General features: G+C 33.7%; 9 protein-coding genes across 13 annotated transcripts; 4 read left to right on the forward strand and 5 right to left on the reverse strand.

Moving 5' to 3' along the window:
• The first annotated feature begins 15,692 nt into the window (after window positions 1-15,692).
• Window positions 15,693-32,371, forward strand: LOC123688800 (CRISP/Allergen/PR-1-like). The gene is made up of 6 exons (XM_045627465.1): window positions 15,693-15,850; window positions 17,750-17,868; window positions 24,439-24,517; window positions 26,019-26,176; window positions 29,989-30,092; window positions 32,244-32,371. Exons 1-6 carry the CDS (start codon window positions 15,766-15,768, stop codon window positions 32,278-32,280), a joined length of 582 nt encoding a protein of 193 aa, XP_045483421.1. The 5' UTR covers window positions 15,693-15,765; the 3' UTR covers window positions 32,281-32,371.
• Window positions 32,372-36,956: 4,585 nt separating this feature from the next.
• LOC123670750 (vacuolar protein sorting-associated protein 16 homolog) lies at window positions 36,957-47,303 on the reverse strand. The gene is made up of 6 exons (XM_045604295.1): window positions 46,640-47,303; window positions 46,343-46,585; window positions 46,012-46,286; window positions 45,011-45,475; window positions 44,158-44,654; window positions 36,957-37,575 (listed from the first exon to the last, which is right to left on the reverse strand). Exons 1-6 carry the CDS (start codon window positions 47,124-47,126, stop codon window positions 37,029-37,031), a joined length of 2,514 nt encoding a protein of 837 aa, XP_045460251.1. The 5' UTR covers window positions 47,127-47,303; the 3' UTR covers window positions 36,957-37,028.
• A 6,107-nt stretch (window positions 47,304-53,410) lies between these two features.
• Window positions 53,411-57,200, reverse strand: LOC123670751 (neuronal PAS domain-containing protein 2-like). Its single transcript, XM_045604296.1, has 2 exons — window positions 55,588-57,200; window positions 53,411-54,442 (listed from the first exon to the last, which is right to left on the reverse strand). The coding sequence occupies exon 1, from the start codon at window positions 57,198-57,200 to the stop codon at window positions 55,677-55,679; it is 1,524 nt and encodes a 507-aa protein (XP_045460252.1). The 3' UTR covers window positions 53,411-54,442; window positions 55,588-55,676.
• Window positions 55,717-58,098, reverse strand: LOC123670752 (transmembrane protein 267). Its single transcript, XM_045604297.1, is given in 3 exon segments — window positions 55,717-57,323; window positions 57,326-57,586; window positions 57,645-58,098. Coding segments are annotated over 3 exon segments (672 nt in total). The 5' UTR covers window positions 57,951-58,098; the 3' UTR covers window positions 55,717-57,218.
• Window positions 58,099-60,244: 2,146 nt separating this feature from the next.
• Window positions 60,245-71,283, forward strand: LOC123670739 (exportin-4-like). 2 transcript variants are annotated; one of them, XM_045604277.1, is made up of 9 exons: window positions 60,245-60,403; window positions 60,478-60,864; window positions 61,202-61,506; window positions 62,882-63,169; window positions 63,949-64,123; window positions 64,233-64,537; window positions 65,232-65,703; window positions 66,442-66,611; window positions 67,650-71,283. In XM_045604277.1, the coding sequence occupies exons 1-9, from the start codon at window positions 60,353-60,355 to the stop codon at window positions 68,914-68,916; spliced, it is 3,420 nt and encodes a 1,139-aa protein (XP_045460233.1). In that variant the 5' UTR covers window positions 60,245-60,352; the 3' UTR covers window positions 68,917-71,283. The 2 variants fall into 2 exon arrangements, with proteins under 2 accessions (XP_045460233.1, XP_045460234.1); XM_045604278.1 differs by having other exon boundaries at window positions 61,202-61,475; window positions 62,872-63,169.
• A 1,528-nt stretch (window positions 71,284-72,811) lies between these two features.
• Window positions 72,812-87,370, reverse strand: LOC123670738 (SR-related and CTD-associated factor 4-like). Of its 3 annotated transcripts, none has more exons than XM_045604275.1 (12): window positions 87,187-87,370; window positions 86,790-87,080; window positions 86,150-86,306; window positions 85,365-85,435; window positions 81,330-81,514; window positions 81,122-81,275; window positions 80,846-81,040; window positions 78,225-78,825; window positions 77,807-78,019; window positions 77,201-77,729; window positions 74,855-76,011; window positions 72,812-74,680 (listed from the first exon to the last, which is right to left on the reverse strand). In XM_045604275.1, exons 1-12 carry the CDS (start codon window positions 87,241-87,243, stop codon window positions 74,193-74,195), a joined length of 4,098 nt encoding a protein of 1,365 aa, XP_045460231.1. In that variant the 5' UTR covers window positions 87,244-87,370; the 3' UTR covers window positions 72,812-74,192. The 3 variants fall into 3 exon arrangements, with proteins under 3 accessions (XP_045460231.1, XP_045460230.1, XP_045460232.1); XM_045604274.1 differs by having other exon boundaries at window positions 72,812-74,695; XM_045604276.1 differs by lacking the exons at window positions 85,365-85,435; window positions 86,790-87,080; window positions 87,187-87,370 and having other exon boundaries at window positions 72,812-74,695; window positions 86,150-86,305.
• A 35-nt stretch (window positions 87,371-87,405) lies between these two features.
• On the forward strand, window positions 87,406-88,283 carry LOC123670740 (superoxide dismutase [Cu-Zn]). Its single transcript, XM_045604279.1, has 2 exons — window positions 87,406-87,738; window positions 87,793-88,283. The coding sequence occupies exons 1-2, from the start codon at window positions 87,673-87,675 to the stop codon at window positions 88,186-88,188; spliced, it is 462 nt and encodes a 153-aa protein (XP_045460235.1). The 5' UTR covers window positions 87,406-87,672; the 3' UTR covers window positions 88,189-88,283.
• Window positions 88,284-112,969: 24,686 nt separating this feature from the next.
• Window positions 112,970-137,235, forward strand: LOC123688754 (probable cytochrome P450 6a14). Of its 2 annotated transcripts, none has more exons than XM_045627407.1 (5): window positions 112,970-113,062; window positions 130,422-130,967; window positions 132,330-132,914; window positions 135,465-135,716; window positions 136,836-137,235. In XM_045627407.1, the coding sequence occupies exons 2-5, from the start codon at window positions 130,433-130,435 to the stop codon at window positions 137,018-137,020; spliced, it is 1,557 nt and encodes a 518-aa protein (XP_045483363.1). In that variant the 5' UTR covers window positions 112,970-113,062; window positions 130,422-130,432; the 3' UTR covers window positions 137,021-137,235. The 2 variants fall into 2 exon arrangements, with proteins under 2 accessions (XP_045483363.1, XP_045483362.1); XM_045627406.1 differs by lacking the exon at window positions 112,970-113,062 and adding an exon at window positions 129,293-129,435.
• LOC123673872 (4-coumarate--CoA ligase 3-like) lies at window positions 113,006-123,452 on the reverse strand. Its single transcript, XM_045608602.1, has 7 exons — window positions 123,258-123,452; window positions 120,946-121,252; window positions 119,692-119,822; window positions 119,401-119,626; window positions 116,380-116,562; window positions 114,442-114,585; window positions 113,006-114,208 (listed from the first exon to the last, which is right to left on the reverse strand). The coding sequence occupies exons 1-7, from the start codon at window positions 123,450-123,452 to the stop codon at window positions 113,571-113,573; spliced, it is 1,824 nt and encodes a 607-aa protein (XP_045464558.1). The 3' UTR covers window positions 113,006-113,570.
• Window positions 137,236-139,130: the final 1,895 nt, after the last annotated feature.

Here is a 139,130-nt window from a genome sequence, read left to right on the forward strand (position 1 = left end):
TCATCAAATTTTTTAAATAGATCATTAACTCCATGAATAGGTATCAACATCCCGATAGACATAAACAAACAAAGATTAACAAGAGAGCTAATTTTGCCTTACCGTTATTATTGTTCCAATGTATTCATCAGTTAATGCACAGGTAAAAGGAAAGATTCAAAAAAACCAAGTGACCCATTTTTGGTTTTTATTGTAGTGCAACATGATCGGATAAATGAAAATGCCAAATGTACACCGCTCACCTTTTTCCCAAGTTTATACTATTGTTTCTAACACAGGCGAATAATAAATGTATCAGACTTAATAGACTCGATACGGCAACAAGAACAATGGCGTGGATTATTCTTAACAACTAGTGAAAGTATGAGTTTGAACTTTTTATTCCATAATATTTAGGAAGATAACAATAATAATAAATAGTAATCTTACAATATCATAAATGAAGATTTCATCCAGATTTTGAATCATTTTGAATTATCACGAATTTTCATCAAATTTTTTATAATAAATAAACATCTCGACAGTCATAAATAAACAGATATTAACAAAAGAGCACATCTAGCCTTATCATTTGTCATTGTTCCAAAGGTATTCATCAGTAAATGTAAAGATTTGTGGAAAGGTTCCAGAAGACCAAGTGACCCTTTTTTTGGTTTTTATTGTAGTGCAACATATGACCAGATAAATGAAAATTACCAAATTTAAACTGTCCACCTTTTTCCCAAGTTTATACTTGTTTTATAACACAGGCAAATAATGTAGTTATCAAACTTGATAGCTACAACAACAATCGCTTTGATTATTTTCAACTAGTTCAAGTATGAGTTAAAACTTGTTATTAACCACAGGCGTAAAATAGGTATCTAATATTCCACTACATGCTCAAATGTCTTGAGATTGACTTTCCGTAAAATTTTGGAAGATAACAATGATTATGACAATAATAAATAGTAGTCTAACTAGTAATATGATGAAATGGAGATACCATCCAGATTTTTAATCAATTCTAAATTTCACGAATTTTCATCAAATTTGTCAAAAAGACCATGAATAGGCATCGACAGACATAAATGAACAGAGATTAACAAGAGAGCACATCTTTCTAGCATCACCATTGTTATTGTTCCAAGGTAGTTATCAGCTAATGAAAAGGGAAGTGGAAATGTTCCAAAAAACCAAGTGACTCTTGTTTTGGTTTTTATTGTAATACAACATTATGCAAAGATAAATGATTAAATGTAAACCGCTCACCTTTTTCCCAAGTTTATATCGTTTCTAGGACAGGCCAATAATATCTTTATCAAACTTAATTGCCTCGGTAGAACAAAAACAAATATCGCGTTAATCATTTTTAACAACTAGTCGAAGTTTCAGTTTATCTTCTTCTTTTTCCAATGCATATCCATTAATGGATGTTTGCGATAACATTTTCCATTTGTTCTTTCAGTTTATACTTCTTACTAATCATAGTAGTAAAATAGGTATCCAATGGTCCACCACACAATCAGATGCCTTCTATATTACTTTAGGAAGATAACAATAAATAGTAAATAAGAAAATATTGGGAATATTGGACAATATTTTCTTATTTATTAAATAACAATGGATGATAACCAAGTAATAACAATAAATAGTAATCTTACAATATGATTAATAGAGATTCCATCCAGATTTTGATTCAATTTGAAATTTCAAAAATGTTCATCAAATTTTTCAAAAAGACCAAAACTCCATAAATAAGTATCAACATCTCGACAGACATAAACAGATATTAACAAGAGAGAGCTGATCTAGCCTTACCATTGTTATTGTTCAAGTTGTTCAACAGCACGGCAGCACTCGCGAGTTTGGCTCGGCGTAGTATCCAAAACATGTCCTCTTCCAGAGAACGGTCGGTGGCAACTGGAGGCGGTTTGGAGGCAGCGTTCCGGTCGCATGACTTACGGCCGAAAGTTGTGCTGAGTCGAGCGGGCCGACGCTCGGGGACATCACCGCCGGCTTTGGGGCCGAAAGTTATACGTTAATTGTTGTAGGACGTGGTGGTTCAATGTGGACTTAGAAGTTCGTACTTTTTGGACGAGTTCTAAATTGGAAAAAGGGGAGGATTGTTTGTTAGCAGGCAAGGGGCTGCGTTTTCAACTTGGGATTTGTCGGCAGTGAGTGCTGTTGATGAGCTGATAGGCAGGTCTTCTTAGTTTGGAGGAATCGATGGTTTAGATGCGTTGGTTGAGCCGATTTTAAATTCAAATTTCTGATTAAATAGAAACCATATGCCGGCCAATGATTGAATATGCACATCCCTTGTTTGCAAATTGTAATGAATCAGTGTTGAAAATACTACAAGTAGCTGAAACGTCATCTCTGAGAACAGTCACCAGGTTGTGACATCCCAGGAACCGACTACACAACCCTCCTAATGATCTCTTATGTGAATTAACCAAAGTACAACCGATCAAACAACGTATGGAAAAACTAAATAAGAAATTCGTGAAGATACTACAAGACTTGAAAGATGTACTTGATATGGTGCAATGTGATCCGCCCCCACATCCACAAAGAAAATTTCCCATATGCACACTATAGCAAGAACTGAACGCCTTGAATGTTACTCAAGTTATATATATTCTTTTGAGAAAGAGCAATACAAAATATTAATTTCAAACAATCAAGCATATGTGTCGATGAATCTCAGTATTAGCAGAGGAAATGTAACGAGGCATCATACATTTCAACGTATGATACAAGAGAACAGATAAAAACCTCAGCAAAAACTCTGTCTCCCCGTATCGGTGTAGTGACTGGTTTGTGTAAACGTTTACAGAATAAGCTGACATAATTTATATTGAAGGACTTCCTCTTCAACCAAAACAAAATTTTCTTTATCCTCTCTTTTCGGTTGACGACTCTATAATTTCCAATTGGATCCTAAAACAAAAAAAAAAGAAGCAGAAAGGAATACTAAATATTAGTTTTCATTATATCGATTTGAAGTTAACTACCCATTCTAAGAAAGAATCTGAAACTGAATGGATAGCTTGGAAACCATCATGAAATTTATAAATCGGACAATCATTCACCAAGTGGTCAATGGTCTCTTCTACACCACACTCACATAGAGGGCTATCAATAGAATGCCATTTGAAGAGGGTACTATTACAACGACCATGACCAGTTCTAAGTCGATTCAAAATAAATAAATAATATTATATAACTCTTTTTTTTTGTAATTTCGTAATGTAATCAAACTTATTATTGGCTGAAGGACTCAGGTCGATGGCCACAAATACATTTATTATTATTATTATTAGAAACCTCAAATAAAATTTCGAAAGTTAGTCTTTATATATAGTGTTAATACATAAAAGTAGATGCCAACTGGAATCAGTATAAATCTACGGGAGATAATTCCCCAACATAAGGGGCCTGTAGCGATCCTGGTACACCTGAGGATTCGAAAAATCATCACTTGGAGAATCGGTCCTGGTTGAATAAACCCTCCTGATTTTGGAGCAGATTTGGTACCATTTACTTGAATATTGAAGAACAGGAGTGATTTATTCTGTCTACATTGGTCATAGACAATGACGCGGCGGTCATCCTTCTTCAAGAAACCCGCAAGACAACTGAACAACAACTCCGTGAAACAGGATTTTTAGCAGGTTATGTATTGATATATTGCCTATTGAGTTCTGTTTGTTTTCTGGCTTATCATGTGGGAAAATCATAAGTTAGTTTTTGGCCTATAAATTTCGATTTGATTCTTTCTCATCCTTCAATTTATTGTGGTGATTTCAATTGTCATCATTCAATGTTGTATATGATGGGAATTATAACATTTATTTCTCTTTTCTGGTTCTTTTCTTTTTTGTTTTCAGATTACAATATATGCGTTGTCAACTTTTGATGGTGAAGAGGAAGGATGAAAGGATTTTATTTGAATGAAGAAGAAGCCCTTCAATATAAATGTGTCAGCTTATTTTGTTAACAAACACATAAACCAATCACCAAACCTATACGAGGAGACAGAGTTTTTGCTGAGGTTTTTATCTGTTCTCGTGTATCATACGTTGAAATGTATGATGCCTCGTTACATTTTCCTCTGCTAATACTGAGATTCATAGACATCTTACAGTCCCTGAGCGTCTTGGAGAAACCTCACATAATCAATTTAACTAACTGAGTCGCCAAGAGCAAGTGTTGCTTCTTAGATTTTAAAGATTCAGTAACATGTTGTTCCCTCATGTTACCGTTGTCTGTTTGCATACAATCAATTTCAAGGGCATGATCTCTGGTTATAGTTTGTTTTGACTTCATTTCTCCAAGAGCGTGAATAGCAGACAAACCACTGTTTTCAGTCAAAGCAAGTGGAATTGATTCCAAAGCCTCGGCAAAGCTCCTGAAGGAATATTGCTCCAAAGATGCCAATTGATCAGCCTGTGCGGCAATTGCTAGACTGCAAAAGATTTCAGCGGCACCTCCTCCGTAAACGAATCAGACTTCTGAACACAGGGCATCGTGAATGCTTCTCTTAGCCTTGTCGACTATCATTTGATTTCCTGCTCTGATCAAAATTGTGACTGCCCTCGAGTTGGAACAATCCTCGATAACCAACATCCTGTCTTTTGTTGTTCCAAAGCATAACTCTCTGACCAACCCGGCCTTTTCAAGCTTCTGCTCATTGAGTTCCTCAAAACAAGGGACAATTCTTTCGCCAGTAGCTATGGCGATGAGTTCAATCTCTGGCCCACCTACCCAAAATGTTTATGAACATACTGAAAATTTATATAGTACAAAATCGTTGTACAAAACTCACTCGAATAACTTAAAAAATACAATTCAGTAAAGAGTATGGCCTCCTCGAACATAAACCAAAGCTTAACAACGCCTTTGCATAATTTCAATCAGATTGTTGAAGTTGCCTTGATCAATTTTTCTCCAGAGTTGCGGTAGAAGCATATGAGGAGGTGGTTGGTGAATATCTAAAGATCTTTGTAGCTGATCCCAAGCATATTCAATGGATGAAGGAAAAAGGAAAAAAGTACGATTTCCAAGTGTATATAAATATCAAAAGATATTACTTAACTGGTTAATGTTTCGGCAAAAATGCCATCCACATAACCATTCTCAAACAGAAGATTTCCACGTCATAACGTAGGAATCAAAATCGAAAGTAATCCAAGGAGAATGCACGCCATCGAAGGAGAGTAGCGATATACCGGTTTCACCCTTGTTAGAGATCATCAGTACCGCGTAACTCAACCCAAGATGACGAACAAACGAAATAGCATGCACCTTATTGAACGCTGGCAGATGCAAAGCAGTATGATAACTGCGATGCGCCACCCAGCGGACAAAAACCTAACTACTTCCTCCACGGGTACCTCGAAAAAGTAGATTTTCACGTCAATTAGAAAAATTTTCTGTGTTTTTCAGCCTTAGCGACAGCGCGAATTGTAATAAATAAAAATCGAAAGTACCTTTCGATTTTGATTCCTACGTAATAACGTGGAAATCTTCTGTTTGACAATTGGAAATCGTACTTTTTTCCTTTTTCCTTCATTCATTACCAAGTGTCAGTCATTTTTATTTATTATATTCAATGGGATTGAGGTCTGGCAACCGAGGGAGCAAGGCCAAATGCGGAATACCATGGGTTTTCAGAGCTTCATCGACAATTCTCGCACAATGGGGTGGCGCATTATCGTCCAAAAATAAGAAATTTGACCCAATAGCAGCATGAAACAAAGGAATGATATTGACAATGACTTGCTCTATGTGAATCTGCGCATTCTTGGTTGCATCAAGCACCAACAATTCTGCACATCCGTTCAAACAAGTGCCAAACAGTAATTGTACCACCTCTGAACGGATGAACTTCCTGACCTGATCTGTAATTTTTGGGCACCAGAGGATGGATCCATACCCGAACACGCCAACTATATCCGAAAACTGTCCATATCTAGACTCATCTGTGACCCCCATTGATCGTTCCTATTCACGTGTTCATTGACCCTTTCCAGTGGTAGTGGTATATGATTTTGAGGAAAACTTCACAAAAGTCATCGGTAATGTAGATCAATTAATGATCAAAGTATTGGACGAACTATTTCAATCGGAAACACCAGAATCGTTCAAAAGCCGCTGTTTCAATATTCTACTTGAAAGAAATTCGCAACATCTCTCTGATTACTCGATCATACCAATAGCCCTGTTGGCTTCATCTGCACTAAGTTTACGTCTAGGCATTATTGCAAAACATATTTTCAGATTTGAATCAAGATTGATTGTAAGAACGTAAAAAACGCAAACGACAAAAGCATGCCTGAAACTGAAAAAGTTATCTAACGAGGAGCAAAAAAACCACATAGAACCATATAGTTTATGAACATTTAGAAAACACTGAAAATTGTATTCTATGACTCTATTCTATCCTAAGAGGATAATCTCAAACGATAAGGTTCGACTCATTGATGACTAATTCTTGGACAGTATGAATTCTATCCGGTTGAGCGAAATTTTCTAAGACTCCACTCAATAAGTCTCGGGCCTAACCACTATAAACACATTTTTTCAGAAAAATTGGACTCCATTTGTCAACATCACCTTCAATAGTGATACCAGTACTCTAACGATCCTCTAGCATTTCAATACCACCTTTCTCTTGAAAGATTCGTCTTTGCTCTCGAAATAGGCTTTATCCTCGACTATCCCCTCTTCCTTAGTGAAAACTTTCTTTTCCTGGAGCATTTTTTTGAGCTCTGCAAAAGGCCAGTAATCACTAGGGTTCAGAGCTGGGGAATCAGATTGTTAGTTAAGTAGGTGGAAGCTTCGTTCAATAAAACCATGGCTTTCATGGATTCGTCCCAAGAAGTATTGTCTTGGTGAAAGAATTTTTTTCTTCTGCACTTCAGAAAGTTTTCTCTTATTTTTTGCACTCAATTGACGATCAGTGTTGGTGCTTTAACTTTTGCCAAGATAGTCAACAAACAATATATCACAGACATTCCACAATACATACGCCATAAACTTGCCAGCTAATTTTCGAGAATTTAGTCGCTTTGGACGGCTTACATTCCACTTAGCTGACGCTCTTTTTGAGTCAGAAGCATATTAATTAATCCATGTTTCGCCCTCTGTCACATATCGACCCAAAAAATCGTGTTTATTCCGCTTAAACAGCTCCAAACAATGTCCATCAGAATTGGCAATGCGTTATTTTTGATCAGCGGTTATATGTAGATATTCATGTGAAATACCAAATAGTACACCGTCTTCGTATATCTTCAACTCCTCAGCAATTGACCAGATGCAAAAACAAAGTTGTTCAGGATAGACTATAACGCATTTTGATAATAAAAAAATTCAAATCGAAGTCCAAAAAATTTTTCTATGTCAAATGTAGCAATGTTTCCATTAACGTCCATTACCAAATTAATTTTTCCATCCCAAAAGTTGTAACAATGCTTCCACTACCGTCGGTAGCGGAAGCGGAAATCGTTTCATTCTTTCAAATATCAAGTTGAAGAAATTATTCCTTTTGTGTGTAAGTCACTCTTTCAATGTCACTGAGTATTTATAATGATTAAGCATTGATTTTTGGTCATTTCGTGGAACTTCGTTCAGAATATTCAAATGGATGAAAACGGAAGCACTTTAAGTAAAACTTCTGTTTTCTCCGAAATGAAAAGCTCTTTGTTTTCAGGGGAATGGAAAACAATTAACGATAAATTTCTTCTGAGCACGAAGGATTTAATGCATAAGCAAGAGGCTCCATCTAGAATTGCTGTTGCGAGTACAATTAAATAGCTCGTAAAAAATACTGGTATAGTAATATCAAAGTATAGTTGTAATGGAAAAATTAGGTTATAGGGGTCGTTGAATGTTTCATGATTAGATTCATTATTGAAAAATAATTATTGAACGTCTTTAGAAAGTCGCTTCGAATATTTTCCAAGAAGATTTTTTTTAAAAGCTTAATGGCATGGGAATATGGCCTCTTTCAAAACTCTGTCATATCAACGTTGAACGAATCGAATTGAGGTCAAAACGTCCCAATATTTCTGATTGTTTGAATTCGATAGTTTATTTAGTCGTTTCCAATAATTTCAACTCGAAAAATTGCTTAAAAAACAGAAAATGTATACAGAGCCAGATGATACGATATTTCAATTCCTGGAAATGGATATCGATTGGACTCTACAGAGTGTGCCACGGCCCACTGACAGTCGATTTTATAGTATATCCAAATTCGGGGGACGCCAGAATGTTTTGATTATACAATGGTTGTATAAGTTTCCAAAAATTCATTAGGAGCCAGGGTATTTATTGCCTAACCTCACCTGATATAGCTAATCGTCTCTGATACCAGAATGAATAGATTTGGTTGTTTCTATTGACCAATATAGTCCACGTTCCACCGAATGCCAATTTGGTTACTTTCATTGGCACTTATTTATTATCTTTCTAATGATTCGCATAGACCAGTGCGTTCCGTAGGTTAATAAAATGAGCATTCTCACTCGGTTTCAGTTCGTTGTGTAACTGATTGTTATATTTTTATTTGGATAAATTATATTCAAACTCACTTGAATAGACCAGAATATTCCTAATATTCAAGAGTTTTACAAATAACTAGAAATTAATTAGGAAGAAAGTACGGCAGGAAATTTATTTTCTCACTAGTCCTTTCGAAAAGATCCCAGTATGCCAGTTGATCATCATATGAAAAAATATGTGTCGATTTGGTCACTTTCATTGCTCGCAATACTACACGTGCCATCGCGTGGCAATTTGTTGGCAACCTCTGTGGTTCTTTCAGAATGTTTTATTTGTTTATTTATTTGCGAGTTTATTTGTGTTTAGTTATTTATTCCTTGTTGCTAATTTGTCATAACCCAAGCCATGCGTAGCTGGAAAATACTTGAGAAAATTTGTCAGAATATCAGGAAATACAAATATTCAATCAGCGAAAATTTTCCAATTTAATCTCAATGTACGATTTTTCTGAGAAGTTAGTGAAATTTCACTATTGAACTGAATGTTTGGCCGAAAATTTCGATGAGTTTGAATGACGTGCGGGACATTACACTATACAGGGTATACAGGGGATCTCAGCGTGTGAACCGTTCCATATTTTTCTAATACGGACCTGATTTTTTATTACATCGATTAATTTTTATTAATCGATGTACCTAATGAAGTGAATTGTGCGTTCAAATATATTGGGTGGTTCAAGTATCAAAGAATTGAAAATTTTGGTGAATTCATAGACCATCCTGTATCTCGGCTATGGGGAAGATTAGACCTGTCATATATAAGTTTTTTGATCACGTCTAGGGTAGCTCTACCTCAGGTTAACGTATGTACATTTACCAATGAAACACCCTGTATAACACTCTTAAAGAACATATAAGTGTTTTTATTTTCGTCGTTCTTCTGTTGAATTGTTCGAAACTTGTGAAAATGATATTATCATTCTTCGATAGGCTCAGCACTAAGCATTGGTCGTGGTCAGTATCTGACCAATATTTGAATAGTTACTACTGCTTATATTTATGAGTGATTTAATTCTATTTTTATATCGCATAGATAAAGTTCCATAGAAAACTGTTTGAAATTTTTCTGCGATAAAACTCTCATTAATTTCATTCTCAATTCAATTGCCATTTACAGTTTTACGAATTGCGAAATAGAAGTTGAATGATTAACATTCTTTGCTTTTCGGACATACATTTCGTGAATGGCTTATTCATGGGGAATTCGAAATATGCGTAAAAATACATAATAGAAAATTCAAGTTTCTAGGATAGCATTCAAGGGCATTTCTAAAGGTGTTTTTGTATTTTTTGTTTGTTTTGCGATTCGGAGAATTGTGATAAGACAAAAATAAACTATATTACACTATATCAATAAACTCGCACATCATAAAAATGTCGTGTTCATTTATGTCCATTAATTCTTATAATGTATATTGAGGAAACATTTAAACAAAGGTTGATTATTTTTTTATATCTGGCAGTACTTAAACTTATTTGAGTTACTAGATTCGTGATTTCGTTCTCGTGCTATGACTTCATTTCGACATTTTTCGATTTCAAAAAAACTATCATATTGTCAAATAAATTGAAATATTTACAATCCAATTTTTTTTCATTTTCAAGTTACACTTCGCTAATAAATTAAAGCAGCATTAAAAATAAGGCAAAAGATTGAAATACATTTTCGTCTAAACTACTTTTTTTTTTAATGACACTATATTCATTATTTCCTAAACATCAGTGTTTTACCGTAGGCGCATAAAAACCTATATTTTACAAATACCGGGTGTCGCAATTAAAGCCTGTTTTTTTTATTAAATTCGTAACACTTTGTATCGAGTATAACAGTTACATTATCAAGTTATAATTGAACTTACACTTACACTTACACTACATTTTCTTTTTCGATTCACTTCTTATTACTCCAGAAACACCATTTTTAGCATGATTATATTTAATTTACCTAATTGACATTATCAGCACGGAAGTAGCGGGTGTATCTAGATATCTAGACTAAGCAGCAGGCTATGGAAAACCAAAATGAAATGCTTAGTGTCAGTGTAGTATTTTTTGAGAATTTTATTAATGAATATGCAATGAAAAATACTATATCTCACAAGAATGGTCTCAAAACAATAATATTGTTTGAGGAAGGTTGGAATTATCGAACAATTGGTGAAAGCTTTCATGTAATCCACACAACCTTCTTGACTTTCTTTGACTGGTCACACAAAACTTCGATGAAAAACATACAACTGAAAATTACATAGCATGGAGATTTACAAACCACAGGGTTACACAGGGTAAGAACTATTTTGAGGGGCACTACAGGGATATCGAAAACAGTTAGAGATACAGGGTGGCTTAAAATATAAAAAAATGCGTTATTTAGGGATTAGTGTGTTAGTTTTAACAGATCCAAAATATCTCCAATGGTTCTCAAGATATTTCGAAAAAACTAAAAATCGATTTTTTTTCTGTTTTTTTTTTTCATTTGCTCCTGGAGATGACTTCACGAAATTCGGTTTGTAGCCATTATCCAACATATAGATTCTAATGTTGTCGTCAGAGTTGTTTTATTCTACATAATTTTAAAAAACTTAAGTGAGTGTTTAACATCTAAACTATCCACAAAGTTATTTGACAATTCTAGCTCCAGCCAGTCCAACCTACTACTAAATCATTCATCATGTTGATATAATAATGTATTTTCGTAACCATTCCATTTTAAGAGTTCTGTCAGTGCATTTCCATAAATATCAGAATTGTAAAATAACTTAGTTGACAGTTGGTATGTGAAAACATCACTCGAGTGTTTTTAAATTATATAGAACAATTTCTACATACATTGCCAGTTGTCCGCTATGAAGAGTTTTGGTATCAGCATGATTATGTTATTAATAGGACGTTACTTATCAAACAGGATATAGGTTTTTACAAAAATTAAATTAAATGATGGTTTCACATAACAACTGAACGAAATAACAAGTTATTTGACAATTCTGGCACCAGCCTACTACCTACTTAAACAAAAAATAAAAGGTTCAAATTTGCGTAGCTAGACTCGATATTTTTGTAGAGTGTGTTATATTGTTACATTCGCAATTTTTTTATTCATCACCTCATAAGGAGATCCAATATGACATATATAATAAAAAAAATTGACTATCGCGTCTCTGAAACAAAGGTAAGCAGAAAAAATTTGACGACACCATAAGAATCTCTATAATGGATAATGGCTACAAACCTAATTTCGTGAAGTTATCTCCAGAACAAATGAGTTATACAGAAGAAAAGAAAATCTCGAGAACCATTGGAGATATTGTAGATTTGTTAACATCAACACACTAGTCCCTAATGAAAGCAACTTTTTTGTAATTTAGCCACCCTGTATCTCTATGAGTTTTCGATATCCCTGTAGCGCCCCTCTAAATAGTTCTAACCCTGTATATAGGGCAAGTTGATTTAAGATGGTAAGATGATGCCTGGCCTCATGTCGCACGAGTTAAGAGAAATTATATCTAGAGGAAGTCGGTATCACTACCAGAGTACGGCAAGCTCGGAGCCCGGATTTAAATCCCATAGAAAATGTCTGGTATATTCTTGAGAGGAGATTACACAAGAGGAACTTAACTTGAATACTTTGAAAGACTAACGGCAGCGACTGTTTGCCATTTGGGAAGATCTGGACTAAAATGGCATCAGGGGCGGATCCAGGCGATGTCTGAGAGGGGGGCCATAGAAAGTCACGGCTCATATCGATTAGCAAAATAGCGGAATTTTTTGTTGTTATCTATCGAGACAGGTGTTTTTTTATAGAAAGATGTATTTTAGTATAGCATATCAAATTCAGTTTTTAAAATTTTTGTAGTACAAATCACAAGTTCAAACAATTTCATGAATATATGTAGATTTATTTCATGAGAAAACTCATGCCACAAGAAAGTATGAGGTATAGAAAAAAAATATTATTTTTGCATAGAAATCAAGATTTCAATTACCACAGTTGGAATGATCCGATTCCGGTCGAATATGCGCCGTTTTTTTCTTTAACGTGTTGCTATTTTGAAGGTTTGTTTATGCCTCCCTCATAGAAGCCCTAGGCGCTATTCGCAAAAAATTGAGACATTCGAATTTCACGAGCCTTTGTTGAAACGAATTTTTCACCAGTAAAATTGTTTGGCATAGACAGCAAGAGAGGTAATCATTTGGGCCAGGTCCGGACTATAAGGTGGATGCATAAGAACCTCTGGTGAGTCACTATCGATGTGTGTGGCCTTACGTTGTCCCTATGGAACACAATTCCTCTCCTATTGGTTGCTTCTGGGCGATTGCTTCCTTCAGAAGGTCCAAATGTTGACAGTACAGTCAATATTTGTGCCTTAGGGGAGCAGCTTATGTAGATAATTCCCTGCCAATCCCACCAAATACATAGCAAAACCTTCCTGACCGTTTCCGACAGCTCACCGCTTTTTTACTACGACAGTTTTCGCTTGACGTTGTCGGAAGTCATCCACTTTTCATCACCAGCCACCAACCGTTTCCAAAATAGGGTGATTTTGTTGCGATTCAGCAGCGATTCGCAGATGGAAATTCGGTTCTTCTTGAGACCAGCCTTATGCAAATGGTTCCAAACGGTTTTTTGTGCAATCTTTAACTCTTGAGCAATGGAAACAGGACCAGAAAATGTCCATGATTTTGTCGATATTTTCGTCAATTGGTCTCCAGCGCGTGATGCATCTTTGACATAGAAATTACCGGAACGGAATCGACGAAACCAAAATTGCGCTTAATTGGCTATTACAGTATCAAGACCAAAAACACTATTTAAATTTTCAGCCGCTTGGCTCGCATTTTCGCCTTTATCGAAGAAAAACTCAAATATAACGTATTTCTTCCTTGTTATTTTGTCCATCTTTAACGCGCGCTTGAACTAAACTGAGTAAACTAATCACAAAACTGTCGCAAAAGATAATGTGGTACGAAATCTCATCTTTCTAACGCCATGTAGTGGCACCCGATCGGAGCTATCTATTGGAAAAAAATATTAAAAACTAAATAAGTGCATTTTTTCGATGATTCAGGATACACTTTTATATTCATAAAGTCCGCGAGGGGGGGGCCATGGCCCCCATGGCCCCCCCCCTGGATCCGCCCCTGAATGGCATATGGTCTCTTATTTCAAGTATGGGCCGTCATTGCCAATAAGTTATTCGTTCCAGAGATGGAAATAGTCGCTACTGACACTTTCGTCGAACTCTTTTCTATTTATTGTGTTTCGTTTTTTCGTTGTTGAATTTGAACCTTCATTCCAATTAAAATCATGTTTTGCTATAAAATGGTTTTTCTCGGGTAATAAGAAAGATAATGAAATGAATCAAAGATAAATGTTGAAAAAAGATTATGTTGAAGTGCAAGTCTAATTCCAACTTCATAATGTAACTGCCAGTGTAACTGTTACACTCTACAGAGTGTCACATATTTCATGAAGAAAACAGCCTACAAATGCGACACCTGGTATTCAGAAAATAGAGAGCTTTATGCGCATACGGTTCATACATTAACGTTCAGAGAAAATGGCTTATCGTTCAAAATAAAACGTCCAAATCGGACAATTAGTTTTGACGAAAACTTAAACTTTTGCCTCATTTTTCAGTGGTGCGTTAATTTATTGACGAAATGTTTATTTTTTCAGTAAAAACTTTTGATTACAACAAGGGAAATGACAATACATTGCCTTAGTTGTGATGTGTCGAATCTCAAACTAGTATGTTTAGTAGTCATAAGAACAAATGGCCTACATAAATTGTTTTGCGACAATAGGTTTCATTTTAAAGACCCCCCCCCCCATTTGGACTTGTGACTTAACTATTCTATTCTATTCTTTCTGAAAAATATACTCATTCGAATATTTATCACAACACTTGCCCCCGGGGATACGTTCCGCGCACAACTAATGTTTCATTAGTTTGATGCGGCACATGCCTCCCGGGACAACTGTCAAACGTGTCGATTCTTCTTCATACTGAGAAGTTCGGCGAGTAATTTCTTTTTGTTCGGATTGTCCAGGCCAACCTGGATACTGCTTGAGTTGATTTAATACTGCACATTCATAATTCTGTCCTCTTGAGAAAATATGACAATAATAATTATATTCAACTATGTAGTGGCAGAGAGGACAGGGGAAATAAAAATCCTTAATGAGATGCCGACGTTTCGACCTTTATTTCTGGTCTTTTTCAAGGCTGGAAACAGAACGACATTGAAAACATGGGGCATAACATAGTGCCAGGACACGAATACCAGTGATGACTAATAATTATGTCTCTTAATAATACAAAAACCACCTATAAATCATTGTGAAAGATTATAGTCTGACTGACAATGCTTATTATTGTTTATTTATACATAAATACTTGAAAAAGAACAAAATGACTCAATGTTTGTTTCATCCTGCCTAGAAGTCGAACTAATACCAAATAAACAAGTATACTGCATATCAATCTAGTAGTGGAGCGGCACCAGGACACCGGAGTCAAGTGCGGCTGAGTCCTTAGGTAGATTACTACTTCCAAAATGATTTCCAACAGTTGATACCTTGACTATTAGATTACCCCTTCGTTATATGGAGCCCAAAAAAACATTTACACACTTATCCCCGGGGGCATGTCCGCACATAGATTGAAATGGGCAAACTCTATACGCAATGAACGTGTTAAATCAATTCAAGACCTTAAAGATTGAATTCCTGAAAATATCGCGAATATAAAGCCGCAAATGTGTCCATATTGAATAGCATCCTTCGGCTTTCTTTCCATAAAAAAAATGAACATCTATTGATTTCTATTGAAATATACACGTTTTTTCCATATCAAGATGAAACCTTTTATTGGAAAACCCTCTTTAAAGTTCCAGAGAAGTACTAAAAGGTATTAACTAACCTCCCCATCCCCTCGAAAGTTCATTTTTGAATTTTATCCATTAATATCGGCGAGAGCATGAAGAAAGTCTACCTATTTCCCAACCCGTCCAAATCCCATAAAAAACTTTTTCACCGCCGCCATTTCCGTTTTCCTGAAGGGAAACCTCAGAGACTTACAACATATGTTTATTGCATTACACCTTATCAGTGTTTACGTTCAGGTAATGATTCACCATAGTCCCTGTTATTTTGACGAAATAATTCACCTTCAGTTTATCCAACCTCTAGATCAGTCAAGCTTCGACCATGGGCAACAAATCACTTATAATCCTAGCGATTTTTTTCGTTTGTGTGAAATTTGGTACCACTAACTGCCCATCAGGGATATACGGTGAGGAACATTTCTTTGACATTCTTTGGGTTCGATGAAATATTGTCCACTTCAGTATTTATAGTAATCATTTTTGTCTAATTTGTTGTTATAATATTCTCCTGGAACAAAAACTTGAAGAAAAGCACAGACTTAGTATCAGGAGTTTTTTGTTCATTTTGCGCCTATTGTAAAATGGAGACCACGAATCTGTTGTGTATATAATACGAGATATACCCTAATATATTATTGTTGTCATTTTGTTTACCTAGATGAGAGGTTCTCCTGATATTCGTCAAGAAAATTGTTGTGATTGTTTCACAAATTATGATTCAATTTATTCCGATCTGTTGTTTCAGAATTATCAGGGTGTTTTTGAGCGTTCGTTCTTCAAAAAAATCGCTCTATAATTTCATGACAATGTCGGTAATTCTCAAATTTTGAGACAAGAAGTCTCCGATGTGTGTTCAGGTTCGATACACTGAAGGCTAATCTTCGAACGGAAGGACCTAGAAACTCAAAATTTTGACGGTAGGTTTGGATCTCGTATGTCAGGGTGGATTCGTCGAAGGGCAGAATCCGACAATTTAATGCTACGAGCAAAATTTCATGTCGATTGCTTAACCAAAATCTCGGAAACTTTAAGAAGGAAATGAAAGAACAACCAATATTTCGGTGACGACAAAACCGAAAGAATTGAAATTTTGGGTTTTATATCAAATAAAAATCTCAAACAGATCACATCATCAAAACCATAAAAAATTGGTGGGAAATATTGAAAACGAAACACAAAATATTTCCATGATTACAAATTCGATCATGTTGAGGTTCTGCATCTATATAATGAATAACCATTTCAAGCTTTATGTGAAATTTCGTTAGTGAGGTATGAATAGAACCATAAAAAATTCAATTGTGCAATTGACGCAGCGCTCCAAACCTTCTGACTTCACGTTAGTGCATTCCCCTTTTTTTTTAGTTTCTCATTTCATGATTTTGATTTTTTTTTGTATTTTTTCACGTTAAAATAGAACTGCTTATTTTTATATTAAAATTTTCACATATACGATTTCAAATACTGGAAGTACTAAATCAAAGTGAGATATGTTTCGTAAAAATTATCTTTCGTTCCAAAACACTGGTAAGATATCAGAAATCATATCGTAAATATCTTGCTTCGTTCTGAAGTTACATTCCTGAAAAATGACTGTAACAAATATTTCGCTATAACTATTTTGGTTTTCGGTTCGATTTAATCAAAAAATTCTGGTTTATGATAGGGAGGTACGCATAACATATTATAGAAATTAATTAGGTACAGTTTCATAGATATAAAGCAGAATTTGTGTTTTTTAAATTGGGCACCCTATGACTCGATTACAATTATAACATAGACACAAAATTGAATAAATTTCGAAATAAATGAAAATATTTATAGATGAGGTGTCCCATTTCAAGAATGAAGTCGTTAAACTCAATATCGGATGACATTTTTGAAAAACCGGTTGCGGGATGCTCTTCGACAAATCTGCGGCTAAAAGACTGCGTAGAAAAATATAGGATGTCCCATTTAAAAAAGAATAATTTCCCTTCATATCACTTAAACAGTAATTAGTTTCTAAGATCTGTAATGAATTATTCAAAAAACCTTTTTTAATTTTTCGAAACCAAGATATAGCGAAATATTCAATTCATTTTTCAGAAACGCCCTGTTATTCGAGATCGAATCAAGATATTCTGCTTTCTGATATCTTATAATTTAAAAAAATGAGATCGGGAGTCCTTGAATATTTTTTTTCTAAATCTTGTAGTTCTCGAGATGCTTTCAGTGACCATCGAATTTGGACACCCAGTACAGTTCTCATCACTGAAGGAATGAAGAGTCCTGATATTCAAATTATTCCAAATTTATGTTTTCAGAATCTGGTTTATCTCAGGGGGACCGAGATTTCATCGTCAACCGTCATAATTATCTTAGAGGCTTGGTTGCTTCTGGAAGAGTTCCAGGTCAACCAAGAGCTACTAATATGAAACAAATGGTGAGTAGTTGCGTTTTTTTTTGACGATAACACAGATATTTGGGTATCCCCGAACTGTTTCTAGTGAATTATCCTATAATTTTGTCATCAGATTCATTTTTTGAGATATGCTATATTCAGTACTCTTCATTTTCAAATTGTGTATATTCCACGTTATAACTATTACTATTTACAGTTAAAAAAAATGGATTTAGTATTAATTGAGTATTACAACAAAATCATACTTATTCAAATATGTATTAAAAAATTTACATAAGTTAGATACTTATGTAAATTATGTATGTATATAACAACAGGAGAAGACACTTTCCCGCATAGTATTTTGCGGAAAAGTGTCTTGAACGGGAGCGTATTAACGGAGTTCAGCGTATACTCTCTTTTGTCGGTCCCCTGAATTTTTCTATTCCAATACAGTAAAATAGTACTTGGTTAGGCCGCACCTACATTAGGTCCGCATTTCTCCCGATCCGATCCGATCCGACGTTGTCCGATGGTCGGACGATGTCGGAAGAAAAACAAACATCTTTATCTTAATGTTAGTGCCTACAATTGAAACGAAGCTTCCGAATTCTCGATTCCCGACGACTCACGACACTATCCGATTTCAATTGTAGGCACTAACATTAAGATAAAGGTGTTTGTTTTTCTTCCGACGTCGTCCGATCATCGGACAACGTCGGATCGGATCGGATCGGGAGAAATGCGGACCCAATGTAGGTGCGGCCTTAGACGTCTGTTTTGTTGGATAAGGCTTCTTCATCACAGATAGAAGGTGAAAAAAAGTTCAAAGGTTGATAATTGAATGACAAATTCGCGATGAACATTTGTTTACATGACACATGAACATGAGTCACTCTTAGTCTCAAGCTAGTTCCTGCATGATAGGAGATCTGTTTAAAAATTAGATTCAGTATTTGAATGCCATTTTCGGTAAGCAGAAGAGAAACATTATTCTGCACATCCAAAAGATGTCCCTGTCACGAACATAAAAATTGTTTACCTGCCACCTAACGCCATATCCAAACTGCAACCTTTGAATCAAGGGGAAAATTCAACTAAAATTAATGATTTACACCCTATACATTACTGCTGCTTGGGATGGAATTGAACTACTCGTTAAAAGCAACTGTCTTCGGAAGGCTGCTTTAGGATTTTCAGTTGAGACAGATACCAAATGTAGAGGACGTGGTATGTTATATAGCCGTACAACTTTGCTTCCGCTGTTTATTCCGGAAATTCGAGGCTTTATTCTAAAAAACTGGTTATACATTTATGATTCAAAGTATTGTTCATCGCTCGACAATACTTTCTTCCATCTTTCGGGCAGCGTACGAATCCCGCGTTGAAAAAACTAATCATCTTTTGAAGCGATCCACGAATCGATCCGATCTTTTACTTCTTCATAAGACCGGAAGTGCTGGTCAGCCTGGCCGTCTGCCATTGATCGAAACGAGTGATTGTTCGAGGGAGCAACGTCTGATGAATACGGCAGCTGGGGTAGGACTTCCCATTTCAACGTTTACAAGTATGTCTTGACCGTTTTCGCAACATGGGATCGAGCATTGTCATTCTGTAAAATCACATCATCATGTCTCTCGTTTTATTGCAATCGTTTTTCCTTCAATGCTCAGCTCAAACGCATTATTTGCGTTCGATAACGATCGCCTGTGATTGTTTCAGTCGGCTTTAACAACTCATAAAACACTACGTCGAGCTATTCGGTTTGGCCGTCGACGTGGAACATGGCTGAGATATCCCCATGATTTTCTACGCTTGGGATTATCGTAATTTTTCGTCTCCAGTCACAATGCGATGAAGAAATTCCTTCCGTTTTTGCCTTGCAAGCAGCTGTTCATAAGCAAACAAACGCCGTTCATTATATCTCGGCTTCAACTTGTACGGCACCCAATTTCCTTGTTTCTGAATCATTCCCATGACTTTCAGGTGTTTTGAAATGGTTTGTTGCTACACTTCCAATGATCCTGCCAATTATTGTTGCGTTTGACACGAGTCTTGATCAAGTAATGCCTCCAATTCTACATCTTCGAAAACCTCCTCTTTTCTAGCGTTGGTCTTTGATGTCAAAATCACCGTTCCTGAAGTTTTGAAACCACTCTCGGCACGTTCTTTTACAAATAGCGGAGAGCATTCTATGAGCTCCAGCTGCAGATTTCTTCTTATTAAAGCAGAAAATTGAAACCTCCGTATATGACGAGAATTTGGCTCGTAAGCTGACATGTTCAATCGAGAATAACTTTATGATGCATGCACAAATCGACTAATATATCGATGGCGTTATGATTACGAATACCTAAGCTTATTGTATGACATCTATAATCTATTTATTTTGACTACCACTTACCGCTACAGCCGTCTATTGCAAAATTGCAAATGTATGCACCTATAAATTAACATAATTTATAACTTCCTCCCCACACACGCTGCCAAGTATCTCAAACAAAGTACCCTTGACAGGTTGCTCTCTCCTCAGTGAGTAATGTTTCGTTAAAATTTTGCAATCATTTTCTTTTTCAAGCATTCTGATTTTTTTTACATTCACGGGCGATTTTCCGTTTGTGATGCTGTTTTAAGCTGATCCCCAGAAGATAAGATTAACTCAGTTTTACTGTATATTAGTTGTGGCAACATATATATTTTATTTTCTTTGCTAGTGTAATCAACACCACAAATTCGGAACAGAATATCTAAACGCGTATGAAGAAATTCGAGAAAACCACAGCCTGGCGTCAGGAGCTTTAAAGTGCTCGTTGTTTATGTGCTTATTTCACCCCTAGATAACAGAGATACCTGAATATATATGAAATATATTTTACCATGACGTCATTGCTGTGGGTTAGTTTATCTATGTTTCGTTGATAAGATCCTCCTGAAGTTTAGTGTGACATTCGCGTAATAACTTCACAAATACATACATCTACAGTTTCTATATATACTCAAATTTTCCACTAGGGCGAATCTGTTGTCACTGAAATATACAGCTTTTTTTCGGTATTCTGCTTGCATTTTCTATAGTTTTGACAACGCTATCAACACGTATCGTCAAGTAAAGACCTTAAAAAACAAATTTTTTGCACCCGGTAACACATAAATATCTTCCAAATTTTTTGGAAAAACTGAAATGTTCTGAACAAAGGATTTCATTCCATCCAATTTCAGAACGTAAAGTATTTTGTCCTTGAACCATCACAAAGCTTGTGTATTGCAAATAGTTTCACACAACCCTATACTCACTCCCAGTTATTTTCTTCAAGACTATCGATTTTACGTGCGAAAAAATCTTCCATTCATCACCATCATATTGCACCTTCAATAAAAATGTAAATTGACCTATGTCCTCGTCGGAACAATTAGATCTTGAACTCTATTCTCATCGCGGTACAAATCCGAAATTAATTGCATATTCATCAAGACACTCCACTCACAGGTGAAATTCATTAATATTTTTCAGTCATTTCTAATGGCGTATGCCTTGAACGGAATCGTCATAAATTTTGCGATCTTTATCAGATAATCACTATTTGGAACAAGGAACGTGCATTAAATAATTGCATTAGATGGGAAATATACCTACACTTAGTATTATATTTCATTGAAATACACCTTGGAAAACATGCTTTCAAGTTTTTATGCACGGCAGAATAACGCAGACTTTGATCAATTGCTTTCATTTCCAAGGAACAAGCATAGGTTAGGATGTGTTAAAGGGAGAAGCATTGCAAATCTTACACTATGGTTCGATATTGCCTCCTATCACATGGAATATCCAATTCATTGAAGCAAAAAGTTTCTTGAAATAAAAAAAAAATCCTCTTGGGTTACGACACTGCCCGTCCGTGAATGTAAGAATAACTTTATGCGCTTTAGGGATCAAATTAGGAGTTCTAATCCCTTATTTCAAGAAGTAATCCCTAGGTATTAAAAGTGATTGATGTCCCGTTACTAGAGTAACAATGCTGCTAACACACTACTCCTCCAAGACTTCGAATCTGACAAGTTTTTAACAAATTAATTATTTTTTATTGAAGGCATTATTTTTAAGTGGTCATATGAATTACCCATCCCCCATGTCTCTTTGAACCAATTAAATTTGCCTCAGCATTGACCAAAATTGTTGTATCGATCGACGGAAACAATATTCTGTATATTCATGTGTATTAGGCCAGCTATTTGCGGAATTAAGCGAAACCGATATATTCCCAATACTCGCTTTGCTCGCCGAAGGGGGTCCGCCCTTTGGACCCCGTCAATATGCCGGTAGATTCCTCACTGGGTATCCGCTCAGAATTTTTTTTTCGGACACCCAGGATCATGAGCTGATTTTAGACGATCCACCCGGTATACTCGTTTGCTTCTAGGAGGGGTACTCCATATGACTTTTTTTCCTAAGACCTACCGTTGGGCCCCTGCCCATAAGAAAATATTTGATGCAAATAACTTTTCATTATGACAAAAATGTGTGAAAGAAAGAGTATCAAAATTTTTATCATTAAAGGAAACATCAAACCTCAAATATGAGATTGTGACCCTCAGTAGATTTTTCGTCGTGGAACTTTCAAATTGCCCACAGAGCAATGAGACTTGAATGTCAGAATAATCCGCAACACCCCGTATACTCGAAAACCGCTACGAAAATCGAAGGTTTGGAAGTTTTCCTGGGGCTTCTAGTCGATTTCGAGGTGGGTCATATTCTTGTCATTTTTGCTCTAGTTGGACCCGTTTAGGCTGTGATTTTGTATACCTACATACCTGGATTCTTATCGGAAGGGTTATATCTATATAAGACTTGCTCTTCTTTTCAATACTTTCCCTTTTGAATATTTAAAGAAACAACGGCAACTTTCAAAATTTTCCGGACGTTATAGAATATATTTTCTGTGTCATATATGTTTCGTTTATTACAAATGATCTTTCGATTTAGGGTACTTTGATCAAAAGCTCAGATTCGTTATTTTCAATATCATTCAAATTCAGCTCATATAATTCATCACTTCACCATGCTCTGGCAACACCAAATATTAAGGCCACCGAAAAGTTGAACCCTACATAAATATCCAGATTTTTAAATTCTTAAATTCTAATCGTACCTACCTCATTCATGAAGTATACAAAAATCAGATGCTTGCGTAATAAATACACTTATTTGTTCAACAGAAAAACTTTTTGAATTTTTTCGTTTTATATTACCATAGAAAAAATAAAGTTATTTAGAATATCCCGCAATATGAACAACTTTTTTTGTACTGAGTGAAGCTTCAGTATGAAGTTTTTTTATCATAATGGTTGCTTCTAACTTCGAAAACAAAGAGAATGCAATCATCACATTTTCAGATCAAAAGGGCATCTTTTTGTCAATAATCCATGAAAATTTTGTTATCATATTCATAAATGTCCTTGGCAATCAATTCAAGATCACATTTTCAGAAGCATTTGCCAACTCTGGTGGGGTCCTGCACATCTGAACATAATCACTGTTCATTTCATATATAAGTAGACATTGAAACGAAATAAGAAATGATCATCTGGCTTTTGTCACAACGATGAATGAATAGATTGTCATGGAAATGGTTTCATTGGAATCGAAAATCGTTTTTCATTTGAAAAATGCTGAATTAATGTAGGCTTGGTTAATCGATCGTCTAGAGGTATGATTCGATTACCTGGCCTTTCGTCTTTTTCTCCTTGACTTTGTTGGATTTGTAATAATTAAACTCTTTTCAATTATTTACATCTATTTACAAAGCCACACTTATACAGTACAAACTCAGTATTGAGAAGATCCTAATTACGTCTTAATCACAAGTTTCTCACTATGGTACTGAATTTCGTCTTTAACTTGTTTGTTGATTACTTGATTACGTCTTCGTTTATCACGTCTTCGTCGTACTTCAAGTTTTCGGTCGTCTCGTCTCTAACTCGTCTTAATTTAGTCCGCGAACCGTTTTTTCGTCTTACGTCTTAAGTTGACCGACCGAACTTGACTCGTCTTCGGCTTAAGTTGAACTGTGTCTCTACCGATTGGACCTCCCTTCTTTCGGCTTGACCACACCCTTAGGGAAAGTACCATCCCCTACTCCAATAAGAGCTTTGCCGTACCGCCCACAAAGATCTTCGCGGATTCCTGGAAATCGAATATTCTCGAAGGACTAGAACCTGATACACAGATGTAACACATCTGGTACAACCGTCTTGTTCTCGAACTTTCCCAACCCCAGTAAATCTCTTAAGTTTTATAACCGACATGACACATCTTCGACACCCCGAAGAATTACACATCGTTTTTACATTATATGTACAATAACAATTCGTTCCCTGTAAATTCATTGAAACCGTCATGCCTTCGACACTTGAAAAACTAATAGGTCTCCAAGTATCCCGTTGACCATCTCAATTATTTACAGGGAACAATAACTGGATCCTACATTTATGTGATTTATGACGCGTTTTCATCAAATGTATCTTTTTCTTTAATAATAAAAACATTCGTGCTACTATAAGCATATTAATAAATTCTTTAAGTGTAAATAAATTTGTTCTGTGGTGTTTTTTCAGAAATATTCACTGGAATTGGAGAGGAAAGCGCAAGAAGTAGCTAACACATGTGAATTTGAGCATGTTAAAATCACAGGAAGTAAGTATTTGAATTGTTACCAATTCAATAACCATACTCAACTTGCGAGAATAAACAATAATTAAGATTAATATTATTAATGTTATTTTTTTCTGTGATGACCTAAGTTTATAAATTACTGAATATCATGTTGAGAATGAGTAGTTTTGTTTGCATGTATATTTATGTACATCTGAATGCATAGAGGTACATGTAATTTGTGGTTTTATTTTATTTTTCCGCGCCTGTTACAACTATCAAGAAATATCGAAACGAGACAAAACAAAAACGGGAAATTGAAATTGAGTTTTCGGTTTGGACCTTTAGGACAAATTCCATAATCAATTATAATAAAATTTTCTTTACCGTGAGGAGTCTCCTTTACAAATGAAACGTGTTCCTTTAACCAATTTGAAGAAAGCTTTGAAGTGTCCTTCATATTAAAGTCCGAATAGTGGCCCTTTCTGACAACAAGAAGGATCCTTTTTTTCGCGCAGCCGTATGACTACAAAACATAACTTCGGTCAAAATGATCATATTTGAAAATTTGAAATTAGGTACTATGGACGGTAGAGATAAAAGGAATAATCTCTTATGGTAGAATTGTTGAGAAAGTGTTCAACGGAAAAGTATAAATAAGCGTTCGAAAATTCATCATCCTAAGAAGCACACGTTCATCCTTGTTTACTTCTTGTAATTATCTCTAACAGTACTTTATGACGTTTTCTATGAATTCGCCCTCTAGCTACACTAGCTCCCCACTAGGTCATACTGCATATTGAGTTCTTTGTTGAGTTTCACTTCAAATATTGAATACTATACCGATTTTTCTTCTTTTTGACAACAAACTTTCTATTTCTCTGAAATAACAGCAAATACAAGCAATAAACCACTAGTTCTTAGAATAGCAAACCCTAGAAAATTAACAATTACGAAAAGTAACAAGCTTTCTCTAAAAGACGGTCGGATTATGTTCATGAAACCGGAGCCACTTTCAAGCTTCCTTCAAAGGCGTCTTTCAAATAAAGTGGTATTTGCCAATAGGATCATTTTCGCATGGATATTATAGAACTGGCCCTTAGATGATCCCATACAAAATTCAGCTTTATCAGATAAAGGTTTAGCAGGCGCAACCGTGAATTTCGAGGTACATATTTCCATATCTTACGTTCTCATCATCCGAATTTGATGAAAATTGATATGGAGATTTAGATCGGATAGTAATTGTTTTGTCAAATATTTCAGCACTTTCGGATGAACGATACTCCTGAGCAAGCGGGAAATACCCGAAATAACCAATATTTCGCACTCTACTCCTCTGATTAAGGTTGGCACACTGAATATTCCATAAGAATATCAGCTTTTTCAATAATAAGGTGTGCGTTCGAATGATTAAAATCTTCTCGGGAGGAAATGGTGTTACAAAAACGAAAATAACAAACTGTGAAGTGCTGACTTCTTAGGAACGGAAGACGTTGAATCATAGTGCCATATCCATTAACAGAAATTGTTTTTGTTTTAGCTTCTTGGGGATGGGTAGGTCAGAACCTGTATATTTCCATGTCAACTGCCTATGGTAAAGGTTCAAATTGGCAGAATGCTATTCAATCCTGGTTCAATGAACACAAAGTGTATAGATTTGGATCTGGGTTCTCTGCTGCAACAGGACATTACACTCAGGTAAAAATAATCTAGAATTAAGCAACCAACTTTAATTGTTCTCATTATTATCTCACTTACTCATTAAATTATCTATGTACGTAATTTATTGAGATAACTGCCAAATTTCATCATAAAAGAAATCTCCAATAAAATTTTTATTCAATCTCTCAGTATCCGTTCTGCTTTATTATTTCCAATAATAAACACATTGGAATAGTTCGAGGAGAAAAAAATAAGTCCGTCCGCAGTCTCGGAAACTATGAGAGCTATTCACATAAAACCTTTATGATCCCAATACAAGTTAAGTTAAGTTTTAAGTTCTACGGCTTCGACTACCAGGGCCATTAGCCGTGTGAATTAAAGGTCAATGTGTGATCACTTTCTTCTTCTGCTGTATATGGGCAAAAGTAAATATTTCGTTTCGACTAACATAACAATACAGTTTAAAGCGTTTGTTCTCCGATCTGGTTTTCGGTTAGTAGGTACTTCTAGTACGGTAATTTTTTACTTGTAATACGGTTGTCAATTATTAGTATCTTCCTTACTGAATCATGTCTTCCATTATAAACATTTGACATCTGTCCATAATGTGTTGGATCGTTGGTGCTTCTTCCCCATATTAACAGTTTTTCTTGTATTGTCTTGTGTTGGTATGAATTTTGATCTTTATGAAGGTAAAGATTCGTCTACTGAACACAATATTTGGTAGACCTCTGACGTACTTTCTTGGTCTCTGAAGTATGTTCTTAGACTTTCCATTTGCTCATGAGCAAGTTTCATGATTACCAACAGATCTCTACCATCCTTTATTCCTCAGTAGTGTTGTAATCTCAATGCTGCATTTCAGCATTTTGGATGGTGTTTGCATTTTTCATAGAATTTCTTAGTTGGTGTGGAAATTGCAATATCAGTGCTGATCCATGGATTTATACCGAAAGAGTATGTTAGTATTGAACAACTTTATATATTGATGGCTCAAGTCATGTTGTTCTATCGAGGTTTGTTCTTAAAATTGTTATGATTCATCTGATAAACTCAATCTTTAAGTATTCATGCATTCTTTGATGGTTGATTCAGCGGTTTTCTTTGAATGCAATGTATTTGTAAAGATCGTTCGATTTCATTGCTTTTATCTGTTGTCCATTTGAAACAACGATTGATTCATCTTGAATTCTTCCTTGTACTTCGCTGAAAGTAGGGCACTTATCCAATCCGAATACTACTCCCTTTGAAAAATAGTAGTTTGGTCATAATTTGAAGTTGTTCTTATTGTCAGCAAATGAATGAGAGTTATAGTATCACTGTTGCCTCTGATTTTGTAAATCCTTTTCAGTAGCGTTTATCTATTTAGAGAATGGGTTCAGAGGCCGGAGCCAAGCAAAAGTTTTAAGGGCGTGAGGATTTTCCCGCAAAAATTATCCTACTAATTGGAATCTGTTTAGTAGTTACCGTAGCAGCTTGATTTAGGTGCTCTAATTGCACATCAAATACTACAGAAAGTTTATTATAATTAGGACGATCTAGTATATTTCCCAAATGTTTATGAGCCAGCCATGGGAAAATGAATCGAAAACCTTCTTGTAGTCAGATTAAGAAAAAAGTTTATGTATTTCTTGAAGGCTTGAATGCATATGATGAAATTTAATACCAACTTGTCCTTCGATCCTAGTGCATTATTGGAGCATCCTTATGCTGTGAACTAATTATTTTATTTTTCTCGCATTGTTTGTAGATACGAGATTCTAAACATGATCTTTTGAATATTGTTGATAGGCATGTTATTGGTCTGTATTTAGTTGTATCCGACATCCGTAGTGTTTTGAAAAATCTTCGGTAGTAGATAAGTGATTGTTATTGGATGTTGTGGGAAAAGCTGCCATATCCAGTGGATTGTCCATTATATCTTTTATGGATTCGACAAGCTCGTCTTGTAGACACCTAAACTTCTTCAACCTGAAGTTGTGAATTTCATCTGATAGTGAGGATTTCCAATTGTGTGTTTTCAATATTTCATGTTGTTCTTCGGATGAATCTCCATTATGTGGTATGTGTTCTATTGTCTCACACGATTTCTCTTCTATTTTCAACCATTCGCTTGGGAGTAGGGATTCACGGCTTGACTTGATATTCGAGCCACTTGACTTAAGCTAGATTTGAAATCAAGTCAAGTAGTAGTGTTTCAATGTTAAATCAAGTACTTAATTCATAAATACTTGACTTGATATTGAAAAACTACTACTTGACTTGAACTTGAGTTGATTTTAAATCAAGCTCAAGTCAATTAGCTTGAATATCAAGTTAAGCCGTGAATCCCGACCTGGGAGTTGAAAACGGTCAGTAGGTATAGCCAATCGATTTGTCCAAAAATTTTCAATATTTTCGGCCTTAAATAACTTCGCGATTTTGCTGATGTTTGGCCTCTCAGCATTCCAAAATTTCTTCCTTGGAGTTTTGAAAAATCATCATGTTTTCGTAAAATATCTCAACATTTATGAATATATCGTATGATAAATATCATTATGCTGTGGTGACTCTTGCTTGGTCGGAAGGTTTCGTGGTGGGCTGTGCATCTATCGTAAAGTCGGAATCGCTTGGATCTAAAATCGATCGTTCTACGGTAAAGTCAGCATGCTCCGAAATGGAGGATGTATTTGGCAGAAACCACGGAATGTCAAACTAATTATTCCATCAGTGATTCAGTGACCCCGTGATGAAACACCGCAATCCCTTTAGAGACAAGACACCTTCGAAAATGACTGACAACGCCCCAACAAAAGGCAAAAATTTTGGATTCAACTCGGTGTTCGGAAATCTTTATGAATCATTCAAAAATTCAATACTCCAAAACTATATGGGCTAAGACTTTGCGGTGAAAAACTTCGTTTGAATATAAAATCAATAAATTAGAATTTAGATCACCCTATATGTAGGCTTGGTTATTCGATCGTCTAGAGGTATGATTCGATTACCTGGCCTTTCGTCTTTTTCTCCGTGACTTTGTTCGGGTTTATAATAATTAAACTCTTTTGAATTATTTACATCTATTTACCAAGTCACAATTATACAGTACAAACTCAGTATTGAGAAGATACTAATTACGTCTTAATTTACAAGTTTCTCACTACGGTACTGAATTTCGTCTTTAACTCTAGTTTTAATTACTCGAAACGTCTTCGATATGTCACGTCTTCGTCGTACTTCAAGTTTTCGGTCGTCTCGTCTCTAACTCGTTCGCGACTCGTCTTAATCTAGTCCGCGAACCGTCTTTTCGTCTTACGTCTTAACCGACCGAACTTGACTCGTCTTAGACTTGCCTTGAACTGACTCTCGACTCGAACTTGAACTGTCTGATTGAAACTTACTCTGTCTCGCATATCGAATTCCCTTCTTTCGGCTTGACCACACCCTTAGGGAAAGTACCATCCCCTAGTCCAATAAGAATTTTGCCGTACCACCCACAAAGATCTTCGCGGATTCCTGGAAATCGAATATTCTCGAAGGACTAGTACCTGATACACAGATGTAACACATCTGGTACAACCGTCTTGTTCTCGAACTTTCCCAACCCCCCAGTAAATATCTTCAAGATTTACAACTCTATGACATATCTACGACACCTCGAAGAATTACACATCTTTTTTACATTATATGTACAATAACAATTCGTTCCCTGTAAATTCATTGAAACTGTCATGCCCTCGACTCTTGAAGAAACTAATAGGTCTCCAAGCATCCTGTTGACCATCTCAATTATTTACAAGGAACAATAACTGGACCCTACATATATATGAATTTTTGCTCGAGTAAACCAATAAATTCATATTTTTCAGTTGGTATGGGCTGATAGCGACAATGTTGGATGTGGATACGCATATTACAAAAAAGGAGGCTCCTTCCCTTACCAGAAACTTTACGTTTGCAACTATGGACCAGGGTAAGCTTTTCTTTATGGGTATCATTTTTTGAAAGATTATCCCACGAGTCAATAATGAAATGGAATAAGGACTACATATGTATCCTTCTCGATTACTTCCTAAATGAATATTAGGTACATGACATTGAAGTGCAAAACCACTTATGTGTCTGAAAAAGGATCGAAGTTTGAAAAGGAACCAGATGTCTTTTCGGGTAGAAAAATCAAGATTTTGTTTTGAGAGGGACATTTTTTACATAAAAACCATCATCATATCATTTCATCCCTGCGCGGCAATCCCAATCCCATAAATTTGAATACAGGGGTGTTCCTAAATTGGAGATACAAACGAAAATGACAGATGACTCATTTTTAGAACAAAAAATTTTATAAACATGGGCCTTCAAACGCTTCGTTTTCGAGATACAGGAGTTTGAGTTTGATTTTTTTCAAGATTTTTTTCTTATAGCATCTTCCTCTCACAAGATATTCAACTCAAATTTCGAATAGATATTCCATTTTTCAGTTTTCACCTTATAAAACGCTAATTTTGAATGCAAATCTATACATGGTGATATTTTTCTTTGTGACAGTGCCCGCCAGATTTTTTTTTAGTGGATCACTGGTAGTCTAGAAAAATGTAAAAAGAAATTTTGGTCAATTACTACACTATTTGTTTTTTATATTTCGTCTTATCTTTTACTGATTTCGAGAACAAAATTTCAAATCATTCTCTAGTAATTCTCAGGAAAATCCAAATTATTATAATGAACCAGTTGGTAAGATGAATAAATGAATTCTAAGTTTTAGTACTGATATGGCCAATCTATAGCGAAGATTAATGTAGATTAGATGAACTGATATTTATAATCATCACACTCTTTTTTGTGATGATTATAAATTATAAATATCAGTTCAATTTGGTAGTTGACGCAACGGTTGAACCGTCGGTTATCATACGGAATTTGGTAGGTGACGCACGGTTCAACCGTCGGTTATTGTTTGTAATACCTGCCCTAAGAAACACCGTGTATCTCGAAAACAAAGAATTTTGTGGGCCTATGTTTAGAAGACTTTTTACTCAATATTATCCAAATAATCTCTCATTTTCGTTTGTAACTCCAATGTAGCTACATCTTATAGAGAAGATGAATCGCGCTATATATTATTGAAAACGTCTGACACAGAATTTTTTTCAAGAGTTCATCATTCTTTCACATAATATTCGGCTTTGAATAATGAAATACCAATCAATTCAACTGTAGGTATTATAAAATTATAATCAATTTCAACAGAAAAGGCAGGTGGGGAAAATTTTATGAAAAAAATGAGATAAGAATAAGATACAGGATGAAGCTATCGCTTCTTGGACGATTAGTGTGAGGTGCAAGCGGTATAATTGAATGTTTTCACCTTTTTTTTTATTTAGTGCATGGAATTATGGGGGAACTTTTTTATTTCATGTAACTTGTGGAACAAACAGTTTGTGTGAATTTTGAGCTTAATTTCATATCAGTTCTTATTGCCTTAAGCTCCGGTTTGCAGACGTTATTTTTTTTAGTGTTATATTTTCTTTGAACATTGATCTGTTATGTCATACTTCTGCAAATAAAGAAATTTATTATTCTTATAATTTATTATAAATATATCCTGAATAGGTAATTCAAGTTTGCGGGACTCAATTTGGAACATTTGCTGGACATTTTCAGGACATTCATCTTGTTTTTGTCATAAAATGTTACCCTCCTGCCTTGTCTCATTGAAATTAGTAATCATTTTGTTCTCCAGATAATTAGAGAGGGCCTATTCAATTTTCAAACCGGATTTTACACATAAACGAATAATCAGATCTTAAAAAAAAGTTCACTGTCATATTCAGGAGGAAATGACCTTGTAGTGAATCTTCATTTTTTCAAGAGATGGCGTAGTAGGATTAATAGGTCCGAGTGTTTCTCTGAAATCTCCATTTATATAACCGACAAGACCTCTGCTTCCTTCTCAATGTGACTACACCGCGTATATTTTATTGGTATATAAACTGTATTATGGAATACCTATAGGTAATATAACTACAAGTTTCATATATTTCAGTCGTAGATAAACTATAATATAACTCGTTGAATAATAAAACTTTAGATTAAGACTCTACAATTCTTTTCATTTCCATTTCAGTGGTAACTACATTGGTCAGAACCCCTACAGGACATAAAAGGAATCAGCGATCCTGCGATTCGTATGGAATATATATTTATGATAATGATATTTTTATTATAACCAATGAAATAAAATCTAAAAGCGTATGTGCATGTTTTATTCAAGAAGTTATTAGTATAGGTACTAGAAACTCTGCCGGAGTTAAAGTCCCTTCAAATTAGATTGAGCACAGCTCGAAAAGCTTGTAAACACAAGTCAAGTCAATAATCCTTATCATCTTTTCCAATTGTAATTCAGAAAGCATAAAATGTAATTGAGAAAAGCAAATTGAATTTCAACCAATCAAAACATCGGTTGTTTAACCTCAGGTCATGGTAATGATTTTAGTTTACCATATTTCAAGAAGAAGGTACGTTGAAAATTTTGCAAAATGTACGGAAAGAAAGAGGTCATCAATGTGTTCGACAACATTTATCCTAGATCAAAATTCTCCATTGAACCTGAGTTATATGATGAAACCTTACTGTTTTCAGACAGAATAATATTGCACATTTTATACACACTTCTGTAATATATGAATTTGCAATAAAGAGTTCTAATAATAATAAGATATAATCAAACTGTTATTAAAAACCAAATTTTTTAGGCTTAGTTTCGAATTTCAAGTCGAAGCACACGCAAAAACACACTATTATCCAATTTGAAAAATAGATTTTTAAAATTATCCTGTGTTGAATTTCCAAAAAATTACTTGATAAGAATAAGATATATCTGTGAAAAAAAAATGATAACCCTTCAAACATTATTGATAAGACTTGAAAAGCGACAAATTTCATATGAAAATGAAGAATGTTAGGAGTTGAATATAAAATTTCTATGTATGAAATGATCTTATTGCTTCTTGGAAATTCATGTAAGTTGTTTACCAATATCAATCTTGAATTCATGAAATAAACTTTATCAATAATTATTTCCCTAACTTCTCTACAAGGCGTGATCTAGGTATATTTTTTTTTATTTAATTTTTACAATTTAGGATACTTTTTAATTACCTTAGATAGAGAACTATTCTCAATAATTTATCACTCCTAGATGTCTATAAAAGGTCTTTTCCTTGCTTTCCTTAGATGAGGTATTCATTTTAGCTGTTATTTGTAAGGAAATATAATAAAATACAAGAATGTTTTGAATATCTTTTAGATTAAAAATAAAACATGTAACATAGCAGAAAACTAATTTCATAAAATTTCTGTAAAGTTCATCACACTTTTTATATAACAATACGAATTTATGAGTTTTTTTAACAATTGATATTTGATATATTTTTCATAGTTACTGTGGCATATTTCTGCAAGTACATTTTTCTTTAACAAATTTGATGTACGTTTCCATCTCTAGTATATATTCTTTCCGCCACCAATGAACCAGATCCTTGACTCTTTTTTCCAATAGAACTTCATCTTCAAAAGCAGCATCTTGCTCCACAAGTTCAAATGTTCTCTCTAGTTCTGCAAATTCCTTACACAAATCACCGTGAGATCTCTTTTCACAACATTCAATTTTATAACCATTCAATCGATTGTGATGTATATCTTCTAAGCAGGATCTATGGTAAACATCGGAGCAATTAACACAAATGAAATAAGGAAAAGACTCTGTTGGGCAACATGAAAACACTGCTTCATCCATTATTATAAAACTTCAAATACTTAAAATACGCTATATTCAAAAATAAAAGGCGATATTTCGGTTGTGAATTCTGTCCCAAGAAATGTTTAAAATAAAACTGCGATATCAGAAAATAGTTCAAAAACATATTTATAGATAAATCACTTCATGCATAAAAAATTGAGATAAGTTTTGATTTTTTTTTTCGAAATATCCATAGGCGTCTCAACTAAAGCAGGTACGTAGTCAATTTCTCTCATAGAAAGCTGTAAGTTTTAATGAAATAGTCACATTAGCATAGATTTAAGGATTTAGGTTTACGGTTCAATCTATTTCTAGGATAACACGTCACTCAATAAGTCTATGGCCTAACATTGGCGGATTAAGACAACGAAACACAAGGATAATCTGGGGTCCCTCCTGTTCAATATTTTTCAGATACTCCGGTAAATTTTAACGAAGAGGACCTTTCGTATTTATCACTCTTTTTATTTACCATTGGAAATGAGCATTCTAGAATGATTCTTGAAGATTTTCAATGATGTCAAACTGGTATTTACGCAGGTTTGTTGAACGGGATAAGAAGTGCTGAGCGCGTAAGGATTTTTGGGTAAACGTTATGAAATTGATGATTTCTAAGCACGAGTTTAATCTTGGAAATGTCTAAGATGTAGAGATTGATGACGTCATTCTCGAAAACAATTCAAAAAGTTTAATTTTTTTTTTTATTTGAAGAAGGTGTCTGCAGATTGATAATGTTATTCGCGAAAAACAATTAAAAAAAATCAATAATTTCTTTAAAAGATTTAAAAAGAAGCTGTTCTTCTGTAGATTGATAAAAAACAAACAGAAAATTCAATCATTTCTTTAAAAGATTCGAATAAGGTGTAATTCTGCAGATCGATCTGTCAGCTCACAGATGGCGCTATGGGTTTTCGCGCCACACTACTTTAGCCCTGGCGGTTTTAAAGGGGTCGTTGCAACGCAACAGGGACACCTCTCCACACTGATAGGGTGTGCCTTAAGCGAAGATCGCTGGATAGCCCAACTGACTAATTTCAATATTTTCTAGAATATCTATGAGCTGGAGAGGAATAAGAACTACAGTATAACAAATTTTATTTGTTTGTAGGTTCAGTATTGAGTATCAATGAAATGCCCTATCGACTTCACGCAATTCCTTATCATGAGTGAGATAGTCTTGCTCCAGGAGCTCATGAGTCGCCACAGCACTGTGCAACGTGGTCGCAGTTTTCCCTCCCAGGTTGGGTTCGCCAGTTTTTGGGTTAAGTCTCCTTCAACTGTCACTAACGAGTAATACATTGCAAAAAAAAAAATAATAGAAATAAAACAGATATAGATTTTTGATTATTTATTTCAACCGAACTTAGAAAGTATCTTTCTTCAAGCTTTCAACGTCCATCTGTATATTTCTCCGAACACGAGAACACCGAAACAATCTACATGTGTAGAGAACGTTAAGGAATAAGAAATTACAGGGACATACTTTCTAAGTTGGTTTGAAATAAATAATAAAAATTGTATATCTGTTTCTTCTTCTTCTTTGTCTTAATTTAAGCCTTGGGCTTGTATATTCCACTTTAGTCCTCGGTGGATGTAGATATCCAGGAGTCTTTCCAACGCTTAGAGGGTCTGCCGACTGGTCTTCTGCTACCTGGGATTCCGTCTCGGGCTATCCTAGCAATTCTGCCTGCGTATATCTGTTTAATAACCCTTATTTGTCTTTCGCTGTGAGTATGTACTACTTGTTAGTTAAGGTTCAAGGACACTCAGCACACATGAGGATTGCAGGTTTCATCCTGAGATCACGGATGGAGTCATCATTAGTAATCTGCATTATAAACTCCCATCTCCGTATCGTGGCATAGTGACGCATACATATGTATTCTACCTCAATACAGGGTATGAACACCACGTGCATCAAAAGCTGCTTGGCATCTTCTCTGCATGCTATATCCACAAAGTCATTGAGAATAACCTACTCGATTTGTGGCCAAAGTTGTGGCAAATGATTTCGGAGCTGTTGAAGCGTTTTGCCGCTGTTATATGTGAGCATCAAGGATCCTTTGTAATTGTTTTCAAACTAGCTCGCTGGAATTTAGATCAGGGGATCTTAAAGTTGACACTAGATGTGGAATACCCTGGTTTTCTGTAGCAGTAATGCCTGGTTTTATCTATGGTGGAGTAATCTTGTCGCCGAAAGAGTTCAAAAACTCTCTTTCATTGGCGTTGTGGCAATTGGTCTACCTCTTTCAGATCTTTGACAAAATCACAAAGCACCATTAAATGGGACACTTTAGCTAACATTGAAAAAATCGGCCACTTACACTTGTGTTCGGCAACCTGCTTGAAGTATCCCAATGACTCTGTTAGTATCCTCCTCGAATAAATTTGCCTTGTCATAATGGAAATTATCTTTTTGATTCCGTAGAACCGTTTGATCTCATCGAAGGAGAAATATAGATCAAAGACAAAATTATTAATATGAGCATTTCTGATACTCATGGAAAAACTTACTTCACGACAAACCAGAAGACATTTGTATAATAGTTATAATTTATGTAATTGAAAAATATTCATTTGATATGAAAAACACTAATATCCTTAGCTTTTGACGAGCAGTTTATGACATTGTAAATCGCTTTCTAGCGTTGATACCAGACTTTCCTGGTTTGACCATTAAATCAACATCAATAATTGGATGGAAAAATATTCCCAAGCTTTGAATTTTCGAAAATATGGTCGTTCTGATTGAAAGGACCCATTATTTTTAATGATTAAAAATAAAATTACCAAACCTAACTAACTTTGAAACAATGAAATGGATATATCAAATTTGAATTGCAATCAGCATAACACATCGATAACATCGTGAGTTCAAGGCAAGGGCCAGCAAATATCCTCAAATTTGTGAACACTTCAAAAATTTACAAGAATTATTGGTTGGTGCAGGAATATCACATGATGTGACTTCATTTCTTACTTAAAGTGAAAGTCAAATATATATGAATAGGAAATAGGATCCAAGATTAACTATCAACATATATATAGTTCATTTATTTCTTAATATAATTTACTTTGATATATCACAGAATATAAAAAGAATACATAAATCTATCTTCTTAAATCAAGCTGGGTTATCATTCCATTTATTTTTTCATAGAGGGTAGGTTGGCTCACACATTTACTTTGGACATATTGGAGACCCTGAACATCCTTTTGAGTATAAGCAATTTTTGCAGCTTCTTCTAGGCAACCTGCCTTAGTATAATACTTGACCTTAACAGAATCGCTCACTTTTGGCAAATACTTAAGAGCCTCATTCCTGTTATTATACTGTAGACACACATCAACATATGCAGCAAAGCTCAAATTTCCTTTTTTCATCTTCGAGAACTTTTCCAATTCAATCCAGTCATTGATTTCGGCCAGATGTTCAATTTTTAACCAGAAATATCTACGATCCGACATCTTGAAGTCATTCTTCAGCTTCTCTGCAAGCTTATACTCCTTCTTTTCAAGCAACAGCTTGAAAGTGTCATGTACAGATTTTCCTTGAAATTCATTTCTAGCATTAAGGGTATCTTCAATTTCCCTTTGATAGCGAACAAGTCTTAATGATTCATCACACATAGAGGCATAAAGGTCTTTTCTTCCTTTCCTGAAAATATGCAGAGTCAGTATTGAGCTGTGTTATTTCTTTCAATGAAATAGGATATGAGCCGCTTATTTTGAAAGTGGCCTAACTCCATTTATCTTCAAATCGAGATATTGAAAGTTTTGCGTTTCAAACTACACGGCTCAGTTATTCAATTAATTCGGAAAACCTATGTGTAAAAAATGTATCGTATTTTCTCTGAATATAAGCAATCTGAAGTGCCTCACTGATAAATAACATGAAGTTGTACAGTGGATCCCATTTTGGGTGAGACAGCCAGGTTTCTCACTTGTTATTTAAGATAGAGCCTTGCGGTTTTCACGTTCCTGTCCTACCTTTTCGTGAAACTCAAGTTGGTCTAATCAGATTTTGCATAACTGTTTCCGTTCAAGAGATACAGGGCGATTTTGAAAATTGATACTTTTCGGACCCCTCCTTTATCTCCGAATTTATTAGGAATAATGTTGAGGTAAAAACTACGTCTGAATCAGAATTCTGCGTAGAATCCAGTGGCGTACTCAATTTTTTTTTTCGGGGTATGGTTTTGAAGATTCAACACAAACTTATATTTTTTTTTTAATGGAAGTATATCATTACTTCGTCGAATTCGTTATTTTTTTCCCTTCCAAATGATGTATGATACTATGTAGGTAGGATGTTCAGAAATGTTGAAAAAACACTAAAACATCAAATAATAATGATTTTTTGTTAATGAGCTATGGATTTTCCATATGAAAAAAAAAGATCAATTGGATAATTTTCATTTGTGATTTTTATTCATAGTAGAGTTAGCAGACAAAGATAATACACTCATCACTAACATGAAAAACAAAACGTAGGTACCTACCTAATAGCAACAAATGAATAATACAAAAATTCATAAACATTGCACATATAATACTACAGTAAAAGACTCAACAGTCCCGAAGAACTTCGTACATCAACAGAGGCAGTTTTTCAGGATTTACAAAACCGCCCTTTTATAATATTAAATGCACTCAGGCGTATTGAAAGTTTTGTCAATTATGTATTGAGGGAAAATGGACAGCAATTTGAACAGTTTAATCAGTAAGATATTGTGCAATGTTTATGAATTTTTGTATTATTTATTTGTTGCTATTAGGTAGGTATCTAAGTTTTTTTTTCATGTTAGTGATTAGTGTATTATTTTTGTTTGCTTACTCTACTATAAATAAAAATCACAAATGAAAATTTTGCAATTGATTCCTTTTTATATGGGAAATCCATTGCCCATTAACAAAAAAATCATCATTATTTGATGTTTTAGTGTTTTTCAGCATTTCTGAACATCCTACCTACAAAGTATCATACATCATTTTGAAGGGAAAAAAATAACGAATTCGACGAAGTAATGATATACAGGGTGTTCCATTAAAAAAAATATAGGTTTGTGTTGAATCTTCAAAACCATACCCTGAAAAAATATTGAGTACGCCACTGGATTCTACGCAGAATTCTGATTCAGACGTAGTTTTTACCTCAGCATTATTTCTAATAACTTCGGAGATAAAGGAGGGGTCCGAAAAGTATCAATTTCCAAAATCGCCCTGTATCTGTTGAACGGAAACAGTTATGCAAAATCTGATTAGACCAACTTGAGTTTCACGAAAAAGTAGGACAGGAACGTGAAAACCGCAAGGCTCTATCTTAAATAACAAGTGAGAAACCTGGCTGTCTCACCCAAAATGGGATGCACTGTACAAGTAAACAAGGTAACCGGCAGAAAATTGAAAAACAGAGTTAGGTCACTTTCAAAATGAACGGCTCATATAATACAGGCATTCTTTGAAAAATAAATAATAAAATTTTTTTATTGTAATTAATTTTTCATAAATGATAATTATAAGAATAACATAGTGGAAATTGATTTTATAAAACCTATTTTTCTAATGATAATATAAATTTATGCGTTATTGCAAAAACTGGCTTCTGAGTTAACATTTTGTTTCGGTATATGTTCACAAGTACAATTTTTGGTTAATTCTCTGATTTCTTCTTCTAACTTTATTATACGTTTTTCTAGCATCAAAGCATGGAGATCATCAACTCTGCCTTCGAAAGGAGCTACTCCGTCCTCATCATCTAATAATATTCTCTCAAGTTCGTCAAATTCCATACTTAACTCACTTTGTGATGGCTTTTCACAACACTCAATTTTGTAGCCATTTAGTCGAGCATGATCCATAGTTTCTAAACAACATTCATGGTAAACAAAAGAGCAATGGACGCAGATGTAATACTCGAACTTCACAGTTCGACAACATGAAAACCTTGCTTCATTCATTATTGAATCACAACAAATCTTTATATTAGCGATATTCAAAAGCAGTGAGGTGATGCTTCGGTTTTGAATTCTTTCTCAGGAAACATTTGAAAGAAAATACCGTATTACGAACAAAATCAGGAAATATTTCAATAACATATGTTTACAGATTACCACATGAATAAAAAAGTTATGTTTTTTTTTTCGATATATACAGAGATGAATTTTATCTCCTAGAGCTCCTTCACACAAAGGGGAAACCATGAGTTTTTTATTTATTTAATGGATTCGCTAAAGAAGTTCGATTCCGTAGTTGGGAAGAAATGTAAAATGAGTGTTTAATGTTTTTGATCAGAAAAATTTCATTTTCTTAATCAAAAAATCAATTTTTTTCCAACTAAGCATCCTCAATTAGTCATGCGAAAAACTACTGAATCTTCTAATACGTCCAAAAACAAATTTTTGTTTTTAAAAACAAAACAATTACTATTCTAGATTTTCATTATCAAGAAGTCGTGTATTTTCTTTGAAATGAACTCATATACAGGGTGTTTCAAGTTCGACGGCCTATTAGACGTTTCTGGAGAACGGGGCCGATTTGAGATCAGAAAATTCGGAATATGACATTGTTCATGATGACCTATTCAGCTAAAATATTTTCAAAGTTCGGGCATTTCCGGTTATACAAGAATTTAAAAAAATTCTTTCAAAAAAAACTTTTTTTTTTCATTTTATGTCTTAGATATTATCAAGATTTTCATTCTCAATTACTCTCTGCTAAAATTATTGCGTTAGTCCTCATAGTTTTCAAAATATTAATAAAAAACCGTAAAAAAGAGAGAATTTCCTTAGTCACAATTTCGTGAATTATTTTTACTGTGAATATTCTATGCGTATACTCAATTCACTTTCTCAAACTAGAATGATGTTGGAATATCGTGCATATTTCGAACTTGAGAAATATCATCACAGAGTGTTTCAAATATTGTGAATAAAATTTGATCATAACTTTCGATTTTCAAATTAGAACCCTATTTTTTGCGATTTCGTTGGATTCTACGGTGAAAAATAAGGGTAGTGTCCAAACATGATTAAGCTCTTAAATTCAGTAATTCAAGAGTTATTCGAGATTTTATGAATTTATGCGGGGTCAATTTCATTCAATCTGTTTCTAGAGTGCGTTTCAAATCATTATTCTATGATATTCAACTATGTAGTGGCAAAGAGGACAGGGGAAATAAAAATCCTTTATGAGATGCCGATGTTTCGACCTTTATTTCTGGTCTTTTTCAAGGCTATTCATATGGATTATCCCTCATAATATTCTGAGGTGGATTTTTATTTCCCCTGTCCTCTTTGCCACTACATAGTTGAATATTTAAAAAGTCAGGACACGAATACCAGTGATGATTATTCTATGATCATAGAAATTAAAATATGCAATTATTTCAAAGTGACAGATGTATGTACTCATTATTGAAACTAGAAGATTTTAATTTCGCGATATGAATCAGTAGCTTTGATAATGAAAATACCTGTCACATGTAAAGTAATTAGATATTTAAATTTCTATGATCATATAGTATTATTGCTAGTCTGTCTGGAAACAGATCGAATGAAATTGATCCTACGTGTAACATAAATTCATAAAATCTTGAATAACTCTTGAATTATTGAATTTGGGAGCATAATCATGTTTGGACACTACCCTTATTTTTTACCGTAGAATCCAACGAAATCATATTCTAATCATCATATCATGTTCGAATTTGAAAATCGAAAGTTATGATCAAATTTTGTTCACAATTTTTGGCACAATATTTGAAACACCCTGTGATGATGTTTCGCAAGTTCAAGATATGCACGATATTCCTACATCATTTCAGTTTGAGAAAGTGAATTGAGTATACGCATAGGATATTCACAGTAAAAATAATTCACGTAATAGTTTCATTCACTGAATAGTTTTATTCACTGAATAGTTGAATATTCAATAAAGTAGAGTATTTAGTTAATAGTTGAGTACTCACTGAATAGTTGAATATTCATTGATTTTCTATTCATGAATATTCAATGAATATTTAGCGAATAGTTGGATTTTTATTAATAGTAATGAATATTCATTTATTCAGTACTGATGATGAGTAGTTTGAATTTAATTGACTATTCAGGAATAATTAAAACAGATTTCAGTGATTCACTTCGTACCAATTATTTGATTTTTACATTATGTTGAAAATTATTAATACTATCTGGATTCTGGAGTCCATTGAAATTTTCGAAATTATACTTAAGAATTAAATTCAAGGAATGAATGACGAAACGAAATGTATAATTTATGATGAAATATATTAACTGAAGATCCGCCCTTATTTCTGTCCATCTGCCTGCCGGTGTCTATGTCTGGCATTCTGTATATCAGTCTTTCAATCTATTCTTCAGAAATGTGTGTGAAATATCCGAAAAAATATTCATGGAGTAATCATTGAAAATTCATTGAATAATTATTGAATACTTAATGAATATTCAGTCATATTCGTTGCATAGGTGTTCAATGAATAATCCAATATTCATAACAACTCATGAATTATCAAGCATTAATATTTGTTTGAATTCATGATTTGAATAATGGAATGAGAATGAATATTCGAATACAAAAAGGCGACAAAGTCCCAGCCCTAATCGGCAAAAGTTGATAGGGTGGGCCTAATACCTTTTGGGATGTTGGTGTTTTATTTATCGCCGAAGACGGCGTCGACGAAGAACATAACAACTACAGCACGCGAAAAAAGCATTGCGTCGGACTCAGTTACCCCTGCACTGGAGCTCAAGGGACGTTCCGTGTGAAAGAGTGAGAGTGAAGGTCAGTTTCATAAACGAAAGTAAAGTCTCGTTTTCGGTGAGAAGTTTTCCCTACAAATAAAACGTTTTTCATCAACCAATTTTGAGGTTAAAAAAAGGTTTGAAGTGTCCTTCCCCGTAAAGTCCGGATATTGGCCCTTTATGGCAAGAAAAGGATCCTTTTCTTCACGCATGCTCTATGACTACAAAACACAACCTCATTTTGCTGTGTCATTTCCATCACACGTTTTTCTGTAACACACAACCCTTTTTTGTTAAAATTAATTATTATATTTGCAATTAAGGACCTTAATTTACTTTCACTTTATAGACAAAATTTCAATTTCTATGAAATATTACCAAATGCAGTAGCCAACCCTAGGAAATTCAACACTTGCGAATAAGAGAAAGCTTTCAAGCTCCATACATCACATCTTACTAACTGCATCTTTGTAATAATTTGCATTTTCCTGAGGAATACTAGAGAATGGTTTGAATTTTTTTTTCGAAATCGGCAGAAGTACAAATAAAACTACAAGAAAGCAAAAAGTGTAGTACTTGACCAAAATTTCTTTTTACATTTTTCTAAACTACCAGTGGTCCACAAAAAAAGTACATCCTGTAGATTTGCATTCAAAATAAGCTTATCACATAATAGGCGCGTTTAGCAGGCTCAACAGTTGTCAATATTCTAAGAATTTTCTGTCAGTTTCCGATACGGAGCGTATGCTGCAGTATCTGCATCTTTGGTAGCGAATTTATGTTACGCTACTTTTTGGTAATATGTTGAGTAACTGACAAGTGACCGTTATGACAGTGGTTTTGGGACGAAACTTAAATTCCGAATATAGAAATAATGAAATCTGAAACATATACGTTTAACAACATACTGAAATGATACTCTGAATGAATGTCCCAAATGAAACATACCGAAAGCAAACATGGAAATTGAAATCGGTATTATAACAGAGAATCATAACATAACCTTAGAGAAGGACTCACAGAACATTGCTGTCAAGAAAAGAAGCAACCCGTCCAGCAGAGAATACTAACTTTTCCAAACTCATTCATTCATTCAAGCTGATACCTATCAGTAGCGGAGCTACTTACGCAACAGATCCTTCTTCTAAGAGCGCCAATTAAAAACTTTAAATTGGAATATCTATACCAAATTTAGGTTGAATATCTTGTGAAGAGAAGGTACTACGAGAGAAAACTTAAAAAAATATCAACTTTTAACATCCTGTATCTTGAAAACAAAGCGTTTGCGTGCCAAGATATTAGTTCTTTTTTTTTAATGACTGAGGAATCTGTCATTTTCGTTTGGACCTCCAATTCAGGAACATGTATGAGAAAAGTTGAACTTTCCCTACTTGTTGCACAATATACTATTACCATTCCACAAGAACATATTCTACAATCAGCATTAAACAATTGAAACAGTAGTGATGAATACTCACCTATAGGCCTCAGCAGCTGAAGACAGGAAGGAATCCTTCATATGAGATTTCTCGTCATCCATGCTTTGTAAAATGAACATTTCAGCTTGGGAAGTGAAATCATCTTCCTGTATATATATTTCATTCAAAGCTTGGATGTTATGCTTCTTACAATATTTAATATACAGAGCTTGGGAAATGGGAAATCCACGAATAGTCATCTTGAAATCTCCAAGTGCCATATTATCTCTCAATTTCAAGATAACAGTATAAACCAAATCCATATCTCCACTTTGTATGGCCTTAACCAGAGCAGGAGAGGTTTCTCCTAATACTAACAGTAAATTAATTTGATCACTGGCTTTTGATTCGTAATCTAAGAGTTTGATAGCTATTTTTTTCTTGCCACATTCAGCAGCTGCATAAGCCACTTCACTATAAGATATACCAGGAGTATAACCTAACTTTTCAGCAATTTCTCGAGCCACAGTTTCTTCTTCCAATTGGGATTGATTCACCTGAAGAAATTTGAAGTTCAAAATATCATATTGCAATTTGTTTCATAAATGTGCATTACCAAATCAACGTAAATATGGAAATAAAGGTCAAATGCATAATACAAAAAGATCAAACTTTTGAAGAATCTAATAAGTTATTCACAATTGTAGACGCTTTCTGAGGTGAGGAACTATTTATAAATTAGAAGGCTGAAAACTAATTTCAGAGCCTGTTTTCATGAAAATTTCGAAGAACAAAAATATTATCATAAAAATACATCAATTACATCATTTGGTTTGCAAATATGTATCTTCCTCTGGAATTCTCCCATAAGATAAAATATCCTCCTGGATTGAATTAAATATGTTATTCTTACCTTATACTTTGCCCAATGCACTAATATATGATTTTTTCCCTCTCTATCAGGCATTCGAAGATATTTGGCAATCTGTAATGCCAAATAGTACTCCTTCCTGGTAATCAATCTATCTAATAACACTTTATTGGTTAAATAAGTCAGTTGGGTCATAGTTATTGGAATCCCAATCCTTGGATTTCTGACCTCATTCAGCACTCTCAATAATCTGCACATATTGACATATTTTTCAGTATTAGCGTTAGGTATAAAGCATTTACCAAACTGGGCTGCACGCACCAGTCTCTTCTGGATCTCAGTGTCAAACTCATAACCTACTGCATCTATGCACTGTTCAACTGCAGTAAGTAAATCCTTTTTCACTAGAGAAATGTACTCGTTTGCTCTGTGGCTGCGCTTCTGGAACTGTTTTGAGGCTTCGAGCAGGAAACTTCCTGGTTCGGTACTATTAATGCGAAATATTTTCTGTGGAATAATTCAATATTAGAGATTTCCTTCAAAATATCAACTGAGATAGTTAGAAGGTGTGGTGAGTAACTTATTGATTACACTTTTGGGAACTAAACTGAATACAGCTATAACCAACAGAAAAAAATGAGCTGAAAAAAGGGCTATGGTTTAGAGAAATAAAAAACTACAAATACATTGGTGGACAACAGAAAAACCTTGAATTGAATAATCAAACAATATGGAAATATCTATTCAGCATCTATTTCAAAATAAGTTGTGCAATAGGAGCTATGATAAGGAGAATGCCTGAAAGATTATAAAGGAATTAGATGTAATGAGGCTTGCTATTTGCTTAAGAGGTTTTGAGACACTGACAGAAATTATAGAGTTTGCTGAGGCTGCATATTTTAAGAGGTGAAGCATACTGAAGTGATCATTATACTGAGGATTTGAGTGAAAAAAACCTCTTTACATATAAAAATATCCAATTTTCATGTTTGAAAATAAGTGCTGGAATACTTCGATAAGATAAAAATAATAATAAGTCATACCTGTACAACATGGGGCACCTTCTGAAGTAACTCATGAGTGTTATTGGAAATTATCCTGACCCCGTCAATTTCTTGTACTATATGAACAGAACCATCATAAATAAATGACATTTTTTGACCATTTATGCCAACAATTAAAATTGTATTCTGTCTTTCCCAGTAAGCTACAACTGCTTCATTGCCACACCAAATTAACTGCTTAGGGGTATATATTAGATTGGTATCTATCTCACAATATTTACTCCTGAAATTAGATGATCCGAGCCAAAGATGACCTGCAAAAAAATTTTGTTTAATTAACTCTTTTTCTTGAGAGCCAACCAAGTTTTACCTGAATCAGTAAATAATGCAATATGACGAGCATTGAAAGATACAGACATCTTCAATATTGTATGAAACTCGTTTGAAATTTCTGGTTCAAGCATAACACTTGTGTGATGCTCATCTTGCTTAAGACGATAGAGTTCTTTTCCACAAGCCATAAGAACCTCTGTTTGGGGCTCTTCAGCTACCACAATCCAGCAATTGGGTTTCAAACCTTTTGGAAGTTCAGACAATTGTCTACATTTGGGATCTACACAAAAATAAAAATTAAATGGGCCATCAAGATGACGGTTTTGAATCCTACCTATTATATTATTCACTAAGAAAACTTTATCATTAGAGGTTAAAACAGCAACTCCGGTACAATTTTGAGGACTTGTGAATATCTCTGCATCTATAACTTTCAACTCTTGCACTTTCTGGTTGATCAGAAAAGTATGTATGAATTTCCCAAACATGTCATGAATAACAATCATTCCATCATCTTGTATGCAAACAAATTTTTCTTTGTTTGACCATCCCATTTTAATAATTGGCCTTCTAGTCCATTTGAAAGAAGTAATGTTGTTTCCAGAGCCAGAAAATATAGAAATAATAGGTTGGCCACTTTCCTTCACAATTTTTTTCGAATCTCTCTTAATGGCAATAGGGCCTCCACATTGGGCTGAGGATACAGTATAGTTCTCCAAATTCACCTCGGCTGACCAATTCATGTTATACAATTCAAATTTTCTGTAGTATATATCTCTACCCAGCATAAACCAATCGGCTATAAGAATTGCAGTAGACATTTTCTAGCTTATTTTTAGTAAGGTTCAACAATTATTATACCAGACAACAAAAGGAATTTTTCAACAACTACAAACTAAAGAATTAGTTATGTTAGATACTCTGCATAAAGAACTGCAAATAGTGCAAATCCTCCCACTTCGAAGGTAAAGATAATTAGAAAAGTTTGTAAACATGTCAAATTGATAAGATAACCTTAATGATTATTTGATTGTTTTGAACTAAGGAACATTTGAACTACATGAAAGATATTTGACATTGATTCATAATAATAAAAGCTAGGTTATATTGTTCAGTCAACTTAAATACGTATAATAAATTTTCAAATTTGTGCAGAAAAATTTATTGAAATGGTAGGTTTGTGAACTTACTTAATCATCTTGAAATAAATTTATCTTCTTTTCAGTCTGCTATATTCAATTTCCAAAGTTTATTATCGGTTTTGCTGTTAGTTATTTGCACCTGTGCATATTTAAGATCATTATTTCCTAGTTTAATGGATCGTAATAAAGTCGGGTAAGTCATTACTGATGATTCTTCTCATCCAACGAATTGAGTTAAGTGAATTTTACCTTTTTCATAAGACTATTTGCTATTATACCTTCTCAAAAATAGATAAAAATTGATTACTATCAATGTTTTGATCATTTGGTATTTTTGCAAATGGATCAAGAAAACTACAATAAATAAATATACTTTAAGAATGAAATTTAAAAATTCTGTTTCAGAATTTCTGGTACATTGTGGAAATGCGCTCGAATCGGTGAAAGGAAATCACCCTGGGTAGCAGCAAGTTGCATTATGATGGCATTATCATTATTATTTTTTAGTTGATTTTGAATTATGGAAATTTAATAAGACAAATATTTAATTTATATATTTCTATGAATATATGCTATAAATAAAATTTAAGATGAAATGTATATATATATTTATAAGTTTGCCAAAAGTGTTACTTATATGTAAATTTGAATACTACGTATAATGAGCTTTAACATTCCCAGTACATCATTTCCTTCATTTGTAAGTTACATCAGAATTAACCAAAAATATGGAAAAATTAATAGCCATAGCCTATCATAAAGGACTTATAAAAATTTCTTCAGTCCACTAAATACTCTTTCATAATGGAGCACATGTTAATATGTTAAATGAATGTAAAAAATAACATAAAAATCGTAACTTTTGCCTTAAAATATAAACTAAAGCAAAACAAAGCTATGAGCTAAGACAATTCAGGTACAACCTTTAAAAATCATATCAGTGTCTCTCATTTACATTATATGGGCTTAATAATCTTTAGTGTTATGGAGAGTAACATACAATGTTGTGGCAATTCATATAAACATATATACATACAACAGTTTGAATAAGGACAAAACAATAAACAGTCATTGGATAACCACATAAGAAAAATTTTTATTAGACAATACATCATCTTATTTTAATATTGTAATATTTTTTAATTCAAAAAGTAATTTTTTAGCACACGTCATTCTCAAAAACCAATCAATTCAGTCGTTTCTACCTTTCAAGATTGGTTTCAATATAAAATCAGAAATATTCATCTCACTACATAAAATCCAGTCTTGTAATAGTTGCATGAATTAATTTTTGATATTCAAAATAAAAACTGGCAATAAAAATATGATTTTTCAAAATGGCATGTTGAAGTTTAGCTAAGCTTTATGTTAATGTGTAGAATTAGCAGGTGTTGACGTTCTTAAATAATATTTTCAAATGAATTCTTCTTTCAAGGAATATCCTAGATTAATGTTGAATATTTTCGAACTCAAGCTAGCACAAAAACAACATTCCATTTTGAATGCAGTTTTTGAAAATCGACAATTCCAACCAAGGAATGAATTTATTCCTAAAATTTTGAAATCTAGAAAATTTCAGATCGAAGCACACAAAATTTCTTCCTGTTGAAAAATTACCCTCATTTTAAATCTGATGGAACTTCACCATATTGAGATAAAAACATTTGGACCTTTTCATTTGATTGTGGGTGTTTTGCATTAAACTTGGAAGTGATGACTTTTTGAGAACAAATTTTGAACATTGACATATACCATCAAAGTATAAATTCGATTATTCATTCTTTGGAATAAAGAACATCACAAACTTTGAAGTTTGAATTCATGATCTCAAAAACTCAAGTTTATTTTTTGAGAATGACAGTTTCATTCAATGTTTATTGTTCAACATGTATGTGTTATTTGCCATTTAATAATGGACATTATCATGGACTGGTGTAGAATACATATGACAAACAACTTGAATATTGGTAACAGTACATACAAATATATATATGTATATAAGTATATATAAACGTGGTGATGTCGATGTCAAACTGTACTTAGTAAATCATTCATTTTGCCATTGGCCCCCACTGCAATAACTGTTAATTCAGCAGAATAACATTATAATTCATCAGCCACTCACTAACTTTATGATAAATCAGGGGGTTTTCTTTCTATTAGATCGATATGATTGGAAGTGGTCAACATTAACCACATATTCCATATTGGAATTATATAATAACATGAACAGAACACTTTCTGTTTCATTTATGGGGAATATCAAAGTCAGATATTAATGAATGGGAGGCATTTTTCTCAATCATTGACCTTCACACAAGTTGAAGTGGCGAATTCATATTACTCAGGGCCAAGGACAAACTCATGCTCAGCTTAAGAATAACATAATATAAACTTAGAAGTGTTCCCAGATGAGAATCCTGGGGTACACCATACATCACTTCACTAAATATCTTTTGTTAACCTTAAAAATATATGCACTGAAATCTTCAATTCTTAACAGCTAAATGAAATCATTAACGAGCACTTGTACCATACAATTCATAAAAACTAAATGTTGACCTGCCCTTGAGATGAATGATCAGTTTGCGTATAATAAACCAACACCTCTGCAAAAACTGCGTAATAGTTACATGAGAAAATGAAAAGATAAAAACAAGTTGGTTCATTTTGATAATTACAGTAATATGTGCAAATTATGCAAAGTACACTGAATTACTATTGAACAATATAGAGACACCTGGTCGTAATTTTTTTATTGATTTTGGATATTATAATTTTTCATTTCACTTGGATATATATGTATATCATTTTGAGTGAAAAATTTTATTTTGTTGTCTGTTATGAATCTAGAAAAATTGGAATGAACTATACAACAGTATTCTTCAAGTAACCTAGAGAATTATTGTCGATGGAATATTTATAAGTATTTTTATGGAACTGTAAGCCCATCAAGTTGAAAGTCTTGTGGGAGCTGAATCCTTATTCCACAAAAACAATCTTGAAAGATTTCAGTGCAATGTTGCACATTTATACAAAAAATTAGCAGGTCCCTTGGGGTCATTAAACAGTAAAAGGTTACCTCGATTATTTTAATAAAAGGCGTTATTATTTTGTCCTTAGCTGTTGAAAATATTAACAGTTTATTTTCAATTCTTTCAGCTGAAAGGAGAGAAAGAGAGATTTGTGCTAAAAAAAGATATTTTTCATCAATATGTTACACTTTTCATTGCCGCTTGCTTTCGAATCGTAGAAAATCGAACCACAGGAATTCATGTAGCTCGAAACGATTTCGATTAATTCAGTGTTTCAAATGCATTTCGCGTTTTTACATCATCTAAATTGGATGCAACATTTCAACTTTGATGTAGAGAAGATGACCTTGATGATGGAGAATAAATAAATCCGTTTCAGAATGAAAATACCATACATTAAAAACTAGTTAGATGAACGGAAAATTCTTTAATTAGCCACTCAAAAGAAACACTATTTTCACGAAGATATTCTGCAAAATACTTCGTAAAAGTGAATCATAGGATAGAATTATTCAATACACAATTCGTTTTTATAAGTTATGGGTGTGTCCAAATGGCCACCTTCAAGTACCAATGTCTTGAACTTCTAATAATCATTTCTCTATATATACAAAAGGACAAGTGATGGTTTTTATTTCTGTATTCGAATAGAATTGGCCAATTTCCAAGAGTCGTGGAACTGTTTTAATCATCCAGACGTTGTTAGGGGAAATATGTAGTTCAAACGCAGCATATAAAAATAAGGATCATTTTCTTCGATTCAATCCATTCAAGCGCAAATATAACTTGCTCTCTGAAGGCGGATGCAATATTGATCTGATCCCAAGAGAATGAAGCCGTAGGTTTGATATTACGGTATTGAGAAAGCAGACAAGTCTGAACGGTACGGTTCTATCAGAAGCAAGATTGATTATGCGATTCAAACGACTGGGCTTCTTTTGCTTCTCTCGACATTTTCATATTTTCTTATCACCCACGTTTTACTTAACGACCGGTAATTTGTCCCAATCTAAGGTTGTTAGAATTGAACTGAAGTTTCTTATTTTAATTTTTGAAATAAAAGACATACATTGCAACTAAGATTGTATGTTGTTGTATCTAATTGAAGAATAAAAAAAAAAATAAATGTCTAAAAACATCTTAATTGCAACCTATCGATCACCAGCTCAGCTTGGGCCAATAAAACAATAAAAATTTTCCACAGACGAAGTTCTTTTTGCAAATTATGGCCATGTTAAGATACAAAATTGACACATTGAATCATAGAATTGTTAACCAAAAAAGTAATTGCTGTTGATGTGGTGCATACTTCAGTGAAATGGCCACCAATATCAAGCGATTTAACACCGTCGGGCATTATTAGAAGAAGGTTTCTTAATGAAAATAATGATGAAAGTTTATGGATACTGAGTTTATCGTCATTTTTGTTTGTCTCCAGCTCTTGTTCAATACACAACGTATATTTATTTTTATCAAGACACCAGATATGAATCACCAAAAAAAAAATTTGAAAATAAGTTTTCCGTTTTCCCACGAGTAATCTCTTACTACTTATTTGAGTCTTCACTTAATGGTTTCAGATGAAGAATTTCTCATATTATTGATTAGGTTTATGTTGCCAGCTAATTACGTCTTTATTACGATTGATTTTGCTCCTTCTGTAATTGTTACAATTGTTGCAATTTTATTCGAAATGAATTTCCATCGAGTAAAGACCGAATCCGTCAGATGTTCTTAATAAGTTCTTACAAAAAAATCACAAAAAATAGTATTATCAGACAAATATCTCTAATACAATAAAAATTTTGCAAAAATATTATTGAAAATTTTTTTCGTTACTAATCTATTTACTTCAATTTCAGATTAAAGTGAAAACTTTACCCTATTTATGTCTAGTATTCAGAAAGAAACTCCAATTCAATTGTCAATATTTTTTCATTGCGAAAAAAACCTATTTATTAATATAGTAAGGCATACTATGAGATAATAACATTGGTTAATAAAAATTCTAGAAGGTAGTTCGAAGATCCTTATTCACCCTCACCTTTGGATTTTTAAGTACTCCATAATTTTTTTTACCAAAAAATTGGAGTTATAAGTTTAAATGACTTTCAAGCGCTATAGCTATAGCGCTTGACCAGTTACATACTTACCTAGGTAAGTATGTAACTGGTTCAGATAAAAAACACAAAAACAGATGATTCAGGACAAATTACTGGACGGACATCTTAAAAATATTCTCAAGAAGCATTAGATAAAAAACGATAAAGATAATTCCAAAAGAATTAGTGTTTCCTATAACAAAGCTATTATGTAGAAGATCTTTTTTTTCTACCTATGAATTTGATATTTAAATGAACAATGACGAAATGGTCTTATCCATCCCATTTAGCTCCCATTAGCGTCTTCAATAATCGAACATTTTATCATAACAAAGGAATTCAAAATGACGAAGATTTAACAAGAAATTCCGGATATTTGAAAATTTTTCTATCAATAAGAATTAAGAGGGACTATGTTCAAGAGTCCATCTATCTAGACGTCTATCACATGATACTCATAAAACCAGAGACCCTGACCTTCAGAATTTTAATAGCGTGTTAAACACAACTTAATTCGAATCTTGTTATTCCATTTAATGACGAGATGATAAAAGTATAGCAGAAGTTGACGATTAGGACTGAAAATGTTGAAGATGACTTAATTTCAACAAATGGCAACACTTTGAAAATAAAAGGGCGCTAGGATTTCAAAGAGCTTAGCGACGATCTTCATACCTTAAGATTAAGTATTTTGAAATTCGAAAATATTTTTCAATGAAAGAAAAAAAATTGTTTGTTATCTTATTCAAGAATTTGGAATTTTAAGCGAAATTTTGTGGATGTAGGAAATGAATGTTAAGTAGAGCAAAATAAAGAATACCAAAAACTTGCTACCAATATTTAGACGTTTTTTTAAATTTTTATTGGTTCCTTTCACACATACAATCGTATTCAATTGGTTAGATTGCAATATAATCTGTGACAATTGATTCGTTTTTCCAAAACATTTTCCATCTGAATCATATTTTGTAATCTGAAGAAGCTGCCTTTTCATGGATTTTGAAGAAACGAAAAGAAAATTATATTTGTCCTTAGAAAACTGAATATTTTCTCTCTATTTCTCTCAAAGAGTAAGTACTCTTGGAACAAAATAATAAACGCCTTAAAATAAAAATATTATCTGTACAATCTATCAGTCTTTCCTCATACAAAATCAAGCACTTAACTTTACCAAAATAATTGTCCCAAACGATTTCTGCATCTTAAGCAAAAATTTTCACTCTACAGGGTGCGCAGACCACGGCCGATTATTTGCACTTCATCCTTACACATATAGCAACTGTTGTCTGTTTCTCTTGAACAAAGAACAAATTCTAACCACTACACAATCAACATGCATGATATCGATGAGTAAAATCAAATTTTAAGTATGGCTGACATCAGTCTTGAGTATATTTTAAGCTGAAAGTCTGAGAAAATAACTGAAAAAGTTTTGAGAAAAGCTTTCGAAAAAGTGCAGATGGAACCGTAAATATTCCTTAAGCGGTATCAAGAATCACTAAATTCAGTGAGTGATAAAAATTCTTTAAAATTGTACAATCAACTATCACAATAAATACAGTAAAATGTTTGCAGTCGATATTTTTCAGTTCATTTTTCCAATACAACCTAATTAAATTCTTTTCGTTTGAATTTTTACCCAACTGGAAAGACTAATTTTTCAGATGGTCATCTTTTCAGGACTTTATTCGAATACATGTAAATATTTCTAATAAATTTTATTGTGTTTTTTTGTTTTTTTAATTGACTAAAAGGTCTGCTTTTTCCTTTTAGGTTAAAACAACCTAACATCAATTAGAGCCTAAGAATTTCTGTGTAAATTCATTGGTCCAGAGAAATTTTCGATTATCCAATCTTCCTGTAAACCAATGAACAAAATTTCAAAAAAATTATAATTTGAATTTAGTAACATTCTTTGAAATTTGCGTAACTTAAAAAAAAAGAGTTCACTAACTTGTGCTCGACACAGTATAATAATAGAATAAGGTTACTCTTATGTTTTACAAATTATTTACAGAAGAATGAATAAAAAATATTTGAACAACAGTCAATTCATACCTAAAATGTAGTCCAAGTCTTAAAATTTTATTAATTTATTAATTATTGAAATTCATTATTTCAGAAAATTGAATATGTTTTCAAATAAAATTTGAAATAATTTGGATATAATGTAATGAAAATGGGTTAAGAAAAAAATTTGGGAGAACATGTACCTGTTACAATTCTTCAACATATCAATTTGTCGATGTTTTTAATTCTATACCCAGTTATTTAGACTGTAATAAAAATATCAGGAGCTCCAAAGTTATCTCAAACTTCAATAATTTCTTTGCGTTATTAGAATTAATTTTTTTCTTTTTTTTGTTATCAAGTTCGGTGGATTACATTTGGGAATTATTGTTAGTTTAAAATTATTTTTTATACTCTTTAGACTATAATATGTATTGTATGCTCTTGTAGACTCTGATTATATCAATTTTTTTGCATAAAAGTCAGGAGTTGTATTATATAGTCTTAATTACTGTTTGATGAATTTTTTTTCCGAATTTGATAACTAAAACAATTACAATATTCTTCAACAATATGAATTTTAGCATGACAATTGAAGAAACACATCAATGATATACCAGTAAAGATAAAAATAACCTCTACTTCATTTGTGTGGAATTGTTTTTATTTAATCATTTTTTTTTTTAAATCGAAGCATTAAACCTCAAGTTTCAGAGATACCTCTCTAAAAATTATTATGTAAATCAGCCATTAAAAGCAAAAAATATCATATTTACTCTGCCCTGATAATACTTAGTTGTTGTTTCAATATTGATGTTTATAAAAATTTGAAACGCAAATTTCAAAGAATACTCAGATCAAACTAATATATTATCTAAAATCCCAATGTAACAACTACATTTCTAAGAACTGAAAAGAGACATGCAAATACGAAATGGTAAGACAACAAATGAAAATACTTCAAATTAAAATTCCAAATAACTAGATACCTACCCTCCAATCTGCATTTAATTGAAACCTGATCTTCTAAAAACATCTCCTAATTTCTCAGACATAACCTTTACACCACTTGAAACTATATATTAAATTTTTCCACATAGTTCTTCAGATGGTTCCTTTTTGATTGTATCCCCCATCCTGGTTCCAATAAAGTTTAAGTTGACATTGTTTACAGGGTAAGATGAATTCTTCAGACGTTTGAAGGAAATATTAGCATCCAAGTTGGTGCTGGGCGGTCTCTTCAGAACAGTCTTAGGGATTATTTTATTTTCCGTTGAAATTTCAGTCAGTTTGGCATCACAGTCTTCTTTCTCGTCAAAATAGAGCAATTTTGGACTTGGAATTGAGCAAGGGGATGATGGTAAGTTCATAATTAGATGCTTGACAGCTTGCTCTATATTCAAAGGTTCCTCTAAAGTTTCTGCTCCAATAGGGGTATTAGGACTCCCCGGAATCAAATAATTAGTATTGACATAAGCTGAATATCTACGTTTCATTTCTTCAATTAATCTTTCACCTTCATCTTCTTCCACCAAACTGTTATAACAGAGGAAACTTTCAACAGTGCCATGTGAATCGTATTCCAAAAAACCAGAAGTTTTCAGGTAAATATACTTGCTGTTCCTAGACAGCAATCTGTAGCAGGAACTACCCTTCGTTTCACCTCGATCATACATCTGTCTTAAGGCAATTATGACCCAACGGACATCATCTATATGCATAAACTTAAAAGCTGATATTCCAAAAACTTCATCAGTGAAATATCCAGCAATTAAAGAAATCCTCTGGTCACAGCATACAATACGACCATCTACCAAATGTCTAGTATAATACTCATCCTTTGAAGATTCCATCATTCTTAATGGAATTTTTTCTGGTCTATTTGTCCTCATGAAAAGCAGCCAAATGTCTGAACCTATTTGGGTCAAAGGTACTCCTACTGATGTTGATGGATGTTCATCGACGTCATAAGAGTATGAAATGGATTTGAATACACTCATTACTCTTACTCTTTCATAAACTGGCATTTCAGATCTAGGTCCAGCCCGCTTTAAGGAAATCATAAAATAATCTCTGTTAGAGTTATTATCTATACTATTACCAACAACCAAATGTTTCCTTAAAATATCATGGTCTAATTGTAGTGTCACATTGTAAATTGACTGACCCATAAGATCTGTCTGCAGATATCCCAGTAAATTTTCAACAGTAGGGGAAACAAACATTATCTTTGCATTTGCATCTAATATCATCATAAAACCACCTAATTCATTGTATACTATTTGTTCCAGCATACCTTGGTCTACCTCTTTTGGCATTTGTATCTGTAATTTAATCTTACCATTCATCAAAGTATGGTAAACGCGCAGATGTGCAGCACTCAGCCTCAGAATGCTAGTTTTGTCCATTCTCTTCGGACTTTTGGCAACTGTTGGTACCATCTTAGCAAGTTCTCCAATGTATGAATTGAGTTTGTCACGTCTGAGTTTCTCTGCTTTATTTCTCATCTCCCTGCTATTGCTTGGAGGATTGTGATCTTGCTGTAAACGACAAGGAATTGACATTTTAGCACTCTCTAAGAAATCGTGTTTCTTTGAAATCAACATTGTTGCATTTATGAAAATCTAGTCTTTATTCAGCACCATCAGTTTTCCTGATTGATCAATTATTATGCGATGAGAACTGTATATTGAACTGAAGTCGCCTGAGTGAAATGGTTTAGTAGGAAACCTGTCACCAAAGGTATCACACAGTTCAATGAAATATAAAGTTTATAGGGTATTGGTATTGTAGATCCAAAAGGGGAGAACCATAAACCTCTTCTTGTTGCATCTCTTATATGGTGACTTGAGAAGGCAATGAAAATAATTGGTGACAGTCTTTTCAAAACAGCACTTTTCAGTAAACAATCACACATAAAAAAACACGCACAGATCACAACTGGAACAGTTGAGGAGTGTAGAAATGGTCTTCCTTTGAGAATTGTAGCTTCCTGTAAAAAGAAAATGTCGATCAGGAATATTGTCAAAACAAACAACATTATCTAGTACCTTTAGACTCAAAGACTTGGCACTTATAAAATGATCTACATCAATAACGGCTGCGATAAAGGCGCATAAGAGAATTTCCAATAAACATTGAGTGTGATTTTGTAAAAAGGAAGTATTAATGCATACGATTAACCATGAGATACCTCCGATTAAAAAGTGAGTAGAGTTATCGCAGATAGCCTTGACTGCATGCTTTTGATGGATTCTAGAAACTAAATGATCACCAAGCAGACTTACAGCGACTAATAAAGCAACTGCATTGATTGAATATGTCCGCTTGATAAAACATCGAAGCAAATTCTTCATAAAGATTTTCCAATGGGGATTAGATTTCCCAGCCAATGTAATTTTCCGTGTATCTTATGTTTTTGACGTATAAATTACGACGCACAAAGATTTGATCCTACTGTCATTTGAATGTCGAATGTCATATATATAATATAATGGATGAAAGTCGTACAAAAATTGCGTTGCGCGGGTTGCGCCAGGATCCTCGTTGCGCTCGTAAAAAAACCACGACCACTCCAATGCAGAAAGAGGTTGCGGGAAAAACATAGACTTTTGAAAATTACGATACGATAAGAAATACCTCAGAATGAATCAATTTTATTAAAGTAGGTATATTCAAATAATATTTTTGATGAAAATCAATTATAGTTGAATAGAGCTGAATAATTCCAAAAATTTGAACATATTATTCCCATTAAATCCTTGAACATAAATAAGTTAGTTCCCAACGGGTTAGTTAAACTGACCCGTTGGGAACAAGACCATCATTCTCAATTATTGTCATCTTAGAACATTAATAATCTATATTCTAAGATTGTCATTATTCGAATTGACGAATCCAAAAATCTGAACGCCACCTAGCGACTAAATTTTCAACCTATCAAGTGTGGGGCATTTTTGGTGTATATTAACTCCAAATAACAATGCCAATATTTTCATTTTAAATTCAGGAATTCGGTTAAATTATGTAATGAATAAACTTGGACATTTTATCTTTTTTGAGAGCACGTTCGCTCTATTATTATTTCGTCACAATGTAGGTAATTTTCGAATTTTCATTGATGATTGATGACTAAGATGTCCTCGAATTCGATTCTGTCTTTATACACTACAAAATATAACTCTCGAACGGAAGGATCCAGAAACTTGAAATTTTCAGACTAGATTTGAATCAAGTTAGTTAATGGGCATAATTGCCTTTTAAGTTTGAAACTGCAGATTCGATATCCAAGGAAGCAATGAATGAACGAGCCAACGAGCGCCGAATGCTCTTGACTTCACGTTATTGCTTCCCCCTAATATCAATATTAGGTCTATGTGCTTCCCTCATTTTTCTTCAACAGATATTTCGTTGGGAATATTGGAACTATTTTACCATATTTCAAATTTTAATTGAAGATTCCAGCTCTATCCAATTCATGGGTTTTTTTAGTCAGAAAGAGGACACTGATATAGGGGTAATGCCATTATTTTGATGTACGAAACACCTTCCACATAATTTGATATTGATAACTCATTGACAATCATCATATAAATATCACGAGATTAAATAAAACGCCTATACTTATAAGCAATACAAATAATACGATGCAAATTCTGACAGGAATACTTCTTCTTCTTCTTCTTCTCAAATCACTTATTGGTGATTTAATGGGTTCGCATTTAGCATGTACCCAGATTGGTAGCTTACTCTGTGTTTGATTGATTTCTTATTTTCTCTGACTTTCCCACCCTCAAAAACCCAGAGAGAATAAAGGATAAGGTTGGGTTATTTTCATATGAGGGATCAAACATCCAATGTTAGTAGGTATCTACTGTATAAACAAGATTCTTCTATATCTTTCATCAATCTGTTGAATCCATTTTAAATTTCTATTTTACCTATTTTACAAATATTGCTTATATTTTAATATCTGAACATTCCAAAAATTCATTCAATATTTGAACTATATCAATGCTATCTGTAAAGATTACTTCATAAATATTAATGGGCCTTTGAATCTCAAACTTTTCGAGTTTTGTGTATAGTGTATTAATATAAAATAAGGGAAAATTGGATCAGAACACTACAAAAGTGGGGTAGAAATAAGGGAAGAACATACACTCACATGCGTAATCGGGATAAAAAATGTACAATTGATAAGCCATATAAACTATTAAAAAATAATTTGACAAGAAAACACATTACAACTATGATGAGATTACGATCAGGACATTGTTTGACACCAGAACATTTATATACGATCAAAATCAATTCCTCACCCAATTGTGAATGCGGTAAAGTTGGATCGTTGGTGCATGTATTTTTTGAATGTAACCTGAATGTACAGGAATACTTGTTTTCCACGATGGTTGTTCGCAGTGCTCTCTGGTATATAAATAAAGAGTCTGTGTATAGAGTTGCCTATATTCAGAGAAAATTTTCCAGAATGAATTTTGAAAAAATGCAACAAAATTAACTTTATCTGGTCATACTTCAAAAAGGATTTTTACTCGATATCCTTCAATATTCACTTTGTGCTAAAATTTCAAACTTTATGTTAGTTCGATGCATTGGCATATATTTTTATGTTTAAATTACTTTATGATTTTATGTTTTACATTTTAGTCTGTGAATCTAACCTAGCACATTCGTTTCGTCATTAGTTTGTTAAATATATTTTTTAAAGTGAATCGTGTAAACATAAATTAAAAGAAATATGAATGAAAGTTTCATGAATGAATTAGAGGGGGCTGCCCGTGTTATAATGGTAATAACGCTTTATTCTTAATCGTAGAATATTCCTTTGTCCGATTTGTTATGTTTTCATTTATTTCATTGTAGGCTGCCCCCAATTTAGTCACAAATGAGGAAAGACGAAAAGCTGAGCAGATTCTGCTCGACTTCAGAAATACAAAAACTCCCATTCGTACATGCAGACAAATTTTGGAAAAATCGAATGTAGATTACTTGCATTTTGAAGCAGCAGAAGTGATAAAAAGGGGAATAGTCAGAGAATGGAATTTTGTATCATTTTCAGATAAAGAAGATCTAATAAATTACTTATTCAACTTTGTTGTTACAAGAGATATTCCCTGTTTTGTAAGGGATAAAATACTTATAGCAATAAGTATAATGGTGAAAAGAATAAGTGCTGATGATAATGGAAAACAAAGATGTAATTTATTGAATCAGGTTGAGGACTTGATTAATACTGCTGAAAACTCAAAGGTACATTATATTTGATAAAATGATTAAGTTGTTTGTGGGAACTTATTACTTCTATAAGTATACTGAAAGTAATATTTATCGAAATTGTTACCAACTTATTAGATTTAATTTGTTCTCATTTGATAGTATATAAGTATATATTCTTTTGAGAGAGCAATTAAAAAATTATTAATCAAACAATAAAGCATATTTAGATAAAATAAATTTTAATGAATTTTATCTATATATGCTTTATTCTTTGAAGTTAATAATTTATTTTATTGCTCTATGTCCGAAAGAACATTTGATATTGATCATGTTGATTCTTCAATACATATAAAACATCTTTTTTTTTCAGAAAATATTAGGCTGTCAACTTATTCTAATTCTCATGCAGGAATATGCAACAACATGTAAATCAAGTGATTTGGGTTTGCCTTGGGAAGTCCATAACAAATGCAAAAAGCAATTTGAAAACACAGATTTAATACGAATTTTCAAATTTGTTATGGGATTATTAAAGGATGTTACAGGAATTGATACTCCATTTGAACCAATCACAGCACATTTCATTAAAAGTTTATTACAAATTGCAGAACAAGTTATGATTTGGAGCTATAGCAGCGTAATTGATATCCTTGCAAATCTAATTTATAAAACGAGGTATTCTTTTGTAACTTAGCTTCATAACAATTGATTCTTATATTTATACACATCTTATAGTTATAGTACAAATACAACATTTAAAATTACACCAAAAACAAATTGAGATGGCACATTTTCAGGCTCGATTTTTGAGACAATTAATTTGGTGAAAACCGCAACCTCATAATTCATATATACGAGAAAATTGGAAAATGGAGTGAAATAAAAAGTTCTCAGAACTTCTTTATTACTGGTGCTATCAACATGGAACCAAAACATTCTACAAGCACTTTTTCAGAAGAATCCATTGATGTAATAATTTGTTTTTATTACTATTAGTTTTGGAGTTATATTACATTTTCCGTGTGAAACTGAAACTTTTGATGATTTTTATAGTTTGATAAAAATTTATATCTCATGTTATATGTATTTTTGAAAAGGAAAAAATTGAGCAATTTCTCATTCGTTATAGAAATTTATATGATTTACATTTAAAAAAAAACACAAGTTTTTACCATACCTTGAAATTAATAATAATAAATGAATAAAAAACAAGTGATGAGACCAATGGATTCTTCTTAAAAGAATGTTTTTGTTCCATGTTGATAGCTCCAGTAATAAAGGAGTTCTGAGAACTTTTCTTTTCACTCCATTTTCCAATTTTCTCTTATAATATAAAAACAGTTGAATTTATGAGGTTGCGGTTTCCACCAAATTGTCTCAAAAATCGAGCCCGAAAATGTGTCATTCATTTTTTTCTAGCTCAAAGGGATTCTGAGATCCCCTCAACGAATTTGGGACACCCGATACACTAATAGAAATAACAGATGATCCTTTATGTAAAATTTGCATCTTATTGATTTATTATTTTTGATAATAATAATGAATCTTGGGTCTTAGTCAGAAACTATGAGAGCTAGATGTATAAAATTTGATACAGAAGTCGGTTTCAAAAGTAACAGGAACAAATTTCAATAATTTATTTTGGGATAAATATTGGACTAAATGATATTCTATGAAAATAGAATATTCAATGAAGAAATCATCTTATTTCTTCAATAATCAGGACTTGACCGTTTTTTCAGTTTGTGTTTTATAAAATTCACAGTTCTTCAAGAAAGAGAACTAGTTAGACACTTACTCTTTGCATTTTATTTTCATAAGAGTAACTACTTTGATAGATGAGATTACTAATAAAAAAATGTTTTCACTGCTAATATTCTAAAAACCATATTTTGGATATTCTCTACTACTTAGATGTATGTTCATTTTAAATAAGATGCATTCTTAAAAATGAATCAAAGTTTATTGCTTCAAATACACACAACCGATTTTACACTGAAAAATAACTATTTTCCGAATTTTCCTTGACTTTTTTTGTACCTCCTAAAAGGATAGTCGGACAATTTGAAAGCACCCGTGATGTGGAAGATTATCCCCTGCTGTATTTTACTGTAGAATGGAAGGAAATATTGCTAGCTCCTGAATTGGTACCACTTATGTTTATGATATACTGGAAGGTAAGGTATTCAGAAGAGCTCTCCCACCATGCTCTTACATGTTTGGTACAATTAGCCTCTGTGACTGCTAAAGGTATGGATGGAAGAAAGATCTATAGTGAAGAAGCTCGAGTTGCATATGTGATCAGATATCTTGAGAATTTTTCAAAACTCATTTCGAGGTGAGTTGGTCAGAGTGATAAATACTTGATAGGGGTTATGTCATATTAAAAAAATGAGGAAAGTACTGAAGTCAGGAGCTTTTGAGCGCTTGTTCATTCATTCGTCAGTTTCACCCTTGGAGACTGCACAGCTGTATAGGTATATATGTGGTCTCTAATGTTGCAATGAAAAAGCATTAACTTCTTGAATTTTTTATGATTTTGATGATTATATCAGCACAAAACTTTGCGAGAGGCTTGAAATTATTATTTTTTATATACATGCAAAATTTCGATCAGATCTGTTGTCACTGAAATATTAGATTTTTTCCGTTCAAAAATATAAAAAAAACCTTTTCATTTCTGATGGAACATAGTTTCAGATATCAAATATGATATGAAATAAAAGCTGCTGATGAGAGATAAATCAAAAATGAACAACTGATGCACACATCTAAATTTATATTCAGATCATTTTTTTTATCTCAACTATTTCATTGTATTTTTTGGATTTAACAATAATATTTTTTAAGTTGAAATCATTAATTTCAGTAAGTTGGATTGTTGGTGTATTGACTATATTGTTTTACTAATCAATCATAAAAAGTCTTAGTGATTATTTGGGAAGATAAAATTTTTATTTTATACTTTTCTGATGATAGCATCAATTTTTCGATTGAATGTGCTAACCATTTTGAGTAGAGTGAAAGAAAAACCAACATTCAATTCTTACCATTCATAATATAATGATTTTCTGCTAAAAGAAGAAAGGCATATACATTTTTCAAACTTTTTTTCAGTGTTAATATTGATGGAAAAGAAGCGCTAGGAATATCTTCAATTGCTAAAAAACTTTGTTTTTGTTATCATCATGAAATTGCTCATGGATTAAGTACAAATCAACAAGAAACCTTTTTAGAAGAAATGACAACATTGACTGTCTACTTTTATGAAAAATCTGTGACAGATGATCTCGTGAGTAACAACATAAATATTCAAAATATTGTTGAAATCGTGATTTGTTTCCCTTCCGTCATTTTTGTTTCCTATCAGGTAATATATATTTTTTTTTTCATTTTTACAGGATGACTGTATTTACGAGGATTCGTTCAGAAATATGATAAGTGTTTGGTGCTATTTATTCTCAGACTATGGCAAAGAATCAAAAGTTGCTTTAATTAAAGATCTTTCTATTCGTATATTCAGCAAATATGTCCAGGGTCGTATTTCTCCTCCAAATGGCTATAGGAAGAATATTACCTATGAAGAAGAAGAGATCTTAAATGAGAATGAGGAGGATTCAGATAGGATCAAGTACAAAGATCAACTCCAAGTTATTGGAATTTTCGGACGCTTTGTACTGGAATATTCACTGCCAATTTTATACAAGTGAGTTGATAGATTTCAGTCTGCAGAATAAATTAATTCTTGAAATTTAAGGTCTCTTTCACCTCTTGATAATAAAGACTTAACTATGAATCCAGGAGGTAAAAGATATGTTAAATTAATTTGTTGGATAATTTTTTCTGTTCCACTATTTGGGTCCTAGATAAAAATATCTATCTGATAATTGAAATGAAGTTCGGTTTGCAAGCATTTATGCTCACTAGTTAAAAACACACCTAAATTTGATCTAGGATCTAAATTTGAGGATTAGTGATATGTATTTAGTAAGTTGAATTTTCCCTTCAGACATGGATCTTGGTTGAACTGATATTCATGGCACAACAGTCTAAAATATTTCTTCTGTTCATAATTAATGAAAATATGTAATATATACATCAGTAATACCAATTTTTGTGTTCAGTTTTCCAAGTATTTATTTGTTTACCTCTTTTATGTTGAACTTTTTTTTTTTGAGTATTCCATTGGCTTCCTTTTCATGTCCACTGTAAACTCTATTTATGGATGGTCTGTGGTGAGGTTGATGTTCATCATCATGAAAAGGAAGCCAATGAAATACTCAACAAAAAAAGAAGTTCAACATAAAAGAGGTAAACAAATAAATACTTGGAAAACTGAACACAAAAAAAACTCTGGAAGAATTTGAAAGAGTGAAAAAACGTAATCAACTTGTTTTCAGATTATTGGAATATGAGACAGAACATCTAAAATCTATACTGCAAATCATGGAGGTCCGTGCTTTGACCCTTGAAGAATCCACCAGAATGGAAAGCGTTTTCGAAGATCTCCACTGGACTCTCATAATAGCTGGACATGTTTTAGCTATGGACAGTGACGGAGAAACACCATCTATACCTTCAGAAGTTATGTCTCATTCGTTGAGGAGGATGAATATGCAGAGTAACCTAGATGCTACCTTAAAGACCCTAGCTAAATCTCAAGATCTCCTTTGGGTGAACGATTGCATTGATCAATGCGATGATGTGATCAGGATCTTCTCAGCTGCTCTACGATTATGTGTCATTGAGGATTCTGCTGCTTCTATCAAGTTGGGGCACTTTATGAGCCCCCTCGTGAGCTGTTCTCTGATGTGGTTCATCAAACGGTTCTGTATGTATTATTTGGTACCAAACGATAGTGACCATTCACAGGTAGGTTCTGATTCTAATTGCTTTAATACAACAATAATTTAGACTCGTTTGATTTATCTACGTATATCACTGGGATTTAGGTGTATTCCATTCAGAAAGAACACTTTTTTGTTTCTTTTTAAGCGCTCATTCTCCCAACAGATCGCTCTATAATTTTGTCTTAAAGCCTGTATATTTTGAATTTTAAACCGGAATTGTTCTCAAACGATAAGATTTGACTCACTGATGGCCCACTTCTGTCCTGCCATCCGTAAACATGATTTCCTGAGTAAATGGATAGGTCAAGGGGAACTAATACCATGGCCACCTTGTTCACCGGATCTTAATCCATTAGATTTCTATTTATGAGGACATATTTCATCAACAATTACTTGATAGTAATGCAAGATGCAATAAACAAATAAGAAAGGACCCGAATCTGATCCGATGAGTAACAGAATCTCCTCTTTGTCGATGTGGGGCCTGCGTCTAAGCCAAAGGTGGACATTTGGAACAGTTTTTATTGTTTATTGTTGCAATGGTTGAAGTTCATACATTTTTTTAACTTTAACAATAAAATAGATTGAACTGTGTTCATAGGGAAAAATAAAATTCAGAATTATTGCAGCTATCATCTGTTAAAGTTTCTCATAGATCTTGTAGAACAGCCAATTATGAAATTTGAAATACATACTTGAATTAGAGTTTAATACAGAACTGATTTGAGTGTATTATTATTTCTCTAATGGATTGTTTCAGCTGAGTCCCATCTTTATGTCTACACTTGGGAAGCATACAGAAGGAGCCAATTTTATAATCAATTTCATAATATCCAAAGTTCAGAATAATATAGTGAATTTTTATTCAGAACCTGTACTTTTGCAAGACACTGTGGATTTGTTTGGCGATATAGTCTCCGTGAAAAATAAGTAAGTATAAACCTTACGAAGTAGTTTTATTGTGTGGTGAATGCATCTTTCAAAATAAGGTAGTTATGATTAAAGTTGAAATATAGATGAAGAATTTCATGAACATAAGAATTTAAAATTGTAATAGATTGGAATCCAATTTTGAAAAAATACTCAAGCCTAGCAATCCCATAAACAAAATTCAAATGAATATGAAGTTGATACAGAAAAGAAGAATTACCATTTCAGTTCATGAAAATCGCAGACATTATTTCTACAGGGTGAATCATGAGCAATGAATCGAACTTCAGAAATGTGTCCTACATGTAAAACTTATTAAAAGCATCTCAAATGTTCTCAATTCAATCATTATTTGTTTTTGATTAATGACAGGAACAAAGTACAAAAAAATGTGTTTGTTGCTGTTTTGACTGGACTATGGTTTGTTTGAAATTGCCCACAGAACTTTCTTGTAGAAAATGTCTGGAAGTCAACGAGGGTATATTTGAGAATTTGTTAGGAATTAATGTAATAATGAGAAATTTTGATAATATAGCTATAACTCGAAAACAAATGACAATTTAATGATGATTGAACTATTTCAGCCGCTACTATTTGTATTTTTCTATCATATAGATATTCCAAGATACCATCTAATCTGCATTCTATATGGTCCTGCTATATATTTTAATTTTTAAGTTAATGGTTCTCATCATGGCTATAGAGTATGATATAGTACTTTTTCTGGATGTTTTGTTTTTAGCCGAGTTTTTCATTAAAGTCATATAATAACGTTAAAAGTTTGGTTGATGAATCAGCAATTTCGTCATCATCTAAGCTCTCTTCTATTCATTTGTATTGATTTTCAACATAAAAAAAATGTAGATTTATACTTTTTATATCTTTATAGTTTCTTGATGGTATCTCAGGACTTGTGTCCTTAAAGGTTTCCTACCATTTTGTAGTCTTCCAGATATTTGAATGAGTGATAGTTATAAGAGTGTGGATTTTTTGTAAAGAAATATCAAATTAAAGTAATTTACATATTGAATATTTCAGGTCTCAGTATTTCATGAGCGCAGATAATATCTGCAGTCTGATTAACATGCAGACCGAACTGAAACCGGGACATCTACCTCCTGAAATTCGACGTGGGCTATACAGAGGCTTCGCCTTAGCTGGGATTACCTTCTGTCAAGACCCCATCTTGATGACGCAGTACATGGAAAAACTATTTCAGCCAATTCAAAGTAGATTCAACATGCTCATATCGAACGTTAAATTGAATATACACAACGAAGCTGTCCAAAATGAACTGATTGATATTTTAGAATGTCTTATCGGAATTTCTAAAGGAGCTGCAATGAGAAGTGCACAAGATATTTTCAACAATATGTACCCAATAATGGAAGCAATGGTGTCTTCTCTAAGGGTTTATTGTAATTACCAAGTGATCGTTCAAGCTACTCTTGAGCTAATGAGTCAGTCGGCTAGATATATGGTATGTTATCTGAAACATGACCAAGCTCTCAAGATGTTCCGTTACAGTATTGAGTTCATCAAATCATATTCCAATTGTCAGGCGAAAAGATTAACATCTGACAAATCAGCAGAAGAATCTATCATCCAAGATTTATCTTTGATATTAGACATTCTAACATATCTTTTATCGAAAGATTATTTAGATTTTTGTCCGTCTGATAATGCTGAGAACGCTGTGAAGGCATCAACTCATGTTATGCAAGGGTTTTGCATCATAATGCCTTTCCTAAATAGTGATATGTTGAAGTATCCAAATCTTTGTTTGCAGTATTACCGCCTGTTGACACATATCAACGACATGTGTCCCAAAGAGATCTGTTACTTAAGTAACGGTGTAATGATGTCTATACTAGGGACAATTGAAGTGGGTTTATCACAATTTGGACCAGAGATAACGCAGTCTTGCTTAGATTTCATCACAAGAGTTTGCGGTTATATGTTCAAACATAAGTTAAGTCATGAGCGCATTTATGAAGTATTAAGACCTTCTGTCAGGATGCTATTAAATATGACCTTATCCAATCAAATCAACTCAGACCTTTTGAGTAGTGTTGGCGAATGTATGTATCTATTGATGTGTTGCTACCCTGAGGAATACGAGATGTCTACTAATGCGATGGTTCAAATGCAGCAAGACCCAATGGTATCAAATAGATTAGCGGCAGCTTTTGAAAGATTGCTGTCAGGTGTAGAGTTTGATAATGAAAGAACATCAAGGGTTAAGTTCAAATCAAACTTTGAAAAGTTTGTGTTCCATGTTCAAGGATTTTTGCTAGTGAAATAAATTTATTTTTTTACTGGATGTGAGTGATGTCAATTGACTTGGTGATATTTAACAAGTTGAATCCTAGACTTGATTGTGATTTTAAGATGTATTTTTAAAGAAGCAATACTTTATCAGTTTTCAATTGAGACACTGTTAGATGTTGCAAAGGTTTTGTATGGTTTTCAAGTGTGTTCCATTCAAGTGAACAAATAGATCTTCTTCTTAAAGTTAGAGAATGCTCAAAAGTCAAATTAATCTTTTTCATCATGAAAAATTTCATAATGATACCAAATTATACTGATTAATTTTATTAACCTTTTTTTATCAGGTTTTCTGAACTTAATATACAGATTGTGAATATATAAGAGCAAAAGAATTCGAGGGATGATTCTTTATAGAAAAACCAGAGGTTTTTGATTTCCTCTTAAAAACAAAATAAATAATTAGAATGGAATCAAGAGGATGTAATCTGCAAACAAGAGGGTACTATGAAAATATTTTGCTGGTATTCCCCTGTAGTTCAAAGGGTAAGCCACCCCTTGAGCTTGTGTCCCACAATACTTCAAATTTTCATTTAAAATTAAATTTTACAAATTGGAGACTAATAACCTCTCTTGTAATTGTTTCTTATAATTAACATTCCTGAAAAAAAAAAAAGAAATTGCTATATAAATTCAAGATTGATTGGAATTCCATCTTGAGCAGATTATATAATAAATCAGAATAACTCAAGCTATTTAAATGAATTTTTAAATGATAAACTATGAATAAGGAAATAATTTTCATAGGAAACGATTTTAGGGGTAGCTTATTCTTCCCCTGAGAACTACAGAGTAATATCTCGAAATATTTGCTGAATACTCTCTTGTTCGTAGAATCCTGTCCAATTTCATTTAGGTATTGTTTTTGTTTTTAAAATAGATTTTAAAAATGATAAAAAGGGTTTGGTTTAATTATTTTTTTAATAAAAGACCTATTATTTGTCAGAGTTATCCCTTGAACTTTTTGCACTTATTTATTTACACCTTGTGTACCGTATTATATCTCATTCATTAATCTTTTTAAGAGAATCTAGTACGACAGGGTGGTTCATATTCTATGTCTTATAGTGGGATGTCCAGAACTACATCAGTTAGAGAAAATGAATAGCACATTTTTTGAAAAACTGATGTAAACCACATGTCGATATTTTCTTTTATTTCCGAAATATGAACAAACATTTTTCATTTTTATCAGACCATCATAACAACCTTGATGTTATCGTTATGAAACAAAAACATTATTGCAGTTAAAATTTCAATAGAACCTGATGGTTATACTGAAAAATCAGTTTCTCACAAGTTTTTAAGTAATAATACAAAGTTATGTTTTTCCCAATTAGTACCTATTTTTTCACTTTATATTATAACTCAAAAACTTATAAGAAATTAGTTTTTTCAGTATAGCCATCAGATTTTTTGGAAAATTTCACGTTAATAATACTTTAAAGTGATAGCATCAAGAATACGGATGGTTTGAGGAAATTGAAAATTCCAATTCAAATTGTATCTCAAAAATGAAAGGAAATATCGAGATGCAGTTTTTAGTTTCTCTCGTTTCTCAAAGATAGACCTTTGAAAATGTGCCACAAATTTTATCTAACAGCTGTAGGTTCACATCTCCCATTATTAAACATAAAATTTGAACCAACCTGTACATAAATACTAAAGAAAATTTTTTGTGATATTCATAGTTTCTATAATAATAAGTTTCTATAGTAATAATAAATTTCAAAGAAAGTTGACAATACTGGCATGAATCTTTCAGTGTTTTTGATTTAAGGTTATTGTTTTTATCTGAAATATATTAGATACAAATATTTCATCTCATTATAGTTTGTCAAGAAATACATAGTACTGTATGTTAGGGTATGACATATGTGTTGGCTGTACTGGCCCGAATTATTGAACTGATTATGTACCATAGAATATTACTTATTCAACCTTACCTACTTGTAACTATACTTTTTACAAATTTTACTTTTTATCTCATGAGTTTATTGCAGTTTTAAATCTTTCAAGGAATAATAATATATATGTTGCAAGCTTATCAAATGGGACCTCAACAATATTCCATTTTGTGGGAAAATTATTCGTATCCCTTGATTTAATATAAAGTAGAAGAGGATTTCAACTAATGTGTACATCACTATCAATTTTTTCTAAATAATACGTCTTTATAGGAATTCTTTTTTTCACAACTTTTTGTTCTATATTTTCATACCTAATATTTACATTCAAATTTTCTTACACTTTCATATAAATCAAATTGAGTTGATTATTTTTGTCTCAATTTTGTAACTTGTGAAGTTGAAAATTTTTGGAATAAAATATGTCATAGTTTGAATGTTTGTTTCTCAATTGTTATATATAATTAATTACTTTGTCTAAGTAATGTGATAACTTTAAGAAATTATATATTTGATACTATATATTGAACATGCTAATGAATTTCAATATGTAATTGGCAATAATTAATTTCTAGTGGCCTTTATTTCAACCTAGTTAAATATAAGGGATAAATGTTTCGTTACAATTGAATAATTTTAAAAGTTACTATGATAGTTTTCTACTTATATTGAATTATTCTTTGGCAAATGTTCTGCTATCATCACCGAGAGGTCTACTTATTTATAACGTTTAAGAAAACCTCATAGGTCGCATTAACCTTTTAAATTGCGTCTTGATTAATTCCAAATTATACTCATTGATTGTTGAGTTTTAATTTTTACTTAGGTACTTTAAACTTCATGCATTGCAAATGTTCCACATAATTTTTTTAAGAGGATTAAGTACCAAAAAAAATTTTGTGATTTCTGTAGTTTCTATAATAAATAAATTTTCAAAGATAGAAAGTTGACAATACTTGAATCTCAGTGTTTTTGTTTTATCTCAGATGCAGATATACAAGTTGTATAAACGTTATAATTGCAAAACCTCAATATTTCATGTTGTACTAATTCGATTGGGGTGAAACTTTAGTATTCACATCCAGGTTTCTTAGGAATTTCAGCTTTTTTTAATAAAAGGCGAACGTCAGTAATGCGTAAATTAGAGCATATTTGGAGATTATAGTGCTACCAGATCGAAAATAAGGGTATACTGTTAAGTGCTGTTTTTTTAGGAGTGAAGGAAGAGTAAGAGAGCATTGTGCCACACTCTTTCGCAGACAATTAATTTTCATAAATTATAGTTTTGTTTTTTCTTACTCATATTTATTTTCAAAGTTTCAGTCGAAAAAAGTTGAAATTTTTCATTGTATGAGGCCTTATTTGGCGAGTTTTTAAAAAATATTACAGCTATGTTCTATTTTATAATAGTCATATATAAATGTTTTGTCTGAGTAACGTGTTATTTTATGAAAATTATGTTTGGTAGTTTACCGAATGTTAATGAATAGAGATAAAAGCGAGCAATATATTATTATTATTGTATTGCAGTAGGCGGTTAGACCGATGGACTGCTATGTAAAAAATGGTGAATTAAAAATATTCTAGATTTAATGGAAGCTTCTTTTGTTACGCAAAATAGTGTAGGTCCTTTATGAAAAAAATTATTTGACCAACACAAGCAGATTTTTAATTCTCTTAAAATATATCTGCTTGATTTGTTTCAAGAGAAAATCAAAAAACTGTTCGTAATGCCATTTTTAGAAACCTAAGGGGGTTGGTTGAATACTTCTTTTAATAAGAGACTCATGTCTACTTTTCAATTGGTAAAACACAGTTGTCTCCTGCTCTTTAAGAGGGATACTTACTTTTAATAAAATATTTTTCCACTTAAATATAATGTATTTCTTCCATAAAGTAATTAATATACATATAAGGTGAAGCAGAATTTTTAGCGAATTATTTCCTAAAAATAAAACAAAACACTGAAAATTTAGTACATAAAGTTCTATTTATGTACATTGTTTTTTATAAATTCATACTACACCCACAACAATTATTGAAACCTACAGGATTTGATGAATTATTGAACTTGTAAATATTGTTTTCTTTCAGGAGGACAATTCAGCAATAGTCTAAGTAAAATGCGTAATTTGATTGAATCAATATCAGTGAAAATTCAGTCCTTCTGAAAAAAAATTCGACACTTCAGAGAAAATATTCACAGCTCATTGATGAAAAAAGTGAAAGATCATTCAATATATAGTAGAAAAAAGAAAGCTTGATAAGGAGGTATTATGCAGATTGCAGCAAGGATACTACAGTTCTATTCATATTAAAGAATTTTTTCAACCCTTAATCGAAGGTTGAATAGGTGAGAATGGAAAATGAGATAAAGCACCACCAGCAAAAACAATACCATTACTAAAAATTTCCATATCAGATTTTTGTAAAGATTAGAAATAATTCAATAATGTGAATTACACCGAATTCAACATTCAATTTATCGAAGAAAGCTTCGATGAAGTATGCATTTTAATATAGTATCAATACTTGGTTTAAAAATGAGTAAACCATTACTACAGAATCTTTGTAGTTTCCAGTAGAAACTTGGTGAAAAATGCGCGATAAAGATATTTTCTCATTTACCCAATGAGCTGCGAATATCTGAATAATAAAAAATGGACCATACCTTGCACCAATCTTTCCATTTGAAAGTAGGCGCTGGTTCCTTCCCCAACAGCTGTCGTGAACGTGAACACAGATGGACCTACCTTTCTGATGATACTCCTCACAATTTTTATTAAACTAACTATACAAATATGATTAGAGTATTGAGTGAATGTAAAACTAAAGTTTATATTCATTTACAATTTATTTGTACATAACTTATATCAGATATATAAAATCAAAAACCCAACCCATGGGTCCATTGTGTTCAACTATCACAGCTCTGTTTTTTTTTAATAACTTTAAAGTTTATCTGTCCTTTCTATACAAAAAAAATCAATAGCACTAACTTTTCTGTCCAAATTCAACATTATCTCTGAGGCTTTCGAGTATATCCAGTTACTTTTCAAGTCACTCATAAATAAACACAAACCTAATGTGAAAAACCAAAAAGTAACTCGGAAACAAAATTTTGGAGAGTATTCAACTACTTGATGAATCAATGGCAATAGAATTATTTGTTATTATAAGGCTTTAAAAATGTCAACAACGGAATAGTAAAAATTCCTCCATCACAACGTCATCGATTCAAGTAGTTCACACAGTATGCTTTTCAGCAAATCCCCAAAATGTGATCTAAATATAAAAATTATATATTACATAATAAAATAAATTTTTGTCCTTAGACAAAAAAAAATTATTCTTCAGTAGTAGCGTTATCCTCCGTATGTTCGCTCTGTACATTGGCATTTCCATCATCACTAGGGGCGGGAACTTCGGAGGCTCCGCCCCGCGCACAACTCTCTGCCGCGACTTCATCGTGTAGAGGCGTTACGTCTCCACCTCCTTGATGTTCCCTTTGACGATTAACCGTCTCGTGCTCCCTACTCTGTTCTCCGTCCTCAGCTTGTTGGTCCCGATGATCCTCGGGAGCCTCCTCGGAGTCGTTCCTCTGTGAACGCGGTGACTGATTGCCCCATCTACTTTTTTTCACGGGAGCCTGTTGTTCTTCGATGTTATCGTAACCTTCTTCGTCGTCGTGACGTCGGCGATTCTCCTCGAATCTGCCTCCTCGACGCCTCTGGGGACCATCCTCGTACATGTCTCGTGGTGCCCTGCCTCCGCCACCTCTGTAGAATTCGGGAGGTCCATCGAAACGGTTGAAGTTCCTTTCGTTCCACGGGCCTGTTTCAAGATCATCTGATTAGATGAAGAGGTGAAAAAATTAGATTAGATAAAAATACCCTGTATGAAGTTCTGAAACATCGAAATTTTGCCATTTGTACTGCTGACAATGCTACATACATCATTACGAAAAAAGAAAAATCAAACCTACTTCAATGATGAAGAAGTACTAACCAAATCTTCCGCGAGGACCTCCTCTATTGAAACCTCTCGGTGGGCCACCCCTCATTCTGGGTTGGAAACCACCACGCATACGCCCCCTGTGACCGAACCGCGGTGGAAACTCCTCTTCTGGGCCGTACTCATCCATTGGAGGCGGCCCGTACTCATCGAAGAATTCCGGTGGTCCTCTGGGTCCACGCGGTGGCCCGTCACGGAAGTCCCTTCTGCCCCTACCACGGAAACCATCGTGCATTCTACCACCCCTCCTGCCTCTCATGTGAGGAGGGAAATCGTCTGGGTAATCGTCCATCCGAGGGGGGTAATCATCCATTGGAGGACCGTAGTCGTCCATCATTGGTGGGAAATCTGCTCTGGGTGGGTAATCATCTCTTGGTGGGTAATCGTCTCTTGGTGGGTAATCATCTCTGGGTGGGTAATCGTCTCTTGGTGGGTAATCATCTCTTGGTGGGTAATCGTCTCTTGGTGGATAATCGTCTCTTGGTGGATAATCATCTCTTGGTGGGTAATCATCTCTTGGTGGATAATCGTCTCTTGGTCCACGGGGACCCATAGGGGGCGGGAATTCGTCCATTGGTCCTACTGGCGGTCCCAAAGGACCCATTGGCCCCATCGGGCCGAAGCCCATCGGTCCTGGGCCCATGGGTCCTCCGAAATCGGCCATACGTTCTGGATCAGGAACAAAATCCATAGGGCCTCTCATAATAGGGTATACACCTTCGTTGGCGCCCTCTATTTGCATATCCTGTTCGATGTTGGGCGGTGGATAATCGATATTAGCGGGAATAATCGCATCGTTGTTGCTTCTTATTTCGGTTCCTTCATCTTTTATGATCTCGTCTAGTTTTGTTTCTTTGGGTTGGACTGGTGTAGGCTGCACCTCAATAAGCTGCGGAGGCGGTTCGAAACTTAGCTGAACCGGAGGCGGGTTCTCCTTACGGTCTCTGCCCGATTTGGAAGGACCGCCACCGGCCATCTCCTGGAGCCTCTCGTTGAGGCTTCTTTCTCTGTCCTTCCGATCGTTGACAGATTCATCTTCTTTGTCTCTATCGCCCCAACGATTCGATCTTCCTCTTTCCCGCCTATCGCGGCCTCTTCCACCTTCTCGGTCTCTGTCTCTATCTCTACTATTCCCTCGTCGGTCTCTATCTCTGAAGTTTTGAAAATAAAATAATTATAGCACAGCAATATTTTACTACATACCTAATAAAATAAAACACAATAATTTCCACAAATATTTTAATGGTAACGACAATTGTTTTGCCATCACTGGGACTTCTTTAGGTTAATTTTACATATCGACTGATACGGATTGGAACTCGTAGACCAAGTTATATATGTAACAAAATTTGAACATTAACCAAAAAATCCATGAAAACCAAAAAGGACCTAATAAAATGCAGGTACCTTGGACATTTGCCACCTGAAAAATATTAAACAAAGACGATGAGTTAACATCTGTCTTCATTCAAAATAATATTTTGGGAAACTTCAGGCGGCAAGATACCTGTCAAATTTATGATGTCCCTTTTAGTTTTCATGGATTTTTTGGTCCACGTCAAAATTTTGTTAAAGTTCTTCCAATCTCACTTGAACTACTCCATAAAAACGTTTGTCCAGATGTTCGTTTGATCTCATGCAGCATGGGCATGGGTGACAACTTTTGTTGTCACATTATTATCATTAAAAACCTCTGTCATTTTCTTGATAACTGTAGAATACTACATCGATATTTGATTAAATTTTCTTAAACAGCTCTTCATAACTCCTCAAACCAATTCTATTGATGAGAACGTGTATTATTTTCAGCAATGAAAATTGGAAAACCCTTGTATATTAGAAATATTCTGGCATACTTCAAGTGACTTTAATCAGTTAGTCACACCAAGAACTTAAACCGAGTAAAAGTGCTCATTCTATTAATCCCCTACAGACCGTAGACAGATGTGTGTAGCTGGAGCCAATGAAAGTAACCAAATCGGCACCCGAACGAACCATGAACTATTTTAGCCAATAGAAACAACCCAATCAATGATACATTCTGGTTCCAAAGACGATCCGTTAAATACCAGGGTTTAATTGAAAGTACTGCTAGGCTAAAAATTCCCGGAATTTCTGGAAACTTGGACAACCCTTCCTCCTCCTGGCTTCCTCCAAGTGACTTTGTATATACCATACATATATAACTTGGTCTACAAGCTTCGTTTTGTATCATTCAAAATGTAAAATCAACCTGAAGAAGCCACAATTGTGCTCAACATTGAAATATTTGTTTTGTTTCATTATATATGTTAATGAATTTCCATCATGGACCGAATCTTTTAATTATTTACTACATACCTATTTCGATCGCGATCTCTATCTCTCTCCCTGTCGCGTTCTCTATCTCTATCCCTGCTTCTCGATCTCCTTCTATCTCTGTTTCTGTCGTTCTTACCGTCCCTGTCCCGATCTCTGTCCCTTCGATCGCCCCTATCGTCTCTATTTCTCTCCCTATCCTGCGATCGGGGATCTTGTTGCATTTGAAGGGAATCCTGTCCGCTCCGTACTGCATCTTCCATTTCGATGTCCATGTTATCTTCGAGCATCATACTGCTTTGCGAGATTTGGGATGGTTGACCCATCATGTTGAAGGGTTGACTAAGACCCATCAGGCTCTCGGCCAGATTCTTCATGTTGTTTTCGGAATTGCTTTGACCGTTATCGTTTTGAAGGGACATTGGAGGTGGTGGCATCAAGCCGGCACTTTGGAAGGGAGAACCGATTCCCAACAGAGGATTGCTCATAAGTTGACTTTGAAGGTTCGGAGGAGGTACGCCCATTGGTACGTTAGGCATCATTCCTGGCGGTAAGTTGAGCATATTTGGAGCTGCAAGTTGAAATGAATAAAGTGTTATTGAAAATCTATAAAAGTGAGAATTATAGTAAATATGAATATTTTCTCACCTAAGAGCCTATTATTGAACTGGAATGGAGGAACAAGAGGCAGTGATAAAGGGGGCTGCAAGAGGCCTCCACCTGGCATGGGGGGTGGTTGACTTGTATCAATTCCTGTAGGTAAAGTAACCATTTCTGCTTGAGGTATCATTGACTGGTGTTTACCACTTCCTTCCACCTTAGCACGCAACCAATCAGGCATTGTGTCTTCATCAATCATTCCTATAATAAACAATTAAGACATGAATGTTGAGATTGAAACTATTGTGAAGAGTATAAAAAATGATCAACTACAATTTCCGCAACTTACGATTCAAAAACAAAATAATTTAGACAGTCATCACATTAACCAATTCAATTGAGAAAGGAGTTCTACTTGAAAATTTCAATCTCTTTTGATTGAAAAGACAGAAAATGAACTTCTCACCTCCATCCTCTAGCATTTCAATATCTATGTCGGGTTTCAATTTGGACCATGGGATGTAGGACACGCCTAGCTCGCCTTCCCAATAATCCTTGAGGTCCTTTCCCTTCACTCCTTTACCTGGTGCCCAGGCTAATGTTATGGCTTTTCCATGGATGATCTGGTTCTTCAATTTGGTCAAACATCTAGCGGCGTCTTGTCTTCTATGCATGACAATGAACGCGCATCCTCTTGGTGGTATAAGGTCTATACTGACTATGTCTCCAAACTCCCCAAATGTATTGGAGAGATCCTCCTGATGAACCAACTTGGATAAGTGTCCAACCCAAAGTGTGGTGCTGCAAACGCTCAAGTTTTCTTTTTTGATAGCAGGCAAACCGCGTTTTTTCCTCTCTCGGTCCTTCTCAGTTTCTCTTTCTTTCTCTTTTCTGTCGCGATCTCTATCTCTAGAACGGGTTCTGTGACGTTTGTTTCGAGAACGGGATCTACTTCTGGATCTCCTAGATCTCCGATCTCTATCACGCTTGTCTCTAGAACGGCTTCTTCTTTTCCTTCTTTCTTGACTCGGACTCCTAGACGAGTCAGCATTATCAAGAGTGATCACCTGAAAGGAAAATTTTAATTAGAAAGGCTCGGAACAGCTCTGGGTAAGAAAAACCAGATTATCAGTTCAAACTCGTACCTTCTGATAATACATATTGATAACAATCAAACGATGAATAGGGAGAAAGCATTTGACATGCAAGTGTGTTCTACATCTACAAACTATATACACTTGACTGTTCCCGCTACCTCACAAATATTATACAATGTTAGAACTATTCAGAGATATCGAAAACCGTTAAAAATACAGGGTGGCTTAAATTACAAGTTGCGTTATTTAGGGATTAATGTGTTGGTGTTAACAGATCCAAAATATCTCCAATGGTTCCAGAGATATCTGGAAAAAAACTAAAAATCGAGATCTTTTTTTCTGTAGAACTCATTTGTTATATGTGAGATAACTTCACGAAATTTTATTTGTAGCCATTATACAATATAGAGATTCTAATAGTGTCACCAGATTTTTTCTGTTTTACATTGTTTCAGAGACTCGATAGTCAATTTTTTTTTCTTATGGACTCTACTGGTTCTCCTTATGAGGTGATAGAAAAAATTACGAATTCAACAATGTGTCACACTCTACAAAAATATCGAGTCTAGCTACGCAAATTTGAACTTCCTTTTTATTTTATTTTTTTGTTTAAGTAGTAGGCTGGTGATAGAATCGTCAAATAACTTGAATAATTAAAACATCTGCGAGATCTAATATCGAATAAAATAAGCGTTCTCTTTCAATGGCGGAGTGGGGATGATCACACCGGTGGCTTATGCTGTTGCCGAATATTGGTCGCTCTTTAACCGTGGCATGGGTTGCTGAATCATATGGGTTGAAAATGAATACAACAATTTTTCTCTATCGAATGCGAGGAATTAATTTTCGACAATGAAAATGAAGTTAATTCCACGAAAAAAAGAAATATAATGGCAAAAAAAGGAAGTCTAAAAAATCAAATTATAAAATGGTACTTTGTTGGTTGATCAATTGAAGAGAAAATAAATTCATTTATTGGCGCCTTTGAAGATAAACCGATACCTTCAAGTTCCGCTATTTCTGTAATAATTACAAAATCCTATAATGTGGATGAGACTGTTACGAGAAATCCAAAAAAGTTAAATGAAAAAAATCAAATATTCCTCTTTGTAAAATAATATAAATAAATCAATCAGCCGAATCACTCAGGTCCTTAATTTTTCTCTTCCTCACTTGCAGATACTTAAAAAATTGTATACTCCAATGATCTATTATATAGATAGCGAGGACAACATAACAGTGAGAGGTAAGATGGTTGCATAAGCAGAATGATAACGTAGTTTTGATTGGTTCTACATATTGAACCAATCAATACGATTGGTAGATAACTGATTCAAATTCCAACTTCTCTATCCTCTCCTTCATGAAGTGCTTTTCAGTCAGGTGCGTGCCACCCCGGGGCTCGGCGCACTAGAGCCTCACGCCCTCACTGGAAGGCGCCATAACCAAACTGACAAATTGAACGTAAACAAATCAGCGTTCAAGAGTTGTCTCGTACTTTATGCAAAGTAACTCAAATAACGGTCTTCTTTCTCTTTCACACCTGTCAGGGCACGACGCTCCGCAAATTCGGGGGGTGCATTAAAGAAAATGGGGAAGGTAACGCTCTGTTAACTGTTAACAGTACGAATGCGCTTTGGTACGATTCTGAGCTGTACCGAGGAGCTCCGAACGGTGACTGGAAAGCACTTATGGTCACGTGACAGTAGGCTCAATCTTTCTCTCTTTAATGTTGGAGTCAAGACACCATAATCAAAGATAGTGAGTACCCATCAAGAAACAATCCCAACGAGCTTCCTTGAAATTCCATCTAGCCTTAGGTAAAGAAACATTAATGTGAAGAATATTTCCGTTACATTTCCTCTGCTAATACTGAGATTCATCGACACATATGCTTGATTGTTTGAAATTAATATTTTGTATTTGCTCTTTTTCAAAAGAATATATATACCCATCAAGAGTTGAGTAAATTTTGCAACAATTTACATACCTCGACATCGTTGTCATTATCATTGTTAGTTGTACTGTAGACAGGTTGATCAGGTTGCTGAGTCAAATCATATTGCTTGTATGGCATTTGGGGGGGTTGTGTCATATCGGGAGGTGCCAAGTAATAACCACTAGTAGCTGGCATGGAGGCATTATTATTTGGTTTAAATTCACATTCTGCAGCAAATGGTAGATTCTGAAATGTAAAAATCATTGTTAATTGATAAAAACATATACATTCCACCAAACGTTTCTCTTAACAACATTTAAAACTTACAGGAACTGTTTGCGCAAGGTGTTTATCAAATTCTTCTTCCTGCTGTTTCATCTCTTGCAACTTACGGAGCTTATCAGCGTCCGCCTCTTGAGCCAAAGCCATCGTTTGTTGCAATGTTTGCAACTGACGTACAACTTCAGGATTAGTCAACAAACTGAAAAAAAATTTAATATAACAAACCTTAGAACCAATTTGGAGGAATATTTACCTTGCAACGGAAGGATCAACAACTGGTTTTGGTGATGGATTAACTTCTTCTTCTTCATCTCCATAGTCAAAATCTAATAATTTCTTATCAAAATGAACTTGACTTTCACTCTTGGTATCTCCCGATCTGTTCAATAGTCTCTGCAGTTGCTGAAGTTGAATCAAGACTGACGGATCGGATAGATTCTGAAATGGAGAAAATCATTAATAGAGGCTTATGAAACTAACTGTGATATTAATTAAATTTAAGTTTCCTAATAAATTGGAATGAGGATGTTCGAAATGCACTCCCAGTTTTTCCCTTTTAAAATAACTACAAACTAATATACAAAGTAGTACAGTTGAATCTTATAACATTTCGTGAAACAATGAGATTCTTTAGTACTTAAATTTAACATAATCATCAATATAACAACAAATTTTACATTATTACACATCTCATCTTGTTTTCAACTGAAATTGAACATTTTTATTCTAATGTTTTTCTTTCACTCACAATATAAGCAATTATCAAATTCCACCATAAAAGCTTAAACCAAATCTGATAAAAAGAATAATCTTGTTTATAAAATGGATTTGGTCCTTACTTGCATGGCGAAAATTTCATTTTATTTATCTTGTTCAGTTTAAGTTTTGTTGGTAGCACGAAAAATAAGAAGAAAACTAATTCGAAATGCCCAAATTCAAATCTGAAGATAAAAAGGATTAGGGGCACACAAGTTCTCAATTTCAAAACAAGTTTATGTGCTCAAGCCATTTGTATAAATTGGCTTGCACAAATCAAAATTGAACCTGTTCACATTTTGGCTTGTACAAATTTTCCAGTTCATGCAAATGGCTTGAGAGTGTAAGCCCACCATTCACAAATTTTTGTTTGTTCTTGAATAGAGTAATGTTATGCCTTCTGCATCTCGGTGAAAAGTAATGATTTTGAATGATATGATATATTATAACAAATGTGGTGAAAAAAGAAATTAAAGGAATAACAAAACCACATCACAAAAAAAAAATATTTGAGGAATAAAGAACTTATTATAAAGTAACTAAATTCTAAATGAAGAAAACTGATTTCAGCAGCTAACTAGACTATGAGCAGAACAAATATAGCAAAGCAGCTTTCAAATTAACTGAAAATGACTCATTATTATTAGCTTGCCAAGGTCTTGAACTACACTAATTTAAATAAACCTAGATTGGTGCCACTAAGGCTAACCTCAAAATATGGAAAATGTTGAAAAATTTTGTTAGACCTCATCAATAATGACTACATTATTACATATACCTATTGATTAATTTTCTCATATTCAACTAATATATCCTCTTTGACGAGTTTTGAATAGACTATAACAAATTTATCATAACAAGCTTCCCAATACAAAAACGACATTAGTCTTCTTTTTGTGAATGAAAAAAAGGAATAAGTCGTTTGTGTGTAGGTTACCTATTATTAAATTTAATTATCAAGTTGAATAAAAAAATTGAGAAATGCCTGACAAGTACAATTAAAACAATCATTTATACAATCGAAAAATGATAACGAAAATAAAGTTTTTTTAATATACAGGATGTATCAGTGAGTAAGAGTGAATGATTTGAGGTTGATATAAAAAAACCATATTCTGATCCCTCCTGTATATTTACAAGTTTTATAGATAATAAAAAAAAAAATATTTGGTTAATGTCTTTTCAACTTTTTCAGTACTCCCACATTACAACTGAACCATATAGAAATTTCACAAAATTAATTTATACCGAAGATGCTGATTCTGTTGTCACAATTGAATGTTATCCCCAACTGTGAATATTTGAAATACCCATTGAAATCAAAATATTTCTTCTTCAGTTTAGGGCTCAAATTTCTTCATTCAATTTAAAAGTAAGAGGGTTTTAAACACTAGACTAGTATCTAGAACAATAGACTAGTATTCTAGAACAATTAACATTTTCATTTGGTATGAGATATTTGAAAGTGGAAATAACTACTCTTGTTAACAGGATTTTTTAAAATTAGCATTTGAAAAACGTTTTAGAAAAGTTATTACTGTCAAAAACTATAAATCAAGAACTAAATTCAAGTTAAGAATTTAGCTACCAACGATCAGTTTCTGATGAAAACTTTGTTGTCGAAACATGCGTCAAATGCTAATTAAAAAATCCTGAAGAGTGAGTTTGATTACTTCATCTCAAGTATATGAGTCCACAAATATTCAGTTGACATTAATTTCAAACCAGTATCTTTTATAAATTAATCAAAACTATTACCAAATAAAACATATTGAATGAAAACCTCTTAATTGCAAATTCTATGATTTGAACAGGCATTACTTCAGGAGCCCATTACACCAAACTACTTATCAAATTTTACAAAGTGAAAAATAATGTTGTACAACAATATGCGTTGAACAATATTACACTAAACTAAGTTTTCCTCGATTTTTCACATCGCAATTCTAAATTCTGAACATATTTTAATTGAAAAATACAGAGTGAAAAGTTGCAACAGGCATCTGACCTCTCACAGTCATCATGATCTAAATATAAAATTAAATATAGCTAAAAACTTTGAATGTATGATTATTTGAAAGTGAGAGGGAAACCTTCAGTTCCTAAGAATTAACACATAGTTATTGGAGGCTATTTGACAATTTTTTCAAATAATATCTAATTCTCAAAATATAAATATAAAAGAGGCTGTTAAATTGCAATTTCGCTCAACAAAATTGGTGATGTCACTTGACAAGAATACAATTGAATGCAATGTCTAAAATAATTTTTTTTTATTGTTAATTAAACCGTTCCATTTGTGGAGTAAATATTATTATTATTTCCAAAGTTTTCGATGACCTTTCTATAGAGAAAATCAGTTAATATTAAAAATTTGTCCAAATTCCACCAAATAAAAAGCCATCCAATTCGTTTGTCATCACATGCTAATAGATTTGTATTCAAGCTTTAAGAATTTTTTTTTGGATGTCTAACATATTTTTGTCGAATTAATGTACATAATTAAAGTTATATATTTGGGTGCAATATACTGTCAAATAGCCTTTTGTACACATTCAGATACCAAATATAAGGTGAAAATGCCACCAAAGCAATTTCCATCTAACAATTTTAATTGGTATTATGTTCTGTCTAAGATGCATAGAATCCCTGGTGTGTGTACTGATTCGATTTTGTTTCAGAGTCTTGAAGATATCCACCTGTTGCTTTGGTGTTCTTCTTCACCAGAGTTCTGTAAGGTGACGCTCTTCAGAAATTTTCGAATTCACGCTATCTGCCTGGCGCCGTTTAAAAATGAAATACTGATTTTAGACTTTACAAACTTTCATAATAAATTACAATTCAGTTCCTACTGAATTTTTAATGAAATTAATGGAATATAATGACAGAGTATAGAAGATTGTTACAAGCATAGAATATAAAATATTATTGTTCTATACTCAAAGGTCACGCGAGCCAAGAATCGAGAGAAATGTCAAATATAAACGATGTATCTGAAAAACACGTGATCCCTCGAACTGAAGTAGGTATAAACCTGAAAAATCTAATGTTTTGTCTGAAAGTTTTACAGGTATAACTAGACACACCAGGTTTTCTATGCATCTTAGTTCTGACAAGATACAAATATTATAACATCATAGATATAATAATAAAAACATAAACCTAATAAAATGAGACTCTAAAAATGATTTTTTGATATATTTTTAGGTACGTCCAGACTACTCTTCAAGTTTCAACTCGTACTTGTTTGGCTTGTGACTAGATGGACTTATATCTTGAACAATTTGCTGCATACAATAATTGCACCTGTTGTATGGCTGGTCTTGATATTTGCTTTACAACATTGCTTTGAGTTGTATTGGGAGAAACAGTAGGCTGGACATACTTTTTGGAGCTCAAAATTAATGTTTCAATAGATACTCCTTATAAAACACTTAATAATTCTGATTTCTAAGTTAGGGAAAAACCAGGAGAAAAACGCTTTTCGAACATCCATAATCCCCAGAAATAAGAGAACTACGGTTTGTAGTACCAGATTAACAGCTCCTTGTGATTCATTGCTCTGCGTAGTTTTTGTTGGAGTCTTTTGAAGAGCTGGAGAACCTATATAAAGGCACTTATTTAGATAAATACTAACATAACTACAATGTGCCAAAGAAAGCTGACAATATTACTTCATTTCCCACTTCAAAATTAAAGGGTAAAATCTCAACATTAAAATTTGATGAATCTAGATGAAAATTTTCTCTTGCTTCAACTCATTTTTCAATTTAATAAATTAGAATGCTCTCAAAAATAACTTACCTTGAGTAGATTCATCATACAATTTCATCAAATTACTCTGAAATCAAAAATTCAGAGTGGTGACCTGTTATAAAGGCGCTACAATTTCATTCTTAAAAAAGCATAGACGATTATTACTGATTTATTCAGTTCAGGATTTAATAATTTGACACAACAGCTTATCATCTCAATTTCACTTATACCGCTCCAACTTATTTTCACATATCTTAACTCATTCTCAAAAACTGATTTTTAAAAATGTATATCAATAAGAATAATCAAATTTTGGGATATCTAAGTTTTTATTTCTGAAGGTATATAAATACCAAGTAGCTTAAGCGATTTTCATTCTGAACTATATTCACCAACTAAATAATGCTGAAATAAATTTTTTCTGACCACAAGGAAATTTCAATTAAAATTTAAATATAAAGAAAACAAAAATTGAAAAATGAGTTGTGAGCATTAAACAATAAATTCATTATTTTGGCACATTGTACAATTTTCAACAAATTTTTTTAGAATGCAACTAACCTTTTTGTGTAGTGTTATGTCCATTTGCCTGTGCAGAATTGCTTAGTTCCTTATAGATGGGATTGTTTGGATCTGCTAGGTCAAATAAGGGCTGGATCACATTAGGTGCAAAAATTTGATTTTTTTGCCATAGATTCAAAACCCTTATTATTTTGCTCTGAAAAATCAACCAACATAAGTTTCCAGAGAGAACATAAAAATGAAAAGGAAATTCTATCGCTTATTGAAAAATTCAGTTTCGAGTACATTTCTAGAAAATCAAACAACATAAGCTTTCTAGTAAAGAGATAATCTGAGAAATCACTCCACTATGATTCTATCTTAATAAAAATATAGTTATCAAATATTCATAATGTTACCCGATTTGTTAATAAATGATCAGTAAACACTACCGATTCTAACTTACAAACAACTTTTAGCCTATTCACAATATTGGAAATAATTCCTCTACAATCTTAACGTCTGATACTTGAATTCAATGAAGGAAGACACATGTTACATTATGAATGAATTACAGTTATTTCATTCATAATCTAGATTGAACACAATGAGTTCGAATATAACAGTCTTTTTTGAAACTTATTAACAAATCTAAAATAGTTGAAATACACTTATAAGGTATAGTGAAAACTTTGCTCACCTTATCTTCAGGTGGACACTGGTATAAATTTACAAATGTCTGTTGAATATTCTTTGCAAACCTCGGTGCGAATACATCTTTGTCATTTCCAAACTGATGTCGTGACTGACGAACTATTGAATCGATCACATAAAGTCCAGGAATTTTATATTCTGGTTTGCACTTCAAAATAAACTTTTCCACACTTTGCACTACATGCTTGTAAAACTTGATAGCTCTTATTGCACCTCTAGTGAGAGATGTCATCTTTGCCTTAGAAATCGGCGGTTTAAATTCATACAGAGACATAAGCTGAAAGTAAAGAGTTTGTTAGGAAAAAGTGTATGTAAATAAGGCATTTTGGATATTCTACGAAATCTAAAAACAACATTGCAACAAGAGAAAACTAAGTTGATACCTCTGTATTGAATGCTTTGACCGTATCCATTGTTTTTTGTTGATCAGATTGGTCCATCTACTGTATTTACAAAATATTTTTCGAATTTGCAATAACGCAACCTACAATAGACGCCATTTTAACAATTTTTCAATTATCAAAGGTACGTGACGCTAGTTCACGTACATAGATTAACGAAGTATAGAATTTCGCATGACTACCAACCTGAGAATACATATTTTTTATTTCCTAATAAAGTTCATTAGTTTAGTGAATATATTTAAGAATAATATCATTTCTAATGACCATTTTGAAATAGATTACATTTTTCTTTTATAATTCACAAAAAAATTACATGAGTGACCATCGGGTTAGTTGGCAAGTGCCGGTGTTCAACTGACATTTTTTCTATCAATTATTATCAATTATTCGATTTTCAAGGATTTGCTCATTGATAATTAGATAAACTCAATTTCATCAAGTCATTCAGTTTGAAATCATTCCAAAATGACGACCAAAGCAGTTTGTGTTGTTAGGGGCGAAATAGTAAATGGAACTTTGTTTTTCAGCCAGGTAGTTTTCCTTTTCTTTCAAACTAATGCGGTGTTAAAATCTCCTTAATTTTAGGATTCTCAAGGACCGGTGAAGGTTACGGGTGAAGTAACCGGGCTAAGCAAGGGACTTCACGGTTTTCATGTTCATGAATTTGGAGACAACACAAATGGATGTATTTCAGCTGGAGCACACTTTAACCCCATGAACAAGGAACATGGAGGCCCCAAACATGATATAAGACATATTGGCGACTTGGGAAATATCGAAGCTGGAGCTGATGGAGTTGCAAAAGTCAACATCACTGATAATGTCATTTCATTGAAAGGGGACAATAGCATTATTGGTCGCACCCTGGTTGTACATGCAGACCCTGATGATTTGGGAGAAGGTGGCCACGAACTCAGCAAAACTACTGGCAATGCTGGAGCTCGAGTGGCTTGCGGTGTTATTGGTATTGCCAAGATGTAAAAGATTAAAAGGTGTTTGTTGAAATAACTTTAAATATTATTTTTGATTTTCTGTTTGTAATAATAAAAGGTATACCAATAAAAGTTAGATGTAAATATTTCTTTTTTTAAATCAAAAGTTTGAAGTCCATTTATTTGAAGTTGATTGATTTATGTATGCATCTTTTTCATTATTCATTAGAATTGATCAAAGTCAACTTGAATTCATTTCCTTTACAATTTGACAATAGTTTTGACTAAAAAGAATTATAAATTCTGATTCTATTGTCTTTTGGTGTGCTGGCGCTTAGTAATATTACAAAGGAAAATGAGTTTCAATTGTATAAGAGAACTGTAAGTTCATTTGAATTGTCCTGATTTTAATATGAACAAAATATTTTTTAAACCTCCCTTGAAAAACTTTCAACCAAATATAGTTGCACTAGATATAATGTAACCAATTCACACAGGGATACATTTCCCAAAACTTCACCTAAGTGAATCAGTTCACTATAGAATTATTCATGTTATACTTGATGTTTGAAATATAAAAGCATGATATAACTAGCTACACCCATAATTGAATCATACAAATGTTCATATTTTTGAATATAAAATAAGGGAGCTAGCGGCGAAAAAACAAAGGTATTACACATTTTTCTGGTCATTGCTGTGGTTCTGATCCTACTGAACTAAACCATATTCGAAATCAGAATACCTATACCTATTCACATCTCCATTTGCGGTTAAAACCAATGAGATACACACATTTTACGTATTTCACGCAAAGATTTATTACTAAAGCCTTTAAAAATTGTTGAAATTTAATATCATCTCGCTTGATTTGAAGTATAATGATTTGTTCAAAGTACGATTAAAATATTAAAACAGTAGATATTTACCAAAAAAAGACCGTGAGTTATTTTTGTCAAAATTCAAAAATATTTCTTAGAAAACTATAGACTATTTCAAATTGTAATCTAGTCAGTAAATCTTCGGATAATTTAGGGCCGCATATTACAAAATTGGAATTTGAACTATCTTAGAATCGTAACCTTTTGATGGCTTTTCCCATTTGGAAGAAAAATATAAAATATTTATATAGGTAATAACTCGACCGCAACGTTGTAAAGAGGTATTTATATTCTATACAATGTCTATATACAATAATCATTCATATAAATTTTTTTTTTTTTAATCATAAATAACGTATTTGAAGCAATGAATCAGCCATCTGAGTGATCTGCATAGATAACAGAGTGGAGTGATATATGCTAATTATTAATATGTTGTATAGATGGCGCCTCATTCGTTCGCTCAATTGGTCATCTGGTGACCAGTTAATGAAATATCCCTATACAGCCTTCTGTCCTTTTTATTAATGTTTACTAAATAATTAATGGCTGTAAAGATAGATGGCGCCAGAAGGCCCTGTAACTTAAATAGTCATTGTACAATAAGCATTGATCTTAGATTGAAACTAAGATGTTTAAAAATACTGGTGTACCAAGTAATTAGATAATTGTGTAGTGACGACTCGAATCGGTATTGCCGCTACTTCCCTTTTCTTCCGTAGGTGGCGCTATTTAATAAAATGGTCATATTTCCATGGAAACGACAGTGAAAAATTTGCATTTCTATTCTCAGGAGTAGCTATATGATGAAATGTTTATATTTCCACGGAAATATCAAATAACAGCGGGATTTGATATGAGCAACATAGGTTATACGATGCGGAAATTAAGTAAAACGACTTATCGTAAACTTTTACAAGAGTGAGCTGTCCCAATCAGTATATATGGTGTAATAAAAAGAAATCCATTTTTTTGTATGAAAAACAAGGCTTTAATTGCCATAGTTAGAATGATCCGATTCAGGTCAAATATGCACCGTTTCGTTCGATAAAACCCCCTGTCATGGGCGCCCGCAGAAATTTTTCTCAGGGGGGGCAAAATGAACATAATTGAAAAACGATAAGGCGTCCATGATTGTCATTGAAAACCGGAAAATCGTTGTGAATCCATTTAACTTTCCTTTTTTCCTTGCCCTTTGGATTGAGAAAGTTATATTGAGGGTGTTGTGCTGAAAAATGAGACAATCAAAATCTCAGGGGGGGCCATGGATATCCCTGCCCCCCCACCATGCGGGCGCCCATGCCCCCTGTTGGAGCGAATATTTCACCAGCAAAATTGTTCGCTATGGGTAGGAACAGATGGTATAGGTAATCACTTGGTGCCATGTCCGGACTATAAAGTGGATGCATAAGAACCTCCAAACCAAGCTCCAGGAGCTTCTGACCGAATCACTATCGATGTGTGTGGCCTGGCGTTTTACTGATGGAACATAATTCCTCTCATATTGCTGGCCGCTTGTGGGCCATTATTTCCTTCAGACGATCCAATGATTGTTGACAATACATATGTCCATAGGGGAGCAGCTCATAGTAGATAACTCTCTGCCAATGCTACCAAATCACTGCAAAACCTTCCTGGTCTACTCACCGCGTTTCGACCACAACCGTTTTCGCTTGACGTTGTCGTAAGTGATTAACTTTTCATCTCCAGTCACCAACAGCTTAAAAAATCTGTCGATTTTGTTGCGATTCGCAGATGGAAATTCGGTCCATGAGGTTTTCCTTGCGTTAACTCGTGTGGTACCCATATATCGAACTTCTTGAGACCAGCCTTATGCAAATGGTTCCAAATAGTTTTTTGTGCAATATTTAGTTCTTAGGCAACCAGAACAACCCATTAAATGACGGTCGGACTCGACATTTTTTTTTTTTTTTAATAATAATAATGTGTTTTTATTATGTGAATATTACATTTCAGTAACATTAAATACAATAAACGTCAATTTGTAATAGTTAACCTAAAAATTCTTTGATATTATATGGTTCAAGTTCTAATAAAAAATTGAAAACATTTTTCTTGAATTCTCTCAAATTTTGGCTAAGTTTAGCAGACCTGGGTAATTTATTGTAGAATTTTATAGCACTATAAAATGCTCCCTTTTCTGTCAGCGTTAGTCTGTGCTTGGGGAAATTATAATCCAGCGTTCTGGTGTTTCTAACTGTTCGAGGAAGGTATGCTTCAAACAAATGTCTATTTTTGTATAGAAAGAGAACACACTCCTGAATATATACTCCATACACAGTCAAGATCTTGTTTTCTTTGAATTTACCCCTACAAGATTGTCTAGAGTTGATCCTGGCAAGTAGTCTCAAGGTTCTTTTTTGAGTAATGAAAAGGTGCTCTGTTTCGCTTCTGCTTCCATAGAATATAATTCCATATCTTAAGTGACAATATCCATTTTATAGACATTTTCCGTTTTGCCGTTTAAATATCTCAAAAATCACTCTTATAGCAATTCAAAAATGAATTCGATTATCGGGGTGGTGAAGTGGTGGCAAAAATTAAAAAAAAAAAAGATATATATTTTTTTTCAAAAATATTTAAGGAAACTTGAAATTCATATATATTAGTCTTTGAAGTTTCAGAAGTATACAATTCTGAAGGCAGACAGGTACGTTGGTTCCTTCGATCTGGCAGACAGTAAAATCTTTCTCCCCCGTGAGTACCTATACAAATTCAGGTTGGTCCTGATTTTAGTTCAATAACTTTGGCGTCGGATAGAACAGTTGTTTTCATGAAAAAAATTTCATATAAACATATATCCAACAAGCTTCGGTTTAGAGATAATATTTTTCGGACTTTGTCCAATTTCAAAAATTCATATATAAAAAATGTTAGATGTGACAACTGTTATGTGATACCACGTGTTGAAGCTGAATTTATGTACTCCCTTAAAATATGAACAATGATTTCAAATTCAAAATACAAAGTGATATTCTCAACCTGATCAATTCAAATGAGAAATAATAAGTCCGGTCCTGGAATATTAAAAAAATTGATATGTCTCTGACTCGACATTGGCATGTATCAATAACATTTAAGTTTCAATTGATTCCGCCGATAAGTTTGGTTCTGATGATAGTTTCATTATTTTCATGAATACCTATGCAAACTCACCCTGTAACTTTCTTAGGAAAGGCAGAAATTAATTTTTTACAGTCAATCCGTACTCACCTAGTCCTACTCTACCTCTGGTAAGAGTATGTATAGTTACGCCAGGGACACCCTGTATAATAGAAATAAACATTCAGTACAGAGCATTATTTACTAGATATCGTCATTATTTCAAAATGAAGCTTGATGAAGTTATACAGTGGTGGACATCATTCGTCAATTTCCTATTTTTTATCCAAATATGAAGCTACCATCACTTAAATGACATCAATCTAACTAATGCAATTGTGTTACCTCTCTTTGCTATTTGACCTGAATAACTGGTAACATTTTGGGTATTTTTTTCTTGATATTTATTACGTTCTATTTCCTATTTGAAACTAACATATTCAATATTGTTGTACTGTGTGTCTCAAGGATTATAAACGATGAAAATGAAAAATGTTTTGTAATTGTTAGTAATCAATGATATGAGGACAGACAAAGTATTACCTGATGGTACATCTGTTGCAGTTCATACTCTCCCAACCCAGTTCAATTTGAGGAACGAAGAGTAATTTCAGTGAAACGATATCGCCAACTGAAATTATTCCGAAATTTCATTACTAAATGAATTTTCTGAAGCAACGAAGAAGGAGGTAGATAAAAACTGAGTGTATAATTCTTTTATAAATTGTTTGTTTTTGAGATGGAAGAATTCGGAAAGTTGTGTTGCAATACTGAATTATCCTTATTAGCTACTTTGTAGAAACTAGCTGTCTACAAAAATTATAGGGACTTAGCCTCAATCCCTTCAGAAATATCATCTATTTGCACCTGAATATCCTAGAGCCAAACCAGACAGCCCGCAAATAAAAGCACTCATAACATCGATTCAATACGTACAGAATTCGAATGTTGTTAATCATAGAATTAAACCATTGTGGCATCCCCAATAGGCAATAGAAAACTTCTCGGGAGCATGGTCCGAGAACACACAATAATCGAATGTTCTCGACAAGTATACTGCTCTACAAAAGTTAAGGTTCAGAGATTTTGAGATTGTTTCAAAAGTTCCATTTTTTCAGCCATTTTTTAAATATGATAAGATTTAAATGTTTACTCACTTATCTAAATCATTTTTTTTGCCCATTCCTTCATGAGTTTCACAATTTCAGTTGAAAACTTATTTTAGTATTCAAAGTCCAAAATCAGTTTACTCAAAAAATTGAAAAAATAAAGTTCAGTAAAGAGTATGGTCTCCTCGAACATCAATCACAGCTTGACAATGACTTTGCATACTTTCGATCAGATTGTTGAAGTAGCTTTGAGCAATTTCTCTCTAGAGTTGCGGTAAAATCCGTCTGAGTTCATGAAGCATATGAGAAGGTGATTGGTGAGGATCTAAAGCTTGTTGTAGCTGATCCCAAGCGTGTTCAATGGGATTGAGGTCTGGCGAACAAGGGGGCAAGGCCAAATGCGGAATACTATGGACTTCCAGAGCTTCTTTGGCACTTCTCGCACGATGGGGAGGCGCATTATCGTCCAAAAACAAGAAATTCGGCCCAATAGCAGTTTAAAACAATGGAATAATAGTGTCAATAACTTGAACCGATATGCAATTTCTAGGCATCAGAGGATGGGTCCATACCCGAACACGCCGACTATCCAAAAACCGTCCATAATTCGACTCATCTGTGAAAAATGCAGACCTCCATTGATAGTTCGAATTCACGTGCACATTGGCCTATTCCAATCGCAGTCGCAATTTTTAGCTAATGGCATCCTTCTCAAAAGTCATCGAGAATGTAGATTGATGCATTGAAGTCTTCGATGAACTGTTTCAATCGAAACCAAAACACCAGACGTGTTCAAAAGCCGCTGTTACATGATTCGACCAGTACTCAAAGGCTCTCAAGGTATGGTATATCCAAATAAGCCACTTGGAGGAAGCCAAAATATTTCTATTATACATGGATTGTCCAAGTTTCCAGAAATTCCTTCGGGGCCAGTGAATTTATTGCCTAACAATACTTTTAAATAAATCCCAGTATTTAACGGATTGTAATAAACCCCCTCCTTTTTGTGGGGTATAGGGTCAATGGAAGAGCGGCATTCCACTGACTATAGAAAAAGTGATGTTACTAAAGGGTGTTTGTTTTAGAGCTATAGAACTTTAAGTTGCAATAAAACAACGATGGATTATTCGATTTACATGAATTTTATTTATCCGCAAGATAATCTTGTGGCATTACATTTTAAATATGATTTCTGGCATATGACCACCACGGCTGGCTCGGATGTAGTCCAATCTGGACGTCCAATTTTCGATGACTTTTTCCAACATTTGTCGCCGTATATCGGCAATAACACGGCGAATGTTGTCTTCCAAATGGTCAAGGGTTTGTGGCTTATCCGCTAGACCAATGACTTTACATAGCCCTACAGAAAGTAGTCTAGCGGTGTTAAATCACAAGATCTTGGAGGCCAATTCACATGTTCAAAAAGTGAAATTAGGCGGTCACCAAAGGTGTCTTTCAATAAATCGATTGTGGCATGAGCTGTGTGACATGTTGCGCCGTCTTGTTGGAACCACAGCTCCTGGATGGTTGTTCAATTCAGGAATGAAAAAGTTAGTAATCATGGCTCTATACCGATCACTATTGACTGTAACGTTCTGGCCGTCATCGTTTTTGAAGAAGTACGGACCAATGATTCCACCAGCCCATAAAGCGCACCAAACAGTCAGTTTTCCTGGATGTAACGGTGTTTCGACATACACTTGAGGATGAGCTTCACTCTAAATGCGGCAGTTTTGTTTGTTGACGTAGCCATTCAACCAAAAGTGCGTTTCATCGCTAATGGACGTAGTGCGCGATACGTATTCCGCACAGAACCATTATTTTCGAAACACTATTTGCAAGCGTTGTTCAGGCGTGAGTCTATTCATGATAAATTGCCAAACCAAACTGAGAATAAATCACTTGACAACTGTTAAATCGGTCGCCATCTTGAACAGTAATGCCAACTTAAAGTTATATACCTCGAAAAAAAACACCCTATACTATACATGTAGACACAGTCAGAAAACGATCTTGTATGAGTGGTAGATCTTGGGCGTCCACTTCTTGGTGTTTTGGTCACGTTTCTAGTTTCTAGATATCGATGGACGAGTCGGGAAATTACGCTTTCACTAACTTGAAAGAAATTCGCAACATCTCTTTGATTACGTTCCGCCTCTGTCATACCAATAGCCCTATTGCCTTCATTCGCACTACGTTTACGTCTGGGCATTTTTGCGAAACAAATTTTCAGATTTTGAATCAAATTTGATTGTAACAACGTAAAACAACAACTCATCCAAAATTCTCAGAAACGCAAACAACAAGAACAACTGAAAAATTTATCAAACGAGGAGCAAAAAACCATTCAGATATAAGACTGTAAACATTTTATTCTTCATAAATGAACATTAGGTAGACAAGAATTGGCAAATTTTGAAACGGTCATAAAATTTTCGAACTTCTTAAACTTTTGTGGAGCAGTATATTATTCGATTCTTCCTATTACTAATATAAGTAGGTACTTACTGCTATAATATATGCTTAAATATGTAAACCATTTTGAATGTCCAAGATACTTTTTTTTCTGATCTTGATTACATATTAATAAACCTTCAGAATTATTATTCAAGGAAAAAAAAATTAATTAGATTGATAGCTTATATTATAAGACCCGAATAGTCAACGACATCTTTTGTAATGAGTATAGCTTTTGGCATGGAGCATTTTGACCACAATGTAGATGCTTTCAACTCCGTAGACAAATTACATTTACATTACATTACATTTTCAGATCGAGTGGTCGCCTTTTGGCAATAATCCATGAAACGTTTCTAACCGAATTCATATTTTTTTTCTTAGATTTATTCGGCCACGAATTCAAGCTGCCATTTTCAGCAGCATTTACCAACTCTGGTGATGTATTGTATATCTGAGCATATCCATTTCAAAAACTTGTGGAGGATAGGATAAGTAAATATTGAACCAAATTGAGTAATGATTATCTGACATGTTGTTACAACGATAAACGATACGATTTTTAAGGAAACGATTACAAAGTCAATGAGATTGTAACCGAAAATAGTTATTTAGTAAAAAACCATCCTCTGTTTCTCCTTTTAAATTCGTTAATGATAAAAATATCATTCTTTTTTTTTTCAGAAACAAGGAAGTGATGAAATTCACAGAAAATGATAAGATGTTGGAACACCCAAAAGTGCATTATGGCCTCAACGGAGTATATTTAGCTATTAGAGGAGAAATTACAGCTATTGAACCGGATCTGATGGAGGTTATTGGATTTTCTACTATTTAATTTCACGATGAACGTTTCGAGCGCTCGTTCCCTGAACAAATCGCTCAATCATTTCGCCGTAATATCAGTAATTTTGAGCCGCGAATGGTCTTAAACGATAATAAGGTTCGACTCACAGATGATGAATCTGTCCTCAAATTGTATTATGTCCATCCAGCTGTCTGTAAACACGATAACTATCGAACAGAGAGAGACCTAGAAATCTAATTTCGTTAATGGGCAAATTCGACTAGGAGTTTTCTAGATCATTTCAAATCTACAGATTTCATCGGAATGAAATGATGCATTTATATGCGAAATAACAATTTCCAGCATCATGCAAATTTTCAAGTTGATCGCTGCACAAAAAACAGAAAATTCAAGAAGAATATCGAAATAAAGTAATCAATACCAAGGACGTAGATTTTTTTTTCTTGGGAAGGGGTAATCAAAAAAAGTTTTTTGATGACAAAGTTTACTCATATCTATAATGTGAGAAAAAGAGGTGTGATAACGAAGTTTGAACTAAATTACTACAAATAATTTTTTTTATTACCAATTCGATTGTTCTTATCTTATACTGGTTGTTCCTGAATTGGAGTTACGAAGGAAAATGAGAGATTCCTTGGATAATTAAAAAAAAAATTGCCCATAAACATGAGCCCGCAAACGCTTTGTTTTCAAGATACAGGGTGTTTCTTGTAGTCTTACTGTTTTGAGATGCTTCACCAGTTTATAAAATCTTTATTGATCTTCGCTACAGAGTTGAGAAGTACCAAAACTTATAATTAATTAATTTATCAAGCTACCTGACTGGATCTTTATAATAATTTGGATTATCCTGACAATTACTATAGAGAGCTGTTTGATTTTTTTTCTCGAAATCGATTGCAGTTACGACTAAACTTCAACAAACCAAAAAGTGTAGTACTGAACCAGAGTTTCTCTTTAAATTTTTCTTAACTACTAGTTGTTCACAAAAATATAATTCTGGGGGAAAGAAGCAGAAAAAAAATCTCCCTGTAAATTTGCATTCAAAATTAGGATATCACATAATGAAAACTTTAAATTGGAATATATCTATGCCAATTCAAGTTAAATATTATGCGAAGGGAACTATTATATTAGGCTATTAGAAAAAAACTTGAACTTTAACATCTTTATCTCAAAAACAAAGTGTTTGCGGACTCATATTATAGGAATTTTTTTCTTGAAATGATCCGAGAGTCATTTTCATTTGTACCTCCTATTTATGGACACCTTGTAGATATAGTCAATTCAAAACTGATGTGTTCACAAATAAATTGCAATTTTAATGAAACACAATAAATTGTAAAACACAGCCCAGACAATTTTTCGATGCGAAAGTTCAGTTCAGTCCTTTGATAACTACAGTATTGAAATTTTGTAACGAGAATCGGGGTAATTACCCCCAGTACCTTCCGCATTTCTATGCCCGTGATCAATACTTTTGAGACCACAAAACCGAGTTAAGAGGGATTACCACCACGTGTATCACTCAAACAATATCTACAAAGGTAATTAATTAATTTGCCCTCTGTAGCTTCTGCGATGACCAAACTTTGTACGGTGCACATTAACTTTATCTTCTTTACCTTTACGGAGCATATGAGTACAGGGCAGCACTGTACGACGATCGATTATTTTTTCATAAAATTATATTATAGTTTTACCCCTTTTGTAATGAATTTTTTTTTCACGAATAAATTGAAAATATAGCAGTGCTTTGCTTTGGCGTAACTAGAGTTGACACCTAACAATTTCAAGCTTCGTGAAAATTTTATTGGATAGCGTCCTCAGAAGCATATAAAATTCAGGAAGAATATAAGTAAAGAAAAATTCTATACTTTCTTGACAACGGTCTAATGGGTTGAGATTTTATGTGTATATAAAGAATAACAATTTCAATTTTCCTGTTGATAATATCGTCAGAATTTTTGAGCTTCATCATTCAAACGAAAATTGCTTTCTTGCTCTTGCATATACCTATATGTATCTGGATATGTATGTGTGAATGATCTGTTCTCGAAAGCTCATAGCATCGAGTTGGTACTTTTTTAATTTTTTGATTTATATCTTTGATTTTCAGAAAAGGAAAGCACGTCTTCGTGAGCTCCTGGTGCAAGACTATTTCACTCATGATAAAGAATTGCGCGAAGTCGACAGAGCATTCATTGATACTCAATACTGAAACTATGAATCGAATACAATTTGATATACTGTAATTATTATTCTTCCCCAACTCATAGATGTTCTAGAAAACATTAAAAATACTCGCAGTATTCATCCGTTTGTGGTTATGGGCTTCTAGATCATAAAAATTTTCCGTCTCAAGAAAAAAACACGGAAAGAAGCACTAACGAGAAGTCAGGAGCTTTTGACTGCTTTTTCATTCAAGCGCCCTTGGCTACCCATATACAATTCTGCGTTACCCAAGGGCGCAAATGGGACATGAGTGAACGAGCGCTCAGAAGTTACTGTGGAAAACACAGTAATTGCGTTGGCTTTTAAGCTCTCGAGATCGGGTAGATCTATTTCCGAATGAGCAATGGACTTCTTGATCAAGATGACTGTTCCACCTTTTCACTCGTCAATCCGGTTGTTATTATAGGTAGGATCGTTTGCCATCGTAGGACCTACGATTCGAACCCAGAATTCGCATTTAGGAGTGCCAGCTTAACACATCTATGGTTTGAGGTGGATTTCACACAATACTGCTAAGTCCACCTCATGCTTGTTCAGTAAGTCCTCAATACCAATTTTTTTTTCTAGAATAAAAAAAAATTTTTATCTTGTTATATTTTCTTGGGCATAAAGAAAAACCACTTTCTTGTCGAAAATTTAAATTTTTTCATCAACTCCTCATTAAATGAGGATTTTCTCTCATCTCAAAAAAACTTGAGGATATAAGGAATATCATGTAAAAGGTTTGAGCAGTCTATGACGCTCCTTTCATAAGTTATGAGCCTTTCAAAAACGGGACTTAATTGATGAACTGCCATAAATAGATAAACCACCAACTCATCAGTGAATGAAAACTTAGAAAACTAATTTATACTCAAAATTCTCAAATTCACAGATATCTGTGCAAAATGATAATGCTTTTATCCCTACAAGTTGCATCAAAATTGAGAAATATCAATATTTCTTCGAAATCTGATTTCATAAGTTTAGACATAAATACTAGATTCAGTATACAGGGTGGCCACTTTTTTAATGGGATTGTATTGGTAACTTTTAAACCATAAGAGTTAGAAGGTCGGTCGAATGGAGAAAAAGTTGCATGCATAGAAGCATTATCAAGCAGTTCAAACAAATCGAGATTATCAGGGCCGGTTATTGAGATATCATAAGAAAAGTAAATTATGTCATTTTGATTTTTCTTTATTCCCCACTTTATTTCAAATATTATCAAAAAATGTTACAGGAATTTTTTAATCGACAGTAAATTATCCTCAATTTGACGTGATCAGATTTCGTATCCAACGTTTCGTACTCTCTGGGCCACCCCCAACCTCATTTTTTTCAATACGGACCTACATATTTTATGACATTTTTGGGAATAACTTTTAACGCTGAATTCAACGATATATACTACAATGTCATTCAAAGTTGATTTTCAGGTGATTTTGACCCTCATCCAAATTTAATGGTGTGTATGTAAGAAAAAACAAGTCTATTAACGATATCAATGTTCTGACCCAAATTCAATCGAACCCAGAAAAAAATCGTGAACTGTAGCCATTGAATGGAATTTTTCAAAAACTGCTGTTAATAAAATAGTCAAGAGAAGCGAATACAATGATTTTAAATTTGAATACACAGCCTTGCAAATATTATATCGTAATGATCTCAAAATAAAGTTCGATTGTGTAATTTGTTTCAACGGAACAAATGACAAATACAACAATAGTGATACCTCGCGAGAAAATTGAGAATGTTTTGGAAGGTATTCAAGGAGACCAAGTAAATGTATAAGAAGTATAGGTTCCAGAACCGTAAAGTGCATTTTACAAAATGGTGGACATTTCAAACACTTAGTTCACTAATTTTAATTTACTTTAGAATAATCATTTGATTTTTCTTTCATTCATTAAATGATACTTTCGTTAAATTATTATGAATTGAAATATTTGAATGATTATTATTTAAGAAGAACCAAGAAACCAGTGTACTGGTTTCTTGCTTTGATTCTAATATGTTCCATTTAGTTCAAGATGGGTAAGTTGATTTTCTTATCGAAATTTATTGCAAATTGCATGTTGTTGATTAAAATAAATAAAGGTAATACAGATCCGACCCAAAGAAAATTGGATAAGGGTCAAAATCACCTGAAAATCTACTCTGAATGACATTGTATGATATATCGTTGAATTCAGCGTTAGAAGTTATTTCGAAAAATGTCATAAAATATGCAGGTCCGTATTGAAAAAAATGAGGTTGAGGGTGGCCCAGAGAGTACGAAACGTTGGATACGAACTCTGATTACGCCAAATTGAGGATAATTTACTGTCGATTAAAAAATTCCTGTAACATTTTTTGATAATATTTGAAATAAAGTGGGAAAAAAAGAAAAATCAAAATGGCATAATTTACTTTTCTTATGATATCTCAATAACCGGCCCAGATAATCTCGATTTATTTGAACTGCTTGATAATGCTTCTATGCATGCAACTTTTTCTCCATTTGACAAGCCTTCTTACTCTTATGGTTTGAAAGTTACCAATACAATCCCCTTAAAAAAGTGGCCACCCTGTATATACCTCCATTATATTTCAATGCAAAACTCACTGGCCCAGTTACCGAAACTTGGAATGATAGAGGAGGGTGTATTGCGTAGGTAATATAGAAAATAACTTAGCTTCGCTTCATTATGTTCTTGGGATATTATTAGGCTCCCAGAGCCGAATAGAGTACCCTGTTATTATCCCTCAACTCTCAGCTATATGTCGGTTCATAATTCAGTTAGTTCGAGAATGTTGCTGGACTATAATATTTGGATTTCGAACAACCTCTGCAATTTGGGAATTCAAACAAGGTGTGTATTCTACTTTAGCGGAAATTATTTTAGGACTACGGATTATTAGAGTGAATACGAAACACACAAAAGGATTCTTGAGATTTGAATCTGAATAGAGAGAATAAATATGATAAATATTATATGTTTGTATGAAGTGTAGTGAAAAGAAATCCATTAATTTTGCATGAAAAACTAGACTTTAATAACCATAGTAAGAATGATCCAATTTAGGTGAAATATGGGCCGTTTTGTTTGATGACTTATTGCCATTTTGAAGGTAATATAATTATGTCTCTCTCATAGAAGCCCTCGTTCCTATTGGGAAGGAATTGGGACAGTCGATTTTCACCAGCCACTGTTGAAGCAAATTTTTCACCGGAAAAATTGTTCGCCATGGACAGGAACAGATGGCAATCACTTGGTGCTAGGTCCGGACTATGAGGTGAATGGATAAGAACCTCCCCTACCGACAAGATTTCCAATTAATTATTTGTTTTTCTTGATGGAAATCCATTATTTTTGCATGAAAAACAAGGCTTTATTTACCATAGTAAGAATAACCCGATTTAGTTCAAATAAGCACCCTTGTGTCTATCGTCCCATCAGCAAAAATTGAAACAGTCGATTTTCATAAGACCCTGTTGAAGCGAATTTTTCTCCAGCAAAATTGTTCGCTAGTAACATATAGTAATCACTTGGTGCCAAGTCTGTATTATAAGGTGGATGTATAAGAATCCCCCGACCAGTCTCCCGGAGATTCTATCGATGTGTGTGGCCTGGTGTTGTCCTGATGCAACAATTCCTCTCCTATTACCAAAAGCTAGCCGCTTCTGGCAATCCCACCAAACACATAGCAAAAACCTAGCTGGGCCACCATTTCTGTCAGCTTACCGCGTTTCGACCACGACCGTTTTCACTTGACGTTGTCGTAAGTAATCCACCATTCATCACCACTCACCAACAGCTTTGATAGTTGTTGCAATTGTACCATTCCATTAAGTTTTTCAACGATGAGTTCCTTTTTTCTTCCTTTGGATCTTTTGCCCATTATCTTTCTCTGGAAAATAAGCTGTAGCAACTGGTATCTATCTCTCCTCATAATATGTCCCAGGTGTTGCAGTTTGCGCTTCCAATACTCAGTATAGTATATCCAAAGTCACTTGAACTAGTCCATGAAAACGCATGGCCAGATGTCCCTTTGAAGTGGATACCGCGATACGCTAAATACCGGGGTTCATTTGAAAATATTGTTAAGCAATAAATTAACTGACCCCAAAGGAATTTCTGGAAACTTGGACAACCATTGTATAATCGAAATATTCTGGCTTTCTCCAAGTGACTTTGAATATACTATACCAATTCTTTCTCTTTATACATTCTTTGCAAAATCTCCACATTCGTTACTCTCTCTACTCTTAGAATACTTCGGTACATATACATTTCCTATGCTTCTATCCTTCTGGTATCGATCTTCTTCAATTCCGTAAAAAAGAATTGACAGCACGTAACATCTCACAGGTGAATTTTAAGCTTAAAACTAAGATCTCCTTACCTTATTCATTTTAGTAAAAGTGGCTCTAGCTTTTTCCGCTCTTATCGTGATTTCTTCAGAGCTATCATTATTTTCGTTGATAACAGTTCCCAGGTAATTATATTTTCCCACACGTTCAATTTTTTGACCACGTATGATTATGTTGCAGAAGTTTTTTTTGTTACGTAGATACTACCATTTATTTTGTTTTGCTGATGTAAAGAGATAATCTTTATTCTTTACTGGATCACTGTGGTATTATTGGCGTTATTTTTTTACATTGTTCCTATTAAGCGCAAAAATTGAGCAGTGAAATTGTTGAACAAGCTCTAAAACGTACTATAGGTTGATGTGCTTTTCTGGATGAACTTCATCAAATAAATCTGCTGTACGATTTTGTCTAGCTCATTACAGTGAACGATTATTATCGTAATCGAAGAATAAATTACTCAAAAATTTATTAATTCACCTAACTTAGCGGAAACCGATACTGTACAAAATTTAATTTGAACATCTCGAAGACGGATGGATTGAATGAGAACAAAATGAATATGCAGAAGTTAGGATAGAAAGACTTTTCGAATGACCCATCTTTCATATTCAAAATTCAGGGGTTGAAGCGATATGGTTGTGAATTCGATCTTGAAATTTGCCCCCCTCGAATTAAAAATCCGAGTATTTCTTCATAGTACATACATTTCGTCTATAATCTCGTTTTCAAAAGCCCATCTTGTAAATACATTTTTCAAATGATGACATCAAATATCCTTTTTGGTTTAATTAAGAATATGAAGTAGGAACTTTCCATTTTCGAAACTGTTTATTTTGAGGATCTAAGGTACACTGAAGAGAATAAAAGGAATCCCTGATTTTCATAACAAATGCACCACATCAATTGACAAACCCCAATTATCTAATCCTAAGCTCTAAAGACCATGACAAAGGATTCGCCGCTTTGATTATCGAAACACATCGAGCATCACGAACAAAAGCCGTATTTGCCTATTTACCGATGTTCACGCTCGAATCTCTAATTTCAACCCCTTCGCAGATGAGGACCCACCCCTTCCACTCGAATGAAAGGGAAATTGCCTATTCATATTCCGATAAACAACAAAACAGCTTGACCGCAAACGTATTTTCCAAAAAAAAACTAACACCCTTTATTAACAACCAATGAAGCAGAATACACGGAACAAACGCACGCAAAGTAGGGATAAGAGAAACGTGCGGTACAGTTCGCTAACAAGCTGATTCGAACACATGTACCGTAAACTGGAGACACACACGTGACACAGCCTTAGCGCAAAGCCGGCAAAGGCCCGTTACGGCATACAAATCAAGTGAGCATCGTCACACCCATCTTTATGAGCGTTGAGGAGGCCGTGGTGCGTGAAGCCCCGTCTACACTCACGAGATTTGACGCGTCTGGATGATATTTTACGCTGCTTAAGGGCCATCCGATTAGGAACTTTGATGTGAGACGAGCCAGTCATAATCCGTCGGAACGCATTGGAAGCTATCGGCTTTGATCACCCGATCGAGAGTTATCGAATCTTCTCCGATGCGCGGCACCCTTTGAAGTTCGTTTTTTTGTCGAGCGAGGCCTGCGTTTTTATCTCGGAGGATTTGACCGGAAAAAAACGTCGCGTTGTGGTACTATTTATGGATAAATATTGTTCTGTGGTTTTCCACGCTCGCCGGTGCTTCAAAAGGGATTAACCCTTGTCGAATCAGCGGGTTTCGGCCTTTTTTTTTTCACAGCCAGATTCGTCGCAGGGTTCTTTTGAACGCGCGGATGCTCGCAATGATTAGATTTGCCATGGTTCGTCTGATTTTCAGCGCTAATTCAATGAATCTTGTGTTATCGCTTAATTCGATCAAGCGCCAGGGCTCGGGTGACGCTGATGGCTGAGTTTCTGGATGGAATTTTTCCATTCCGAGGCGTGCTTCATCATATTTTCGTCGTTGCGTGGTGATACTGAAGTCGGGAGCTTTTGAGAACTCGTTCATTGGATCCATGAAGACCACATTTACAGGTTGGGCCACAGTCGATGGTACCCTGGACTTTTACGCAGAACGGAAGGCAAAATTTCATTGAAAATTTGGTTCTTGGACAGAAACTATTGGTCTATCGATATATTCGGCGCTGCAATGTAGCCGCTTATATTAGAAAGTACTAACAACTTCGATATTTCTAATAGAATATCCTTTATATCATTTTTTTTCGGTTTGCCGAGGCCTCTTGATCATTTATGTGTTAACTTCCTTGTCTCTATCTCTAGCAGTTTTGGAGTGAATGATTGCGTTTCTTCTTTTTTGTGCAAAACATAGCTTCAATTGAACATTCATCACTTAGGTACGTGGTTTCCTAGAAAGCTGATATTTCGGCTACGGATTACCAATATCCCGTGTATCATTTACCTGTAATAAAACTAATATCGCCATCATACTGATAATAACTAATCATACAGGGTTGTTCGAAATCACAAGCTTCAACGAGACATAATAAAATGATAAAAAGAAATTTTTCAAATGGGATTACCTGCGTATCATAAGATGTAGGTATTCCTATACCTAAATTGTAAGATTTCATAATAAAAAGCAAGTTTTCATTCCAATGGCAATGTTAAGACACCTACATTTGGTTTAGACATCCATGACATCTCTTTTAAACTATGTTAATTTGACAATCAGCATCGATTGTAAACTATTGATGAATTTATCAACGGATATTCAATTGACAGGTGATTCTTCCAGGCCGATGCTTATAAATTTTCTCTAATTCATTGGTTCTGAAGCAGGATCTCGGGCTGGATACAAATCTCATTAAACATTCTGCATGTTCTCTACTACAAATTGATTGTATTGGCAGTGAAGAATAAATAATTTCATAAAAATTTGTGTATGTTGTCACTTATTGCCTTCCCTTTGAATGGTTTTCAATAAAATATTAGTGGTCTTCGAGGGTGCAACTGCAATCCTGCTGATCCATAAGAAATCTATTACTTTCTCGGGTGAAAATATTCGATTTTCTATTTTCGATTTTTTCCCTTCAAAAAACCTATGAGTTCTGGAAATGTTGAAATATCGATATTGTCTTCAATAAACAGCGTTGACTTCAACATGCATCATTTGGTACACTCTTGTTGGCTACTTTAATAATTGGCTTCTTTTCATGAAATATGCCAGCATTGTTGTTTCCGATATTGAGGTTGAGATGTACCTACCGTAAATTCATTATTACCCATATACATTTTTAGACTCCATTCTTTGAAACACTTATATGCTGTTTGGTAACGTTTCTTAGACTTCACCGGTAAAAGGCATTCACAATTGTTTTCACCTTGAACTTTTCTTGGAATAAAATTTAGTTAAGGAAATGTAGTTTTGACAAAAACTTTGTTTGACAGATGATACAAGACAAACTGATATTTTATTGAAAGTATAGTTATTTATAATACAAGTGCAGAAAGCATTGATGTTCTTCCACGAGGTCAAAATTGAATGAACGAGAAGTAGGAGTCAAATTTTGGATCATAGATATTATCAATAATAACAATTTATTATCCCGACTTCAACGTAGGAGCGAAAACTCCTCTAGCAGTCAATTTTCTCACTCTCCGCCAAGGGAAACATTCATTCTATACCGAATATTCAAAATATCACCCTCTGGTCCTCGTCCACGCGATGCCTCCGATCCTTGGGCATTTTCGTCACCCCCTAGGAGTTTCCATACCATCCTTGATGTACCTAAAAGAACAACTTTTCTATTATATAACATATACTCACAAGCCCTAGTTCCTTAATATTTCTCTTGAGGTTTTTTGATACTATTCCTGTTGTTGAGATTATAATTGGGATATTTCTTGTTGAAATCATTCCCTACGTCGATGAGTATTGCTGTCTTTTGATGTTTATCAACTAATAATATATCTGCTCTGTGGTGACTGGTGAGGAACTGTTTTTTCAGTGAGAACCGTACAAATCTAGTACGTTTTAAAGCGTTCATTCTCCAGGATAATTTCAGATTTGTATTGAGATTTGTATTCACTCTGTATCACTCCTAACATGGATGCCAATTCTTGATGAATCTACTGCATCTTTTCTTTCTTTTTATTCGTTACCTGTAAGATGTCTAAAATACTGGTAGTTCACTGATTAAATTTTGTTCAAGATGATTCTGGCCCTTACCTTAACCGGCTCGAGAATCCAATATTTCAGCAAGATAATGCCCGACCTCATGTTGCCAGAGTTAGTTTAAACTTTTTCGAAGCGACTCATGTGAATCTTTTGCCATGGCCGCCCAAATCCCACGGACTTTGGCAGCTCTGAGACATGAAGTAGAGGTAGCTTGAGATAGTATCCCTCAAGAAGAAAAAAAACAATCTTATTGCAATGCCAAAACGTGTTAGGGAGTGCATAGATAATCGCGGAGGACAAACACATTATTAACAAATTTATCAAAAAAAATTGTGAACCCTTCGTTTTTTTTTCAAATTTCAATCATTAACTCCTTGCTATGCTATCTATGTTTTACAAAAAAATTAAAATTTGAACAGTTTCTTTGTCAGTCAGTATATTAATTAATTACCATCAGATGGCACTGCACACTACAAAACTCTAATATCGGATTCTATTTTATCCAACATTCCGCTGAAAAAAAAAAATGAAAAAAATTTGGTGGAAAATTCGAAGCTATCCACAAGGGTATCCACAACAACCCCTGACACCCCTTGTTCATCAAATCAGCCGATCCCACAATATAACTCAATTAATATCCACGTGGCCCGTATCGTTCAACATTTCAATGGAACGACAAGGGTAGAAGATGGATTGGATGAAAAGTTAATCTTTCAAGTAGAATCCCAAGTAATCTAGGGTCTTTTAGATGGCGTTTGCTCCTCGACTTCTGCCTGGTTCCAGTATGCCCTCACATTAATCACTCTTTTGGCTGCTTCATAAATCTCGCAAAGGTTGCACGGGAATGAGAGTTGGCTGGGATGCTTTGTAGAATATATTAGCGGGCCCTGTCTCACAACGACGGTTTTATTGTGGTTATCGGGACTTTGAAGGGTTAAGCGACGAAAGTAGGCCGTTAATTGTCAGTTGGAAATGTTGGGAAACGAAGAGATTCCGACAAGGATCTGTATGGATTAGATTAAGGATGCTTTTCTCTGCTAAGGGAGTTTGATGGATAATCTGGTTTGACGATGCAGCAATATGAGTTTAGGGCGTTTTCACTTAGAATTAAAGATTTCAATTCCCCACCTATTAAAGTTACATAAGGTGTCCCTCAAGGTAGTCATCTGGTTCCCATATTATTTTTAATTTCTATAAATGATGTTACCTAGCGTTCAGATATTACACAACTACAACTACACAAGTCCATTGAACCAGAATGATGGAGTCTTTTTTGAAAATTTTGGAATCGAACTAAAAATCTTCCATGCCCCCCCTTTCTGGTCCACCTTCGTCTCAGTTGCCAGGAAGATTTTTCTTGTTTTAGTGCGACGGCACACATTGAATATTAATTCACTTTTATTTCGTTGAGACGGTTTTTTTTAGGTTTCATTTATATAACCAGCACTGTTTACTTTTTAGTAGCAGTGGCAGCAATTTATAAGGTTTTTCGACGATGAGCCGTTTGGGTATGACATTCCAGACTCGGTAGGATGATGGTATTTCACATCAGTGTGAAGTATCCTCATCACTCTTTCGTTTTTTAGGGAGAGACCTTCAGCAACCGAGGTCCGTTTCACTTTGTTACTCGACTCTGAGTAGTATAAATATTTAGGGTGTAAAGAGGTTCTCATCAAGCTCCTTTACACTCAACCCTCTTTCATTTCTAGAGACAGGCCTTCAGCTACAATACTTGTAAATATTGGAAAAAAAAGATTTGATACTCTAGATATCTAATCCTAATATGAAATGAGACGGTGAAGTGAATACTCATTCTTAAAAAAATAATTTATGGGACTCAGAACTCAGAGTCCGTTGATGACAAGACAATGTAGTTAAAGAATTGCAACACAAAAGTCAATTAATTACTGTCTGTTTTATTGAAAGTGATTCAAACTTTTATAGGTAATGTTTTCTATAATCTATATTATGCAACATATTGTGGTTCTGTTTCAAAATGTATTACTTTATCGAAGAATCACGAATAAGTAAACAACATAAAATCTATTAATGAGCTAATTATCAGAATAAAAAAAACAACTATGTTATGGATGTTAAACAGGACCGGTTCAGCTATTGAAGAATTGTGGTTAGAGAAATATTTCACTTATAAGATCTGTGATACGAAAAAGAATCATCATAATGGTTGGTTTAGCAGAATTTCTGACATGGCGAGCTCTCTGTTACGAATCGCAGTGTTTTATCCCGATATTAATGATAGAATCCTCTGTGAGTTGTCTCAGTAGTCCCTGCTTTATACACCTACACACTTCCTGAACGGAGTGTGGTGATAAACAGTGAACGTTAGTGCCAATATACATTGGCATGAGGGTGTACTGGAATTAATAGGGGAAACTCAAGAGCTTTGCTTATATAGACAGGAGTTATTCAGGTGAATTCGGACAATGAAGTATTGAGAATCAATTTTCACTTAATGTACATTTTTTTTGACGTCATATTTTGACCGACACGGTTATTGAAAAGTTCTTTTTCGCCGCTGGAGGAAAATATTTAGCCTAGCAATGATAACTATCAACTATTAGACTTCCACTCTGCTGTGGAGCTTGGTCGTGTATGGTCTCCTGGAGAGGGTCACGGCAAGTGGTTTCCATACTCAGGCGTATACCTACGACATAGTGGTGACTCTGAGAGGCAAGTAAGACAGTTCAATACGTGACCAAATGCAGTTATACTTTTGCCAGTGAGTGTAAATATCTGGGTGTTACTCTGGATAGTAAGCTCAACTGGGGGATTCATATAGACAATACTTTTTCCAGAGCCACTGCAGCCATGTGGGTCTGCAAAAAACTCTTTGGAAAGACATGGGGAATGAGATCGGATATGGTACTGTGGTTATACACTACAGGGCGTGTATTCACATAACTACGGACAGCCAGGCCACGCTGAGGTCTCAGCAATCATATTTGCAGAGGATCTCTGCTGATAAGGGAGTGCCGTAATACTATAACGCAACTGGCCAGAGGGAATAAAGTAACTGTACTATGGGAATCGGGGCATTGTGGTAATGAAGGAAACGAAAAAGCCGATGAACTTGAAAAAAGGACATCAAGGTTAAAACGCAACAATGGGAGTTGGACAATACGAAAACACTCTTGAGAAAAACTCCAGGTCTTACTCAGGCAAACAAATTTATGGTGCTAACCTACACTAGGAAGCTTCTGAAGCTATCACGAGCTGAGCTTCGGATAATGATGAGACTGCTGACAGTACACTGTCGGTGCAAATACCTTTTGTACCGCATGGGTAAGTCAACAGATGAGATATGCAGGCTGTGTGGAAAGGAAGTAGAAACAGCAAAACAGTCCTCGTCTGACTGGCCTAAGAACCACTCACATGGGAGAGTTAGTTCTGGATAATCACAAAGTAATAGCCAAGGCTCCTAAGGATATTGTCAGATTAGTTAACCGTATCGACGTTCTTCCTGTGTTTGTATGAATAGGTAGAGTTAAGAACAAAAAATCAAATTGGTCGCAGTTCCTCCAAGGTTAATAGAGCCACAACGACCCCGATCCAGAGAATACTAATAACTATTATACTTCATCTTTGGCAAAATTAATTCAGCATGACATTCGCAATCAGGCGAATTTTCCATTGATCAATCAATTTGAACGATCGTAAATGTGAATCTTATTTGAAGGAGGACCTCCAGATTTTATGAATTTCGATAAGTTTGCAAAAAAATTACATATTTTATTCGGAGAAGAAATGTTGTCAGATTAGTTAACCGTATCGACGTTCTTCCTGTGTTTGTATGAATAGGTAGAGTTAAGAACAAAAAATCAAATTGGTCGCAGTTCCTCCAAGGTTAATAGAGCCACAACGACCCCGATCCAGAGAATACTAATAACTATTATACTTCATCTTTGGCAAAATTAATTCAGCATGACATTCGCAATCAGGCGAATTTTCCATTGATCAATCAATTTGAACGATCGTAAATGTGAATCTTATTTGAAGGAGGACCTCCAGATTTTATGAATTTCGATAAGTTTGCAAAAAAATTACATATTTTATTCGGAGAAGAAATGTTGTCAGATTAGTTAACCGTATCGACGTTCTTCCTGTGTTTGTATGAATAGGTAGAGTTAACAACAAAAAATCAAATTGGTCGCAGTTCCTCGAAGGTTAATAGAGCCACAACGACCCCGATCCAGGGAATACGAATAACTATTATACTTTATTTCTGACAAAATTGATTCAGCATGACATTCGCAATCAGGCAAATTTTCCATTGAACAATCAATTTAAACGATCGTAAATGTGAATCTTATTTGAAGGAGGACCTCCAGATTTTATGAATTTCAATAAGTTTGCAAGAAAATTACATATTTTATTCCGAGAAGAAGTGACTTTTCATGGGGTGCCTCCAATTAGCCGCAACATTACATTCGCCGGGTAAACACAGACACGCCATGAAAAGTGACTCTTATCCTCCTTATGAAAAAATGTTCTATTTTCGATATAACTAGTGGAATGGAAAAATCTCAAAATTGTTAATGAAATCTGAACAGGAGAGTGAATTGTGGCGTCTTTTTTCACTTATAACATGAAACATTTGATATTATTGTGCCCGTGAAGAATATATGTAGGATCCAGTTTATTGTTCCCTGAAAATAATTGAGATGGTCAACCGGATGCTTGGAGACCTATTAGTCTCTTCAAGTGCCAAGGGCATGACAAATTCAATGAATTTACAGGGAACGAATTGTTATTGTACATAATGTAAAAAGGATGTGTAATTCTTCGGGGTGTCGAAGAATGTGTCATGTCGGTTGTAAAACTTAAGAGATTTACTGGGGTTGGGAAACAAGACGGTTGTACCAGATGTGTTACATATGTTTCTCAGGTTCTAGTCCTTCTAGAATATTCGATTTCCAGGAATCCGCGAAGATCTTTGGGGGCGGTACGGCAAAAGCCCTTATTGGACTAGGAGATGGTACTTTCCCCTAAGGGTGTGGCCAAAACGAAAAGAAGGGAGGTCGATGTTCGAGACAGGGTAGTTCCAATCGGCAGAGAGCACAGATGAAATTAAACCGAAGACGGGTACAGACGGTACAGTTCAACTTAAGCCGAAGACGAGTCAAGTTCGGTCGGTCAACTTAAGACGTAAGACGAAAAGACGGTTCGCGGGCTAGATTAAGACGAGTCGCGAACAAGTTAAAGACGAGACGACCAAAACTTGTAATAAGACGAAGACGTGACATATCGAAGACGTTTCGAGTAATTAAAACTAGAGTTAAAGACGAAATTCAGTACCGTAGTGAGAAACTTGTTAATTAAGAAGTAATTAGGATCTTCTCAATACTGAGTTTGTACTGTATAATTGTGGCTTTGTAAATAGATGTAAATAATTCAAAAGAGTTTAATTATTACAAATCCAACAAAGTCACGGAGAAAAAGACGAAAGGCCAGGTAATCGAATCATACCTCTTGACGATCGATTATCCAAGCCTACATATATTTCGTCAAGGTATTGATATCGTAATATGCTCAAAGCCTTCATTCTGTATAGTTTCTGCAAGACAACTGTGATCGTTGTTATTACTTATTGTATATATTTTCCAAGAAAGTGATTGCCCTTGTCATACATCTCAAAATTCTGAGTAACGCAGGAAAACATTTGATACGTACCTGTAAAATTTAAGATTCACACTCAAATACACAGTTACATTGAATAATTTCATTGTGTTTCCAACAGAACACCATCAATCATCAAAAAATTTCAGCCAAACCAGCAAAATCCATTATTGTTACATGGTGAGTGTAGAAACTCTTTCTCGATTTTTCTATAGAATTTAAGTTCCTATTCTTTCCGAGATAAGCTTTAACGGGACAGAATGATGTTTTTATTTTTGGATTCTGCTCATTTCAAAATTTAAACTGAAAATTTGAAGTAATATTGATTTTTTTGCCTAAGATTTATTATTTATATCCAGATTTTTCAATGGATATGATGAATAAATGAATCAAAATCTAAGAAGTATAGACAATCCTGGAAAGGACTATTCGAAAACAATTTTGAAGGCAATAACAGTGTTGATTATACAAGGATATTCAACTCATGTAAGATCTAAACTCTAGCTATTACAATATATTACAATTATATTGCAATATACGTTACTATTCACAATTCACAACGTTCCTCTTCAAATATTCTCTTTGAAAAACATGTTTTAATGCTCTGGTGTATTTTTGATGTGTTTTTGTAGGAGTTAAGTTTTTGATGAAATTATTTTGTATCATTTTAGCTCCATATACTGTCTTGTCATTTTGCGATTTCTTTGAGATAAGCTTCTTTTATTTCCTTCCTTAAGATTTTTCCAGATGCATTCTTAGGTATAGAATCAACCACTGCTATACCACCCTTCAGCTGCTTATATCTCGCTACTTTTTCGTTTACAAATTCATTAAGCTTTTCCACATTCAATTCTTCTCCTGCAACAACGTAAGCTCTGGGAACTTCACCAGAAGTCCTATGTGGAATTCCTATCACTGCAGCATCTGCTATCCCAGGATAAGAACGTATGACAGCCTCCAGTTCTGCTGGTGCTACTTGGTTCCCTTTAACTTTTATCAGTTCTTTTAAACGGTCTGCGATAAAGAAGAATCCATCTTCGTTATAATATCCCAGATCTCCCGATCTCAACCAGTTATTTTCAGTTATAGTATTTTTGGTCTCTTCCGGTAAGTTATGATATGATTTCATCACTTGTGGTCCTTTGATTAATAGTTCTCCTATTGTATTTGGTCCTAATGCTGTTAGGTTGGGATCTTCCGGATTGACGACCTTCATAAGTGTGTTAGGTAGAGGTCTTCCGATCGAACCTCTGTATGATTCCATTTTCTCCATGATGCTAGGGTAGAGATAGGAAGCTGAACAAGCTGATTCTGTCATGCCATATCCTGACAATTTATAGCATTATTATAATTTTGGATTGATAAGGGGCAAACATTTGTAAATATAAAGAATTTCACATAATTTCCAGACAGATATTTAGAACTAAGGGCTATCTATTCTTCCCAAAACAAACGTCATGAAATATTCGTATGAACAAATATTTGTTTAGTGCATTTAAAATGAAGGAAGTACCAAATTATATTGTCACCATTTTTCACCAAGATACGACTGATCTTACCTTGCAAGAAATGTATTTTATTTCCAAATTTATCTATAAAAGCTCTTTCGTCAGATGCTGAAAATGGCGCTCCACCACTCAAAATAGCACTGACACATTCTAGGTATTCTTTCTTGACCGCTTCATGGTATGTTAGCATCAGCACTGAAAAAATTGATTGATTCAATTAGCATCATCTGTCCTGAACAAACATATGAATATGCAGTTTTTCTACAATACTATTTCAGTTCCAAAAAAAATATGTATCATTAGGAATGCGATAAAATGTTATTTAGATTGAACTGATATTGCTAATTAGTTTATTTTTCCTCAATTCCTGAAATTAGTCTTCAAAACATTACGGGATTGTGATGTCAGTTTTTTTGTAAAACTTGAGCTGTAGCGTCAAGTACCTTCTTTTGTTTCAATATTGGGCGTTCTGCCGAAAATATTTGCAAACATTGTCTATAATCTTATATATTTCTTTCTCAATTCAAAATTATAACTGACTGCCAGTATGGTTTTAGAGAAGTTAGGTCTACAGAAACAGCGACATTCTCTTTTTTTGTTTATGTATATAAAAAATTAGACGGATGCATGTTGCTGGTTTTTTTTTGACATGTCAGGAGTGCTTGATGTACGTATTGTACACTGTATTGAAAGAAAATTATATAATTTAGATTAAAATTGGATACATTTTTCTTAAATAATTTCGACAATTTTGCGTCGGGAAAATATAGTATGAAAAGTAAGATGTATTATATTAAATATTATATTATATATTTATTTATTATAATTAGTTTTCACTTGGTTCTGTGCTGCGACCGTTAATATTTTTTCTCTTCATAAATTTCACCTGGAATTTTGATAATATTTGTTAAAGATACATACCTCAGTCGCGGTTTGAGCGAGGAATTTTGGGGTCTACATAATTTGTTGATAGAAAAATGTTTTGATTTATAATGGATATGCAATTATAAACAAACTTATCCTATAATAATAGAACAAGTCCAATTTTCCATTGGTTGTCACATGATTATTTTAAATGATATAATGGACATTGGGTTTCATGTTGGAATACGAAGAGTTTTATAATTTCTGGTGGTATATCTATGAAATCTAAAAAACAAAATTAATGGCCTTCATTTCACAGCTCATTCACAGAATAGAATCATTCATTGATCCCTTCCGAAATAAGAGAAATTGCCATTAGTTTTGTTCTGAATTATGTATAAGAAAAAAATTAACAAAAAAAGACTGGAGAAAAGCTGACAATATTGATGACTAAATTATTTTATAAAAATCCATTTTATATTGGAATAAAATAATATATTTTATGGAATTTCCACATTTTATTGACACGACTGCTTTCAATTTCTACCTAATTTTCAAATGTACAAAAAGAAGCTCTTCCTGAAACGCCATGATTAAATATTCTGCAAAGTTTGGAAAGTTTTAGTTTCCCATCCCGATGAGTATTATAAATCATTCCATGTGTTCGCGTATTGCGAATTTCAGCACTAACAAAATTAATATTATTTTCGAAATAAGCCTTTATTATAACTTTGTGTCCCAAGGGAAATTATCCGAATCTGCCTTTTCTATCCCTTAATCTTTATTAACCATTTTGAATGGATGGCAAGATAATGATAACTGTAACACTGAAAGGAATCTATGTTTATACTGCAGCTTCGGGATTCAAAGATTAGACCCAACAATAAAATCCCCAGTGTCTCAACAAACCGGATTCACTGTCATTTACTTTTCAACCTCCAATAACGAATCAAATATCATTGTTGCATTGTATGATTGCTAGAATTTGTTGATTCTTTGTTTTTCAATGATTTTTCAACGTTGAAAATTTATGGAAACACGTCGAAAATAAATACCTTAGGTTTCACGATTTCGAATTATATTTTTTAAAAAACTAGAATTGACCATAAAGTAATTTCAACTTACCTAATGGTGGGACTATATATAATATTGTGCTCTTATTATCTTTTAGGGTAGTGATGAACAATTCTGGACTGAAGTTGCGCATTGCTATCATTTTACCTCCTACTAGACTTGAACCGTAAATAATTGCTTGCCCAAATATGTGATAATAAGGTAGGATGGTTGGGAGTATCTCCTGATGAGTTCCTGTAAAATAAATATATAATTTGAATATATCAGGTGGTACAACGAAAACTAAACACCTCGATTTTCCGACTTCGAAATGAAAATTTGAGTAATCGCTCAAACCGACGACTTCTGATTCTAGGGGGAACAATTTTTCCGCTTTTTTCATCCTCGTATCTTTAACCTCGTAACAGGAGTGAGCACAACCCCTTGATTTTGAATAGGGATGAGGGGTGTTGCGATAACTAACTTCGAAGATCGTATCAAGTACTATCTGCCCCTTAAATTTCTCTTCAAAATATCCACCGATAATGAAATAACAGCGAAAATAGTGAAAGAGGCAATGCGCAATTTATCTCGAGAATAATATTCTTATTCGATACATTTCAAAGGTAATTAGTAGTAGGTGAGTACTCTTTAACTATTTTACCTGTCATTTCATTATCGATGCAAATTTTGAAGCGGAATTTTAGGATCAGATACTACTTTATAAGATCTTCAAAATTAGGTATCGTAACACCTCTTTCTACTCAAAATCAAGAGGTTGTACTCACGCTTGTTATGGGGTTGCAGTTACAGGGATGCGAAGAGCGAAAAAGTTGTTCCCCCTCGAATCAGAAATTGACGGGTCCGAGCGATTTTCCACATTTTCATTTTAAAGTCGAGGTGTTAAGTTTTCGTTGGACCACGCTGTAAAAAGTATTGCAACAATTGATAGAAATAACTATAGAAATGTAATTAGAACATTTTTTCTATGAGACAAGATGAAACTCTTCTTCGTACAAGAAGTATTCTATTTGCAAAACATAAAATATATGAAAAGTATAATAAAAACGTAAAATTATATTAAAATTGCAAATCTTAATGTCGACCTGAGGCTCGATCTTTGATATTAAGGGTTAGTTTTCAAGTTTGAAATTAAATTCAACCATAGATTTATAGATTGATAGTCAATAATAGGATAATTTTTTCACTAAGCATATTTTTAAATTTATCTCAGGTGAAAAGGTAGGGTATTGTTGTGTTCCCCAATTGCCCTTTTTTTACTCCTAACGGTTGATAGTTATAGCCTGGCCAATCTGAAAAACTGTATAAAATCATCATAAATGAAACAATTAGCGATAATCAAAGGTATTAAATATGTAATCATCGTCATTTCTCATCGTTTGTTCTAGAACACATGATTTTCAAGATATTCCAGAATGAATGATATCAAATCAATGAAAAATTCCACTAAAAACACCTTAATAATTATACCTGAACAAGAAAATTCCTTGAACACAGCTAATGCTATGTTTTCGCGCTTTTTTTTGTTCAATCAAAGTCATAGATAATTCACTTCCTCCTAAGAGTCATGCAAAACAAGATTGTTTTCACGACTGATACATAATTAGTGATTTGAAATTAGAACTTGATTGAAGAATGTAAGTTATTCATTACTTAATGAAGAGCAATTTGATTTTTGACTGCATTTCATTTCATCAATTGATATGAAATGATAGATAGATAGATAACTGTCATTTATTACGGAGCAAACGGTCATCGACCTTGGGTCCTTCAGCCTATTCTTGCAGATAAATTATTTTCACATTTCTGGTAGTAGGTAATAAAAAAAAACTTTTTTCGGCAACCGTCCGGGAAGTGCTCACTTCCCAGACGCTTTTCCTCTGAGAAAGTAGCATTTCCCGGCCTAGTCCGGAAAGTACGCACTTCCCGGACTAGGCCGGAAAAGAATCATAGAATCCATAGCAATCGAGATAACGGCTGACAGTTCATATGAAATTAATTGTCAAAAATTTGCATGTTTTTTTATCGCAATCGTAATAAAATATGGAAAGCAGCAGCGATAGTGTTATTTTACATGGTTGCCGAAAATGGTAATTTACGTAACAAGTCCGGAAAATAGGTTTTTTTTTGGACGAATAGACAAAATTCCAGGACGAGCGTAAGCGAGTCCTGGAAGTCTGTGAGTCCAAAAAAACCATTTTCGGGCGTGTTGCGTACGATATTTTTTCGGCTACCATGTAAAATAACACTATCGCTGCTGCTTTTCATATTTTATTGCGATTGCGATCAAAAAACATACAAATTTTTGACAACTAATTTCATATGAACTGTCAGCCGTTATCTCGGTTTCTATGAATTCTATGATTCTTTTCCGGCCTAGTCCGGGAAGTACGTACTTTCCGGACTAGGCCGGGAAATGCTACTTTCTCAGAGAAAAAGCGTCCGGGAAGTGAGCACTTCCCGGACGGTTGCCGAAAAAATATTGTACGCAACACGCCCGAAAATGGTTTTTTTGGACTCACAGACTTCCAGGACGAGCGTAAGCGAATTTTGTCTATTCGTCCAAAAAAACCCTATTTTCCGGATTGTTACGTAAATTACTATTTTCATATTAAATTCTAAATAAGTATATTGAGAAAGGTCTTTATTGGGTGTTTTCTTGAGGAGTTGTGGTTATTATCATCTTCGTAGAGAGCTAATACATCGTCTTGCTTTCTGAATTTTTCAACAAATCTGGTTGATAGTTTATTTAGTCTGAAATAGTCTGGATCATATTGGTTCAATCTTAGAGGTTGAAGAGAGTAAGACGTTTGGTGGATTGTGGATTTATCAGGTGCCTCATTATTGTAATGGTGATTTATGCTTTTTCTATATTTCTCAATGATGGTTATAGAACGATTTTTCTTAAATACCCTACTACCCTAAAGAATAAAATACTATCTGTCATCCGAATCAATTGAAATAATCTAATATTCTAATTTCTCAGCCAAGTTTTTTTTTTTAACGGCGAGGAATCTTATTATTATCTCACTTGATTTTCATATTTGCATTATCTTAATAGTAAATAGGTACCTGAGGCCTCCTTTTGGAAATCATTGTCACAAAAGCAGGTTTGTAATGCGGACGAAATGATATTCTTGTGAGTGAGCTCGACACCTTTTGGTAGACCAGTTGTGCCACTTGAGTATGGCATTAGAACAACATCGTCAGGTTGACCAAGAATTATTTCTGGATAATCAACTTTGCCATCAATAAATTCTTCAATATTGATTGTACTTTCGGGAATGCTTTGATCTCTCTGAAAAATTCTACCATGATGATATTAATTCGTCTAAAGCAATTTTTAGGTTTTCATATTCCTACCTCAGTTTTGACTACCAAGACTGGTATTTTTCTTCTAGCAATTCTAAGAGCTTTCCGGATATTTGGGTGTATTACAACTTCGGTAATTATTGCTTTTGCTCCAGAATCTTGGATCTGACGTGATATTTCTTCTGCAAATAATAAAAGTGATGCTTCAAGGAATCAAAGAAATATACTGCTCTTCAAAAAATAGGGAACTAAAGAAAAAATTGACATATATTGACATTTTGAAATCATTGTAATGGCAGTAAGAGAAAACCGCAAAAACTGCCTATGTGTTTTTATGCACTCAGTTACATATACACATTTTGGAACCTTATATACGGGTGTTGTTCAAAAAATTTAAAGTTTCCTAATTTTTGAAGAGCAGTATACCTATATAAATGTTAGGTCTCAAGTGAAGAATTGCTTCAGTTCGTAACCCACTGTATAGAGAATGACTAGACTTGAAAATTCTTTATGCAGTATCAAAAGTCAAGAAATTGAATTGCCCATAGTCCATCGAATGTTTTGAATGAATTTTTATCTGCAAGTTTCAAAAAACTGGCTCAGAAGTAATGTCAAGAGCTTATTTTAGTTCTTCTTAAAAAGTTTTAATAATTTATTTTTGAAGGCTTCTAGTGATGGCAGCATTTTTGGCATAGTACCATTTGTGTCATCAAAATTCCACATTTGAAATCATTATTTTGAGCAATCGATACCTACTCATTGGGCAATCTTAGGTAAAACAGATTTTCCAATAGGATGGAATGATACAATTTGAAACATTTAAATTGACAACATTGTTTCTTTTTAATTTCTTTTTTTGTTCGGTTGTCATTTGATCATGGAAAGATGAACGATTCAATAATGTTTAGAAAATGTTAAATTTTTTATCAAAATCTGTGGTCATTCTTGTATACTGAGAAAAATTTGAAAAGAATTCCTGGAAAACATTATCCAGAAATGGATTATGTACTTATAACCGAAATAATATTTGTTTTTTCATTTCAAGATCCTTCAATAATCCAGCTAGTGTCTTCACATGTCCCCATAATGAGCAAAAATTCTCCTATGAATCCTTTGATTTTCCTAGTTTACCCCAAGAACAGCTAGTAGCTAGTAGCTAGGCAGTGTTTAAAGTCAATAGTTTCATTTTCGCTTCAAATCATTCACAACATAACATACGAAGGATTTTGGACGATTCGGTGGCTACATATAGTTTATAAATAAACATATAGAGCTTTGCAAATGAATACATATGCCCAATGTTACCTGATGTGAATGCAGAACTCACAGGAGAAACAATGAGATTGGCTTTCATTATACCCAAGTTGATAATGGGGAATTCAGGAATGTTACGAAGTATTATGGCAACCACGTCACCATCTTTTAATTTCAAACGCTTTCGGAGCGATTTTCCTAATGTTGTACTCTTGTCCCTCAGCTGTCCAAAGGTGTACTTTTTCTTCGTTTCGGCACATTCCTGAAAAATTATGTGCTTAAAATTGTACTTATAATAAGGTCTTAACGAAAACAAAAAAAAAGAATTAATACTGATTTGTATCCTGTATATTAAGACCTTAAAGGCTTCTCAAATTAAATTATGAGAAATTAGAATTTTTTTGCGGTCTAAATGAAAACAATAAATAGAATTAATACTGATTGGTACGTTGTAGATCTAGACCTAGAGGTTTGGAGTTTTTCCAAAATTCACTTAAGGGAAATTCGAATAGTTAAAACTTCATTTCGTTGACATTTTCACGAGTCGAGGTAATTTGTGTTGAAAGATGAAAATACGTATAAAAATGAAATTTACAATAAAAATAGTGTAAAATTTGCAGTGTTTTTATCAATGAGTTTGAATTGAATTTCTGCGTACCTAATTGGTGGGTGCACAATGAAGACGGATAGAAAAGACCTCGATTGCAGGTGGGAAGTAGATGAAAGAATTTTATTTGAAATGTATGTTATTTCCGTTCTTTGGTGTCTCTAGTATTCTTCAGCTGCAACAGTTATCTTTTAGCTTCCAAGTCAGTTTACTTCGGTTATCCTCCCACATGAATCTGCTAGGAAGTTTCGGCTCTTTTTCATGTACAGGGTGTCCCAAAACCGATGCTCACTGAGAGCATCTTGAGAATTATGAGAGTTAGAGCAAAAATATTCAAAGACTCTTATCTCTTTTTTCGAAATATATAATAAGATATCAATCGAAAAGCAGATTTTAGATATCTCAATTCGTTCTTGAGTTACAGGGCATTTCGGAAAAATGTCTGTTTTAAATATTTCGCCATATCTTGGTTTCTGCTAGGGATATTCAAAAAGTTGTAAAATATTTTTTCTCTAATTCTGTGGTTATTCCTTTCATTCTTCCACATCTTGTAGAACAAAATCGTGCGAGAATATATCAGAAACGCACAGTTTTCATGGTTATATTTTATTATTCTATGTTGGTACTCCGAACTTTCCGCCACGGCTTTATCTGTCAATTCATCAATTTGCCTTAAAGAAATCAGTTCTGCCAACCAACATTTTTCAATGCAAAAATCACTAAAATATATTTATGGAAATATTTCATTAATTTCAATGAAAATGCAATGAATTAGAGAAAATAATGTATAATACTCGTACAGAAGGCTCATTCTACCACTCGTTCATTCCAAAACTCGCCACTTCGTGGCTCGTTTTTGAATTTTGAACTCGTGGAAGAATATCAATGCCTTCTGCACTTGTATTATAAATAACTATTCAGTGATTTTTATGGTTTATTTGATACTCATAACAGATCATAGGAATTTACCACCGTTTTAGAGATAAGGAAGAGAATTGGTGTATGGGACACCTAATATTTTTTTAACCCCTTTTTTATAGCCGCTGATTTGACGAGAAGTATTCCGTTACTTGTTTTTCAAAAATACCACCCGTTTAAAAAATATTGTGTTATATATGAATAAATATTTTTCCGATTTAAAAACACCAACACTAAGACTGTTATTAATTTCTATGATCTTTTATGAGTAACATATAAACCATAAAAATCATTGAAAAAAATTGTTAAGAATTTTTCGATTATCTCGAAGAGAAACAAAGATATAACGAAATATTTGAAAGTCATTTTCCAGAAACACCCTGTAACTCCAGAACAAAGCACAATATTTACGATCTGATTTCTGATATTTCGAAAAAAGGGGTCGGGGATCCTTGAAGATTATAGTTTGCGAGATGCTCTCAGTGCGCATCGAATTTGGGACATCCTGGTCTTGATTATATGATCGAAATTATTAACACAACACAAGAAATTTCGTTTCAATGGCCAAATATTGAGCTATCTTTATATGTATATAATATATTTTATATTCTTTTGAAATTTCTCATGGTTTTGGTCATACAATCAAAACAAAACTTAGCGCGACACTTGAAATTGTCATTTTATATTCAAACTCAAATTTCCATCTCGATGGAATATGTAGTTTTGAAATTATGGAATATAACAAGATATTTTTGGACGATTCTATCACTAAATTTTTGAAATTATTCAATTAATCATATTCTCATAAGAAATTTCGTGGATAGATATTTCTACTCACTATTGCGATAAAATTTTCGAATTTGTTTTGATACTGCGTCAAAAATTCTGGAAGAGTAACGTTTGGCACAATAAGATCAGACTGACCCGAATTAACCACATATTCGCTGGAGATGTTATTCACCAAATTTCTTCTGCATAGTTTTTTCAGATTTGGCGTAGATAATTTTTTTTTAACACAACGTAACACGAACATAACTTTTCGTTCAAGTCACGAATGAGAGTGAATCTTTGTTAAAGGTTATCTAGGGTCCATTTATGTATTGAAAAGGCATAGGCGTATCGTAGGAATAGATAATACTTCAGACATTTTAGATATTTATTCTTAATTTCCTATAATAAACCTGAAGATACTAAGGTATAAGTATAAACTATTCCAAATTGAAAACGTTGAAGATAAATAAAGATTCCTTGCATAATCTGCAATCAATGTTTATGTTTAATAAACTATTATTATTATTATTATAAGGGTTTGGGTATTTCAGTTGAGTTCGCGTATTCTCCTTGCGTCTTCTACTGCTATAACAAAATGTTTCTCTCAGGTGTTTCCTTATTTGTATTATCTGATATTTTTATGAAGTATTTACTCATTTCTATCGGAAATGTATCCATGGATTCTCAGTACCTTTAATGATGAAAAATCGTAGTATTTTCTTTTTAACGAGGTTAAGTACATATATCACATCGTGGGTTTAATCAATCAGCAATAGATTCATCCGTTAAATAACTATCCACGTAACTATCATAATTACACAAAGTTTATATACATGGAATTTGGCTTGCAATCGATTGAAATCAGTATTGTGCTCTTCAGTTCGAAAATTCGATCCGATTTCAAACAATAAAAAACAATGCAGGAAATAGTCACGTGAAGTCAATAGCTTTATGAAGGTTGTTCATTCATGCACCAATTGCTCCCTCGGAGATCACATCACATAGGTATATCTATGGGTGCAATTGGTGTCTTGAAATAACTAGCTCAAAAGCATTCGACTTCAAGTACTTAATTATGCTTCACTACTTTTTTTTATATCCTGATCGGAGCTTGAAATAGTTATGTTTGTTTTATATTGAATTCTCAACACAGTGAGATGTTTTGTCACCGAAATATAAGTTTTTTTCGAGATTTTGTTTGAATATTTTTTTCTAGGAAGGAAGATGACGCTGTAAAAATGAAATTTTGCATATGCCTGAAATTTTTTACAAATTCCAAGGTGAATTATGTCCATTATTCGACCGTGGCATTCGAGATCAGAACTTACTCAGAATATTTCAAGTTTCTAGGTTTTTCGTTCAGGAGTTTTCGTGTTTACGCCTGGTAGCCGGATATACGTTATCGTCTGAGACTATTTCCGACCGAAAATTGGAGAATATAGATATAAAATGATAGATCGATCTGTTGGAGGAACGAGTGCTTAAACATCATGTTGAAGAATTGATAACTTATACGGTGATGATGAACATAATTTCTCATCTCAATTATTTTAGGAGTTTGAAATTTTACAAGACTATTCGGATTTGAATCAAAACTTCGAACTATTCTGTGAGATGAGGGGAAAGACCGAACTATTGAAGAAGTATTGCATTTTTTTATTTTGAGATTCAATATCCTCTTATCTAAGACACTCATCATATCACCTCAGTTTTATCATCGTCTGTATTGAGAGTACATTTCATCTGGAAAGTCTTTTTTTATGAATTTTGATAACATTCCTGATAAGATTCAGAAAAATACAAATTTTATAATAGTGTTAATAATTTCATTCTGAATGCGAAATATCTCGAAAAGTCAAAAAACATGTATCTACCTAAACGAGTATTATTATTATTATTGCAAGGTAAAGAGTTGAGGCCAAGCCTATAAACTCACATATATTATTATATTATAATTTTAAATTTTATATTATTATATTATAATTTTAAAGCATATTTAGCAGTAGTACGATAGTTCCTTTGTTCCGAAATTCGATTAATATTTCAAAAAAGAATATCATAATTGAGAATTGCTGTATTCTTTGACGAATATTTTGATAGATTTTTAATGCTTCTTTGTTTTCTGACCCATTCCACTGAATGTCTGTTCGATCATTCCTATAAATATGTAGTTACATATTTGTATCTTACATTGAAGAATAAATATTATTATTTATCGTAGGCGTATCTGATGTTGTTCAGGATTTCACCATTGACCTTTCTATCTTGCAGTCATTTAAAGCTTCAACAAAATGGTGGAATATTTCGGTCTACACTAATTGGTAGTTAATCATAATTTGAACACAAATACAAGGTTCAAGTGTCTATTAGATGTTACTGGAGAACTGAGCCTATTCTAATTCCGAAAGTTTGGTTTATGATATTATTCGATATCCTCTACTAAGCTCAAAAATTATGCAACATTAATAACTTCCGGTTATACAGGGACTGGGAATAGTAAAAAAAAATTTTTTTTTTTGATATGATCAATAATTATTTGCAATTCTGAGCGGCTCTGTTTCAACTGCATTATTCCGAATAGTTTTCAAAATATCAATTAAAAAACTGCCAAAATGAAAATATGTTCAGTCAGTATTTCGTTCATTATGCTTATTCGCAATTGCCTGAGTATTCAGATTTTCGAAGTGCTACTTTTGAATACAAGAGGTATCATCACAGGGTGATTCAAATATTGTATTGAAAATTGTGGAAAAGTGTGTCTCTAAATTTTGTTTCCCAAATGAGAACCCTATTTTTCAATTCTTGCTTTAGATTCTGCAAGGAGAAGTAATAATATTTTATCAGAATAACGCTCCTTATTCCGATATTTTTGAATTATTTGAGGTTTTCTTGATTCATGTTGTAGTTCATCAAATCTTCATTAGAATTGTCTCTGTGATAAGAAAAAGTTGATGATTGGAAGAAGAAAATTTAAGGGTTTTGACCTAGCAAAATCATTATGAAATAGTATTCTTATTTTTCCTGGCAAAATCTAACGCAAGTTATTTTATTTCTGAGTGTTATACTTGAAGTAGTTGTTATTTCTATTCTGGTAACACTTTCGCCATTCGAGTTATGACAAAAAGTAAGTTTAATATTGGATATTGACCGAATGAGTCTATTCACGCTTGAAAAAAACTTGGAAATAAAAAAAATATTTCCAAAGTGGCAAATCTTCTATCAAGACATTTACTTTGAAAATTTAACTGAAATCAAATGCCTGAAGGAAATCACTACAATAACTGATATATTCAACAGAGAGGAACATCATTCAACACATAGAAAATACCCCACATAGGCCCTATTTGGGACATAGCGAATACTCAATAATAATTGTATTAGTGTAAGATACGAAATATGTTATATTCGATTATATAAAAAATACATAAATCAAAAGGCTGAAGGACCATAGGTCGAAGGCCATCTGTTTGTTTATAAGCAATAAAATACTGCTACTACTAGTACTACTACTATTCATTGGTTTTTTATTTTTTGCCAATTTAAAATGCAAATTTGAAATGTCCACCCTTTATATATACGTGTGGAAATTTTCTGTGTTGTTATTTTCCCTAAGATAGAGGAAATAATCCTCTGTATAAAATTTTCAGTGTTATCGTAAATAAACCCTTGACTATCGGTTTCGCGATAACCATGGGGGGGTCACTCTCTTCTGATTATCTATTTTTTGTTGTTTTGCTCAATAATTATCTGCAAAAATTGGAACTGGGAGATTTTTTGTTTATAAACATCACATTTGGAATGGAAATTTGTAACTTCTTCCTAATTCTTTCATTCGAAATAACGAGGAACCAACAATGTTACAGGATCGCTATACTAATTACAGCTCTTGAACAAACTTCGTGTGGTGGAGGTCAACAATTGATGTTATCACATTTCCATGCACAAATTGAATGTAAATGTTTATTGAATGATGAGCACATCCGCCGTTTATTTTACTCTACTTATCGATTTTCTACAGCATTATCTGTGATGTTGTTTTTTTTTTGTTAATGACATTTTATATACATAATCAATTTGAACATATGCTTGGGGATATACGAGAATATGAAAATATTCTAACTGATACAAATGCAAAATTACTTGACGAAACCATAGTACCTATTCGAACAATTACTTGCATTGTAGGTAATAAGTATATTTGTGGAAATCAAATTTCCTTTCATAAAAAAACATTAAAAAAATTGTGTTATTTTTAATCAATTCAAGATGAATTTACGTCAAGTAGAGAACCAAACAAACAAACATTTAGACCACAATTGCAAAAATAAATGAATAAATATTTGAATTTTTTATTTCCGAGAAGACCATATGGAAAAAAAATATTTTCAGTCTTCTGCAAGTTTTGATAATTAAATAAACAGAAAAAAACAAAAGAGTACAATTTATCATAGTTAGGTATTTAATTGAACAAAATTATATTTACTTTTTGGTATTTATGTATAAGTATTTATTTCGGAATAAAACATATTTTTCCAGGAAACCCTTTGTCGGATTTCAGGGAAAGGAAGAGACACCTGAATGTAGGAAAAACGGTTACCGGTTGATTTCAAATGTTAGTTTTGTCTTTCTAGACCTTAATGTCCTTGAGTAGAAAAGATGGTCTCTGGCTAACGCTGGTTATTGGGTGTTCTAAGTAGACAGAGCGATTAAAGCTACAAATGTAATTTTTATCATAACTTTTGAACCAGGAAGATATTTGAATAATTTTTTCGCTACTTCGCAGCTAAAATTGCTATTATTCGTTGACCGTTAGAATTTTTAATTTTTTGGGGTATCCGCTCAGCTATTTTGCTCGTACAATGTTTTATGTTTATTATTTCGCTATTTTCATAAGACTTATAAGGTAAACGCATATAATATCAGGCAAACCATAAAATACTTATAATTGAGTACAGGTTCCAAACGTTCTGGCTCCTGTTTAACCTACATGTGTAGTAAAAACCTTCAACTGGATCTTCGATCTTGTTTTCATCGATCTCATGACTTCGTCTGTACTTTATCCATAGTTGATGGTTTGTTCGTCTTGTGAAGCATAAATACGTGCTATTTCACCTTGAATATAGGAAGGAGACAAATTGATCTGATAGATGCCAAGTTGTTGAATTAATGCACCAGGGAGCGTCTAGATATTTGGTTTCACCCTCAGGGTAATCAACATAGTTCATTTCTCTATTTGCCAATTGCCTTACTTGTCATTACGAGTAGAGCATTCATCAAAAAGGAACAAAGCAACCCATATCAACTTTGTAGGGTTAGATACTGACTGCATCCCCCTTCAGAGCAGCGAGACTTGATGAATATAATAATAAATTAATATTCCAATGAAAATAATGAAAATAGAAAAATTCTTTGTGCGAAACAGCTAAGCGGAGATGTTTTCCACCTAGTCATGTAACTCGTAAGTAAAGATGATAAATACCCTCGAAAACTCAAAAAACAAGTAAGAATAGCATTTTCAGCTGCAAAATAGCGAAAAAACTATTCAACTATATTCCTTGGTGCCAAAATTATGAAAATAGTACATTTGTAGCTTTTTTCGCTATGTCTACTTTGAACACCGTATAACCTGAAAGAAAGAAGACCAGAGTCTTCTGATCAGCTTTTTTTATTAACAACTTAAAGGTCTACAAAAAACAATACTAATATCTGAAATTAACAGGTAACCATTTTTCATAAAATCAGCTGCATGGTCCTTCATTCATGCATCATGCAGGTGTCTCTCAAATGCTCGGAGTTTGTTGGCCGCATTTATAAAGAGGAAAAAAACCTCCCAATTCACATTTATTCAAAATTTGCTAAGTCTTTCTGAAAAAAGAGGGGCAGCTGAGGTCGTCTTAGATATCGGAGTTCAAAATTAAAAATAAATCAATGAAGATAATGTGAGTTTACAAACAAAGCTTTTTTGTTTCTTTTGGTCCAGATTTTTGGCAAATCTTGCCTAACCCGTTGATACGTTCAACTTCTACTTCCTATACAACAACACATTGTATCGCGAACATCAATTTCTTATTGACATAAAACTGATATTTTTTTGCCAAAATGAGTATAAGCTGGTCATTGTAATAAAGGCCAATGATTTTTTCCAGCAATTATTTACTTTTAGATACAATAGTAATATAGAAGTTTAGAGTGTTCAATCATTGCAATTAGAAGGTGTTCTTTTATCGTTGATGTTTAATGAGAAGGTATATTTTGATTAAGTGATTTTCATTGGTGAGAGTTTAAGTGCCTCAGTATGCGGAACAAACGTAGTGTTGTTTACTTCGCAACTTGTTTTTGATGATATTTGAATCTTGTGTGTTTAATTGTTGTTTGAAATAAGTATTCTCTTTATGAAAGTAATTTTGTTGAAAAAATATACCTAAATTAATCTTGGTTATTCAAAAACTTGATTCGACTGTATATTGTGTAGAAGGTATAAAATAATCATAAATTTCCATCTTCTGAATTTTGGAAATTTTCGCAGGTTTGCAATTTATTTCGAGTGATTTTTATAGTAATAACCTAATCTTATTTTTTGCTCTAGTTGTGGAGAATTTCATGATTATTTTTGAAGCTGTGAACTAGAGCTAGAGCTAGAGCTGTGAAAGTTAGAGTTTTTTATAAGTTTTTCTCTCATAGTATCTACACTTCACAAGATATTCAACTGAAATTTGGCTTAAATATTATCATTAATAGTGACATGCCAATTTCGATAGCAAATCTACAGGGTGATATTTTCTCTGGATCACTGTCCACTGTTTTCATCCAGAACAAAAAATAGTGTTCTAGAGAAAAACTTTAACATACTGTATCTCGAAACAAATGAGAATCGTAGAACATATGAGTTTTTTAAATTATTTTCACGTGTACATTACGCTCCTGGAGTTTGGCCCATTCCTCTCGACTCACCCTGTGTAAGCAACTAACGCGTATGGAATATCCCAGAATATAACTAGAACTTTAGAAGAAATTTTATTCGTGAAGTATGATTCGTAACTTTCATCAGATATTGGTCATATTGGTCAAATCGGAAGATCTTTCAAGAACATATGAATATCAGATAAATCATACATCAGACATTTCTCACACAACATTTGCTAATAATATAAAGGATTTGGGTCGAATTTCCTTCAAAGGGTATAAAGATAATAAAGGGTATAAAGATAATATATTATTTCCCATTTTTCAGAATTGGAGGATATGGAACTTTTCAACACCTTCACCTTGTTGGTAAGCACCTCCTTCCTTTTAATATGGTTTTGGCTGAAAAACAACTACAATTTCTGGAAAAAACGCAATATTGAAAGTAGTCATTACGAATATTTCTGGGGCAGCATGAAAGAAGTTTTCCTACAAAAAGACACTTTCTCAGATAGCACCAGAAAGATATACAGAGAGTTCAAAGATAAAGGTGCTAGGCATGGTGGACTGTTTTTTCTGTGGGTCCCACTGTATATGCCTATCGACATAGAAATAGTGAAATCCATCATACAAGTAGACTTTCAGCATTTTGTAAACAGAGGAATTTATGTTAATGAAAAAGCCGATCCTTTGAGCGCTCACTTGTTCAGTTTGCAAGGAAAGAAATGGAAGCTTCTGAGGAATAAGTTAACCCCAACTTTCACATCTGGAAAAATTAGAATGATGTTCGAAACTCTGGTGGACTGCACGAAAGGTCTTGAAAAATTAATGGATAAAGAAATGGGAAAATCAGTGGATATCAAAGACATTCTAGGTGAGGTTGACTCATTCAAACCTACTATTTCAAAAAACTTTATGATCACTAACGTATGCCGTGAATAAACTAACCTCACAAGTCACAGTGGGCTTGTTTTTTCTACGAGAAAGAGAAGTATTGGAAGGTTCTAATGTTAAATGTAGTATGGGTTGATTTTTTCACCCCTTCATGATAGAACTTCTGAATTGAAAATAGTAATACTTTATTAGTGTTAGCTAACTTCCAAACTTCATTTTTCCAATTGTTCCATATAGAAGATATTCAATAAAATCATTTTTCCACATTTTTGAGAGGTCAAATTCAAACTTGAAGGAAAACATTTTCAGAAGAATACAATAACCTATTCTTTTTGTTTCGTTTCTGTTGAATTTATTTTCAGTTTATCAGTATTGTTGCAATATTTTTTTTGCAACCTCGCTCATTATTGTAGGTGTTCTATTTCAATGTTATTTTGTTCATTGTATGAGTTGTACTCGTATATCAATTGTTAATAGAACTAATAGAGTTCTCACCTGAAAATTATCAGTTGGATTATGTCTACCTTCTATTGAGCGAGTCAAATGTGTATTCCGAGGTCAAAAGTATGGCCAACTTGCTTATTTCAAACGTAAAACTATCTTGAGTAGGTAGTTTTCGAATAATTCGCCGTTAAAAAATAATTGACGAATGCCAATAAGTAACTGAATTTCTCAAGAACACACTGTACAACATTAGATCTGTACTAAGAAATCGGTTATCAAGAAAATATTCACTGTTTCTTTGTAGGTGAAATAATAATTATTTATTTGATATACAACTTTATAAGGCGATCAAATAAAACTGTCGAAATTTTATTTAAAAAAAATTCTGCAAATTGATTTTGCTCTGTTATTTTCAATAATTAACCCTTGGAACCGGTAGAAAAAAATAATCATTCCTGAAATTTTCAGTTATGTAACGTACAGAATTTGAAAATTCAATTAAAAAAGCAAATCGAAGAATCAACCCAACATAATTAAAAAAACATTTCTCTAAACGAATCTACATGCCATCATGAGATTCGAAATATATATTGCTATGATGATACTATACTATGCAATATTTTTTAGTTTAACTATCTAGCACTTGGAGTTCTTTCAACTAATATGAATTTTTTAAATTTTTATTCGGATTTCGGAATTAATGACCCATCTGGAGGCTATTCGTTAAAATTATGTTAAATTGATAATTTTAAATTTTTTTCGTCAAAATATTCCGCGCTAAAAGAGAACAATGAGTTCAGCTCATCATTTCATTTTATAACAAAAAAATTCTATAATACTCTTGAAAAAAATATCAATGCATTTTGCAATTGTATTATAAATAAATATTTTATTCAAGGAAGATTCACAACGGATGTGATAGGAAGTTGTGCTTTTGGATTGAATTGCAATAGTTTGGAGGACCCCAAAAGTGAATTCAGAGTAAGAGGAAAATCTCTCTTCGAAAAAGAATTAGGACGAAGCATCAAAGATGCAATACTTTTTCTTCTTCCAAATCTTATGAAGAAACTGAACATGAAAATGATACCAGAAGATATTAGCAACTTTTTCATGACTGTCGTTAAAGACACTGTCGAATATAGAGAGAAAAATAATATATCCAGGAAGGATTTCATGGACTTACTAATACAACTGAAAAATAAGGGGAAATTGGTGGATGACGATCAGATTGGTACTGAACAAATCACAGAGGCGGAGAACTACATAACACTCGATGAAATTTGCGCTCAAGCTTTCATCTTTTTCGAGGCTGGGTTCGAAACTTCTTCCACCGCCATGACTTTTTGTTTGTATGAATTGGCCAAGAATAAGGAGATTCAGAAGAAAGCAAGGGAAGAAATGAGAATTGTCTTGAGTAGACATGAAGGAAAGCTCACATATGATGCCGCAATGGAAATGCATTATGTTGAACAAGTTATCAATGGTGAGTTATTTAATTGAAAATATTTTCCTTTTGATTTCAAAAAGGTTTATACATGATTGTTCCAACGGTTTCAATGAAAAATTTTAGTCATCGCAATCATAAAAGAATATATTTTTCTTTATTGTACAAAAACTCGCTTTAATAATCATTTCATGGTATACAGGGGTGATTCAAACATATGATTGCCTCAAAGATAACTCCCACTGGGCACAGGTACCTTGATATAATGTTGTTAAATGGTTGGGTAAGCAAACATTTCGCGGAAAATAACGTTTATTTGCTCGAAGTATTATATCAATATTGAACGTTGTTTTTGAACGTACAAATACGGTTTTATTGATTCTTCTTTGAATTTCAAGGTTCACTTAGAAAATTTGCGTTTGAAATTAAAGTCGAGGAATAATATCCTCCAAAAATTAGCAGGATCTTCATGGGGTGCTGATGCCAACACTCTTCGTACAGCAGCTTTGGCCTTGGTTTTTTCTGCTGCTGAATACTGTTGTTCTGTTTGGTTTAATAGTGCTCATGTTCATAAAATTGATGCACAGCTTAATGTTTCTATGAGAATTATTAGTGGGACTATTAGATCGACTCCTTTAGTTTGGTTACCGGTGCTATCACATATAGGTCCACCTCATATTCGTAGACAGGTTGCAGTCAAGAAATCTTGGGATAAATTTCATTTCTATCCGAACTCATTTCCTATTTTATCCTATTTCCCAGATTCTAGAACTGCTAGATTGAAATCACGCAAACCTTTATGGACTAACACCTTCCTTGAATTCAATGAAAGCGACAAGGAAATTTGGCGTTCGGGATGGACTTCTTCTAACGTTTTCAACAAAAGTCTTATTGTTGATCCCTCAGAGAAAGTTCTAGGTTTCAATCTTCCTAGGAAAATTTGGTGTATTTTGAATAGACTTAGAACTGGTCATGGTCGTTGTAATAGTACCCTCTTCAAATGGTGTTCTATTGATAGCCCACTATGTGAGTGTGGTGTAGAAGAGACCATTGACCACTTGGTGAATGATTGTCCGATTTATAAATTTCATGATGGTTTCCAAGCTATCCATTCAGTTTCAGATTCTTTTTTAGAATGGGTAGTTAACTTCAAATCGATATAATGAAAACTAATATTTAGTACTCCTTTCTGCTTCTTTTCTTTTTGTTTTAGGATCCAATTGGAAATTATAGAGTCGTCAACCGAAAAGAGAGGATAAAGGAAATTTTGTTTTGGTTGAAGAGGAAGTCCTTCAATATAAATTATGTCAGCTTATTCTGTAAACGTTTACACCAACCAGTCACTACACCGATACGGGGAGACAGAGTTTTTGCTGAGGTTTTTATCTGTTCTCTTGTATCATACGTTGAAATGTATGATGCCCCGTTACATTTCCTCTGCTAATACTGAGATTCATCGACATATGCTTGATTGTTTGAAATTAATATTTTGTATTTGCTCTTTCTCAAAAGAATATATATATATATATTGTGATATCAACACAAAAGTTGATAAGTATTTTACATAACAAAAAATGAACGTATGAATTATTCTGGTTATATTTCTGATACATTCTGAATATTCCGAATACAATCTTTGGTGAGAAGTACTCGATCCAAGCTAATTTATTGAAGGATTTTCGTTTTTTCATTTTGAAATCAGTGATAGAATCGTCAGTTTGGCACTCAGTGATATCCGACAAAGAAACCTTCTATTTCTTTAGCGGAAGACTTTGCCTGAAGTAAAAAAACTTGAAGCTTACAGCACGCGGTGCTCCTAAAGGGTCACCTATCCAAGTCCTAACCGAGCTCTGCGCTTCTTGACTTCAGTATTGTAACATGAATTGATAATTTCATTGTGTTATGGGTAACTATGCTGGAATAGGAAAGAGTTACTACAAATGTATGTATAATAAAGTGAACTATCACCTGAGTAAATGTGTAAATGTTTGGACATAAATAAATATAAAGAAATATCATTCTTGTACTTCCAGGTTACTCAAAATAGCTGTATCATTGATCTCATAACAAACATAACAGCAATTCAAATTTTGTTCAAGGTGGTTCACGTAAGTGGGTCACTTTGAGCAAAATTAATATATTTCATGAGCTATCGAAATATGTTATCGGAAGAACTCCACCAGAAAAGTTTCACCAGAATCATAGAATATTCAAGCAGAACATAGAAAAATTGAGTCAATCATTGACGTTAAGTCAGAAGATTTTGAACCATCGTTAATTCATGTGCCAGTCACAACCGTGTATATACAGATAAACAGTTCACAAGTCCACAAGGGGATAATTGACGCATGAATGAACAATTGCTTTGAAACTCCTGGATTCACGCCAGTGGTTTCTTCTTTTTATTTGAATTGTAACTGCGCTATTTGGCAGAATGAGGAGTATAAAAATGTATTCATATTCTACCAGAAAATTTTGTTTGTCCCCAAAAAACTGAATAATCTTATACGCTTTTTTCTTTGAACATTATTAATTCATAGAATTTAAAATTTTTCACGACCTCTACTCATATGATTTTTTTTTTTTCAGAAACATTAAGAAAATATCCTCCTGGACCAATATTGAATCGCATTTGTACAAAGGAATACAAAGTCCCAAACACAGACATCGTATTGGAGAAAGGTATAAGGGTTATGATTCCTGTAATGGGAATACATAGAGATCCGGAACATTACCCAGATCCAGAAAAATTCGATCCAGAAAGGTTTTCAGAAGAGAACAAAAGAAATATAAAGCCATTTACATTTCTTCCATTTGGTGAAGGACCTCGTGTCTGCATTGGTTAGTAGAATCAAGTTGACATTGATATGATCATATTGGAGAAATCCAGCGTCGAGTTACAATCTGCGACCTAGTAACCTCTGAAGATGCTTACCGCAGTAGTAAGCGAAAAGTTAGGTGAAAAACCAACTAGATCACGTCTGAAAAGCTCGGCATTTTGAAATTCTATCGAACAATCTAGCAGTGAAAGCCTTCAATATTATGTGAAATTGAACACTTTCAAAATATTTTTCAACTGAGGATATTAAGCGCGTGAAGAGAAATTATAATAATATTTCAACCTTAGATAAACTCTGAAGTACATATTTCTGTTTGATCCTATTCAGTTCAAAAATAACCTTTTGCAAAAATTTATCAAAACTGATCTTTTGAAAAAATAGAATATTGAGTACAAAGTGAGAAATTCATGAATTGTCTTCCTAACAAAGACTATCAGTTAGTTCTCCAACTAGAAATTATTATTTCATTACTCATTCGAAGAGCGTTGAACGATCTTAGTTACGTTCTGATTTTTCGACGTGTAGAATCAAATTTACCACGCAACGTGAAATAGTGAAGCGACCGTTTCAGGCGCCTCTATTTGAGGCCCGGCCATTCGGCACAGTTTGGTGGCCGCCTTTTCATATTTCATCCTTGATTCTTAAAAAAAACATCAGGTTGTTCCGCTCCACTGCGTTTGTCAACATTCTCTGCAATAAAATCTACAAACCGCTTTTATTAAGCCGCCTGTATAATAAATAACACATGGCAACCCAACCAATACAAACAGAATTCCCTATTACTCTCATTGAAAGAGGGATAAAATCGTAATGTATTTCACAAAGTCGAAAAACATTTCTACCTCTGCTTTTGAATTATTTGAAAGCCGATGATTACACATTCAACATATGGAAAATTCCTACGATTTTGCTTTTGAAACTAGTTACTGTTAATTGCTATGCTTAATTACTCGTGGTTATGAGGGGGTCATGTTGTTGGAGCTTTTTAAACAGGAGGGCCGAAAAATTCGGCGCTTCAGTCACCAAATTACTCGCGCCGGCCCTGAATTTCAATGTTTTCCTTCATTTTTCCAATGTAAATTTTTTTCAGAAATTAATTAGGTTTTATATGATGTTCTAGGTGTGAGATTCGGCATGATGCAGGCAAAAGTTGGACTAACAGCTCTCCTCTTGAATTATGACTTCGACATGAGCGAAGATACAAAAGAGCCCCTTGAATTCGATCCTAGATCATTCATTTTATTGACTAAAGGGGGTATTTGGTTGAAGTATCGTCGTACTGAAAATAAGTACACTGAGTTATGATTGTGATGTCTTCGATGATGATTTTTTTATTAGTTCAAATTAATCGTGTCATAAAATTTCTCATTTATACTACTTAGTTCATTTTTATATCTAGTTCATCTTTTTTCTTCAAAGTAATTTTTCGAAAAAAAAACAAGCCCTCAAATAATTTCCACGAATATTACAGCATAAAGATTAATTTGAGTATATTGAATATGAATTACATAGGCGTACAACTTTGCTTCCGCCGAAACTCGAGGCTTTATTGTGAAAACTTGTTAAACATTTATGATTCAAAGTATTGTCCATCGCTTGCCACTACTTTCTCTCATCTTTCGGGCAGCGTACGAATCCCGCGTTGAAAAAACTAGTCATCTTTTGAAGCGATCCACGAAACGATCCAATTTTTTACTTCTTCATGAAACCGGAAGTGCTGGTCAGTCAGGCCGTGTGCCATTGGATCGAAACAAGGACTTCTTATTTCAGAGCTTCCAAGTATATCTTGACCACTTTCGCAACATGGGGTCGAGCATTGTCATGCTGTAAAATCTCTTGTTGTATTGCGAGCGTTTGTCTTTCAACGCATTAATTGCGTTCGAAAACGACCTCCCTGTGATTGTTTCAGTCGGTTCTAACAACTCATAATACACTACGCCGAGCTGGTCCCATCAAATACTGAGCATGACCTTGAAACCGCGAATATTCGGTTTGGCCATCTACGTGGAAGCATGGCCGAAATATCACCATGATTTTATGCGCTTGAAAACCCATTCTCCGTATCCAGTCACAATGCGATGCAGAAATCCCTTCCATCTTTGCCTTGCAAGTAGCTGTTCACAAGCAAACAAACGACGTTCAACATCTCTCGGCTTCAACTCGTACGGTACCCAATATCCTTGTTTCCGAATCATTCCCATTACTATCAGGCGTTTTGAAATGACTTGTTGCGTCACTCCTAATGCCAATTCTTGTTGCGCTTGACACGAGTCTTGATCAAGTAATGCCTTCAATTCTGCATCTTCGAAAACTTTCACTCTTCATCGCCATTCTGGTCTTCCACGTCAAAATTACCATTCTTGAAGCGTTGAAACCACTCTTGGCATGCTATTTGGTTTTTTGGTATTTAAGAGCATTCGATAAGCCTCAGTCGCAGTTTTCTTCATATTAAAGCAGAAAATAAAACTTCCCGCAAATGACGAAAATTTGGCTCGTAAGCTGACATGTTTAATCGAGAATAACTTTATGATGTAGACACAAATAGACCAATATTCCGATGGCGTTATGTTTACAAATACCTAAGCTTATTGTATGACATCTACGATCAATTTTTTTCGACTACCACTACCGCTACAGCTACAGCCATCTTTTGCAAAACGGCGGAAGCAAAGTTGTACACCTAATAACTAGGAGTACCTACTTCGAAAAGCTGACTTAACTGAAATAAAGTTTTTTCAGAAACCAAACAAATTTCAGATATCACTGTATTTATAATATAGGAAATGATGATGAAGCTTTTATTTACAGTTCAATGTAGTTAGCTTTACAGTATTCTCATGTGAGTAGGTACATATACGATTATTATTATAGGTAGGTACCGAAGTTAGTGTATAATATTAATAAAAATAAAGACTTATACACATTATCAGTTGAAATAACCCGTTTCCTATATCAATTCAATAAAAAAAAAGAATTGAAATAAAAGGCGAAATTTGAATAATTAAATGAATATCGATAAAAAAGTTCTACCACTTGTTGTGGCACTATACTTTATCGTTCTTCGCTCCTAAAAAGTTAGCACTCCACACTATGTGTCTTGAGGAGCTTTAATGTAGTTATGTGCAAAAAATGCCGTATATAAAAAAGGAGAAATTCTTATGGAAGCACTGATATCAGAAACCGAATACCCATACAAAATTCCATCAAAATCGAACTGGTAGATTGCAAAATATTGACATGTAGGATATTTCACGTTTGTGCATGACTAAGATGTTTATTTTATTAATTAAATTATTTTTATAAATTATTTAATTATTCTTATAAATTAAATATTTGAAAGAGCTAAAATTCTATCCAAATATAAATACTTGATATGATCGAATTGTAAAAAAATTTGAAAACACGAAATATTGTC

This window comes from Harmonia axyridis, chromosome 1, assembly GCF_914767665.1.
Source record: "Harmonia axyridis chromosome 1, icHarAxyr1.1, whole genome shotgun sequence".
NCBI lineage: Eukaryota > Metazoa > Arthropoda > Insecta > Coleoptera > Coccinellidae > Harmonia > Harmonia axyridis.

Bases quoted from the DNA above. Each gene is read 5' to 3' on its own strand.
- LOC123688800 (XM_045627465.1), top strand. From the start codon at position 15,766: ATGGGCAACAAATCACTTATAATCCTAGCGATTTTTTTCGTTTGTGTG. The intron at 15,851-17,749 runs GTGAGGAACATT...TTATGTTTTCAG, and splicing joins CTGCCCATCAGGGATATACG to AATCTGGTTTATCTCAGGGG. The intron at 26,177-29,988 runs GTAAAAATAATC...CATATTTTTCAG, and splicing joins CAACAGGACATTACACTCAG to TTGGTATGGGCTGATAGCGA.
- LOC123670750 (XM_045604295.1), bottom strand. From the start codon at position 47,126: ATGTCTACTGCAATTCTTATAGCCGATTGGTTTATGCTGGGTAGAGAT. The intron at 44,655-45,010 runs GTAAGAATAACA...AAATTTCTTCAG, and splicing joins TGCATTGGGCAAAGTATAAG to GTGAATCAATCCCAATTGGA. The intron at 37,576-44,157 runs GTGAGTATTCAT...GCATATTTTCAG, and splicing joins TCAGCTGCTGAGGCCTATAG to GAAAGGAAGAAAAGACCTTT.
- LOC123670751 (XM_045604296.1), bottom strand. From the start codon at position 57,200: ATGTTGATTTCAAAGAAACACGATTTCTTAGAGAGTGCTAAAATGTCA.
- LOC123670739 (XM_045604277.1), top strand. From the start codon at position 60,353: ATGAATGAAAGTTTCATGAATGAATTAGAGGGGGCTGCCCGTGTTATA. The intron at 63,170-63,948 runs GTGAGTTGGTCA...ACTTTTTTTCAG, and splicing joins TTTTCAAAACTCATTTCGAG to TGTTAATATTGATGGAAAAG. The intron at 64,124-64,232 runs GTGAGTAACAAC...TCATTTTTACAG, and splicing joins AATCTGTGACAGATGATCTC to GATGACTGTATTTACGAGGA.
- LOC123670738 (XM_045604274.1), bottom strand. From the start codon at position 87,243: ATGGACCAATCTGATCAACAAAAAACAATGGATACGGTCAAAGCATTC. The intron at 86,307-86,789 runs GTGAGCAAAGTT...TTGATTTTTCAG, and splicing joins AGTGTCCACCTGAAGATAAG to AGCAAAATAATAAGGGTTTT. The intron at 74,696-74,854 runs GTTAGTACTTCT...TCATCTAATCAG, and splicing joins AGGTCCTCGCGGAAGATTTG to ATGATCTTGAAACAGGCCCG.
- LOC123670740 (XM_045604279.1), top strand. From the start codon at position 87,673: ATGACGACCAAAGCAGTTTGTGTTGTTAGGGGCGAAATAGTAAATGGA. The intron at 87,739-87,792 runs GTAGTTTTCCTT...CCTTAATTTTAG, and splicing joins GAACTTTGTTTTTCAGCCAG to GATTCTCAAGGACCGGTGAA.
- LOC123673872 (XM_045608602.1), bottom strand. From the start codon at position 123,452: ATGTTCGTGTTACGTTGTGTTAAAAAAAAATTATCTACGCCAAATCTG. The intron at 119,823-120,945 runs GTAACATTGGGC...TATTATTTGCAG, and splicing joins GAGTTCTGCATTCACATCAG to AAGAAATATCACGTCAGATC. The intron at 116,563-119,400 runs GTACCTATTTAC...TTTATTTTACAG, and splicing joins TTTCCAAAAGGAGGCCTCAG to GAACTCATCAGGAGATACTC.
- LOC123688754 (XM_045627407.1), top strand. From the start codon at position 130,433: ATGGAACTTTTCAACACCTTCACCTTGTTGGTAAGCACCTCCTTCCTT. The intron at 132,915-135,464 runs GTGAGTTATTTA...TTTTTTTTTCAG, and splicing joins TGTTGAACAAGTTATCAATG to AAACATTAAGAAAATATCCT. The intron at 135,717-136,835 runs GTTAGTAGAATC...ATGATGTTCTAG, and splicing joins AGGACCTCGTGTCTGCATTG to GTGTGAGATTCGGCATGATG.